This window comes from Myotis yumanensis, unplaced genomic scaffold (assembly GCF_028538775.1).
Source record: "Myotis yumanensis isolate MYYU_CA2020_CCGP unplaced genomic scaffold, mMyoYum1.0.hap1 SCAF_7, whole genome shotgun sequence".
Classification (NCBI taxonomy): Eukaryota; Metazoa; Chordata; class Mammalia; order Chiroptera; family Vespertilionidae; genus Myotis; species Myotis yumanensis.
The window spans coordinates 29,092,085-29,208,577 of record NW_027223758.1 but is presented as its reverse complement, the minus strand read 5'-3'; the positions used below and the strand labels follow the sequence as shown (position 1 = coordinate 29,208,577).

Sequence of the window (116,493 nt, the reverse complement as noted above, 5' to 3'; positions counted from 1 at the left end):
ATGGGGAGAACAGAGAGGGAAGAACAAGGTCCAGGGAGAGCTAATCTGCTGGAGCTCCAGCTGCATTACCTTGTCTTCACAGCCTTCCCTGCAGGGCCTCCCGGGCAGGGGCCTCTGTGGCCGTGTTGGCTACAGTGGGGTGCTTTGGTCCTCCCCGATTCCCTCTTATTCCAGAGGAGGACTGGAGCACACAGCCTCCTAGGCCCAGTGGCACACTGGAGGAGGGGGGCCTTGGCTGGGGCTGCCTGCCATGCTGGCTCGGGTCCTTAGCTCTGGGGTATTTCGTCATGGAGCAGAAGGTTCTTCAGGTTGGCCTCGGGAAAAACTGATGGGCTCTCCCCTCCTCCTCAGGTTCAACCCAGGCACTACTGCTTGAAGCCAAAGCCTGATCTTCACTTTCTCAAAGAGCAGCTTCCATTTCCTGGGTGGTTACGATGTGCCAGGCTGTGTAAAGCACTCTCCCACATTGTTTCTTGTTATAAACCTTTATTTATTGATTTTAGTGAGGGAGAGAGAAATAATGACTTGTTGTTCCACATATTTATGCATTCACTGGTTGATTCTTGTATGTCCCAGACTGGAGATTGAACCTGAAATCTTAGCTTATTGGGACAACACTCTAACCAACTGAGCTACCTGGCCAAGGCCCACATTGTTTTATTTAATCCTCACAATTACTCTATGAGGTAGGAACTGGTTTATGCCACTTTACAAGAGGAAACTGAGCCCCAAGAGGTAATTTTCCCAATACCTTGTAGCTAATACATAGTCTATGCCTTCCCACACTGGCACTAAACCATGACTGAATCACACACCTGTGAGACCAGAGGTCAAGGAAAGAAGCCTCAGGAAAGAAATATATATATAATAGAGGTCCAATGCACAAAATTCGTGCAAGAGTTGGCCTTCCTTCCCCTGGCTGCAGGCACCGGGACCCAGGGTTCCCTTGTAGTCCTGGCTTCGTCTGGAAGGTCTTCTGGTCTAATTAGCATATTATGCTTTTATTATTATTATTTTTTATGCTTTTATTATTATAGATTTTTATCTCAGAGAGGAAGAGAGGGAGCGATAGAAACATCAACAATTAAAGTCATTGATCCACTGCTTCCTACACACCCCCCTACTGTGGATGGAGCCCACAACCCGGGCATGTCTTGACCAGAAATCAAGCCGTGTCCTCCTGGTTCATAGGTCAACTCTCAACCTCTGAGCCACACCAGCCAGGCTAAGGAAAGAAATTTAAATGACAGAGCAAGATAACTAAAGTGACTTGATTTGGTTTATCACCCTTTGAAGGTCAGCAAAAAGTCAAGGCTGTGATTGTCCCTCTACTTAACAGAGGTCCTCAAACTTTTTAAACAGGGGGCCAGTTCACTGTCCCTCAGACATTCCACACATGCGCACTGCGGGCCCAGGACGAGTCAGCTGCTGGGCCCAGGACGAGTCAGCTGCTAAGCAGGACAGGCAGCAGTGGCAAAACCACCCGGTGGGCCGGATAAATGTTTTTGGCGGGCCGCATGTGGCCCGTGGGCCGTAGTTTGAGGACCCCTGCCTAGCTTCTCTCACTACACCAGTAACAGGAGGTTCTTCTGTGCCAGCTAGCAGGAACACTGCATGACCACAGAGGAGGGGACTCACAAGTAGTTGTGAACTGAGCTCACTGTACTTGACTCACTGAGTAGCACCAACTCTAAAGAGTAGATGGCCTGCCAGGCAGGTGATGGAGGATCATTTAGGAAAGTCTGAATCAAATGGTACCAGCCCATCTGTCCATACCTCACGGGAAGTGTCCTGGGATGGAAATGCACTCTTGGCTTTGGTTCTTCATTCAATAAACCTAAATGACCACAAGCACTAGCTCATCAGACACTTTGCCCTTAAATGAAGAAAATTAACATAAGGTTGGGAATGAAATTAACTAAGCAGTGGTGAGAAGTGCAATGAACTGGAGAATTCTGCTCAGCCAAAGCTGCTTGGCTACCTTGCTCCAGTTGGTTGTAGTCTCTCAATAACAAAGAAAAGCCAAAAATCAAGATAATGTGAACCTTGCCATTTTTAAAAACAAAATGAAAGCCAACATCTGTGGTCACTAGTGTGCAAACTCTGCTCTTCACTAACCAAACTCTATCTTTTCCTGTTGTACCTTCAGCACTTGACAATTCTTGGCAGAAAGGAAGCAGTCAAAATGCTTCTGGCACACTGACCAGGTGAAGCTCATCCAGAGGCAACGGGTCTGGAATAGCCATCATACGTAGAACAGCTGATGCAATGGGGGAGGACTTTTAGACTTGAGAGACATAATTGTTGCAAATAAGAAAATCCTTATAAGACGAAGGCATATGGTTTGGCCAACACTATAAAGGCCAGGGTAGCCCTGATCAGTTTGGCTCAGTGGACAGAACATCGGCCTGCAGACTGAAGGGTCCCAGGTCCGATTCTGGTCAAGACAGTGTACCTTGGTTGTGGGCACATCCCCAGTAGGGGGTGTGCAGGAGGCGGCTGATCGATGTTTCTCTCTCATCGATGTTTCTAACTCTCTCTCTCCCTTCCTCTCTGTAAAAAAATCAATAAAATATATATTTTTAAAAAGTGCCAGGGTAGAGGGGAGGGAGAGACAGCCACTTATTAGGTAAAATATACATTTGGTGATTGACACCCATCCCTACTACCACAGTGCATACTCCTCTCCCACTTCTTTACTTGTCCAGCCCCTAAAGTCATTTGGCTTTCATACCTGGTAAGAGTAAATTCAGGCTTCTCCTAAATTTGCCTTGCAAATATCCAACCTATTACCTAAGAATCTTATCCAACTCAAGATTTTCCCCAAGGACTAAAATGAAATAGAATACATAATGTAAGTGCTTGACACAACATTGGGCAAAGGGTTCAAGGAACATTCACTATTATTATGGAGATCTAGATGTTTTCTTTCTTGAAAAATACACTTTTATTGATATCAGAGAGAATCATTGATTGGCTGCCTCCTGCACAACCCAACCCATGCCATGTGCCCTGACAGGGAAATCGAACTGTGACCTTCTAGTTCATAGTTGGCGCTCAACCACTGAGCCATGCCAGCCGGGCTAGATGTTTTCTATAAAGCACCAGAATATACAACTGCTGTCAATGCATAATTACAGAGATTCGGATTTTGGCTTAATAAACAGTACACCTGTAACAATCCCAAATGGAATGAAATTATGAGCCTGAATGTTCAAATAGAACGAGGACCATCCCTCAGGGGACATCCAAGAAAGAATTCATGCTTTAGGAATCTAACTTTTATGGTCTCTACTCTTAGGATCCTATAACAACATGCACAGCATGATAAACTGTACTTATAATTTACATTTAAAAAATGCGGCTGAAGCCCTAGTTGGTTTGGTTCAGTGGAGAGAGCGTTGGCCAGTGGATTAAAGGGTCCCAGGTTCGGTTCTGGTCAAGAGCACGAACCTCAGTTGCAGGCTCGATCCCCAGCCCTGGTGATACCCAGCCCTGGTCAGGATACCTGAGGGAGGCAACCAATCCATGTGTCTCTCTCGCATTGATGTCTCTCTTTCCCCGCTGCCCCCGCTTCCACTCTCTCTAAAAATCTATGGGAAAATATCCTCAGGTAAAATAAGTAAAATATGTGGCTGATCTCTGCGGATATGGAAAGATATACAAAATAGAATAGGTAGAGCCTGGTTGGCATGGCTCAGTGGTTGGGTGTCAACCTATGAACCAGAAGGTCACAGTTCAATTCCAGGTCAGGGAACATGCCCTGGTTGTGGGTCGATCCCTGGGTGTGGGATGTGCAGGAGGTAGCCGATTAAGGATTCTCTCTCATCATTGATGTTTCTATCTTTCTCCATCTTCCTTCCTCTCTGAAATCAATAAAAATCTATTTTAAAAAATAGGTAGAAAAAAAGAAATTATAAAACTATACAATAGGAGACCATGTGTTGTTGTTGTTGTTGTTGTTTTAAAGGATATACACATACATACATACTTAGAATGTTTCTGAAAGGGTATATAAGAAACTTATTAGATAACCTTGGGAAATGGGGTGGGGGAGCAAATGTTCACTCACCCCAACCAAATGCTTACTTTCCACTTTATATCCTCCTGTTCCATTCCTCCCTATCCTTAAGAACAGCATCATTACCCTTACAAAAAAGACCTTCTGGTCCAAGCTTTGCTTTGCAAATACTGCCCAGGACAGAGCTTTGAATATTTCCTCACATCTTCACTGCCAAGGCCAAAGAACTTTAATCAGACTACTGGACTCTCCAACCTACCCTCCCATTAACAAAGTATCTAACCTTGGAGGCTGCTTCAGGTCACTTCTTTGACCCTCATTTCCTGAGTTCTAGTGTTTTTTTCCCATGTGCATTCTGTGGGTGATCTCATGCAGCCCATAGTTCCTGTATATATTGTCCCAACACTGCTGGGAGCCGGTCCATCCTTGCTGCTTGACACAGTCACTGCAGAGAAGAAACATCTGCACAGCATATGTTTCAAGGGGCCTGGCGTATATGGCATACTGCTCTTAATATGTTTGCTCCCCTTCTTGGCGCTATGTGTTTTAACCAAGGTCACCTCTCCAAGATAGGTTGTTTCCCCAGGTAGGAATTTTTCCCTGAAGTTAGGGAGGGAATAAAACCCCTTAACTAACTGCCAGGCGGGTAGTTAATCACTTTAACTAAGAACAATCACTCTTAAGCTACATAATCTTTACTCCCTGGAAAAAGAAACACCCTAACCTTTGGAATAGAAATTGACAGGATTAAAATCAACTGGTATAAATACAGATGTAACAAGACAACAAGGGTCAGAACCTAGAAACAGAAGAACCTAGAGACAGAACCTAGAGGGAGAACCTAGGGAGAGAACATGGCAAAAAATCCTGGACAGAACCTAGAAACAGAACTTAGCGAGAGAACCTGGCTGAAGAACCTAGAGACAGAACCTAGAGACAGGACTTGGCTGGAGATCCTATACAGAACCTAGAGACAGAACCTAGACACAGAACCTAGAGACAGGACTTGGCTGGAGATCCTGGAGGGAGAACCTCGCTATGCTGATGAACTGAACCCTGTCTCTGTGTTATTCCTTCATCGCCGACTCCGTCCACACCTTTGGGGACCCCTGGACCTGCTGGGGTTGGACCCCAGCACAACACTGACTCCCAAATTTCTACCTCCAGCCTAGACTCCCTTCCTGTACTGCAAACCTGTGCATTGCAACTGCCTTGACAACAGCTCCTTTTGAATGTCAAGCAGACATCTAAAACTTAACACACCCAAAGTTGAACTCATCTTCCCCAGTTAAACCTGCTCTACCCAGAGCCCTACAAATCCCAGCTAATAGCACTTCCAGGCCTCTAGCTGCCAATCCGCAACCTCAGAGTAAAAGAATGACTGGAAAGCAGGCTGACCTACAATGCCAGTTACCTAAAAATAAAAGTAGTCCTGGGTATTTGGATCTAAGATATCATTTAATCATTAAAATGTTTTCTGAAATATGTTTAAAGTTAACTCATTTAAGTGTAGGGTTTAGATTTTGACATTTTGTTTTGAACATAAGTCACTTTTTGCAAGCTAGGAAACAGAATCAAACTAAGGCAGTCTAGTCCCCCTAGGGATCCAGGCCAAATCTTGCAATCTTCAGAACAAGGATATCATAAAACAAGCTAACAACAGGGTTATAAACTCTAAAATAACAACCACTTATCTACATTTTTCCTTAGAAAACAGCCAAAAGTCTAGTCCTTAAAGGCATGACATACAGAACATCTTAATCTATAAAGGATAAACCCAAATTATATGGTGCCCAACCTAATTGTGAGCCAGATCAGTGCTGGCCAAGGAATGGTGAGCAGAAAAAGTGTTTACATTTTGAAAACTTGCTCTGAGTTTTGAAATTCCTGCTTGCTCTGAATAAGAAAGCAAGTAAAAAGTATTTCAGATGCACCCACACTAATATTTGATTTTGCCAAGGTCTTCCACTAGAACAGGGGGTAAGATACTTATGTATTTTCAAAATAAATTACTTAGTAATAAGAAATTTGACATACCGCATTCTTCCATTTAACACAAGAACAAACTGATAATAAAGACTATTTAAAAGAAATGCTCAACTCTAAAAACAGTGGTGGCAGCAACACTTCCCACTACAGAATAACCTCCCACTTTCTCCAATTAACATTGCTATTCTTCCATGATACACGTTCATGTGGAAAAACTTGTCAGCTTTTGGTCAGGGCCAGGAGATGAAATATAGAGCATGCCCTAGTTAGCTAATTGTAAGCTCTTAGGATGGACTCATAAAAAATGGCCATTGTTTTGTTAAGCATCTGCAACCTGCAGAATTCCTTAGCCCCAAGTTATAGTTTCTGCTCAGTATCTTAAAGCTGAGCTCAGTCCCATTTGACTCTGCTCCTCAGGGCTGAGGTAGGTGCTAGTCATCAAAGTCTGGAATGTCATCGTAGGAGTAACCCCGGTAGCCTTTGGATGCATAGTAAGCGATGCGCAGGTGGTAAAACCCTGGCAGGAACACCAGGATGCCAATGATCAGAACAGGAACGGCCCGATCTGCCCCCTGGTGGCAAAAGGAGGCAAACGCATTAGTACCACACAAGTTATAAAATTTAAAATAAAATAACACATGATGAGTCCAATCCATAGATCAGCATCTTATACTTTTCAGAGCATTTTCTTTGGATAGTACACTACTTAGCAAAGGTTTTACATCTCTTTTTCTCCTGATTACCAATTGTAGAAAAACTGTAAAATACAAAAAATTACAAAGAAAATAAATTATCCATGTTCATAAGATATTTTGGCATATTTTCTTCTGCTCCTTCTTTAAAGTTTTTAGGCACCCTGTGCCTTGTTTTTGTCTCTTATAACAAGATATTGCCAAAATATTACTAAAAGCTCTTCATTGTGTGGTAGGGAGGTGACATAGTCAAAGGTACAAAATTCCAGTTATAAAATAAGCCCTGAGCATGATGATTCCAGTTAAGAATGCTGTACTCTATATCTGAAAGTTGATGAGAGAGTAGATGTTAAAAGTTCTCATCACACACAAAAAGCGTATAACTGTGTGGTGATGGATGTGAACTAGACTTATTGTGGTGATCTTTCACAATATATACAAATACTGAATCATTATATTATACACCTGGAACTAATATAATGGTTTTAAAAAATATATTGGATTTAATCGAAAATATCACACTGTAAACAAGTCCACTGATTTATTAGATTAAACAGAATGACAGCATGATCATGTGTAAAAGCTAAAAACAAAATGCTGATACCCAACACAGCACTTAGAGGCCTGAGCCCAGCTCTGAAAGATCTTCATCAGAAATAGGGGCAGCAGCAGCTTGAAACAGGCACAAAGATAGGAGTAGGAGGCTTAAGAGAATACAAGGAAGGCAGAGCAATAGTCGTATCTTGTGAACAGGGGTGAAGGACAAAGAGACAAAAGAGTTCTATTTCCTGATGTTATGGAAACATCAGAGCAGGCCACATGAACCTGAGAGGGATAGAAGGGCAGGGTATTTTAGGTGGGAAAAGGCAACTTTAGAAGCATTTGTATGCTGTGTTGGCACTCAGCTCCGAGGGAAGCAGAACACGTCCCTCGTGCTGTGACTTAAATAACTGAGCTGCTTGGCCCAGGCCCGATCAACTTGGATGAATAGCTCATTGAAATCATGCCAGTGTCTGTTGCCCCCGTGGGCCTTCCTCTTATTAATGAGTATGTAAAATGTGGAAGCCACAGTGAGGCCTTGGAACAAAACCACAGGGCTCTGGTGGGAGAAGGATTTCCGCCTTCCTCCCTGTGCTGGAGAGCCCTAAGGGAGAGGAGTTTGATGTTGCTGGGTCCCTTGAGGCTCTGAGCTTATCAGCAAAGCCTTCTCTTTAGCCCTACCCTCCCCAATCCTCCCCAATAAGTCCTCAGAGTTCATGGAAAGGCCATCTGAGAGAAAAAGAAAAAACCCCAAAAAATGGAGGAAAGAAAGGGGCAATTTTTTTCCCATGGCACTTACCAGGGAGACTGCCTCCTTATGCTGATTTTAGATAGAGGGTTTGTTCCTTAATCTGGAACAGCGTTTCTCAAATAAGGGGCAGGCCTGCTCAAGAGGGGCTCTTGAGCCTCTCCTGGGGTTTTGTCCAATATAAGCAGCCCCTGTTCCCCCAAAATGAGAATCTACATATAATGGTAGAAATTCATGACAGGAGTGTTTTGTACATGTGAACTATGTCAAAGGCAGAACAAAAAGCTAAAAATCCCTAGTCTGTTTGGAGCAAAAATCAAAACTATGGAACGATGTTTTTTCAGATTAAGAGTAATGTTTCTCCCTCTCTCTCTTTTGTTGTTAATCCTCTCCAGAGGATATTTTATTCCATTGATTTTCAGACATAATGGAATGGAAGGAGGGGGGGACGAAGGGAGAGGGAGAGAGAAAGAAACATTAGTTGTTCCACTTATTTGTGCATTCATTGGTTGATTTATTTTTTAAAATCTTTATTGTTAAAAGTATTATACAGATCCTTTTTCCCCCCATAAACCTCTTCCAGCCTACTCCTGTCCCCTCAACCACCCCACTGTCTGTGTCCACATGTTAAACATATATGCATACATGTTCATTGGTTGATTTCTTCCCACCCACCCTCCCCTGCCTTCCCTCTGAGGTTCAACAGTCATTGATTGATTATTGTATGTACCCTGACTAGGGATGAAACCCACAACCTTGGTGTATTGGGACAATGCTCTAACCAACCGAGATACCCAGCCAGGGCTCTGAGTAAGAATAAGTTACAAACAAGTCATTTCTCCTGTAGCTAAATTCCATATCTAGGCTCCATGCTGCAGAGCCAAAAACAGTAAGTTCACCCAATTATTTGGAGTAACCATACAATTCTGTCCTCCTAAAGACAATTTCCAGAAATACAATTCTGTCCTCCTAAAGACAATTTCCAGAAAGACCTGCCTGTCCCAGTGAGGTACTTGACACTAGGATTAACACAGGCTAATCACTGCATGGTTTCTTTAAAAACTGGCTTTTTTGTTTCTTTCTCTTTGATACTGTACAAGGGGTCCAACATGTGGGCCGGGAATCAAACCGGAACCTCCTGGTTCATAGGTCAACGCTCAACCACTGAGTACACCGGCTGGGCCAGGGATCGATCTTAATATCAACTGAAAATGAGGATAATCATTATGTGCTTCCTAAAGTTCTCTATGCTATATCAATATTCTCAAAATGTAGTCCTTGGACCACCAGCATTTCCTGGAAACCTTTTGGAAATGCAAATTCTCACACCCCATTCTAGACTTAACTAGAATTGGAATCTCTGGGAGTGGGAGCAAGAAATCTGTGTTAACAAATCCGCAAGGTAATTATTCAGATTGACACTGAAGTTTGAGAATCACATTCTTTCTAAACTAAACTAAATCCAAATTGAAATAAGTCCCTAGCCCTGGCAGAATAGCTCAGTTAGTTGGAGAGTCCAAGGCTGTGGGTTCAATTCCCAGTCAGAGCACATACAAGAAGCAACCAATGAGCCCTAGCTGGTTTGGTTCAGTGGATAGTGTAGGCCTGTGGACTGAAGGGTCCCGGGTTCGATTCCGATCAAGGGTATATGTCCGGGTTGTGGACTCGATCCCCAGTAAGGGACGTGCAGGAGGCAGCCAATCAATGATTCTCTCTCGTCATTGATGTTTCTATCTCTCTAGCCCTCTCCTTTCCTCTCTGAAATTAAAAACAAAAAGCAACCAATGAATGCATAAATAAATGGAACAACTGATGTTTCTCTCTCCCTCTTTCCCTCTAAAGCTAATAAATAAAAATTTAAAAATAATAAACAAACCCCTAACTCTAACCATTTGCCAGAAATATGAGGAATAAAACAAGGTAAATGATAGTAAGACAACACCCCTAGATTTATGTAAAAACTGTTAGAGATACATACTGAAGATGAACACTTAAGAATTTACCAGGAAAATGTAAATCTGGTATTTGGTTTAATAGACAGGAAAAAAAGTTGAGGGGGATAGATGATAGATGAAACAAAATGTTTATAACTCTTGATGCTGAGTGGTGGACACATGGGGGTTCGTTATATTATTCCATCTATTTCTGTTTTGTTTGAAATGTCTGTAATAAAAAGTGAAAAAAACCCAAACAAAAGAAAACAAAAGCTATTACTGATTTTCTTACTTAATATCTTTATCCTTTTTTATAATGTAGTCTTTATAAACTATACAAGGTAAAATGGTATTTGCTGCATGTGGATCCCACTTCCACTTTCAATTTTTATAACATGATTAACAGACACTTTACTGTACTCCTGGGATTTATACTGCATGTTGCAATAGAAGTGAACTGAAGGTGCAGTCCTGAAGTCAGGTGTTCAAACTTAGACTGCATACCAAGTGAACATCTGGTGGCCATATAATAGTTTTAAGCAGCTAAGGACCTAATTAGATATACTTCTTAAAACCCATATGCAGCCATTTTATTGTGACAGTGCTACTACTGCCAAGTCCAACGATAATGCCCAGTTTCAGTTCTTAGCTGTGTTCCTTCTGCAGAGCAATGTGACCATAATCCCTTTGCCTGGTGTGTGTTGAAGAACCAACATAAACTATGGTCAATGCAACTTCAGAACAATGTAGATGCTGTGTTTAAGTGTCTGTATACAGCCCAAGAACCACCAAACATCACTTCAGGTTTCTAAGGTATCGTACTGAAGCTCAACAGGGACTGCAACCAAATCCCTATATAAGAAGGCTCTGATTCATGAGCCAAGAGTCCTCACTTGGTTAGTGGCCCCAAGCCACTACCACACAAGCCTTACTCTTTCTCCCCAAACAGACTAGAATGTCTGTAGCACTGCAAAGCTGCAACAACAGCGTTCTACTCCAGTTACAGCCTTTGTCATTCAGGAGTCCTTGATGCCAGGCTTAGTTTTGCTGTCCCAAACTATAAGAGTGGGAAAAGTGCCCAACATCTAAGAAGAAAAATTTGCTGACCTGCCACCACCCACCTCAGAGGAACTGTGGGAGAAATTTGCTGTGCTCAAAGGAAGAAACACATGTTTTGTTATCAGAGAACAAAATCTTTATAAAACAAAACAAAACAAAACAAAATCCTTTTCTTGCCAGAACCGGTTTGGCTCAGTGGATAGAGCGTCGGCCTGCGGACTCAAGGGTCTCAGGTTCAATTCCGGTCAAGGGCATGTACCTTGGTTGCGGGCACATCCCCAGTGGGGGGCGTGCAGGAGGCAGCTGATCGATGTTTCTAACTCTCTATCGCTCTCCCTTCCTCTCTGTAGAAAATCAATAAAACATATTTAAAAAAAAAAATCCTTTTCTTCTTTCTGCTGTGCTACTAGATTCGAATATAAAACAATAGAGCCCTAGCTCACATTTTAAAGACCTCATGGCAGATTCTCACAAACCCTTCAGCTTACCCCTTTGCTGATATAGCCTGCCAGCAGGAGGGAGCCTATGATGATGAGAAAGGTGCCAATCAAAAACAGTACTGTAGCAAGTGCAATGGCCTTATATGGAATCTTAGGAGGACTTTTCTTAAACTGAAAGAGAAACAAAAAAAGACAAGAGCATTATGAAAATACCAGGGCTGATACTTTAAAGCAAGGAGGATAATAAGAACCAATATGAATGCTTCATGTGTCTTGAAGTAAGTCCTACCACCCAGTGCAGCTCTGGGAGAGAAAGGAAAGGGATAGGTAGGAGATGAAGCTCTAGTGACTGCTCTACCAGCAGTCCCAGCAGAATGTTATTCTTCCTAGTTCTAGTCTCATTCCACAGACCATAAAAAAACTACTTTCTTACAAAACAAAAGATACTTTATGGTTATTCATTGATTAGATATGTATTAATTAAGTGCTTGGAACATGGAAGGCTGTACTGATCTACAGGGATTCAAGAGTGAATATCTGGAGAAGCTGTGTCAAACAGTAAGTAAAACAGAGTATTTATTAAGCTTGTACCCAGGAGAAGTAAAGAAAATAAGTGACTTCTGGCTTTTAGAGTTAAGTCAGCATAGAGTCCAAGCTTTTTAGAAACAGCTTTTTCTAAAGCATTATTGCCTGCCACCACCCACCTCAGAGGAACTGTGGGAGAAGTTGCCTGCCCCACGGAACAAGTAACCTACCTTCACAAGTTCAATTCAAGGTTAAGATTCACAAACAAACTTTCTAAAGTTTGGTTCATGGCTCTCTCTGACCTAACTGGCTGGAAACTTCCCAGATATACTAAAAAAAGAAAAGAAAAGAAAACAAAACACCTCTCTCCTTCAAGTGCAGGTCCAAAAAGAGTACAAAGAATAATTGATTTGTTTATTTTTAAAAGGATGGCTGCCTGCTTCTTCTTCCTTGGCCCTCATTCCACCTAAAATATTCTCCTCTAAGGAGAAATGGGCAAAAGGAGATGCTACGCCATTAGGTATTTTGTAAAAAATCATCAGGGTAGCCCTAACCAGTTTGGCTCAGTGGATAGAGCATCGGCCTGCGGACTGAAGGGTCTTGGGTTCGATTCCAGTCAAGGGCATGTACCTTGGTTGCGGGCACATCCCCACTAGGGGGTGTGCATGAGGCAGCTGATCAATGTTTCTCTCTCATCGATGTTTATAACTCTCTATCCCTCTCCCTTCCTCTCTGTAAAAAATCAATAAAATATACATTTTTTAAAAATCATCAGGGTAGGGTACAAGCTTAATAAATACTCTGTTGCCGAAACCGGTTTGGCTCAGTGGATGGAGCGTCGGCCTGCGGACTGGGGGGTCCCGGGTTCGATTCCGGTCGGGGGCATGTACCTGGGTTGTGGGCACATCCCCAGTGGGAGATGTGCAGGAGGCGGCTGATCGATGTTTCTCTCTCATCGATGTTTCTGACTCTCTATCTCTCTCCCTTCCTCTCTGTACAAAATCAATAAAATATATAAAAATAAAATAAAATAAAATAAATACTCTGTTTTACTTACTGTTTGCCACCAAAAATACCTTTAATAAACTGGATCTCATGGCGTCAGGAAAGAGGAAGGAATTCCACAATCTGCTGGCTTTAGCAGTTAGTTTCTCCCTTAAAAGGTGAACTGGCTTTGACTAAAGTATAAACAAACTGATGACATAGCCCTTAACATTTTTTTCTACTTAACAAAACACAGTTTGATTATTTTTCAGATAAACTAAATAAAATTTGCAATTGCTGGGCTTTGGCATTACAACTAAAAATGCTTAAAAAGGAACTGTATTCATATTGGTTTGAAACAGCTCCACTAAGATCCCTCCTTCTGCAGGCTATGGCTGAAAGGTGCTGGGTTTCTTTCTTGCTGCTCCCTCTAATCCCCAGGGACAGTTAGCAAAAATCTCTACCGTCAGGTCTTCCTGCTAGCTCATCAGAAACAGAGCCAGCCAGTCTCATCAGCTCTCTTGTGCACTTACCTGAAGGTCAATGTAGCCATCATCTGTGCTAGAGAGTCTGGAGTATTTCACTTTACTACTGGGGATTCCAGCAGCCAGGTTAGTACGAGATGGCATCATAACACACTGACACAGCTACAGTCTGAAAACAAGGAACACCGTTAATGTCTGCAAGCAACAATGGTGTTTTATAGCTCATAAATTCAGGCATCTCAGATGCAGTGATTTGGAATTTTGGGCTGTGATGACATACTAGCAACTGGCGAGTTAGGCTCCACTGCTCTTAGAACCTGATCTTCTTTTAAAAAAATGAAAATAGCCTCATTATATATCCACTCTGATTTGTCCTGGTAGAATGAAAGTCAAGACAATGACCAAGAACCAGAACTCATATGTACCTTGCCACCGACATTCCCTTGCCTCCTAATTTTTCCAAAGTCATACAGGGTGGAAGAGTAATGACTTAAGTCCAAGTCTACCTGAAGGTCAATGTAGCCATTATCTATGCTGGATAATCATTTTTTTTCTATGCTGGTGAATCTTAAGTATTTCACTTTACTATTGGGGATTCCAGTAGCCAGGATGGTACAAGGTAGCATCATTTGGACTTACGCAAAGTCCAAATTTTCAACCATTCTGCTATAGCAGTGGTTCTCAACCTTCTGGCCCTTTAAATACAGTTCCTCATGTTGTGACCCAACCATAAAATTATTTTCGTTGCTACTTCATAACTGTAATGTTGCTACTGTTATGAATCGTAATATAAATATCTGATATGCAGGATGGTCTTAGGCAACCCCTGTGAAAGGGTCGTTCGACCGCCAAAGGGGTCGCGGCCCACAGGTTGAGAACCGCTGTGCTATAGTATTGTTTGCCTCTTGTCCCTGCTTCAGAAAAAAGCAAGGGGAGCATATACTCCAGTGATTCTCGTATTTGCCAGGGAGGAAGGAGAGAGAGGGTGGGGAATAGATTACACTCATATCTACATTTTGCCTATTTCCCCCTGATGAATATCATGCTGTTAATGAAAATGATTTGTAAAGCTTCTTGTTGTAAATTTGGATAAGCTCCTGGCTATCAGTACTGTACCAGTGGCTTCTGATTTTCCTGCCTCTCTGCCCCACTCAAGCAGTGAAAGTAGTGATTTCATTTTCCAGATTACTTCTATAATTTTAAAAAATCATGGCCATTTAGTCACTTGTTTAAGAGATAGTAGATAAGATTTAAAAACAATGACATTTAGGAACATTTGAGATCTTGCTCCCCAGCCTATGTAGTCAGTTTTAGTTCAAATAAACTCTTACAAAATTAAAAAAACACACACACACATTTGAGCCCTGGCCAGCATGGCTCAGTGGTTGGAGTGTCAGCCCAAGAACGGAAGGATCTCAGGTTCAATTCCCAGTCAAGGCAAGGGCATGTGCCTAGGTTGAAGGTTCTATCCCGCCCTGGCCCTGGCCCCGGCGTGGGAGGCAATCAATCCATGTGTCTCTGTCCCATCTGTTTCTCCCCCCCCCCCCCATCCCCCACCCCACGCCCCTCCCTTCCACAATCTGTAGAGAATTAATGGAAAAAATATCCTCAGGTGAGGATTAGGAGAAAAAGACATTGGAATCAAAAAACATTTGTACACTTTTCCTCCATAAAGCCACTGTTATATATATATAAAAAAGAAGTAAATCTATTTTGATCGTGAAGCTATTTGATTTCTTCTAAAAGAGAAAATTAGGTATTTCAATAAGGGCAACATAAAAAAATGTGGAGAGCGGCTACAGTGTTTGGACAAGTTCAAGCCTTGGACTGATGAGACGGCACAGTCCTCTCATTGCCACGTGCAAGTCCCAGCTTGGAGGGCAGAGCCCTCCCAGCACAATTACAGCCAACAGCTATAGGTGTGAGCTTGAACCTATGGTCTGAACACGTGGCCCCAGGTGCCTGAATGATGTGGGCTTGATAGAGTTCAGGTGCATGTAATTGAGTAGGATCAAAACCCCCCAGAATGTTGTAAACATCTTGATCACACCCTTACTTTGCCTCGTGGAATCCGGCTATAAAATAAAGACACGGGTTGTAGTCTCTGGCGCTGCTGTCTCTCTCCATCAGAGAGGGCAGCGTTCCACCGAGACCCAGCTCAATCCTTCACTGCCCCTACTCAGGCTCACTGAACCTGGCTGAGCTGGCACGACACATAAGGAGCCCTGGGGCTGAGTATGCCATGGCCGTGCCAGCCCGCCACAAAAAAACAAACAAGCAAAGCCTGACCTTCCTGCTATGACACTTTATAAATAATCATTATAATAACGGCAGTAAATAATTACTGGTCAGGTGGCAGGTGCTTTATATGTACTTAATCCCAGATATTAGTGAGTTATGTTAAATGGCCTCCATTTAACCTAAACTAAGCAGCTTTCTAAAGGAAATCGTGCTAAATGCTCATATCCCTTTTTAGTAATTACATGCTGGTGCAGATATCAAGTATTGAAAAAAAAAAAGAGTATGCTAACTTATATGCCGCCCTAAAAGGTATTAAATAACAAAATTCAACTAGTTCGAAGATCTAATTGGCTCTATTACTGAAGTGATGAAACAGGCGCATCCCTCCAGCAGCTGAGAGGGAGTGCGGTGAGTTGTACACAATGGAAGGTTTTTATGCGCAGAAAGAGGGGACTCAAACTGCAATGAGGTTTAGTTTTGGTTTGATCACATGGCTGCGCAAAAGTTACTCCATTTGGCCTATTGCTGTTGGTTTTTTAAACAAATGGTTAAACTGAATCAAATACTAGGTTTTTAAATGTTGCGATCCGATTACATGGTAATCTAAACTTAACTCTATCAAACTTAAAGTCCAAACTACCTATATGTGGGGGTTTAGGAGGGCATTTAATCACCTCTGATCTGCATTAGTCAAAGTTTATGTGCTCTGCCATTAACTACTCATACACCCGCCACAAGACAAAAAAGCGCAGGCAGTGAGGGAGAGGGGAGAGGAATAAGAATTCTAAGAGGGAAAAGGAAGTACGGGAATCGATGTTTTCAAAGTTCCCAACAGGGTTTTTAACCAACTCGAACGCAACCCCCCAATTCCCTCAGCCCCTCATTTTAAAAGCAACAGCAGTGCCGCACGACGCGCCTGCACATACACTACTTTCCTGCCTGTCTCCGGACCTCGCCAGGAAGAGAAGAACCCACACGAATTCTGACCGAAAACAAACTAAACCGGTTTCTGGACAGAGGCCAGCGGTGCGGACTCGGGGTTGGGCTCAGCGGGGAGCCGCCTCCGCCCCGCCGGGAGCCGGAAGTGCCACCCCTGCGCCAGCCCCGCCGTGCGCACCCCTTACCCGAGCGCCGTGCCCAGTCGTCCGCGCGTCGACTGCCCGCTCACCGTTGGGAACGGAGATGCTCATGACACGCCTCACCTAACTGCCACCTGCCCCGCCCGCCCAGACCGGATCAACGCCGGAAACGGCGTACAGGAAGGCGGCGCATCGGAAGTGGCATCACCGGGAGCGACGCCCTCTCAACCCGCTTTCCGGAAACATTTCTGCCCCGCGCTAGGCCAGTGGTCTGCAGATCGGGGCTCTCTCGGGCTTGCAGCCCGCCTGGCTCAGCCAGGCCCTGGACAAGCCAACTGTCTCTCCAGGCCCCTCCGGTATTGGCGCCCCCCCACGAGGCGGAGGCCGATCCTGTCGGACCTGAGCTGCCCGGCCAAGTGCCCAGGGCAGCCACCCTTCCCAGGGGGCGAGCTGTAGTCTTGCCAGTCATTACCTCACAACTTCGCTCTGGAGCGGCCCCACTTTTTCATTGCTTAAAATATTACGAGTAGGGCATTTCTTTTTTCCCCCTTGACCTTCCCCCCAGTGTCTTGTGTCCATTGGTTATGCTTATATGAATGCATACAAGTCCTTTGGTTGATCTCTTACCCCCTCAACCCTCCCCAGCCTTCCTGCTGTAGTTTGACAGTCTGTTTAATGCTGCTCTGCCTCTGTATCTATTTTTAAAAAATATATTTTATTGATCTTTTTACATAGAGGAAGGGAGAGGGATAGAGAGTTAGGAACATCAATGAAAAACATCGACCAGCTGCCTCCTGCACACTCCCTACTGGGCATGTGCCCGAAAACAAGGTACATGCCCTTCACCGGAATTGAACCTGGGACCTTTCAGTCCGCAGGCCAACGCTCTATCCACTGAGCCAAACCGGTTAGGGCTCTGTATCTATTTTTGATCATCAGTTTATAATGGTCTTTATTATCAGCGGCCCCACTCTTGTACTTCTCTCCCTCTCCTAGGCCATCAGGCCTTGCCCAGGTAAGAGAGAGGTCTGCCCACAAGAAACACTTTGCCGCACGTGAAGCTTTTAAATGTCAGCTTTATTAAGGTATAATTTACATAAAAGTACAACTGGATGAGGTTTAACAAATGCAGTCTTGGACCATCACCTGTCTAGATAAACTGTTTTCATCACTCCAAAAACTCCATCAGCCCCTCTGCTGCCAATCTCCTTCCGCCCAGGCAACATAAGGTAATGGTTACCCACTGAATACAGTGAGTTCTGAAGTCCAATCACTAGAACTCAAGTCCAGGTACAACAAAGAAACCAGTTATTTAATCCAAACATAAAATATAAAGGAAAAAGGATTGTAATAAAACAGCTTTCAGTGTGTAGTATGCCAATTTGTGACCTTGTAAGCACAATTACTGGGAACGTTTAAATAGCCTATTTCACAACTGCTGGGCCTTTTCACTTTCTCGGTTGAACCCAACACCATAAGAGATAAGCCAGATAAGTCTCAGATAAAGCTATTTATACTGGAGAAAAAATTTTTTGCAAACATACTCCTTGGGCCCTATCACAGACCTAGTCTCTTCTAAGTCTTGTAAAAGGTTCCCTAGGCTAAAGAAACACTGCCTTGTAACAATACTAGCCTTATAAACCAACATAACTGAGTGCATTAAGTTTCTGAAAAAGTGTTAGTTTTTGCTTACAAAAAAGACAAAATAACGAAACATACAGAATTTGTTCTATTCTCCCATTCATTTCTTGAGCTCAAGTGAGAATACAAAAATAAATGTGACAACTGAATCTTCACAAATATCTTGTCACCTACTGCATTTGGAGTACTTTTTATGGCTATACTAATGTATTTATATCTGGCTGCTCTAGATTGAAAAAAATATATAACATTTACACAAAAATGGTAGCACTAATTATGAATTCCCTAGGATACTTGCAACAGTCAAGGTTCAAATGAAGGCACTGTCCTGTGATATCTGAAATTCAAACAACTTTTATTTAAATTGAAAAAAACCCCACAATTATTAAAACTGCATTAATAGTCAAAACCCTTTGTTATAAAAATCCTAACAACTATTTCTATATAAGGCAGAAGTAGTTCTAGGTTAATAAGACCAGATTTGACTTGAGACTATGCTTTCAATTGTAAAGAATGGAAAACAGGTTATTTACAGAAAACATTATCTACATATGTACTCAGGTACAAATTTGGTGACAAAAGAGACTTTTAAAAGCATGTTGAAATCTCAGAAGCAGTTCTCAAAGAGCTTAGTTTTGTTTTCTTGGATTTTAAAACCGCCTAAGATCCTTCTTCATCCTCGATCTTGGGAGCCAGATAGTACTTTAAATGTCCCATATCAGCAATTTTATACTCTACAACTGAAAGAAGACAGGAACATGGGTTAATTCCCGAGACGTATCATATACATACCCACAAAACAAGATTTAGCCCTCGCCGGTTTGCCCCGGTGGATAGTGTCGGCCTGCAGACCAAAGGGTCCCCGGTTCCATTCCCGGTCAGGGCACATGCCCCGGTTGCAGGCTCGATCCCCAGAGGGGGGGGCATGCAGGAGGCAGCCGATCAATGATTCTCTCTCATCATTGATGTTTCTATCTCTCTCCCTCTCAGTTCCTCTCTGAAGTCAATAAAAATATATTTAAAAAACTAAACAAAACAAGATTTAACAAATTATCTTACCAAGGGGTACATCTGCAGACATACTGAGCGTTACTGTAGGAGACAGTGGAGTAGCTTTTGTAAAGAAGTTCAGATATCTCAGTGCAAAAGTTAGCTGGACTGGCTCATTCATCTCTATGGCAACCTAAGGGGAAAAAGCAAATGATTCATCATACTGAAAAAAATGTCAAGAAAGTTACAACCTAGTCATTTATAATATACATAAAAAAAAAAAACTTTTATTGATTACATCGGAGGGTGCTATGAAACTAATTTAGAAAACAGGTTAATAAAGCAAAACAACCAAGTATTAGCTTGTCTTTCTGTATATGAACCAAATCTCAGGTAACCAAATTAGGTGATAAGAGCATTATGGAAGTATCTCTACAAAATAAACCAGCTAATAAAGGAATGAAATGTATTAATATATTACAACTCTGCAAAACATGACTTAATGAATCTAGACAATGACTATTTATAGGTGCTAAAAATCACAAAGGTATTCAGATACCTCATGACTCCTACCAAAAGTACATATCACCATCTATTAAGTATTCTTTGCTCTCCCACCCCTAAAACAAAGAAACCGTGAATATCAAGCCTCAAGAGCTGTAGCTACTAATTTATAGGAAACACAAGGTAGAGGAATATATTAATTGACATAAAGAATGAAACTGGCCGAACCGGTTTGGCTCGGTGGATAGACCGTCGGCCTTCGGACTCAAGGGTCCCAGGTTCGATTCCGGTCAAGGGCATGTACCTTGGTTGCGGGGACATCCCCACTGGGGGGCGTGCAGGAGGCAGCTGATCGATCTCTCTCATCGATGTTTCTGGCTCTCTATCCCTCTCCCTTCTTCTCTGTGAAAAATTCAATTATATATATATATATATATATATATATATAAAAAGAATGAAACTGGCAAAATCCAGACTCTGCGAAGCTCAATGACAAATGACCTAGTTTCTTCAACAAGTGAAATTGTAATGGAGAGGCAAAAACAAATCGGAAAACCAATGGATTGAAAACAACTGCAATGCAATGTATGTACCTTCTTAACACTTGGAGTGGGGGAAACGAGTTAAGTCGGCTCGCGTGAATTGCGCGTACTCCGCGGGAGCCGTCTTAACTCGGTTCATATAGATTTGCGGTGGAGTGCGGGAAACGTGTAAACTCGGGCCGATTGTAACTGCGTATTACCAAATATTTGTTTGTTTGCCGTTCACAAAGATACCTACCTGCGTATGCGAACAGTTTCATACCCATTGGGGTAATAGGTATCATAAAAATCCCTGATTTTGCTCGGGAAACCTAAATAATTGCCCGCGCCATCTTATATTTTGGCGGGAAATTCACCCCACACCGGAGTGTTAAAATTTTGATTCAAGCAGTTCTAACATGACCAAGGAAATAGAAACACAAAATTTCCTTAATATTGAATAATTTTCTTATAGTATGTGGTAAAGTTTAATGTTTATACTCCAAGTAATATTAAAATGTTTACGGATGAACTAATGTTAGAAAATTTTAAAAATCAAAGTTGGAAGGGGAGTGAAATGTAATTTAGGAAACAGAGCAAAGTTGCAATTAGTCCCTACAGTTTTGCTATTTAATAGACTTAATATGTGAAGGTGTATTACCATGATGTGCATTGAAATTATGGTTATAAGCTTATCTAGGCTGTATACATAATATGTTCATTTAGTGTGGGAGTGTTTTTATACAGATTTAAGGATAAATGTGAGCCCTGGCTAGGCAGCTCAGTTGGTTAGAGAACTGTCCTAAGGTTGCAGGTTTAATCCCCGGTCAGAGCACATATAAGAGTCAACCAAGGAACGCACACATAAATGGAACAACAAATCAATGCGCCCCCTCCCTTTAAAAATCAATTAAAAAGAAAAATAAAAGAATAAATCTGAAATAAATTAGTAAAAAACAACCCTTTTATTTTCTTATGGATTGTCAGCTTTACTGTTGGGCATTCAATATTAAAAATAAAGAATGGAGTTTACCTTTAAATGGAGTTTACCTTCATTTAATCTGTGGGCTGACTACTCAAGCAAGGGATAAGAAAATACCTAATCTTTACTATAAACTTACAATATGCCAGACACTGTGTTAAGCACTTTGAATGTTACATTTAATCCTAATAATCTTGAGATTAGGCCCTTTAATTGTTCTTGATTTACAGAATTAACTGATGTTCACAGGCTAGCAAGTTTTATTTTAGTACAATTAGCAAATTTTAGTTTATAACACTCTAAGAATCGGGGAAAAAAAAACCCCAAACACTTGATTACAAGAAAGCCTTATTTTAAGGACATTTCTTGGTTAAGTGTGGATTATACAGGAGCACCCAACAGCTAGATTTTTACCCCTAATTAGATCCTGCTGTTGAGGTGTCCTGTGCTGAATTACTTGATAAAAGCAGAGTAAATACCTCCAGAAACCTACAGATTAGACACCTAGGTTCTCAATCCTATTCTTAAGAGTATGTGTGGGTTTGATACACCAACACATTGTTCAGTGATTTATAAAGCAAACACTGAATTTGCATTTCCTGCTTACAAATTATAAATTAGATGGCACTTATAAATCCCTTGCAGATTTCAACAGTATCTTCCACTTTTTATAAATTGTAAAAATGCAATTTTGTCTATTTTTCTTTAGAGTTTTCTCTAATTTTTAGTATTTACCTTGCTATAGAGAGAATGTTTGTCATGTCCCTCCTCCCCCTTTAATGTTAAAACTGAATCCCCAATGTTATGCTATTCGAGGTGGGGCCTTCATGAATAGGATTATGTCCTTATAAGAGACACCAGCCCAGCTGGTGTGGTTCAGTGGTTGAGTATCTATGAAACAGGAGGTCATGGTTTGATTCCCAGTCAGGGCACACTTTCCCGGGGTTACAGGCTAGATCCCCAGCAGAAGGTGTGCAGGAGACAGCCAATCAAATGAGTCTCATCATTGATGTTTCTACCTCTCTGAAACAGTAAAAAGAAAAGACCCTAGAAAGCTCCCTTGCCCCTTCCACCAGGTGAGAAGGCTGCGGTCTATGAATTAAGAAGCAGGTCCTCACCAGACACCAAAAGGGCCAGCCTCTAAAACTGTGGGAAATAAAATTCCATTGCTTATAAGCAATCCGGTTTATGATATTTGGTTATAGCAGCCCAAACAGACTAACCCAATATTAAGCAGTGTTCTAATTCTCTTCAAAGTATTTTTTTTCTGTTTACTTTAAAACTACTTACAGCTTCCTCTTCTTTATCGACATTACTTGTTTGTGACAACTTAATATTTCCATTTCCAAGTTCCCCACTGGCAGAGAATTTCACTCCATCTTTTGCACAGGAAATTACAACAGCATCTCCAATATGACTGAGATCTCGGCATATACGCGCAAATTCACCAGAAGGCATCTTTACTACACAGCTATACTCCTGTTCCTATAAAACAAAACAACAAAAAACCCTTAAAGATCAATTACTGGGAATTAAAGATTTGGTAGGTACCATCTAATCAGGATCCAAACAAGAACTCAGAATTACTTTGAAACTTATTGTGACTTAAAGCACTCCAACTACTCAAAAAAGAAATGCAGACCGGAAACAAGTACGTTACAATAATAATTATACTAAGAAAACAAAGTAGAGTTTAAACGTTTTAACTAACAGTAAAGTCCAGGGAAGTAGCGCTTCCCCAAATCACCCTTCAGGGCTAAATCAAGAGGACATTTGAGCCCGACCTGCATGGCTCAGTGGCTGAACGTGGACCTATGAACCAGGAGGTCATGGTTCCATTCCAGGTCAGGGCACATGCCTGGGTTGTGGGCTCAACCCCCAGTGTGGGGCATGCAGGAGGCAGCCGATCAATGATTCTCATAGCTGATATTTTTCTATTTCTCTTTCCTCCCCCCTCCTCTCTGAAATCAATAAAAATACATTTTTTTAAAAAAAGAGGCATTAGACTATGGCATAAGAACAAAGATGGTGCAAGCATGACTACTGCTTTCCAGACAAAAGAACTTTAGATATTCCAACACTACTTCTCTCCTTTAATGTTGATAAACTTAATCTAATAAATTTTTGCCCCCTGGTTCTAAAATCTAATCTTAATATGCATTCAGCAACAATGAAGTCAACCAATGATCCATTTTTTAAGAGTACTGTAACTCCACTTTGGAACATGCACCAGCAGATATATAGCTGTTAGGAAGTAGGCTTTAAATTACATTAACATATCTTAGGGAGCTATCATGTACAGTACACTCAATCAGAAACTGATACTCACTGGAATTCCAAGTTGTTCAACATCCAAATCCATTAACTTCATTTCATAGTCTGAAACCTTTTCTTGGTCTACCAAAAGAAAGCAAACATTGTTGAAGAAAAGCATGTAAGCTTCTAACTATGATAAAGTAAATCTTATAAGCCTCAAAAAACATTATTTTAGATTTCTCACAGCTTTGAAAATACTGATGCTGCATTTTAATTTTCTCCAGGATAACTCAGTAGAAGAGTATAACCTACTTGGAGCTTCAAATACTAGTGCCAAGGTGTCTGCATTATCTTCAGCCCTTAGGGTAATGATGTCTTCGTTGCCAGCACATTTTAGTATCTTGGACATGCTAGAACAGAGAAGACACAGGATTTAAAATTGATGTATAAGAACAAGAAAAGGCCTTTTTCCTTTTTTTTGGTAATAAAAGACCAGAAATAAGCTATTGTCCCCAAGTAAGGAGACAAGTAATTTAGGAGAAATTCAAATCCAAGATTAAATTAAAATTCAAGATTGTTAGCTCCTCTGATTCAAACAATCCCTCTGTTCAAACTACAAGACAAGTTACTTTCAAGGCTACATTTTTGTATAACCCTCCTCCTTGTTGTTTTTACAACTCAGGGATAGTTAATAGAAAGTCCTCCCCCACTCTTCAAACAAGCCACTTTTGAACTCTTCATAACTCTTGCTCTAAGAATGGTTTGCAGGCTTTGAAGAAATACTGGTAAGATGCCCTAACCGGTTTGGCTCAGTGGATAGAGCATTAGCCTGCAGACTGGAAGGTCCCAAGTTCTATTCCGGTCAAGGGCATGTACCTTGGTTGCGGGCACATCCCCAGTAGGGGGTGTGCAGGAGGCAGCTGATCCATAGTTTCTCTCTCATCGATGTTTCTAACTCTCTATCCCTCTCCCTTCCTCTGTAAAAAATCAATAAAATATATTTTAAAAAAATACTGGTAAGACACCTCCCTAAGACATCTGTCTGGATTATCTCCTAAATAACTAACAAACTACAAGCCCCTTAAGTATGCTCAATGTCAACCTCCAAACCCCCTCCCTTTCTTGTCACCTAACAACAGCAGCCATTACCCTTTAAAAGAGCAGCTGCTGTTTATTTCTTGCCCTTGTATTGATTAGCAATACGCCCGCCCTTTCCCTTCTGGAAAAGTAAAATAAACTCTCTATACATATCTATCTCTTCTTTTAGCTGTGAACTCTTTCACAGCCCACATCACCCGCCAAGAGCCTAACAAGCCACACCATGTTGATTGTAAGAGGTTAAGCCAGGGGTGGGCAAACTTTTTGACTCGAGGGCCACAATGGGTTCTTAAACTGGACCGGAGGGCCGGAACAAAAGCATGGATGGAGTGTTTGTGTGAACTAATATAAATTCAAAGTAAACATCTACACTAATAAAAGAGAAACATGCAAATTAACCATCACACGGCCACTCCTCTATACCCACAAGCCACGCCCACCAACCGATCAGGAGTGAGTATGCAAATTTACCCAACTAAGATGGCGGCAGCCACAGAGCTGGAGCAAGGAGGCTTGGGTTGCCTCCAGCGATGGAGGAAGCCAAGCTTCCCGCCTTCCCTGGCCCGCCCTGGCCTCCGCTCAAGGCTACAAAGTTTCAATTATAGAAGATAAATAAATCCCAGATACCTGCTTCCAGCCTGCCCTGGCCTCCGCTCAAGGAGGCGCTGAAAAAAAAAAAAAGAATAAAAGGAGAGGCTGGGAGCTTGGGTCACAGGGGTGTGTGTCCAGCCTGAAAACGGCCATCAGCCCCTCACCTAGGCTGGCCAGTCACCCCAGTGAGACCCCCCCACCCTGAAGGGGGTGTGGCCAGCCTGAAAACGGCCTTCAGCCCTTCACCCGTCTGGCCACACCCCCATGGGGTGAGAATCCCCGCTGGGGGGCTTGGCCAGCCTGCAAACAGCCATCAGCCCCTCACTCAGGCTGACCAGGCACCCAAGCGGGACCCCCATCCTGATCTGGGACACCCTTCAGGGCAAACCAGCTGGCCCCCACCCATGCACCAGGCCTCTATCTTATATAATAAAAGGGTAATATGCAAATTGACCCTAACAGCAGAACCACTGGGAATGACTGGTCACTGTGACACACACTGACCACCAGGGGGGCAGACGCTCAATGCAGGAGCTGCCCCTTGGTGGTCAGTGTGCTCCCACAGGGGGAGCTCTGCTCAGCCACAAGCCAGGCTGCCAGCTGCCAGCACAGTGGTGGTGGTGGGAGCCTCTCCCGCCTCCTCAGCAGCGCTAAGGATGTCCAACTGCAGCTTTGGCCTGCTCCCTGCTGGCAAGTGGACATCCCTCGAGGGCTCCCAGGCTGCCAGAAGGAAGTTTGACTGCCAGCTTAGGACCGCTCCCCTGGGTAGTGGGCCTAAGCCAGCAGGTGGACATCCTTTGAGGGGTCCCAGACTGTGAGAGGGCATAGGCCGGGCTGAGGGACCCCCCTGAGTGCACAAATGTTTGTGCACTGGGCCTCTAGTCATTACATAAAAGGATATGGCCTTTTTTTTTTTTTTTTAGTTTTATTAATTTCAAACGGGCAGGATCCGGCCCGCGGGCCGTAGTTTGCCCACGGCTGGGTTAAGCTATTTAACAAGGCGTTACCATTTTTAGCCACGGGGCTGAGGAACTGGCAAGTTAGGTAAATGTACTACAGGGTGACCTGTAAACCGGTCCAGCCACTTTGGAATGCAATCTGGCAGTTAAATGAGAAAAAGCTCACAGCCTGCCACCAGGAATCTCCACTTCTGAACATAAACGAAAAAGCAGTATATTCTGAGTTGCAGATCCTTTTAGTGGCTGAGTAAATTATTGGACCACGATGACCATTAAAAACAATATGCTGCTATTAGAAGACATGGCAGCCCCTCAGTCAGTGGGAGGGGGCTGTTCCCAACCTCGCTTCTTGACTTTTCATGTAAATGAATTTATATGAGAGACCTTGACTGTGCTGTGAAAAGCCAATTTATTAACGCGTGCACCTTTACAGGCCAATACCTCTGGCTGATGAAGCGCAGACCAGACGGGCTCTCAGCTCATCTGAGGAGCCAGCCAGGCAGGGTCTTTACCCTCCTGTCTATAGGTTTCAAAACTCCTCTGCTGACTATTTGGGCAGAGATGAATTCTCAGGATCCCCTTCACTTTGTTGTGGCCTCCTCAGAATTCACGAGAAGCACCTGGCAGCAGGCTTCTCCGCTTGGGGAATAAAACTGCCCCCCCCCCCCCCTTCTCTCATTAGGGAGCTTTTTAACCATTTGCTCTAAGTACCCTTGGCGGGCGAAGAGAATGGCTTATTTACAAGCTGGCTGTAAATTGCCCACACTGTTTGGCCTTGTTTTAACTTTCCCCATTTTCCCTGCCCTAGAATCCCACAACAGCACGTAGAGTGGGTCAATATTTCTCATAAGGTTTTAAAACTTTAAACACGTATATATAGTAACTAGATAGTAATGAAAAAGTTGAAAGCCACTGCCCTGGAGAAATCTCTCAAGTTCAAGAGGGTGATCCCTACAACTTTGTAATAAAAAACCAGAAATAAGCCATGGTCCCTAAGTAAGGAGACAAGTAGGGAACACGATAAAGCGGTCAAAGTCATCCACGACTGGGGGCGGGCTAGAAAGGGGGGTCAATGAGGGGGAAAAAAGGAAACATATGTAATACTTTCAACAATAAAGCTCTTAAAAAAAAAGTATAAGTCACCCGTGACCATGGTTTCTCAGTCAAGGCCACCGGCACCTAATGCCCAAAAGGGCTCTGGAAGAGTGTCTTCCTGGCAGCCCGGGGAAGCCCGTCACTTTCCCGCCACCGCCCGCTTTGTGACTCGGGCGCGGAAAGAGCGAGTTCCCGCCTCAGCCAGCGCGGGCTTTCGGAAGCGCGCGCTCCACGGAGTCCCGCCCCCAGGCCCAGCAGGCCAATGCAAGGGCGGGATGGCCCACGCCAGCCAATGAAGGGCCAGCTCAGAGGAGCTCCCGCCAAGAGGGGGAGGGAATGGGAGCGAGGGGCCCGGGGCCCGGCTCCCCCACCGCTCCCGGGCTCACCTTGTGAGGTTCACACCCATGGCCAGGTTACGGTCGCAGCGGTACGTGTCGAAGCCCTCAGACCGCAGGGTGAGCTGCACCAAAGAGACGTGGGACGAGTCCATGCTCTGCAGGTTCACGCCGCTCGAGCTGATGTCCCAGCAGGCCTCATTGATGAGGTCCTTAAGCGCCTCCAGCACCTTTTTCAGGATGGAGCCCTGGACCAGGCGCGCTTCGAACATGGTGGCGGAGTCGCAACGACGCGGCTAGAGGCGAAGTGAAGGAGGAGGAGCAGCCGGCCTAGGCTTGACAGAGCGAGCGGGCTGCCGCAGCGGTGAGAGCCTGAGACCTAGGACGATCACCAGAACGCTCCGCTCGCAACCGTTTAATACCGCCGGGTCTGCGAGCGTGCACTCTCCGCCTCTGCGTCCCGTGATCGTACGTCACCACGCTGACCCGCCCACACGTGGGCGGGAGGTTCCAGGGCTAATCGTGTGCCTAGTTCACGCTAATCCCGCCCCCCTTGGACGTCCATTGGAGGATGAGGGAGGGAGGGATAGGAACGCTGCGCCTTCGGGGGCGGGCGGAACGTCGTCTGGTGGGTGGGATTGACAGCCTTTTAGTCACTGCGCTGGACAAGTCCGGGCATCACTGAGGCTCAGGACCGGCATCCCCGCGCTCCGGTTTTGTGTCGCCTTCTCAGCCCCCTGCTTCGGGGATAGAGAGTTGCCAGCCCCGAGAGTGAAAGTGAAACAAATCAAGCCCATCGGGAGGGAAAGACGCCCTGGAGCCTGAGGAAAACATTTGCTTTAAGTGTGCACTTTATTTTTGCTGTCTTAGAAGCGATGTGGTCCTAAAAGTCAAACGATGTGAAGGTGTGCAGTTATGATAACAAAACGACCTCAACTCCCACCACCTTCTCTTTAACACCCCTCCACGCACACACCAAGCTCGTGTCACAATCGTTTCTGTATACAGCTTTCTAAGCTGCTTTTTCTATAAATACACGTTTTAGAAAAACAAAACTGGGTTCATACCGTTAACATTTCTGCAATGTACTTAATAAAGTATATTTAATTTTATGCCACGTACATGTTTTTGTTGTTGTTGTTTTTTATGAATACCTTTTAAAAAGATGGAGTAACACAGGCATACCTCGGAGATAATTGCGGTTCCTTCCATACCACGGCAATGAAGCCGGAAAGGCAGTAAAGAGTGATGTTTTTGCAGGTAGAGGGTTTGCCACACCTGTGGGAGGCAATAAAGCGAATCGCAATAAAACGAAGCTTATCTGTATCTTAGGTTTGCAAACTAATTTACCAATTTCTTGTAATCACAAACACCTTTGGGCACGTAGGTGGTTTTTCAAGATCAACTCCTTGAATTAGCATTGCTGGGTGGAAGAGTATACACAAGTCCAGGCATCCCTGAGGCTCAGGCCCGGGATCCCCGAGCTCCGGTTTTGTGTCACCTCCTCAACCCCTGCTTCGGGGATAGAGAGTTGCCAGCCTATTTAGGTCCTTTGCCCATTTTGTAATTGGATTGTTTGTCTTCCTTTTGTTAAGCTGCATGAGTTTCTTATATTTTTTGGATATTAAACCTTTATCAGATGTATCACTGTCAAATATGTTCTCCCATACAGTGGGCTCCCTTTTTGTTTTGTTGATGGTTTCTTTTGCTGAGATCACTTATCAAACTAAGGACTAGAAAGGAAATATAAAGGGCAGGATAAAGAGCAAATAAAGCATGTTTTTGTTTATTGATGATTCTTTAAACAATAAATTGCTTATTGACAATTATTCCCCTCTAAGAGAGGACAAATACTATTCAGGGAACTGAATAATTTTCTTGCCACTTGTACCAATGCAGTTTTTAAATATCAAGAAAGGGGGAAGTATTTGTTATTATAAAATAATAATTATAGCAACAGCTGCCCACTGATGCTGAGCTCACAGTCAGCTTGCACATTCTGGGAGATGAAGAATCTCATGCTAGTTAGTTCTACTAATCAAAATAACATCTCAAAATAATGGAACTAACCAAGAAGTGCAATGAAATCGCTGTATACAGTGGGGCCTTGACTTAAGAGTTTAATTCTTTGGAAGACCGAGCTCGTTAAGGAGCTCATTAAGGAGCTCGTTAACTCAAATTACTCTGTCAACTCAATGCAAAAAATCGGTGGAGAGACAGCTGGTATCTCAAAAAACTCGTTCGTCGGGACACTCGTAAGTCAAGGCCCCACTGTATAAGATATGCCACAAACCTGGAAGAAATGACCCTAAATGAAAGTGCAAATATGAGGAAAAAAAGAAAAATCAGGGATAGAGGAGGAGATGGAAGGTAATGTCAAGGAACAAAATTCTTCTTTGGGCTGCAGGTGGGGGAGATTTTTATTATTTCTTTCTTTCTACAATTAATGGATAAGCCCTAAAGCTGCCCTAAAGGTCTACTGGCATGACTTCCAAAGGTCTGAGTACCGGACCCCTCTTTTCCACAGCACTGACTTCAAGAATGTACGTGGTGGGAGTTCAGTTAGTCTGATGGGCCGAGTGTTATGGATGAGAAATTTCTTCAGGCCAAATTGTAGGGGGTTATTTACTTTAGTAATCATACTGAACCTCTAATCTAAGTGAACTGGTTCTCCAACCTCCTTTGTATTAGGTTGGGTTTGAAAAGGAACAGCTGAGCTTCTGGAAGGACTGATGTGATGTTTATTCACTCAGATGTGACCTCTTACAATTATGTACCCTAAAGGTGAGGATCTGGACACCAGCACCTTCACCTGTCTCAAGAAGAAGACCTTTGTAGCACTCTCTGTGTTCATGTCCTTCTAGGTTTTTTAGATAATAAACCTTGCTTAATTTACTCAAGAAGTGACCACTGAAGAGTCAAAACGGTGATCACACAGTTCTCAACACATTAGGAGTTTTAAAATTAGCATCAGCGTATTATTTATTTTTACAAATAACATGAAAACAAAAGACAAAATAAAACACAAAAAGCAAAGCTTTATGTAAATAATTTACAGAGATAAATAATAAACTGAAGGGAGTGGTCTGTTTCTCCAAATAAACTCAAACAAGTATTTGTGCAATGTTGTTAATATGAAAGAAAACATAATCTGTGTTCAGTGTTCTTCCACATCCATTTTACTGTCACTGTGAAGGACTGTTAACAGGAACTTGGAAATATACTCTTACAGAAATCAAGAATTCTATTTTCTTTTGTTAAAAAATATATTTTATTGATTTTTTACAGAGGGGAAGGGAGAGGGATAGAGAGTTAGAAACATCGATGAGAGAAAAACATTGATCAGCTGCCCCATGCACACCCCCTACTGGGAGTGTGCCCGCAACCAAGGTACATGCCCTTGACTGGAATCAAACCTGGAACCCTTCAGTTCACAGGCTGACGCTCTATCCACTGAGCCAAACCAGTTAGGGCTAGAATTCTATTTTCTCCAAAATTCACAGTTCAGATCAAAATTTCTTGTACGAAACTGTAATTCTTTTGTGTGCAAGCTTCTTTTCTTGTTAAATTACAATATGCTTAAGGACGTAGACCTCATTTTATGCTTGTTTTACATCACAAGGCAGCGAATGAGGACCAGGGGAGGCGATGCTTAAGCAACATAGGTTAGTATGGGCTTTGGTAAGAATCAGATCTGGCCCTAGCAGGTTTTGCTCAGTGGATAGAGCATTGGCCTGTGGACTGAAGGGTCCCAGATTCAATTCTGGTCAAGAGCACATGCCTGGGTTGCTGGCTCAATCCCCAGTGGGGGGCGTGTAGGAGGCAGCCAATCAGCGATTCTGTCTCATCATTGATGTTTCCCACTCTCCCTTCCTCTCTGAAATCAATAACTAAGTATGTAAAAGAATCAGATCTGTGTTCCAATTCTTAGTGGACACTTTCTAGTTGTGAAACCTTGGTTAAATAATTTTCCTTTAGGAGAAAATTTAAATCCTTTCAAGAAATACTTAAGCTGTGTCAAGTACATAAGAGAGCCCTAACCGGTTTGGCTCAGTGGATAGAGCGTCAGCCTGCGGACTGAAAGGTCCCAGGTTCGATTCTGGCCAAGGGCATGTACGTGGTTGCAGGCACACCCCCAGTAGGAGATGTGCAGGAGGCAGCTGGTCGATGTTCCTTTCTCATCGATGTTTCTAACTCTCTATCTCTCTCTCTTACTCTCTGTGAAAAATCAATAAAATATATATTTTTTAAAAAAGTACATAAGGGATTTGGCTGTGAACAAAGTTGGCAGTATTACAGGCCCAAAAGACAGAAATTTGAAAAAACGCGGAAGATCTCCGCCAAGCTTTGTGCATATTAAATGAGATAGACTTAAGCCATTACTTGGTTCAGTGCCTAGCACATAATTAACGCTCAGTAAGTACTAGAGACAACTTTGCAAAACGATGCAGACTGAAGTTTGGGTTTCACCTCCTTATCACGTGACGACCGCCTCTTACACAGTGGGCTCCCCAAGCCTTTTCACTCAGGACTCAACGAGCGTCTACAAGCGGGACCCAAAGCCCAGAGCGGCAGGCAAAGCGCTGGCCCACATGTAGCCCCTGCGCTGCCGCCTCTCACCTCCAGCAACCCGTTATCTCTAGGTCCGGACCTAGGGTGCCAGCGCCCGCCCTCCGCGGCCTGGCGGGAGCTCTCATTGGCTAGTATTCCTCGGAAACGCACGCCTTTCCTCGCCCCCTCACGTTGCTGTCCAATGCACGCCTATCTACTCCGCCCCGCCCTCACTGCCCAGCCTCCCTGGCGAGTTCCCGCCATTGGTGGATGTCCCGGTGCGCGTGCGCGCTCGCTCCCGGACCCTGGCGAGCGAGTGGGGCGAGCGGGGCGGGAGGAGGCCCACTGTGCTCCGCCCCGGTGAAAGGGTGGTGGCGCCGCTGGGCGGGGCCGAGGTCAAGGGCTGGCCGCCGGGCTGCTCTGGGGCCTGTGAGCTGTTGCGGAGCTGTGTGCTGCTGAGGCAGAGCGGGCTCCGCCGCGCGCACTCCGCGCCCGCCCGCGCCCGCGCTGAGCTTCCGGCTCGGGCGGCTGCGCTGCTTGCCCTCGGCGACGTTGCCCCGGAGTCTCCAGCATGAACGAGCTGAGGCTTAGGGCGGTCCGTGATCCGGACGCACCGCCGGTGGAGAAGGTAAAGGCGGCATCCGGCTGGGCGCGGTTAGGGCAGCGGCGCCTGCCGGAGGTCGGCGTGTGGTATGCGCAAGAGGGGTCGTCCAGCTCTTTGACTCTTTGTGGCGGCGGCCGGCGGCCCCGGGCCTGGGCAGCGCGAGGGTCCTTAGCTGCGGGATCCCTGAGGAGCGCGTCAGGGGTCAGCAAGTCGGGGTTCCCGGAACGCGGCTCTGGGGTCCGATTGGGGGTGGTATCTCCGCGGCGCAAGAAGGAGCGCGCGGGAGGTTGCGCACCGCCGCCTGCCTCCCAGGGCTGGTTGGGGGTGCCCCTCCAGTCCCCCACATCCTGAGGTCTTTCTGGGGGTGAAGCCTTCGAGACCCCCCCTTAAAGCCTTCTCGGGCAGGCGACTCTGCTCCTCTGTGCCCGACTGAGGCTCTTCCGCACCCCTCTAAATTTTGGGGGGTGGTATCAAGACAAGGCCCTGGGATTTGCCTCTAAGGACATTTAAATCCCTTGAAAGTGAAATCCATGGGCTTTAAGGTCTCTTGGCTCACGCCGTCAGCAGGTGTTGGGAAGTGTACTCCCAATAGAGGGGCTTGCTCCCTGCTTTAAGTGTGGGCGTTGATGGGGTACAGGAGGGTGAAGAAGAGGCCATCTTGGCGGGGATGCAGCTGGTTGCGGGGTCAGGGATGAGGGGAGTAGACTGTTTTCGCTGAAGTGAAAGGTTTGTGAAGGGGAGTTGAGGAAGGTAAAGGGGGGTGGTGGTTGTGATGCTGTGGATGCTGAATGACAGCCTATGGGTTGGGACTTCGCGGTAGTGTCTCGAGCAGTGCTTGGTTTTGAGCACTGGAGTTGGAGCGGCGTGTGGAATGGACCGAGGGAACCTGCACCAGGATGGAAGAGCATGGTTAACTTGGGGGTTGCTAGTGGGTGGGGACCTGCAGTTGTTTTCTTTGGTCCAGGTGTTCCTTTAAATTAAAACAAGAAGACTTGACCCGGCGGAGTAGCTCCGTTGGTTAGAGCGCGGTCCCCCCGAGTTCTATCCCCCCGCCAGGGCACACACAGGAATCAACCAATGAATGCATAAATAAGTGGAACAACAAATTCTCTCTCTCTCTCTCTCTCTCTCTGTCTCTCTCTCTCTCTCTCATCAATAACGATCTGAATTTCTTGCTTATGTTGGGTAATTGGAAGATCCTCCATCTTGTTCCCACCTGTTTACCGCTTGGCTGGAGCTGAGGAGCAGCGGTTTCCAGCAAGCCCTGTGGCAGTACACCAGGCCAACAGCACCCACACACGTAGCTTGCAGGTTTTTATAACTGGAGGGAAGGGGATAGTAGGGAGACATTAGGAAGGCAGATTTGGTGATAGGGTGCAAACAGAGCAGTTTTAGGAGGAGGGATGTCTTAGGTGAATGGATGCTTAGGGGTTTAAACAACTCTTGTTGCTTTTGACAGAGGAGCATCCAAGGAGAACTCTCCGTATTGATTTTTAGAATAAAATTTGGAGAAAATTTAGGGCTTCTGTGCAAGTTTAGGAGTTACTTGCAGAGACAACGTACTTTGAACTCTCTAATTTTCCTATTAAATACCCTGGTGGGGCCTGGAAGAACTCTATTCCCACCCTGTATACTAGTTGGAGGCTGTGTAGCCCTGTTTAAGGGTGACAGGGTCAGACTTATTAATGGCACTTTGTGGGCCTTGAAGGTGTGAGAAGAGGGAGAAAAAAGAAGACATGAGAGCTAGTGTGCTATATTTTTTAAAAGCTATTTGTAATAATTAGACATACTTGCTGATAAAAGTGAAACACTCCCCCACCCCGCCCCCCTTACAAGGTGAAACAAAGTTCCTATCCTCCCTACCCAAAACTCCTTGGATCCATCTTCCAGAGGAAAAGTGCTGCCCAATGGTACCCCAATAAATTCAATAAAGTAAAAAACAAAAACCCACAAAACCCCAAAAGCCCCACAAAGATCTCTTAACAAGAAAAGACTTTCTCATCCATGTTTTAGGTAGGGAGGACACGAGGAGCTGTCCAGCTAAATGTGCCTTAATTTTTACAACTGCACTTCAGCCACTTACACAATGACAGAATGGCTGGGGTTGTGAGGTCCACTAAACGCATGTTGCTTCCTAAAGTACAACAGCTACTGTATTCTGTTAAAAGCCGGATGTAGTCCATTAGCTCAGAACAAGGCAAACAGTCCCTCATCCCATCACTGCCTGAATTTCTTGCTTATATTAGATAATTGGAAGATCTCATAACAGTCTGAATTTCTTGCTTATATTAGATAATTGGAAGATCTCATAGCAATCTGAATTTCTTGTTTATATTTGCCTTTGTTGAATGTATATTGTAGAGTTTTGAAAAATACTGATTTGTTTCATTTCATAGGTTGTAAAACCTTCCATGATTTTGGTTTTATCGGTAATCTTTTTTAAAAATTAAAAGAGAGAGAGGGAGAGAGATAGAGCGCTGCTCCACTCACACATGATTCTTTGGCTGCTTCCTGAATGTGCCCCAACCAGCGATTGAACCTGCAACCTTAGAGTATCAGGAAGATGCTCTTAATAACCAACTGAGCTACACGGCCAGGGCTTGCCCATATTCTTGTTAGCACTTAAGAAAATTAGAAATAACTAAAAAAAGGATATTTCTTTAGGGAAATGAATTGTGAAATGGGAACTTGCTTATTTTATAGAAGAATTCAGAAAACATTATCAAATCAATTTATTAAAAGAACTGGAACAAATTTGAAAGATTCTTTAAAATGTTACAGTTGCTTAACTGCTTTTGCAAAATTGTCTTAAAAATAAGCACACAATCCTTAGTTTCAAAATAATCTGGAGAATGTGTTTATTATAATAGTTAGAGATATTTTGTTATATTTAGCATCAGAATGGAATTTTCAGAGCCTGTTGCTAATAAAGGAAATGTTTTTCTCTGGGAACCATGCTTGTAATTTTAAAGTTCCAAAGCACAGTATTGTTGCCAAACTAAGAAACTTGGAATTTAAACTTCGGGAATGATTCTCTTCCTTTCCAACCATGTTTTTACATTGTAGTTTAGGAAAGAAGAGGGTGAAGCATGGGCCAAAAGATTGGCATCTTAAAATTTATGATTGGGCTGGCATTTCAGGAGTCTTTGTTTTAGAGGTTAGAGTGAAGATTTGCGGTTTTCTGCTGTACTTAGATGCTGGAGTGTTATTTAAATTAGAGCTCTACTCCTTTCCAGGCTTCCTGTCTAGATTGATGGAACCAGTATCAGGAGGAAATAGTGACATCATTTACAAGGGGGAGTTTAAATTTTAACTGAAGACAGTGGTTTAAAGCTGGGCTTAAGAGTCAGATCCATCTTGAGCCTGGGTTCTGCACCCTAAGAGATGTATCACTGAGTCAATCACTTGTATAAAAGCCTCAGTTTGTCCATCTCTAAAATGGGGCGATAAAACAGCATGTGCATCAGAGGCCATTCATGTGGGTTAAATGAGTATGCATGTTATATAGGTAGGGCAGGAAGAGTCACATTGTAATAATATTTTAGTTATTGTTTCTGGTTGAAACATAGTGTTTTTTTAAAAAATATTTTTTTGATTTTTTACAGAGAGGAAGGGAGAGGGATAGAGAGTTAGAAACATTGATGAGAGAGAAACATCGATCAGCTGCCTCCTGCACACTCCCTTCTGGGGATGTGCCTGCAACCAAGGTACATGCCCTTGACTGGAATCGAACCTGGGACCCTTGAGTCCGCAGGCTGACGCTCTATCCACTGAGCCAAACCGGTTAGGGCTGAAACATAGTTTTACAGAAAAAAACGTTAATATTCACCTTCCACTCTTGGAAGATGATTAAATCTTCAAGTTATACATGTTTGGAATAGTCTTTTCCTATTCATCACCTTTTAAGGAAAGTGTTATGGACAGAGCTTGGCCTTCTGTGACATATCTTTTCAGTTCATTTTCTTGCTGAGGCTTTTAGTGCTCAGAATCACAGTCAAGCTTTAGCAGTAGAAGGAACATCGTTGTATACAATTATCTTTCCTTCATAGCACCAGCTAATATATTGTAGGATAGTGTTGAATAATTAGAAGTGGTTTTCTGATAGACTTTTATTTTATTTTTTTAAAATGATATTTTATTGATTTTTTACAGAGAGGAAGGGAGAGAGATAGAGAGCTAGAAACATCGATCAGCTGCCTCCCGCACATCTCCTACTGGGGATGTGCCTGCAACCCAGGCACATGCCCTTGACCGGAATTGAACCTGGGACCCTTCAGTCTGCAGGCCGACGCTCTATCCACTGAGCCAAACCGGTTTCGGCGGTTTTCTGATAGACTTTTAAGAGTGAACTACTAAAATAATAAGATCTTATTTTAAGAACTATAACTACTTCAGATATAGGAGAAATGCTTTGTTTCAAAAATTTTTCTTCATTGAGAAATACTTTGGTATTGAAAAATCAGTGAATCTTAACTTTGGTTCTCAGACTTAAAAATAGGGAAAAATGGTGAAAGATTGATTTGTCATATACCCACCATTTTAAGTTTCTTAATTTATGTTGATCAACAGTATAATTTTATTTTAAAATTCAATTACTTCCCAATTCATGAGTATTTAAAATTGTTTTTTTAAAATTTTTTTTATTGATTTTAGAGAAGAAGGGAGAGGGAGAGAGAGGGATAGAAACATCAGTGATGAGAGAGAATCATTGATCGGCTGCCTCCTGCACATCCCCCACCGGGGATAGAGCCTGCAACCCAGACATGTGCCTTTGACCGGAATCGAACCTGGGACCCTTCAGTCTGCAGGCCGACGCTCTATCTACTGAGCCAAACCAGCTAGGGCTAAAATTGTTTTTTTAAAAGCTAATTTTGTTTAAAATGTGTGTGTGTGTGTGTGTGTGCGCGCGCGCGCACAAGTATGTGATTTTTTTTTCTTAGAATAATTCATGTCTTTTAAAAATGTTAAATTGCTCTTATCAGATGTTAGGACTTGAAGAGATCCTAGAGGTTATTTTATAGAAGTGGATATCATAGCCCAGAGAGTTTACTTAGTTAAGGTCACACATTGGTTAGTTGCAGAATGGTTAATTGTATGAACCTTTTAAAATTCTCTCTTTTTTTCCTCATAATGAGAAAAAAAATAATTTAAAAAGCTTCATACAATTAACCATTTCAAGGGCACATAATTAGTTTACAGATTTTAAAAGCTTCTGCATTGATTGACTTTGATAGAAAAAATGCCTAAAAAGACAAGAAAAAAAGCCCAAATGTCATTTGTTTTTCTTATGTGGCTACAAAAATAAAAAAAAAATAGCAAAATAAGTCTTTCAAAATGTCAAATATATGTATACTCTCAGATAGTCAATGTGGAGATTGTGAGAAACAATTTGTTCTTTTGGTAGAACAGTTGGTTAGGTCCAGTTTTCCCAGTTATTGGGTGACGGGTGATTATCTACTTTGAAGCCCGTTTCTGAGAGCAGCCACCGAGGTAGCCTTGAAAGGAACTCCCAGGGCAGTACAGACTCCTCACTCTGAGCTGTGTGAGGTTGCTCAGAATAAATGCTCTCTGGTTGATGACTCTTAGTGTCAGAACTGTTTGTTCTAGCAATAGTCATTCAGTGTTCAACACACCTTTTCCTTAGGACATTCACAGAATCCAGTGGGCTGTATGCAATCTCTGTTAGCTCGGGGGGTTTGGGGCTGGCTGGTGTTTGTGTTCATGAGGAAAATGTCCAGGATTTTATACCAATTTTGGCTCCAAATAATCCTCTTTTCTCCACTGATTTGAAGAAATCTATAACTTGAATTCATCTGGGAATTCTCTGAAATGAATCTTGTAACTAATTTTGCAGTGCAAACAATCATCCTTTAAACCATTTGGGAAAATCTAAGTGTCAATATTTCTGATTTTCGTGCTCTTCCAACCTGTACCATGTGCTGTAACACCCTGGCTTTTCTGCTTGGCACTGGAGGCTGCTGGGAGTGAGAAAGCACAGCCTTTCCTGTATCATACTGTCTCTGGTTTGGAAAGGAGACAGAGAGACCCTGACACTTGATTATTAATTTTGCTAGGGTCTTGTTGGAAAAATACTTATTACTGGCATTGGGCAGAGTTTTTGCCTTCCAAATCTTGCCACGTGATGATTGCCTGGTTGGGATTGTGGTACGGTGCCAGCGAGGGCAGACCTGATCCTCATTAGGCAGCTCATCCTGCCAGTCCCTGATCTTTGTTCTCATGCTGTTTGCCCCAACAGTGGGGATGGCATAGGGCCCACTAAGTTGAATGACCTTTTAAGGAAAGTTAAACTTTATTATGTTATTTTGACTGAGTAATACATGGTTCAGAATTTGATAGGTTGTAAAGAGTGCACTGTGAACACCTCCTTCCTTCCTACCCTAATTCTCCCCAGATGCAGCCCCTCATTCCAGGTTGTGGTGCTTATGAGCAGTTGTTGTCCGGATGGGAGGATCTGACCTATCCTTCCAAAATCAGATGTCCTTTTTCTAAAAATAAAAAAACCTCACAACTTTTAATTGATTTGAGAGAGAGAGAGAGAGAGAGAGAGAGAGGAGAGAGAAAGACTGAAACATTGACGTTCCCCTACTGGGGATTGAATCTGCTACCTAGATATGTGCCCTGACTGGAATCTAACCCACAACCTTTTGGTGAATAGGATGACGCTCCAACCAGCTGAGCCTCCCAGCCAGGGGCAGATGTCCTTTTGATTTGTTTACCTTTGTATTGAATCATCACAGGGCCAGCTGGGGCTTCTCTGTGAAGACTTTGCTTTTTTTAAAAAAAATCCTCACCCGAGGATATGTTTATTGATTTCTTTTTTAAGAGGGAGGGAGGGAGTGAGGGAGGGAGGGAGAAAGAGAGAGAGAGAGAGAGAGAAACATTGATGTGAGAAACATCGATTGGCTACCTCCCATAGACTGGGTATGGAACCTGCAACCTAGGTATGTGCCTTAATCCCGAATTGAATTTGCAATCTTTTGGTGTTGAGGATGATGTTCCAGCCAACTGAGCCACCTCTAGCTAGACTTTGTCATTTTTATTTATTTATTTTTTTATATTTTTTTAAATTGACTTTTTACAGAGAGGAAGGGAGAGGGATAGAGAGTTAGAAACATTGATGAGAGAGAAACATCGACCAGCTGCCTCCTGCACTCCTCCCACTGGGGATGTTCCCGCAACCAAGGTACATGCCCTTGACCGGAATCGAACCTGGGACCTTTCAGTCTGCAGGCTGACGCTCTATCCACTGAGCCAAACCGGTTTGGCGACTTTGTTATTTTTGAAAGAGCCATTGAGACCTGGGATTTACTGGTAACATTGTCTGTTCCTGGGTTTCTTATGTGAGGACCCTGGATCTCCCTCAGTGGGCGACTCTCAGAGCCTCTTCTCCACATCTATGCCTTCCTAGTTCTGTGGTTTCAGTGGTCTACAGAACACTCTTAGGTGCATGCCCTCAGTCAGCGTAAACTTACTTTGTCTCAACTTTGACTTCTCTCATTCTAGACATTGACCCTCCTCTTTCTATCTCCTCTATAAGTAGAATCAGATCTCGGAGTTGCTGCAGCTTGAAATCTGTTAGTCTCAGTGTTTCTGCTCCCTCACCCAATGCACGCCATAGGTTATCTGGATTCCTTATCTGTTGCTCTTGCAAGTTCAGGAATTGATGCCTGCAAACCCTTCTAATTGAACTTCCTCCCTTCAGAATTTGTTCTCAGCCTCTTCTAGTCCATCTGTCCTTTGTATTTTCTAGCAGCTCTGAAATCACCCTATGAATTAAAAGGAAAAAATAATTTCAGCCCCTTTTTCAGGTCTCTTAAATTTGGTCCTTTATAGTCTCTCTTTTTTTAAAAAAATAAGTTTTTATTGATTTCAGAGAGAGAAAGGGAGAGGGAGAGAGAGAGAGAAACATCAATGATGATAGAGAATCATTGATTGGCTGCTTCCTGCATGCCCCACACTGGGGATTGAGCTCGCAACCCGGGCATGTGCCCTGAGCAGGAATTGAATCTCGACCTCCTGGTTCATAAGTTGATGCTCAACCATGGAGCCACGCTGGCCGGACATGTCATTGATGTTTCTATCTCTCTCTCCCTCTCCTTTCCTCTCTGAAATCAATAAAAAATATATTTAAAATAAAAGAGTATAAAGAAGTCCTGAGATTAAAAAAAAAATCAAGAACTGTTGCTTTAAAGAATTGTATTTCTCACCAAGGAAGAGAAGGGTTGAAGTAGTCAATAGTGATGGGTGTGGACTAGGTGGGTGTTGAGTAGGGTGACACTCTTTTGCCCTGAATTGTCCCAGTTTGGAGGATACATTATGTGGTCACCCTAATGATGGGGTCCATATTAGGAATACTCGTATAGTTTCATCAAAATCTAACATCCTGTGGTGGATTGTCAGACTTGCTGAGTCACATTTATTTTGATGGTGGTATAGAGCTTCCTGAACTGGCAAGCTTTCACGGTTTGATATCCAGCAATCTCCTCATTGGGCCTGGTGACCATGCACTAAAAAGGTTACTTGTCACCCCTCTTCCCTTCAAGTACAATTGTGGGAGAGGGACAGTAGGAGCGGGGGCAAGATAACCCAATAAACTTTCCCATTCAGACAAGGAAGAATGAGAGAGACACACACAGCAGTGTCTTGGCTCATCTCTCTCCTGACTGCTCTCTACCCTAAACAAAAAGTCTACTAGGTATTTCATTATCAAAAAGGATTTTTTCAGGCAAATTAAAGGATTGCAATCCAGTACTTTCAGCCATGGCAAGTCATGTGCAAGTGCCCAGACCAAGGAGGAGGTTCTTTAAAGAGGGGGAAAGAAAGTTAAAGGGAGGGGCTATTATAACCATAGACGTTTTCCTATCATGCTTTCTTGACTGACATATAGTGTGGGAGCTCCTACAGGTCCTCCTGATTCCTGTCTTGGTTAGGGTCTCTGTCATAAATTTTGACACTGGCAATTTGACAGACCTCTGTGTGCTTAGATGTGTTATTGTCTGATCGACTTCAGTTTAGGTTGAGTAGGTGGGGAGCAGAACTCCCTCAACCTCATCCACCATTTAGGTTATGAGATCTCAATGCAGAGCTTCTCCAGGGTATCAGAAGAGGGCTCCTACTTCCCTGGAGCCTTCCTGAAGTATATACTCTTGGCTGCATTTTCTCTGTTCTTTTTCATCCATCTTAGCTCTTCAGTCTACTTTGTTGAAATCTCATATCCACAAATGATCCCTGTTCCCTACTATTTCTGTCTAAGGCCATGGTTTTAAGTCTTACTATACTCATTTCAATAGGATATTAAGGTCAAAAGGCATGGTCTTTGTCTGCCTTTTCAACAGGAAGTTTTGAGAGACTGAGCTGATCTTACAACATTAGAAGTAGGAGGTTGCTGCACTTTTTTTTTTGTTGTTTGTTTTTTGGTGTGTGTATGTGTGGGTGACAGATAAAAGTGGTTCCTCTTGATGACATGTGAATTCTGTGCTTCTGTTCTTGACATTAAGAAGGGCAATGTGACTATATATTATTTGAGTTGGCTGATTGAGGAGACAGGGTAGGAGACCAATGAGAGTCAAGAGAGTATGGTGTGTTATCAAAGCCAGAGAAAAGTTTTTGAGAAGAAAGAAAATGTCAATGTCAAGTACCTCAGAGATGTCAAGAAGAATGAGGAGTAGATATGGGGTAGTTTTTTTAAAAAAAAATCTTTTTTATTTCAGAGAGGAAGGGAGAGGGAGAGAGAAACATCAATGATGAGAGAGAATCATTGATCAGCTGCCTCCTGCACAACCCTTACTGGGGATTGAGCCTGCAACCCAGGCTTGTGTCCTGACCGGGAATTGAACCATGATCTCCTGGTTCATAGATTGACACTCAGCCACTGATGCACGCTGGCAGGGCTTGGCTTTGCTACTTTTAATAGAATCTCCCACTAAAATCCAGTTTGTGTTGTGTTTTAAATTATCTCCTGTAATTTAATTTTGGGAGAGCAAGGTCCACATGAGCTTTGTTTTCTCAGGGATGTCAGCCAAACACTCAGTTTTCTCTTGAGTAGTTGGCATTTCTATCTTCTCTCTATTCCACAAAATTCTCTGTACAGAGACTTTTCAATTTGCACATAGTCATCTGTTGAAAAGGTGTCACTGGGGAGTAGCTATTTCGAGAACTTTTGACAAAGAACTATTTTTTCCAGAGATACCCATTCTCCTTGGGACTTTTCACCAGACAAGTGAAACATCTCATTGTTCCAGAGGGTTCCATTTGAGTCCTGGTAGCTGTGATGGATATCTTATCTCCTAGATCTCAGGAAGAATTATCTCAATTATTGGGTTTGGTATTTTAACACATGACTCTTACATTTCTCATTGGTCATAAAATATCCAAAACACTAAAATGAGCCCCCATTTTCCTGGCTGGGTAGCTCAGTTGGTTAGAGCATCATCCTGATATGCTAAGGTTGCAGGATTGATCTCTGCTCAGGGCACATCTAAGAATCAACCAATGAATGCATAAATCAAACAAATTCTCTCTCTGTCTCTCTTTCTCCCTCCCTCCTTTCTTCCCTTCCTCTCTCCCTCTCTCCCTGTCTCCCTCCCTCCCTCTTCTCCATCCTTTCCTCTGTCCCTCTCCTTTCCTCTCTCTCAAATCAATCATTGAATAAAAAAATAAGTTGAGGAAACAAAGACTTTTAATATCCAGGGGGGTCAAAAAGGGGATGGAAAACTAGGATGGTTTGAGATTGTATCAGGAATCTTTCTTTTCAGGAAATTTGGTGCAGAATTTCTAGTCTTCATCGGCCACTAATCTCTCTTAGCTTTGATGAGTTCAGTACAGGCATACCTCAGTGGGTTGGTTCCAGACCACTGCAATAAAGCGAGCATTGCAATAAAGCGAGCTGTGTTTCTTGTTTGTTTTTGTTTTTTTTGCTCGTGAATGGTTTTGCCTTCAATTTGTTAAAAAAACAAACAAACAAAACAAACAACACACACACACACACACACACACACACACAAACACACCACGTCTGTGACGTGCAATCAAGTGCAGTGCAATGACACAAGATATGCCAGTATTAAGTAAGGTGGTCGTGGGAGCTGACCTGGGGGACTCGCGTTCTTCTGGTTGCTTTGAAGACTCAAATTGCCGTATATATTCATCTGTGTGACTCCAGGGCTCACTCGTTATTCTGAGGTATTTAAGCCCTGCCTGGGCAGGGTTGGAGGAAGAGACTTGCTGGGGGTGGACATTTGAACTGGAGGAACAGAAATGTGCCTGGAAGCATGGACAGAGAATGAGTCAGGGGTCCCCAAGTGTGATGGGAAGGCCTCGAGGGCAGTAAAGGTGTCTGTTTTTTTGTTTGGGAGGCAGCAAAAGTTATGCTCAGAGACTGAGTTGTCTTTGCCAGCCATTTATTTAGCACAGGTTTGCTGTCGGAATTATAATTTTACAAGCCAATAGCGTATAGAATAAGTAAAATAAAGAAATAACACACTCCAAACATATGAAAGACTAACACACCGTTGTTCCAGGTAAGGGGAAGTGAGAGGAATCAAGTCCAAATTTAATATGAGGTGTACCTTTTTATATGAGTTAAAGTATGTAGGAGAGTCAGGGGTGAGGGGGTCAAGCCTAGAGCTGATTTGGAGCACGTTGCTAGGGAACGAAGATGCCAATGTTGGTAGGCAGGCTGATCTCTTTAACAGGGCCAGCCATGAGGTTTATCACCACTGTCTTCTTGGAGTGCCTTGCCTAGAAAGGGGCGAATACCCCAAGGCTCGTTAGAGAGTTACGTTAGGAAGAGTCACCTTGCCCAAACCAAAACTCTCTAATGGTGCTCACAAACTCTTAGTATTTATTTTCTAGATAACCCCCTGGCGTAGTTGCTTCTCCATAGTTTTTACAGATAAGCCCCCCAGAGGAGTTGCTAATTGCTTATCAGTGACAACAGATGTAGAATGATGACATCCTTGCATTCTTATATCAAAACAACTTTACTTCTAAAAACAACTTTTCTTTGTCTTTGTCATAAACAAGTGGATTTGAAATCATATAACACCTATATACAGCAGTGTCGGTGCAGAGGAGTGAGGGGCTTAGATATAGTCATTTTGTACTTTTTAAAATTATGGAAGCAATACTTGCTTTGTGAAAAATGTGGAGATGACATGAAAGTATCCTAATTTTACTACCAGAATGTAATTGCTATTAACATGTTTATCATTTCCCACTAATCTTTTTTTTTTTTTTTAAATATATTTTATTGATTTTTTACAGAGAGGAAGGGAGAGAGATAGAGAGTTAGAAACATCGATCAGCTGCAACCCAAGTACATGCCCTTGACCGGAATCGAACCCGGGACCCTTCAGTCCACAGGCCGACGCTCCATCCACTGAGCCAAACCGGTTTCAGCCATTTCCCACTAATCTTATTCCTAAGGTTTTAAAACGGCTGCTTGGTATTCCTCCCTATTTTTGTTAAATGGATCATGGCAAGCTCTTCTGTTGTTGGACATATAGGCTGTTTCTTTTTATAAACAATACTGTAATGAACATCCTCATCTAAATTATATGTTTCTTTAGATATTTAGTTAGGGTATTTTCTAGGCCTGGGATGACTAGATCAAGGGAGATGTGAACCATGTAAAGGCTCTTAATACATATCTCCAAATGTCCTTTCAGAAAGGTGGTACTAATGTATATTTCCATGAGTGCTATATGAGTGTACTAGTGTTCTCTCACCCTGGCCCACAGTGAATATTCTTTTTATCTACTCATTCAATCTGATGTAAGAAAAATGATTTCTCATGGCCTTTTTATTTTTTGTCATTGATTATTGTGAAATTAAATAAGTATACAGGTTATTTGGCAAATTGTCTTTCTCTTTGGCTAATATTTCTATTGGCATGTTCAAATCTTTCTTATTGATTTTATGGGTTTTTTAATAGTTAAAGAAGTTGAGAGATCTAAACTGTGGTATTGTTCTTAAAGGATTTTAAAAAATTATCCATTTTTCACAGACATGCCTCTGCGATAGCCTAGAGCAGCGGTTCTCAACCTGTGGGTCGAGACTCCTTTGGGGGTCGAACGACCCTTTCACAGGGGTCGCCTAAGACCATCGGAAAACACATATATAATTACATATTGTTTTTGTGATTAATCACTATGCTTTAATTATGTTCAGTTTGTAACAATGAAAATACATCCTGCATATCAGATATTTACATTACGATTCATAACAGTAGCAAAATTACAGTTATGAAGTAGCAATGAAAATAATTTTATGGTTGGGGGTCACCACAACATGAGGAACTGTATTAAAGGGTTGCGGCATTAGGAAGGTTGAGAACCACTGATGTTATTACAAGGCCTGGCCTGCATAGTGCGCAGCTGGCCACTTGTATACATTTCTAGAAAGGGCTTGCTGGATTATCAGGAGTATTGGCTCCTATTTACAGGAATGAGCAAAAAGGCCTGAAATTCAAGTTAGAATTGGGACCCAGGAGAGTTGAATCTCAGTTCGATGCTTTTTGCCATAGTCATTCCACTTTCCTCACCTCCTGGTTTCCCAATGATATTGCTTCCACAGTTTGGCCAAAGAGCCCCTAACATGGGAGGACCTGTGGTCATCTCCAGGTTAGCTAGCAGGGCCATGAGCCATGGGGATGGGGGACCCCTTGCCTCATTCTGCATCCGTTTTTGGAGATAGGAGGTGGTGACAGTGGCCGCTGAGTTCCTTGGGGCCTGTAAAGCTGGAGGCAAGGGCATCTCGGCACAGGCCCTGCAGGCTGCAGCAGTGTGAGGCCTGCATTGCTCAGAGCCCTTATACCCTGAGGTCCAGCTTAGCCCCAGCTCCTCTGTGGAATCCCCTTCTGCCCCGCATTTTGTCATCCAGGCTTCTGTGGAAATTGGCCGTCCAAATCCTGGTTAAGTGCCGTATCTTGCTCTGTCTTCAGCAGGTGCATTCTCTGGAGTGGGGCTCCTTGTCCCGGATTTCAGAAGCTTCTACACAATTCAGTAAAGGCATGCGGATCTGTCATGGGGTTTCCTGGCAGGGTGGTGAACCTGACTGTCCCACAGGGAACAAAGGAGGCAGAGCTCGAAGACACAGCTCTCCTGTTGATGTGGTCATAAACTCCTGGTCATTGCCAGTCTTGGCTGTAACCTGCACATGAGATTGTCAAGAGGTTGAGTGGTGCTAAGCAGCTGCGAAGATTAGCAACTGGCTGGGCGTTGAGAACCAGGACTCTGGTTTCAGGAGGAATTTGTGAGCTTAGTTGAGGAGCAAAAACAAAATATTGGCATGTCAGTATCAGTATTTACTTTTAGTATTAAAGTACCATGCTCCATTAACAAGATGTGCTTAGTATCATCCTCAGTATTTTGTTTAAAGGTGTTTATGTTACAGCCCTGGCTGGGTGGCTCAGTTGGTTGGAGTGTTGTCCCATGCACCAGAAGGTTGCGGGTTCGACTCCCAGTCATGGCACATACTAGTACCTAAGTTGCTAGTTCAATCCTATGGGAGGCAGCCGATCAATGTCTGTCTGTCTGTCTCTCTCTCTCTCTAAAAAAAAAAAAATCAATAAAAAAACGTATTTTCAGGTGAGGGTTAAAAAATGTTTATGCTAAAAAGACTTTATGAAATTAAAAAGACAATAAAACTAAGTGGTTCAGATGCACAAAGTTTGGACACACTATAGAATGTCAAGTTAAAACTGAAATTCATTAAAATTTTAATGCTAAACATAAAAATGACCATTCCTAGGTTAGTAAAAAAAATAAGCAAAATTAAAATTCAAAATTAAACTTACTAAAATTTAAAATGCAATAAAGGATTTAAAAATATACATCAATGTTGGCCCTGAATCAAGGCCAGCAGTTTGCCGAAGCTGCTGGTTTCAAGCAGGAGCTTAAAGAAATGTCTTTCTGCGGTCTGTTGGCCATTTCAGAACTTAGGAAATGTAATGGTCAGTTCATTAGAAAGAAACATCTGAGAGAAAAGAGAGAAAAGGGGGAAATAAAGAGAAGAAAAAAGAAAGAAAAAAATATATATCACTGGTGACATTGATTTCAGCACATTTTTGGTGAACTTTCTTGGTGCTGAAATGTAACTGGGAATAGGGAAGTGATGAGATCATTGAACTGCAATTTTTTCCTCTTAATCTTTCATCTCCAAATCCCACTTGTTTGATAACTTTGAACATTTATTTATTTACTTATTTGTTTTTGCTGCACAGACTGTAGCCTTTTAATTGCTAATTGCTGTTGTTTTGGTTAAAAGACAGCATTTCCTGTTTGTCTTTAGTTTCATCACTAGTTTGGAAGTTAGTTTCATTATTAGTTTCTTTGAACTGGATTACATAAGAGTTAGTCTTCAGGCAGAAGTTTACTTTATTGGTTGATTTTCTCCCTCTTCCTGAGAATTATGGAGAGAAAGAAAAAGGCTTCTAACTGAGGAAACCTAGGTGTGGGTAGGGCTCAGATATAAATAGGGTAATGGAGAAGCATGTCATTAGAATGCCTTTGTACCACACAGGTGCTGTGTTGTTGTTTTTTTAAAATATATTTTTATTGATTTCAGAGAGGAAGGGAGGAGGAGAGAGAGATAGAAACATCAATGATGAGAGAGAATCATTGATTGGCTGCCTCCTGCAAGCCCCCTACTGGGGATTGAGCCCACAACCTGGGCATGTGCCCTTGGCCGAAATCGAACCTGGGCCCTTTCAGTTCGCAGGCCAACGCTCTATCCACTGAATCAAACCGTCTAGGGCGGTGTGGTGTTTCTGTTTTAATTTTTCATCTGTAAAAGGTCAGCAGAGTCATGTCTTCTCCTTATTTCTGCCTCCATCCCTATAACTGTTTCATGAAGCAGTACTTTTATATCTGTGATACATTCAACAGTTTTTCTGTTCTTTGCTTCTTTTTTGTTAATTTTTAAAAAAAAAATTGATTTGGAGAGAGAGGAAGGGAGAGGGAGAGAGAAACATCGATTGGTTGCCTACTGTTTGTGCTCCAGGGATCAAACCTGAAACCTGGGTGTGTGCTCTGACCAGGAATAGAACCTGTGACCCTTCAGTGCACAGGACGATGCTCCAACCAACTGAACCACACTGGCTAGGGCTGGTCTGTTTGATTCTTTTCTTTTTATTTTTTTATTGATTTCAGAGGGGAAGGGAGAGGGAGAGAGAGATAGAAACATCAAGGATGAGAGAGAATCATTGATCGGCTACCTCCTGCACGTCCCCTACTGGGAATGGAGCCCACAACCCAGGCATATGCCCTTGACTGGACTTGAACCAGGGACCCTTCAGTCTGCAGGCTAATGCTCTGTCCACTGAGCAAACTGGCTAGGACTCATTCTATTTTTTAAGCAAAGTTGTATTGAAGTGTAATATACATACAGAAATGTGTCTGTATTATAACTATACAGTGGGATGAGTTTTCATAAAATAAGCACGTCTCTGTAGCCTGCCCCCAGATCAGATAAAACATTACCAGTATCTGGAAGACTCCCTAGTGATTTCTTCTAATCAGTTGCTCTCTCAGTGGTATCTGCTACTAGCCTGACTTTTGGCATCATATTTTATTCTAATTTTTGCCAGTTGTGATCTACTGAATTTATTTCAAAAACCAATAGGTCTCGACCCACAGTTCCAAAAATACAGCCTTATCTTGTTTTATCTCTCCAATGCTCTTGAGATGGGATTTGTTTCTGTTTTATAAATGAAATAACCCGAGGCCTAGAGGTGACATGATTTCTTCCAAGATCACCCAGTACTGGTCCCCCTTTCCTCGTGCCTGAGATACTGGTCCCCCTTTCCTCGTGCCTGAGATACTGGTCCCCCTTTCCTCGTGCCTAAGATACTGGTCCCCCTTTCCTCGTGCCTGAGATACTGGTCCCCCTTTCCTCGTGCCTGAGATACTGGTCCCCCTTTCCTCGTGCCTGAGATACTGGTCCCCCTTTCCTCGTGCCTGAGATACTGGTCCCCCTTTCCTCGTGCCTGAGATACTTTTCTCCCTGAGACAGAGTGTCTTGCTTCTTCGGAAAGTTAGATACAGCCTTTTTTGTTTTTTGTCTAGTTTTTCACTCCATCTTGTGTTTACAGGATTGATATTAATTTTTTTTTTTTGCATTATCTTTTTTTTTTAAAATCTTTATTGTTCAGATTATTACATTTGTTCCTCTTTTTTCCCCCCATAACTCCCCTTCCAGCTCCCACCCCACCCTCCACCCTCACTCCCCACCCACTGAGTTCATCCATAGGTGCATGATTTTTGTCCAGTCACTTCCCGCATCTCCCACACCCCTTTTCCCCCCAAGAATAGTCAGTCCATTCCCTTTCTATGTCCCTGATTCTATTATAATCACCAGTTCATTCTGTACATCAGGTTATTTATTCACTTGATTCTTAGATTCATTTGTTGATAGATGCATATTTGTTGTTCATAATTTGTATCTTTACCTTTTTCTTCTTCTTCCTCTTCTTAAAGGATACCTTTCAGCATTTCATATAATACTGGTTTGGCGGTGGTGAACTCCTTTAGCTTTTCCTTATCTGTGAAGCTCTTTATCTGACCTTCAATTCTGAATGATAGCTTTGCTGGATAAAGTACTCTTGGTTGTAGGTTCTTGGTATTCAGCACTTTGAATATTTCTTGCCATTCCCTTCTGGCCTGCAAAGTTTCTGTTGAGAAATCAGCTGACAGTCGTATGGGTATTCCCTTGTAGGTAATTGAGCCTCTTTCTCTTGCTACTTTTAAGATTTTCTCTTTGTCTTTTGCTCTTGGCATTTTAATGATGATATGTCTTGGTATGGTCCTCTTTGGATTCCTTTTGTTTGGGGTTCTCTGCGCTTCTTGAACCTGTAAGTCCATTTCTTTCTCCAGGTGGGGGAAGTTTTCTACCATTATTTCTTGAAATAGGTTTTCAATATCTTGCTGTCTCTCATCTTCTGGCACTCCAATAATTCTGATATTAGTCCGCTTAAAGCTGTCCCAGAGGCTCCTTACACTATCTTCACACTTTCGGATTCTTTTTTCATTTTGCTTTTCCAATTGGGTGTTTTTTGTCGAATCTTTGGTTTGATTCTTGAGCTCCTCTGGTCTGCTATTGGGTATAATATTCTTTATTTCAGTCCGTGTATGCTTACTTTCTAATTTCTTTATCGTAGCATCGAGGGTCTCATTAGTTTTCGTGAGGCTCTGCACAAATTTATGGCAAGCCCTCAAAATTGCGATTCTTAGCTCCATATCCTCCATTTCTGTCATGTTTTTTTTTGTCTCCGCATCTTTTATGCTTTCTTGGTGCACCCCCTTGTGGTCTCTGTGCGCAGTCTTGTTCTAGCCAAGCCTTAATTGTTGTAGTTAACACTAGGGGGATTTGACCACCAGGCCGACTCGCTGTAGGAATCAGCTGTGCGGAAAACGTCTGTCTTCTGGGGAGGCACTAATCCAGCCTTTGCCTGAGGCGATCGGCAAATGGCTGTGCGCAGGGCTTGGGCGGGCGGGCTCAACAGGGCGGGGGGAGGGAGCCGCTATGGCCGCTCTCAGTCCGTCCCCAGGGGCTCTGCCTCTATGTGCCAGCAACCGCTGCAAACCTCGGAGGGGCCGTAGCCAGACAGCCCCGCTTCTCCCGTTTGAGTCTGGGTCCCTAGAGACTCGCCCGGATCTGTAGCCCAGAGTCTGAGACTCACTCCTGATTGAAAACGACAACTGCGCCCTCAGCCGCCAGCCCGCTTTGCGCGCGCACCACCTCACCACCGCACCACCGTACCTTTAAATTTTCCACACTACGCCTCCTCTGAGCGTCAGAATGCTGTTGTTTTTGCTTCTAGTCGAAGAGTCTCTCCTCAGCCAGCCTTCCTGTGGTTCTGGTTGATGTCCGTTCCGACTTTTAGTTGTATTTTTGAAGTGGTTGTTTACTGCGGCAATCTCCGGTGTTTACCTATGCCGCCATCTTCGATTCTCTCTGATATTAATTTTTAATGTAGCTTTAGTGAATTCAATATTATCATTCTTAAGTACTGAGAATGTTTATGGCATTCATCCTCTGTCCCTCTCCTCCCCCCTCCCCCCCAATAAAACTCTGCAGGGGCATAGATGACATGCGGGTGTGAGTAATGGCTTAGACTGGGTGTGTCCAGCTCCCACTCTCACTGTGCAGTAAAGCACTTTGCTGACTTGCATTTCCTTCCCTGCCTGTAGAAACCTGTGGGTAGATTTCTTCCCACCCCTTGTCTCCCTGAGGCTCCAGAATACCTACCTGCAGGGCTTGTACCCTGAGCTGTCCTGTCATCTTCAAGCCTTGTTGTGAGGCTCTTGCTTCTAGCCAGGACCTCTAGGAGCAAATGCTCTCAGAATGGTTAAGGGTGATGGCCCAGTCTACCCCAAGAAGCCCTTGATTGGACACTGGGCCTGAGGACCCTCTCAGCTGAGATACTGGTCCCCCCTTTCCTAGTAATAAAAGCCATAAAAGCCTCCAAACCACATAACCTCCAGAGCAATGAACTTGTGAACTGTCTGGCTCTGTCCATTTTTAGCTTAGACCTAATTCTAATAGCCTTGGCCTCCTGAGTTCTCCTCCCTTGATAGAGTTCTCTGAATGAGATACAGTTTGGAAAGGCAGGTATGGCTATGGCCAGTGGCCTGATAGTAAGGGAGGATAAACTCTAGGATTCAAACTGGAGTATGTACTAAAGCACAGGGTCTATATTATTGAGGCAGACAGCCTCTTCATTCATTAGCTCCTAAGGCCTTTGCAAGTAGAAGAGCAAAGGCCTTTTTTTGCCTAGCATAACTTTCTTGTTCCCATCCCTTCTACCTCTAGAAGTCTTTAATTTTGTACAGCTCCTCAGAGCTTCTTTCTATTTGCTAGATTAGATATTGCCTAATTCATAAATTATTGAATAAAGCCAATTAGATCTTTAAAATTTACTCACCTGAACTTTGTTTTTTGACAAAGAAAATGTAGGACAACGTTTTGTTGAAGCGTCCTTGTTGCAGAGGTGCACAGTAATCTTTGGGTAGAAGATTTGCTACCCCAAACACTTAAAAGGAAGCTATTTTTATTTTGTTATTGATGAAACAGCCGACATTTAAAAAAATAATTATTTTTTATTGATGTCAGAGAGGAAGGGAAAGAGAAATAGAAACATCTACACTAATAAAAGACAAATATGCTAATTGACCGTACCTTCACCATGACCACCAGCCAATCAGAAGAGCATGCAAATTAACCCAACAAAGATGGCTGTTAAATTTGCATACTGCAGGTGGGGCGAGCAGTGCCAGAAGCCACCTGTGGGATCCAGGCTGCAGATCAGGGACCGGGGAGGCAGGGTGGGCAGCGCCAGATGCCACCTGGAGAGGCGGAGCCGGCGATCGCCCCGGCCAGAACCCTGAGGCCTGGGCAGGGGCGGAGCTGGTGATCGGAGCGGGCTGCAGGTCCCCTGCCCAGGCCTAAGGCCCTGGCCAGATGTCTTAGGCCTGGGCAGGCTATCGGAGCAGACTGGGGGTCCCCTACCCAGGCCTAAAGCTCCTCTGGCCTGGGCAGGGGCAGAGCCTGCTATCGGAGTGGGTTGGGGGTCCCCTGCCCAGGCCTAACACCGGCCTAAGGCCTTTGGCCTGGGCAGGGGCCGATCCAGGGATCGGTGTGAACTACAGAGGAAACACCTTTTCTGACCGCTCATTGGCTAAGCTCCCTGTATGCCACTGGTAATATTCTTAGTAACTTGGGTAATAAGAATCCAAGAAGGTGATGTAGGGTTTTTCCACCTAACTCCTGGAATAAAAAATGAAGGTCTGCTGCTGGAGGGGCTAAGAAATATCATATCCTGCCCTAGCCAGTTTGGCTCAGTAGATAATGCCTCGGCCTGCCTACCACAGGGTCTGGGTTTAATTCTGACCAAGGGCATGTACCTAGGTTGCAGGCTCTTCCCTGGCTGGGGCCCAGGTCAGCGCTCATACAGGAGGCAACCAATCAAAGTGTTCCTCTCACTTTGATGTTTCTCTCTGTCTTTCCCTTTCTCTTCCACATTCTCTAAAAATCAATGGAAACATATCCTCAGGTGAGGATAAAAAATAATAATAAAAAATGTCATATTCTATGAAAGACACATCTTGAAAATGCCTAAATAAAGTTGTCATTTTTTCATGGTGAAGGAACTGGAGTCTGTGTTGATGAAAACACCTTGGTGGCTGCAGTGACTGGCAGTGGCTGCAGCAGCGGGGTGATGGGGCTGGTGCCTTCCCCTAATCAGCCCGGTCGCCTCCCACAAAGGGAGGCCAGACACTGCGGCTTAGGCCCACTCCCCAAGGGAAGCAGGGAGCAGGCCTAAGCCGTCAATAGGACATCCCCTTAGGGCTCCCAGTATGTGAGAGAGGGCAGGCTGGGCTGAGGCGACTCCCCCGCCCCCCCCCCCCCCCCCCCAGTGCACGAATTTCGTGCACCGGGTCCCTAGTCAATGATAAGAGAGAGAATCACGGATTGGCTGCCTCCTGCACAACCCCACTGGGGATTGAGCTAGCAACCTGGGCATGTGCCCTTGACTGGAATCAAACCTGGGGCCCTTCAGTCTGCAGGCCAGGTTCTATCCACTGAGCCAAACCTGCTAGGGCTGACATTTGTTTTTTTAGAAATTTCACTATGGATTAGTAGATTAAAAAAAAAAAAAAAAATATATATATATATATATATATATATATATACATATATATATATATTGATAGGAAGGGAGAGGTAGAGACAGAGAAACAGAGAAACATGGATGGGAGAGAAACATTGATCAGCTGTCTTTTGTACACCCCCTGGGTATCAAGCCCACAACCTGGACATGAGCTCTGATCGGGAATAGAACCAGTGACTTCAGTGCATGGGACAATGCTCAACCACCTGAGCAACATTGGTCAGGGCCAGATATTTAAAAAAAAATTTTTTTTTATTGATTTTTTACAGAGAGGAAGGAAGAGGGATAGAGAGTTAGAAACATCTATGAGAGCGAAACATGGATCAGCTGCCTCCTGCACATCCCCTACTGGGATGTGCCCGCAACCAAGGTACATGTCCTTGACCGGAATCGAACCTGGGACTCTTCAGTCCACAGGCCGACACTCTAGCCACTGAGCCAAACTGGTCAGGGCAGGGCCAGATATTTTTATTTTTATATCAGATAACTGAGGTGTTAAAGTTTATTCTGTTCATTGACCTCAGCCCTCAGCTGAAATGGAGTTGGGTAGAGACAACAGCCAAATTGTACATAGTGTGAAGATCGAGTGGCCCTTACTGTTGCATTTGTTATTAAGGTGGTGAGTAATTTCTTTTTTGGTTAATGCACCTGGCTGTCTTTGCTTGGAGCAGAAACCACCTTGGCAGGGAGCTCAGCTTCTGGAAGCCCAGGGTGCAGGAGGCATGTACAGGTGCACCTTGCTTCACTGAGATATTCACTTACTGTGGTGGTCTGGAATGGAACCCATACTCTCTCTGAAGTATGCCTGTATTTCCTTTTTGCAAGAATGCTGGAGGGGAAAGCAATCAGCAGCTCTTGTGATTTAAAAAAGTTTCTTCTCATTCTACTACTCACCTTTACTCAGCATGTTTGATGGTTCTTCCTTATGACTTTCTTAAGACTTTCACATTCCTTCCACTTATGGAACCTGCAAATCTATGTAAACATGGTAAGATGGAGATATCAAAGTGACTGGCTATTGTAGTGTGATACTTAGGCCTATCATTTTAGCCTACAGACTCAGAAGTGGAGAGTTCCTTAGTCCTTAACCTCCCTTCTCTCTCTACCTCCCTCTGTGAAGAAACATTTATTGAGGACCTTCTATATTCCAGGAAGCACTGCAGGCCATGGGGATATAGCAGTGAAAAACAGAAGTCCCTTCCACATGGAGTTTATGTTTCAGAAAAATGTGTAATAATTTCAGGCGATAGTGATGTTAGGAGGAAGAATATCAAAGGTGTTTCTTAGTAGGAGAGTAACATCTTAATATGTTAGCTTTGGAAGGGGCCCTCCAATTGGCTCAAAGGGCAGTTGTGTGACTCTGCCGGGAGCATTTTCCGTTATTCAGGGGAAAGGAGTGAAAATGTGCACAGACATTATACATTTTGTAGGGCAGGGTTGAACCATTTCAGATTCTAAAAGCTTTTACTGTGCCTCTTTACTCATTATTCCTGGCAACACATTAGTTGCTGTCTGGAAACACAGCTCATTACCACCCTGGGTTTTATGGGTGCCCCCTGGGGGCTCCCCTCCACTCAGTCAGTTCAACCTTTGGGAAGGGCTGAAATCATAGCCTTTTTACTTTGTAGTTGTATCTGTATAACTGTAGCTCCAGGGTTGTCTTCCCCACACTAATAATGATGGTGCCCATTATTCCAGGCCTTGTAGATAAAGGTTGATGAATTTAATTAAAATTCAATGAGTTTGCCCTGGCCGGTGTGGCTCAGTTGGTTGGAGTATAGACCAGTACACCAAAGGTGGTGGGTTTGATTCCGAGACAGGGCACATATCCAGGTTTTGGGTTTGATCTCTGGTCAGGGTAGGTACAGGAGGCACCGGTTGATGTTTCTCTCTCACATCGATGTTTCTTTCCATCTGTCTGTCTGTCTGTCTGTCTGTCTCTCTTCCCCTCTCCCTCCTCCCCCTATTCTCCACCACCAATGAAAAAGAAATACACAGAGTTAAAAAAAAAAAAAAAGCCATTCTGAGCTTCTACCAGATTCAAGGTAATATGAATAAGGTAGTCCTTACATTTGATGTACTTGAAACCTAGAATTGATTATGGGAAGTACCTTCTTACTGTCTGGAGGTGAAATGGTTCATAGCCAGAGTTAGGTTTTCAAAAGCTGGATCTCCTACATGCTCTTTTTGTCTTTTCATGTCCTTTCTCTGGAGCTTTTCGGTGTGGAGTGCAGTTATCTGTGGAGGCACTGTAGGTGCAGCATTTCGTCTGGAGTAGCTGAACGCATTTTCTGTGAATCACATTAGGAGGCTTTTGGAGGACAAGGTACAGTCATATTGGGGATGATTCTAAACTTTCAGAATAGGGATCCTTCTATTTTATCCTTTGTCCAGACAGTTGAACTAGTCAAATGGAGTTAGCCCTAGAAATATTTTCTTTGCTATTCCTAGCACTGCGCGCGCACATACACAACACACATTCACACATGCACACACACGTCTCTAACACTCTTATTAAGGATAAACCCGTTACATCTACACGATGGAATACTATGCTGCTGTAAAAAAGAAGGAACTCTTACCATTTGCAACAGCATGGATGGAACTGGAGAGCATTATGCTAAGTGAAACAAGCCAGTCAATGAAGGAAAAATACCACATGATCTCACTCATTCATGGATAATAAAGACCATTACAAACTTTTGAACAATAATAGATACAGAGGCAGAGTTGCCTCAAACTGATTGTCAAACTGCAGTGGGAAGGCCAGGGAGGGTTGGGGGACAGGAGGGAAGGGAGTAAGAGATCAACCGAAGGACTTGTATGCATGCATATAAGCATAACTAATGGACATAAGACACTGGGGGGTAAGGGAGGGCAGGGGATTGTCAAGGGCGGGGGCAAAAAAAGGACACTTATGTAATACCCTTTGTAATACTTTTAGCAAAAACAAAACAAAACAAAAAAAAAACTTTCACACAAACCATGAACCAAGGGAAAAAAAAAAAGGATAAACCTGTAATTTCTATCCTGGGAATGTGTCTGTAAGTGGAGTAGTCAGTTGCCCAGGCAGCTGCCACAGGGTTTGACTACGGAGATGTAAGCAGATATTTAGCAGGAAGGTTAGGCTCAGCCTGATGACTTTCCTGCAGGACAGGGGTTGTAATTTGCATGGAAAACAGTGCAAAACATAGTTTGTGTAAGTATGGAATCACTCAGGAAAAAAGACACACATGAATTTGAATGCAGTGCCATTAGAAAAGACAGGGTTGTTGGGAGCATTGGGTACAGCAGGTTCTCAAATAACATCATTTTGTTCAACGTGGTTTTGTTATGACATTGATGAGATGCTGTAGGAACTTAAACTCTGGTTTATATTAATTAGCCTGTGGTAAAATTGGTTTCTTTATGTGTCCTTTTACCGCAGTTCCAAGAACCTATTGACAAGTCCTGATAAGTGAGGACTTACTGTACTACCTTTAATGAAATTGCTTTGAAAATGAAAAAGAGAAGAAAAACCCTAATGTATGGTACCACTTATTTTGTTTCCCTAGTTGTTAGCTCCTTTTAGGCAAACATGAACAGAATGTTAATATATTTTCTCTAGCAAGGTACAAGACTAAGTTGGCATCTGGTAAAGAAATGGGGTGTGGGGTGGGGTGAGTCCCATCTGCTTGGAGCCCAGTTGACACAATGCCCAGGGCTCCTGTCCAGCTTGGCCACAGCCACACTTTTTTTTGGTCAAGGTCGATGTTGCCACTTGTGGGTGTCACTGTGGAGTCTTGAGAAATAGAGGTTGGAGGGTGGGCCCCTGATATCAGCGAGTGACAAAAAGGGAGCCTTCAAGGGATGCTGCCCAGTTAGCTTGTGTGAGTCCAAGGCAGGCCTTCAGGAAAGCCTGAGAATTGAGAGGGAATGAGAAGAGGGAGGATTTCTTATCCTGAGAATACAGTGTAAATGAGTTCTACAAATGCTGTTCTGGACCTAGCCCGGCCCCTCCCCAGGCCAGGGAAGTCAGCTGCTCCCTCGGGTCCTCCTTTGGTGCCTTCCCTTGCTTCTGCTGAAGGAAGGCTTCGGTGCTATTCTGAGCCCCAGGGGCTGCTGGTGTTGGCTTCTGGGCAGCTGTGACTGGGAGAAGGGCCCTGGAAGGCTGGTATGAAAAGCCTTTGGAGCACGAGTTTCTCCAAAAATGATGACAGGTCTTATCTGAGCCCTTGGTACTCCATGTGTCCATCACCCTCGATGCTTCTGTCTTTCCCTGTAGGATCTAAGTGACCCCGAAAGAAGGAGGCCTCAGAGGGAGCTTTTTTTCTCTTCCTTTTAAAGTTCCACTTTTGTTTCCTGTTTACGCCAGCACCACAACCCCATTGGGAAATGGCTCAGGAAGTGGCAGAGGATGGGTGGTGATTGAGACAGAATCTGAGAGACAGGGTGTACTTCACTTAGCCTCTGGTCTGGATCGTTGGGTTGAAAAAGAGGGAGGGAGGGAATGAGGGAGGGAGGGAGGGAGGGAAGGAAGGAAGGAAGGAAGGAAGGAAGGAAGCAAGGAAAGAAAGGAAGGAAGGAAGGGGGGGTTTGGGGGTTTGGGACTGGGCTGACATAACTTGAAGCAGCAAGGCAGCCTCTCCTAGATGCCCTGTGCTGGTCCGAGAACTTGAGCGGGGCCCTCAGACCCACCCCCCAGCAGGGGAGGTGGTGGGAGTGTGCACTGGTCTGGTTCTGCTGAGAGGGCCACTGTGGAGGCCAGGGTGTGGGTCTTGGCCTATGAGTTAGAAATCAGATGGGTTTTGTCTTACTCTCAGTGCATTCTGAACACTGGTCCATGACAGGTCAAGTAGGATTAATTATCTTATTAGTTCAACAAATAATCTTTGGGTGCCTGCTATGTTCTAGATACTTCTCAGTGCAGTGGGAAACAAGACACCCACGTGTGTCCCAGCTTGCACAAACTTACTGAGGTGTATACATGTACTGATAGGTTCTTTATAAAGCACCACAGGAAAGAAAACACGAACAAGACAAATAGAAATAAGTTCTCCTATTTCTTCCCACACTTCAGAGAGCACTAGTATTTGTGTTTCAGACGCCCACCTCCACTGTAATTTTGGGAAGAGGATCAGTTTTGAGTTGAGGCTGCCTATTGGAGGTGTGAAACAGGAAGCAAGTCAGGCAGATGCTGAGCTCACGTAATTGGTTAGCACATGAGTCTCATCAAGGCCTGATGGCCACCATTCTTTCCCCACTCCACTCTCCTTGGGAAAGGTACCCAGGTTGTCTGGCGTGGGTGTTTAAGGTTCTTGCGCTCCTGTCCCTGTACACTGTGGTAAGGGTATTGAGGGGTGTGTATGGGGTGTTGCTATTCAGACCCTTTTTAATTTTTATAGACATTCATTGATGTTGTATTTGATCATCCCAACAAACGTCCGAGATGAGGGATCCTTTCTTCACTGGGAAGACCAGAGAATGGAGGCCTGTGCCTAGTGTAATGAGCATGAGAGCCGGGCCCTGGACCCTGCTCTCCCTGCCTGGCTGCTGCTTCCTCCTGCAGAAAGTCTTCCTTTCCATCTGCCTATCTTGCCATCCTCTGGAGGAACAAACCAGTGAACATGCTGGGCACCCCTGACTCTTGGCTCAGCAAGTTCCACCTTTCTTCTGGGAGCAAACTTGGGCTTCAGATCCTTGCTTCCTTCTGGGTCCACGATGGAAGCTGCACTTGGCCTCCTTTACTCAGGCATTAGCAGCCCTAGTGCAAGGGCTTTACCCATGGGGTAGGGAGGAGCTAGAACACTGCAAACCTCTCCAGGTTCTCTTAAGTTTCTGTCCCCTTGGCCTGCTCTCCTGTGACACTTGGGTGGGGCAGGGTGGTTGGCTCAGGGTCAGAAGCCTAGAGAGCTGGCTGACTTGCCCCCTCCCCATTCGTGTCTTCTGAGGCTGCTCCCTTTCCTTCCCTTGCACAAGAATTGGCCTTTCTGCTGGTGGGAGAATTGTTGTTTGTGTAGGTGTTGGTCTCCTGCTTAGACGGAGCCTCCAGAAAAGGGCTTTTTTTCAGTGGCCAGGGGTGAGGCCTGAGACCTTGCAAGTAAAACCTAGGAAGTTAATCTCCTTCAGGCTTGTTCCTTCAGGGCATTTAATTTCCTAGTTGTTCATCCCAGGCCCCGACCTCTTAACAATAGTAAGTGTCTTTATAGCAGTTCTCGATCTCCTACTACTTTTAGCCTCACCCCATCCTAGCAAGGAGGGAGAGGAATCACATATGATGATACAGCAGGAAACAATGCTGGGCTAACATTTATCGAAGGGCCTGGAAGGTCGAGGGAGTCAGTGCTGAGCCGGAGCTCCCTGCCCCTCCCCTGCAGGGACTCGTCCTGGCTCTTTCCTGCCTTTCCTCCCCAAGGAACCAGCAGCCTTTGCGAGTCTCCTTGACAACAGAATGGATAAGTTAAAAATAACCTTGTGCTGGGGCTTCTGTGTGTGTGTGTGTGTGTGTGTGTGTGTGTGAGCGATGCACACAGACACATGCCTTCTTGCCTGCTGTGCTCAAGCTCAGCCCCTGTGGCTTCTAGATGCTCCCAGAGAGCCTCTGTTGGGAGCCCTCCATGGCCACGCTCAGGTGCTCATGTTGAAGCCCCTGGGTTTAGTTGTCAGGTCTAGATAATCACTCAGCATCCCTACCTCATATTACTGATTGTTACAGATGGGGTATGGGTGATAATGTTAAGATAAAGAATGGAAAGCCCTGGTCGACGTGGCTCGATTGGGCATCCTCCCATGCACCGAAAGGTTGCTGGTTTGATTTTCCAGTTCAGGGCACATGCCAGGTTGTAGGCTCTATCTGCATGTGCAGGAGGGGGGTGCAGGAGGTAGCCGATCACATGACATCGAGGTTTCTCTCTCCCTCTCCTTTTCCCTTTCTTTCTCTCTTTAAAAAAAAAAAAAGATAAAGAATGGAAAGCTGTTTTGAATGCCTTGGTCTTCATTCAGTCCCACTGGAAACAGATAATTTGGGAGGTGCTTCTCAGGGTGGTAGAATGGGACACAGTCCTGGGTGGGAGTTTGGTTGTATCTCTTCAATGAACCCCCACAAGTAAGGAGGGCCCTTTTTGGACCTCTTATTTTTAAAAAATATATTTTTATTGATTTCATAGAGGAAGGGAGAGGGAGAGATAGAAACATCAATGATGAGAGAGAATCATTCATTGGCTGTCTCCTGCACGCCCCACACTGGGGATCCAGCCCACAACCCAGGCCAGGAATTGAACTGTGACCTCCTGGTTCATAGGTTGATGCTCAACCACTGTGCCACCAGCCAGGCTGGGCCTGTTTTATAAGGAGAGGACACTGAAGTCCAGAGGCATTTATGTGACTTTCTGTGCATGGGAGGATGCCCAACCAACTGAGCAACATTGGTCAGGGCTTTCCATTCTTTTTTTTTTTTTTTTTTTTTATTTTTATTTATTTTTATTTTTTTAAATATATTTTATTGATTTTTTACAGAGAGGAAGGGAGAGAGATAGAGAGTCAGAAACATCGATGAGAGAGAAACATCGATCAGCTGCCCCCTGCACATCCCCTACTGGGGATGTGCCCGCAACCCAGGCACATGCCCCTGACCGGAATCGAACCCGGGACCCTTGAGTCCGCAGGCCGACGCTCTATCCACTGAGCCAAACCGGTTTCGGCTCATTCTTTATCTTAACACCAGAGGCCTGGTGCACGAATTCGTGCATGGGTGGGGTTTGGCCAGCCCGCCCTGATGGGGGCCAATCGGGCTGGGGCCAGCCGTGGGGAGGGGTCACGGGTGGTTGGCCGGTCGGCCCTGCCCCGGATAGGGGTTGGGGGGCTGATGGGGGCGGAACTGGGGGTGTGTGGGAGGTTGGGGGGGGGCAATTGGGGCCTCAATTGGGCCAGTTGGCTGCCACAGTGCACGTCATAGCAACAGGTCTTTCTGGTCATTCTGGTCGCTTGGCTTTTATATACAGTGGGGCCTTGACTTATGAGTGTTCCGACTAACGAGTTTTTTGAGATACCAGCTGTCTCTCTGCCGATTTTTTGCATTGAGTTGATAGAGTAATTTGAGTTAACGAGCTCCTTAATGAGCTCGGTCTCGGAACGAATTAAACTCGTAAGTCAAGGCCCCACTGTATATAGATTATCAGCTGCACTCCATCCGTAACAATCAGTAATATGAGGTAAGAATGCTGGCTCAGCTGTGGCAGAGTAAGGAGTCATCAGAAGCTAATAGATAGCTCTTTCCCTCAAATCTGAGTAATGAGACCATCTCTATAGGTCCTTTACCAAAGCCAGTGTCTCTTGTATGAGCAATCTCAGACTAAAGGCCTTCTGTTTTGTGGTGTTATCACAGTTGCAATTTAATTTAGAAATAGCTGTTTCCCTGAGTGTAGGCACTGGGTATCTCTTTACCATACCTGGAATTAATTCCCTGCTTCCTCCTTCCGTCCTCCCATCCATTACTAAGTATTTCCCTGTGTGCCAGGCATGAGGCTGTCATGAGAACAAAGTGTCTTGGTTCCCATCTTTAGAGAGCAATAGACAGTTGCGAAGATCGCCTTGTAAGCCCTCATTGTGGCCAGTGCCGAGAGGGAGAAGGTCTGAGTGTTAGAGGGAATGACTGGGGTGGGGCTGGGTTTAGAGAAGGCTGGGAGAACGTATTAGTGACGCAATACTTAAATCTGGGATGTATAAAATATTCCTACAAATCAGTGAACGGAAGGCAGAAAACTCAGTAGGAAACTAGCCAGTGACTTGACAGACACTTCACAAAAGAAGACATCCAGATGGCCAGTAAACATAAAAACGGTTCTCAATTTCATATATTTACTAGTTTGGGAAATTCAAATTTCCCTAATTCAAACTTAAATATGTTTGCACACATACATAATGGAATCTTTAAAGATGTGGTAAAACATCCTTTTGCCATTTCTAGTTTATTTCATTTTGAATTTCTTACTGAAAAAATAAAATGGATTCCAAGATGCTTGAATAAAGGAAATCTAGTGGGATGAACAAACTTAATTCATTTTTTTTAAAAAATATATTTTATTGATTTTTTACAGAGAGGAAGGGAGAGAGACAGAGAGTCAGAAACATCGATGAGAGAGAAACATCGATCAGCTGCCTCCTGCACATCTCCCACTGGGGATGTGCCCACAACCAAGGTACATGCCCTTGACCGGAATCGAACCTGGAACCTTTCAGTTCGCAGGCCGACGCTCTATCCACTGAGCCAAACCGGTTTCGGCAACAAACTTAATTCAGAAGACCTGGGCTAACAGGAGATTTGGGGCCAGCCAAGGAGCCCCTCAGAGTCCGGGTCTTCATATGTAAATAGGGATCTTTTTGTTTCTTCCCTTCCTCCCAGAACTGCTCTGAGGTTCACAGGTATGGGAAATGCTCTAAAAACTGTGAAGGGCTATGCAGATACTAAGTAATATTGTTGTTACTTTCTAATTCTATGTGATTTGATTTCTCATCCACCTCTTCTCACAGCAACTATGCTAAATTACCTTAAGAAATGAAAGCTCTGAGTAGTAGGATCAGGAATGAGGTCCAGATGAAATCTAGTCACAGCCACCTTTTGCATTCTTTGGGTATGAAGGAGCCCCTCTCTCCCTCTTCTGGACTATTCTCTGCCAGGCAATGGGCATTGTGTAGACTGTGGCTATTGCCATCATCCTGAGGTGCAGGTGCATGTCGCTCTTGCAGTAGAGAGCGGGCCACCTTGGCACATGTCAGAACTGTGTCAGGATCGCTGTGAGTCCCATCTGTTATGTCACCTGACAATGCCAGGTCCTCAGGCCCAATTTGGGTCTTTGCCCACAGATCTCCTATGACAGGTATGTACTTCTTAGTATCCTACATTTTTCACCTTTTCCTCCTCTGTTTTTCTGCTGTGTAGGAGTCAGAACCAGAAGTAAAGGCAGATGGAGAGACTGCATCTGACAGTGAGAACCGTGCGGAAGCTGCTCCCTTAGTAACCTCCGCAGACGATACCCCAGAGGTCCTCAATAGGGCCCTTTCCAACTTGTCTTCAAGGTAACCTGGCTTGATGTGGGTGCTTGTTGGAAGCCTTGTTGCCTGTCCAAGTGCCATGGAAGACCCAGGCCCCTCAGAGAGCCCACAATCTTGTGGGAGTCCACTTCTGTCCACTGGCGTTGCCATAGTCTCCCCTGTCTCTGCCCAAGGCTTCATTGAGCGTTAGTCATCTTAACAGCAACTGCGAGCACAGCCTGGAGGGGTCTGGCATTTGAAAGGTGCTCTAGGCTGGGCTGGGAGGGGCAGTCCGAGGAGGACAAAAGGGTGAACAGTGGGGTGGTGGTGGGCAATGTTGCTGACACAGCACATGTGGAGAAATGGTCCCTGGGGTTTGACTGATGGGTGGACTGCTTTTCACAGAGGAGTTCAAGTTTGTAGTTCAAAGTTTAGTTTTCCCTTTCCCCCTGCACGTCCTTGTGGACATTTAAAAATTCTCCTGGAAGAGTGGAGAAATGTCTTAACTTGGGTGAATCCAGGGTTGAAATTCTGGTCCCTGAGACTCTGATCCCTCCAACATCAGCTATGTGGGTAGGTTGAAAACACAAACTATAAGACCCCAAAACATAGTCTAAAAGTGTTTCTGTGGTGCCTCCCACACACGTGTCCTTTGAAAGGTGGTATTGTGCAGTGGTTCAGGGCATGGGTTCTGGAGCCAGCTCCCAGGGTTCAGTCCCAGCTTAACCACTTCACAGTCGTATGGCCTGTGCACCCAGTTCCTCGTCTGTAAGAACTAGAAGTGTTGAGGGCTGAGTGAATTAATATATGTAAAGTCCTTATAAAGGTGCCAGGTGCGTATTTGTGATACCTGTTACTATCACTGTTTAATGTTGTTATCACCACAACGATGCAGGCGCAGAGGGATGTAAGATTCTGCTGCAGGAAAATGTTTATAGTTGTGTGTTTTTGTGGATAGAGACAGCCATAGAAGCTGTCCAAGTAGATTCAGAAGTAGAGGGCACCACGTTTCCTTTGGAATTTTTGCCTGATTCCTTCGTTAAGACATAACTTAGGTGTGGCCCTTGGAGCACTAGCTGAGTGTGGTGTGGGTGAGGCATTGTCTCTAGCGGCCCTGCTCCCACCAGCATGTGGCTAGTTTGTCGTCTGGGTGAAGGAGGTGCTCCTGGAAGGCTAACCTCAGGCCCTCTCCTCCCAGGAAGAGCCATCCCCTTGAGTTTGTGTTTCAGTTATTTCTGGGCTTCTAACGTGCTTTCTCCTTCCCTCCTCTCTAACTTAGATGGAAGAACTGGTGGGTGAGAGGCATCCTGACTTTGGCCATGATTGCATTTTTCTTCATCATCATTTACCTGGGACCAATGGTTTTAATGATGATTGTAAGTGCCATTTGCATACTGTTTTAGTTCTACCTTCAGTTTGTCGTGCAGAATCGGCCATCTGAAGAGCCAGGTGCTGGGTCAGTTCTGGGACTCATTTGGGGTCCAGGCTTCTCAGAATATTTCTTTCTTAAAATATCTGTGGCTTCTTACTTTTTAGCAGCCAAGTGCAGGGACATGGGCCTAGGCCAGTTGTATGTGGTTAAAGATGCCTCTTCATTTCATTTTATTTATTTTAAAAAAAATATATTTTTATTGATTTCAAAGGAAGGGGGGGAGAGAGAGAGAGAGAGAGAGAGAGAGAGAGAGAGAGAGAGAGAGAGAAAGAAAGAAAGAAGTGAGAATCATTGATCGGCTGCCTCCTACATGCCCCACACTGGGAATTGTACCTGCAACCTCGGCATGTGCCCTGACCGGGAATTGAACCGTGATCTCCTGGTTCATAGGTTGACGCTCAACCACTGAACTACGGCCAGAAGATGCCTTTTCATTTTAAAATTTGATTTTATTATTTCAACTGTTTGGTTATATTGTAACCCCTGGCCTGACTGTGATTCTTGGTTTTGTTTATTTTCCTGGGGCCTCACTCATTGGCTTAGGCCTTTCATAAGAAATCCCAGCCCACCGTGCTTCTCTCTTCGTCCCATTGTCATGGACAGGGTCAGATGACTAACAACTGACTGAGGAGCATAGATGCTGGGGCTTTTTGAGTATTTGTATGCAAAGTCAAAAAGGGAAGAAACTATTGAGTCTTGGGAGGTTATGGAGTAAAAAGTTAATTGAAACTTCAGGAGCATGTATTTATTGTGAGAAATTGGATCTGTTCTGTGACATAAAAGGCTACCTTGCCATGTGGGATGGTGTGAGAGAGAAAAGAGCTGAATCACTGAGGGACTGACATTTTTCTTAAATACAGTGGTTTTTCTTGAAGGCCCATGACCTGTTGGTTTCTTTTTCCAAAGATCATATCAGGTGGTCTAATTCTTGTGTGTCCTGCAGGTGATGTGTGTTCAGATAAAGTGTTTCCAGGAGATTATCACTATTGGCTACAATGTCTACCACTCCTATGAACTACCTTGGTTCAGGACCCTCAGCTGGTAAGCTCTCCAGCCCCTTAGGGACCCATAACAGATTTGGATGATAAGTGTTCTGTGGTAGATATTTACAGTGGTGGTGGGTGGGAGAGGAGTGATGGCCACAGACTTGCATAGCACCTTTGAGACCCGAGTATTTCATAGGCCAGACGATATGGCTGGTCTTGAAGGAGTCTTTAGTAGCTATTAGCAACCTGGAATCTTCCTCAGAGGAAAGCAGAGTGGCTGTCATGCTATAGAAGTAAGTGCCGCGGGGGCAGATATCATGTTAGGTCGGGCAGGGTTTTATGAAGAAAATGGTGTTTGAACAGTGAGTGAAGAGAGATAAGTGAAGAGGATGGCCAGGCAGGGAAGAGACAGGAGCAAAGCAGATAGGTGGCAACCTGATAGGCACTCAGGGTTCCTGTTGGAAAGAGTGGCAATAAGACCGGGAGGCAGGATGAGGCGTGTTTTGGAACGTTATCTTAGGGGTTGAGTGTTCTCAGGTTAGGTATAGAGACTCTACAAAAGGGGCAAAAACTGAGTCCCAGGTTAGTGATAAATGGAGGATGAATGAAAGCTGCCATAAGTTTCTAGACAAGCTTCTCACCTACAGTGTCACTGAGAACAGGGGGTCCTGAGGTTTGGGGGACTGCTCTTCTGGTCCTCTCCTCTGGTTCCTTGACAGCCTCCCTGTAAGGACAGGCCGCAAGTGCTCCCCACCGCAGTGACCTGTCTTCATTTACAGGTACTTCTTACTGTGTGTAAATTATTTCTTCTACGGTGAAACAGTGACGGATTATTTCTTCACTCTGGTCCAGAGAGAGGAGCCTTTGAGGATTCTCAGCAAATACCACCGGTTCATTTCCTTTACTCTCTACCTGATAGGTATGCATTGAATGGCTCACGAGTTCTTGTTTTGTGTGTCCGCTGAGTAGGAAATGGGGAGTTTCTTGGTTAATGTAAAGCTTTGAGGATGTTAACTCTGATCGTGCAGGGGAGCAGAGCTGAGGGCTCTGCCTTAGTGAGCTGTAACAGCTCTTCAGTAAGAGAAGAGGGACTGAGCGGCTTTGTGGGTGTGGGGACTGCAGTCTGTGCCACCTGCCCCTGTGTTGCAGCCTCTGTTGGAAGACAGCACAGCATGGTCCTGTCCTGGCAGAGATTCTGCGGTATAACCAAAACAAAAACCACCTTTTCTTTTTCTCCCCCAACATGAACCGCTTGGATTTATTGAAATATGGAAATATAAAAGTATTCCATTATTTGAGAGGGAATCTAGAAGGCAGGTTACAAAAGAATACACTATTTTTATACATTCATGCTTATGTTTTTGCATAAACAAAATTCTAATAGGACATAAAGTTAAAATTGTACACAGAAAAGCCACCTGTTTTAATAACTTAGAAGCCAGCCACCCCCTCACACCCCTCCCCCCAAAAAAGATAGAAACAGCCAGCCATCGTTAGGAGCGTCTTCTTAGGAGAACACCTTGAAGGACAGACATGCAGAGTGGTAGAAATTTTACTGATTTGGATTTTCAAAGACTGACCTCAGAGAGCCTGGAAGCTTAGTCATTCTGAGTTTCAGTGAGCTCTTTTTTAATCTAGAGCTGAAACTGTGGACTTCCTGAGGATTAAATCGGATACATTAAAACTTGGCAGACAGTGAAGTGCTGGTCAATCTAAACTCAGTTCAGTCTGAACTCTCATTCTGTTAGTGCTAGTGATTTTCATAGTTGCCTTTAACGCTGGTTTGAGGCACCTGAGAAAGTTGTTCTGGCCTAAATTTGTCTGACCTATTTTTAATCAGCTCTGAATGACACCTGGGTATTAAGATACAAAATTCACTGCTAAGGAGTCTGCAGACATTGAGGATATGTCTCAGAACCTGAAAGCAGCCCCCAAGTGGGAGGTCAGCGGTGTCTGGAGCAGCGATGTGCTCTCTTCTGGGCAGAACTGCTTTTGAGGGGCCTAGCACACTTATGGGAAGTCCTTTTCCTTCCTGGAAAAGTGGGTGGAGGCTGCAGATATTTTTTGCCACCATATGCATCAAAGACAAGGGTGGCTTCTACTCCATACCTGATGGATCCTCTGTTCACCAGACCTCTTCACTGGGACACGGGTAAAAAACTTTTTCTTAAAAGTCCAGATAATCAATATTTCAGATTTTGGGGGCCCAGCGTCTCTGTTGCAACTCTCCAATCTGCCCTTGTAACACAAAAGTAACCATAGACAATATGTAAACAAATGGGTATAGCTTTGTTTCAATAAAATTTTAGTTATAAAATCAGGCATCTGGCCTGACTTCTTTGCTGGTGCCTGCTCGAGGATCAAACTATTCTTATCTGGTGAACAACAACCTGAATTTAGTAGTCTACAAGATTTAAAGATAGTGCCTTCCTTTGATTGTCTTGAAGGAGTCATTTTTTCCCTTTCTGATTGCTATCTGAAGAATCAGTTTGCATCTTCTTCCCCCCTCCTCTTCCCGGGGTTTGGGATTGTGCACTGATTAGGTGCTGCCAGGAAATTAGCCAAAGGATCACAATCACAATCATGTACACAGCTAAAGGAAATGACTAGGACAAAGGTAAATGCAGAATGTGATTAATTTTGCTCTTTCTCCTCCCTCCTCAAACCAGGATTCTGCATGTTTGTATTGAGTTTGGTCAAGAAGCATTACCGTCTGCAGTTCTACATGGTAAGGGAAATATGTGTGTGTGTATGTCAGAAGGCTTGGCTTAAATGAAATTCTATAAAAACTCAACAGGCATTTTATCTTTTCCTTAAGAAATCAAAGCTCAAGTGCAGTCTGTTCTGTATGTATCTGGAACCCAGAGCACGAAAGAAGAGGGCCTGATTAAGTTTGTCAACTGTACATCCACTTACTAGTAGACCCGATCACTGTTACTTAATTTACACCAGTTAATTTAACCAATTTCTCCACTAGGTCCTGAAGAAGGTGGGCCCCAGGTAAGGTTCAAGGTGACACTGTTACTAGAAAGAGACCGGGACCAAGCCAGGTCTGCCCTGGCACAATCTGGAATGTTTGGGTTCTTGACTTCATGTAAGAAAGATTTCACGATTTTAGTCAAGGTGATTTTGAGAGTATGTTTATTAAAGCTGGGGAGAGTGAAACAAAGGAAGGGCTTAAGATAGAAAAGGCAGCAACAGGAGTTGCCTAGACACAATAAAGGAAATTACCGTAACAGAAGTGGCAGAAGTGAGCCATGCTGGGCTGCGTGGACTCAGGAAACAAGTTACAGAGGCAAAAGGAGGGCCCTTGGAAATAGGTTCAGGGGGTTAGCCCTGGATAAGCTGCCACTGCCCGCCATTCCCCTGGTTGCAAGTCTCCTGGGGGACCTTTAGAGCTTAGAAGAAAGAAAGCAAAAGTATACACCTCAGGAAAGAAGAGGCACAAGCATGCTCAAGGGAGAGTGCACACCGAGTCCTTTGTCTTAAGTGTTTATGTCTGTTTTCTGAGGCAGGAATTTTAGGGAGGTCTCATGGAGGGTCTCAACAGAATAGTCAGCCGTTCTCCAGGTGTGTACTCTAATAGACTGATGCATCAAAATGAGCCTATAGGGAGTTTGGGTTCATTCTCTGGTCAGCTTCACTGCTTTATTTTTTATCTTGGATTTGTCTGGCTCTCATTTTTGTTTGTTTGTTTTGCTATTTATTCTCCTGACTTCATCTGTTTTTTGGGTTTGGCTACCCCTAACGGCACTATCTGGATCTCTGTTATCTCTCTCCTTGACTAGTGTGATTTAAGCTACTCGCTCTTTCGTTGGGGAGGAGAAGTGTAAACCATTTGCTCCTAAGTGTCCTCGGTTAGGGAAGATAAGATCTTGGGATTTATTAGCAGGCCTTGTTTAACATTGCTCAGCCTTGTTGAACTGTTCGTCTCAATTTCCCTCATTCCACTTGCCAAGGAATTTCCTGCTTTCTTACCATCCTGCCTCAATACCTCAGGCATTGTTCACAGATATCTTACATCACTTTTTCAATTTGAACATATTCCTTCTCTGAGTGCCCCAAGCACTCAATAAATACTTAGAAGTACCCAGGCTTTCAGAGCACAGAGGACTTACTCTCTAGTGAGCCATGTGGTCCTGATGTGATGGGGACAGTAGCTGGGGGGACACAATTTCTCCCAGAGGCCTGTTTTGTGCCTTTTCCCTTCTAATAAGAGGTGCAGAAGCAAATATCTTTCCTACCTGTTTCTCAGCAATTTTCTATTTGGCACTGCCTGTTATTTGAAGTTCCTTTCAAGGCAAACCGATAGGTAAAGTTGACTCTTTTTCTTCGTTTGCAGTTTGGCTGGACCCATGTAACGCTACTGATTGTTGTCACCCAGTCACATCTCGTTATCCACAACCTGTTTGAGGGAATGATCTGGTGAGTGATGAGAGTGAAAGAATTTTCCCTTTTATTTATAGGTGTTTCTCATGTACAGGTGCCTTACCTTCTAAGCCAATGGTTCTCCCCTTGCGCTGGTTACAGCACAGGTTGCTGAGCCCCACCTCTTGAATTTCTGCTTTAGTACATCTGGGGTGGGGCTTGAGAATTTGAATTTCTAGGCATTCCCAGGTGATGCTAGTTTTTCTGGTTAGGACCTACACTTAGAACCACGGTTCTAGATGAAGAAGTACTGGGATATTTAAAGAATCAAAGATAATGCAACTGTATGGCACCAATTTGAAATCTTAGAAGAAATTTTTATGACTTTCTGACAAAATGTCAACTACTAAATGTCATGAAGAAGAAAATTTGAATAGATCAATAACTATAGAAAATAACTACATAAAACTTAGTTTTATCTAGCCCTTAATACTAAAGCTGATAAGCATGTGGAGGGAGAAACAAGAATGATAAACTGATTTCTTTTATTATTATAGATAAACTATTCAAAATAAACTGTTAGCAAATGGAATCTGGCAACATGTCAAAAGAATTTGTACAGTCATGTGCTGCTTAAGAACGTTTTGATCAATGATGAATGCATACACTGATGGCTCCAATGGAGCTGAAAAATTCCTATTGCCTAGTGAAGTCATAGTGAGATGCATTACAGATACTTACCATTGTGTTATAATTGCCTACAGTATTCAGCACAGTAGCATACTGTACAGATTTGTAGCCTAGGGGAACAGAGTGTGTCAACCCCAAATATCTCTAGTTGGCATAGGATTATTTTAGGCTGGTTAATTTTAAGAAATATCAGACTTGGGATAAGCTCTGAAAACCAAGTAGAAGTTACCTTTTGTAAAATACATTTACATTTGTAGGGGAAAATCTCCATTTGTAAGGGTCCCTGCTGTACCAGGAGGAGGGGGATAACATTGTTTCTACAAACTGTTATTGAGGCAGAAGAGAACAAATGGACTTAAATCTGCATAACACCTTACTCTTGTTTATTTTGCTCTCCCTGATAGCCTATAACCGACTCCCCCATCCCTAGTATCTTCTTTTGTCTTCAGCTGAAGATGCTATTTCATGTAGTTATTTCAGCCATTTTGGCCAGTTACTCAGTTTTCCTGGTATACATGTTTTTAAATTTTTGTTTTTCTCCTATTATTACAGGGATGTGTCAGCCAAAAGCCCAGAAGGGTAGCGAGAAAATTATTTTTCCTCCCCTATAGAGTAATAGGCTGTAGCCTAGGTGTATGGCAGGCTACACCACCTAGGTTTGTCTAAGTGCACTCTATGACGTTGGTATAAGGATGCAATCATCTAACACTGTATTTCTCAGAATGGTATCTCCATAGTTAAACTCACATGACTGTACTGTTACTCAGTAGATTTTATTCCAGAAATGCAGTGGTTTTTTGGTGGTGGTGAGAACGGCACCAGGTGTTAGACTGGTGGAGTCAGACTCAGTGACCTTGATCTTTGAGTTCTGGCTAAGAAAGAATTCAGAGCCAAGACCTCAACTACGAGAGAAAGTTTATTTAGAAAGTCACTGAAGTAGAAGTGAGTGGTAGAAGAAATGGGCTCCGGAAGCAAGTTACAGAGGCAAGAGAAGGGCCCTTGGAGCTTAGGAGAGAGAAGGGAAAAGGTAACAAGCCTGGGGAGAAAGAGGAGGAAGAGCATGCTGGTCCTCTGTCCTAAAGGCTTTTGAGGTGGGGATTTGAGGGGAGATCTCAGTGGAATATTCATTCATCAGCTTTCCAGGTGTGTCCTTCAGGGTCAGGGTCTCTACCGATTGATCAGTGCCAGGCCAGGGGGGTCATTAGTCAGTGCAGCTGGTCCTGAGGTCATCGTGGCATCATTTGTTTGGTTTTGTTGCTTTTCTGTGCCTGGAGTTGAAACACAACTGAAACCTAGATGTATTTGGTTTGGGTCAAAACTTCATTGTTCTGGAGTCTTAATGCTTAAGGGCTACCACAGGACTAGCAACAGGCCAGGGGAGGAAAGGTCCGAACCGCATTACCTACCAGCTATAAGAAAGGTTAGGAGGTCTGAAGTGACCACGTGACCAGTGATATGCTAGGGGAGGAAAGGTTACCCTGGGGGCGAGGATCTTGTTTTCCCAGTTTTGTCTGTTGCTGGGCACCCAGGGCTTTCTGCCCTGATGGCCATCTGTACCTGGCCCATTGTCCTTGCTCTGCTCATGCCTGTCCAACAGCCTTCCACAGTTTCAACAGGAAATCTGTCAGCATTGATAGAAATTAGCAGGCTGGTGGAAGAAGCTGGATGGTCTTAGTGAAGAGGTGTGGGTGGCCTAGCCTAGGGTATATAAGAGAGGTACTAAAGTATTGTGGGTAAGACCCCAGCTTGCGCTTTTGTTTCTAGATCTCAGAATGAGGATATAGTATCCCCTACCTCCTGAGGAATAAATTACTAAATACACGTAAAGTGCTTAGAACAGAGACTAGCTTATATAAATGTTATAGGTATTATGGTTAGGGCATACCCCTCCTTCCCTTTCTTTCAGTTTCTGTTAGGTGTTTCTTAACAGTGGCACATGCTAAGTCCTGTCTTTAGGGCCAGATATACCATTTGTTTCTACAGTGAGTAATACAGTTATTAAAATCTCTAGTTATTGGTTTTCAGACTCAACCTATAAGACTTAATTATAGCTGCAGAGCAGAGAGTATGTGCTAGAAGCCTCCATGAAGTCAATGTTGTGGGGGTTGGGGGAATACAGATGCTCTAATTCCCTCCTTAACAAACAGGAAGTCCAAAACTGTTGCTTATAGTTGATGGGCCAGGAAATTGAGATTTATGCATAAGTCTGTAATAGAGAAAATTAAAAAAAAGTGACTGTTACAGAGTGGAGAGTGCGGAGAGGAGGGTGATGGCACAAGTGTGGAAATTGTGCCCTACTCTCCCCCACAACTGGTTTCATGATGGGGATGAGCAGACCAGCAGGGGGAGGCAGAGAAGAAACCTAGGTGTGTGTGGATGTGGTTTTACCCTCAGGGTAGTCCTAGGGCAGTGATGGCAAACCCAGAGGTGACACACAAACTCATTTTTTTGGTTGATTTTTCTTTGTTAAATGGCATTTAAATATATAAAATAAATATCAAAAATATAAATCTTTGTTTTACTATGGTTGCAAATATCAAAAAATTTCTATATGTGACACGGCACCAGAGTTAAGTTAGGGTTTTTCAAAATGCTGACACACTGAGCTCAAAAGATTCATCATTACTGTCCTAGGGAAAGGTCGGGCTTACTAGATAGAGCTCCTAGTAATACACAGTAAAAAAAAAAGTAAATTATGACATAAAATATATTACTTATTAGAATTATGGAGGCAACTACTAGAAGAAGAAAAACCAGAAATGTTTACAAGTGGCTATTTTGGGGAATGGAGATAGGATGGGAGAAACAAGGAAAACTTTTATTTTTTTTCTTTCCTTTACAGTTTAAATTTGTTTTATTGTGTAGATAATTACTTTATAATGACAAAAGAATAAATGACATTTTATAGAATGCCACTTTTATTTATTCAGTAGTCATTCTGTAAACATTTGAATGTCTGCTATGTGCCAGGTAGTAGGAAGGGCTTGTTTGGTATTTTTTTTTTTTTAAGTTATTTCTGTCCTGGCCGGGTGGCTCAGTTGGTTGGGGCATCTCCTGTACATCAAAAGGTGGTGGGTTTGATTCCCAGTCAGGGCACATACCCAGATGGTGGGTTCCATCCTGTGGGTATGTGCAGGAGGCAGCCAATCGATGTTTCTCTCTCACATCTCTCTCTCTCCCTCTCTCCCCAATAATAATTTAAAAATCTCTTTAAAAAAGTTATGTCTTAATGGGTAACAAATACTCTGAGTTATTTTGTTTGGTACTGGAGTTTATGAATGGTATTATTTTGTGGACTTTTGAGGTATTATTATCTTGGTAGTGCTGATCCTTTGGTTTATTTCCTAGGTTCATTGTCCCCATTTCTTGCGTGATCTGTAATGACATCATGGCCTATATGTTTGGATTCTTCTTTGGTCGGACCCCACTCATCAAGGTAAATGGATCACCCTAACATGAAATATCACCATAAGGGAAGGGTGATGCTCTCAGCTTGGGAGACAGAGATCTAGCTGGTGTGTATGTCTTCATGTCATCCTGGAGAAAAGTGGTACTACATTTTTTTTTTAAAGAAAAAAACAAAGGGAAACACTGACAGTTACCCACAAGAAAAAAAAAAGCTAAAAAGAAAATTCAGATATCAAAAATTCAGAAACTAAGAGAAATGGACAGAAAAGAGAAAATGAGAATTGCTCAAACTCAGGAAAAGATTATAGAAAGAAAAAAATGAATAAAGACTAAAATACTTGGTGCCTAAGGAGGAATAGAGTCAAATGTAAATTTAAAAAGTTATACTGTTTTATGAATAATGATCTATTTTGAGTTAATATTTTTCTTAATTACTTTTATTTTTTTATTATTTTAAAATTCTTTATTGTTGGAAGTATTACATGTCTCCTTTTTCCCCCATTGACTTCTCCCAGCTTGCTCCTGCCCCCCCCAGCACAGGCCCTCACCCCTATTGTCTGTGTCCATTGGTTATCCTTATATGCATGCCATATAAGTCCTTTGGTTGACCTCTTATCTCCCTCTCCCCCCCTCCCCTGCCTTCCCTCTGATTGAGTTAATTTTTAAAAATATTTCTTTATTGATTTCAGAGAGGAAGGGAGAAGGAGAGAGAGATAGAAACATCAATGATGAGAGAGAATCATTGATTGGCTGCCTCCTGCACACCCCACAGAGATCGAGCCCGCAACCCAGGCATGTGCCCTTGGCCTGAACCGAACCCGGGACCCTTCAGTCCGCAGGCTGACGCCCTATCCACTGGGCCAAGCTGGCCAGGGCTGATTGAGTTAATTTTTATATGTGATGTGAAATTAGGGTCCAAGTTCATGTTTTTGCACATAAATATTTGTTTATTCCAGCAAAAAATAAAATATTTTTATAAACTATATAAGCATATTTTGGGGACTTGATATGAATTTGAGTATTGCTATTTAATTAGTATACTGTTCTATAATATAATTAAATGATTTGAATGACCAATTGAAGAAAGAAAACTGAGGGGAATCAGGCAGGGAACAAGGAAACCAAGCATGGAGGTATTTTAGCAGGTGAGGTGGTTAACAGAGAGTTTTAACAAGTATTCATTGTCCCAAAGCCAAATATATCAAAATGCCCTTTGCTAAGAACTTGTTCTCTGTCCACAGCTGTCACCGAAGAAGACCTGGGAAGGCTTCATTGGGGGCTTCTTTGCTACTGTGCTGTTTGGCCTTCTGGTAGGTGGTGGCTCCCTGTTAGGTGGGGCAATGACAGAAGCCTCATAACCCGTCTTTGAAGCTTATCCAGGGCTAGAGAGCATGTCTCCCAAGGCCAACGACTCTGTCCTACTCGATGGGGACCTTGCTCTGAAGAGGGGCACCAGATGGCACACTCTGTAACTGGCACAGGCAGCACCAGCTAGTCTTCATCTGCCAGTTTTCAAGCAGGGTCTTGGTAGTGTAGGAGCAGGGGCCATGTGCACCTGTACTTCTCTCTTGCCCATGCATGCAACACTCAGCAGGTGGCGCTCTTGTCCAGGCATTTGATATGTCAAGGTCTGGGTGATTGGCACCGGAGAGTAAGGGGTGGGGTGAAATATGCCACTCAAGCTCAGATTTTCTCCTTTGTGTGCCCTGCTCATAGTGGGTGATCTCCCAGCCCTTTTAAGAGCACCATTCCCTGCTCTGACCCAGACCATTCTCCCCTTTGTGTGTTGTCCATCTGTCCTTCAGTGTCAGCTTCCTTACCTTATTGCTCTTCAGTTTTCTTCCTCCTGGCTGCCTGCCTCTCCCTATACAGTTACCCCAGTGAGCACCAAGTTAAGAGATTCTGAGAAAATGGACTGTAGCTTCCCTACGTGGGTAGAAATTTCTTATAGTTCCTTCGTCACGTTCCACATTCCTCAGGTCTTTCCTGGATTCAGTCAGCATAGGAATGTTTGAGCAAGTGTGCATGTGTGCAGCCTCAACAGGGTGTGACCTTCCTCCCCCAGTTCAGGTAAAATACACATGTGGTGAAACCTAAACCTCTTATTCAGCACGTGGCTTGCAGTTAGAGGGTACTAGGCACTGTAAGGGACATGGCCAAACCAGGTGTCTGCTGCCCAGGCAGGGTGGCCGAACTTGTCTCCTTTGCCTGTCTCTCTGTTCTTCATCCTCAGCTGTCCTATGTGATGTCTGGGTACAGATGCTTTGTCTGCCCTGTGGAGTACAACAATGACACCAACAGCTTCACTGTGGACTGTGAGCCCTCGGACCTGTTTCGCTTACATGAGTACAACATTCCTGAGGTGATCCAGTCGGTCATTGGCTGGGTATGTGCCACTTCCATGGAGGGAACTAACCTCAGTGGGATAGTGACTGCAGGAGAGAGCCCCCTCTCCGCCACTCAGAAAAGCCACCTTCCCTTCCCCAAAGCTGTGGCCCCAGGATGAAGGAGAATTGTTAAGTCTGTTTACGGTGAGGACAGGAGGAGACTTTTCTTCCTACTTCAAATCATTAGGACCAGTGATTCTCAAAGTGTGCTTTGGGGATTTCTAGAGGACCCTAAGATCCCTTCAGGGGGTCTCTGAGGTCACAACTATCCTATATAATAAAAGCCCAGCAACCGAATGGCGGAACGAACAGAATGACCAGTCGGCCAGTCGCTATGACGTGCACTGGCCACTAGGGGCCAGACACTCAATGCAGGAGCTACCACAGTGGGAGTGCCGCTTGGCTGACCAGGATGAGCAGCTGCTCCTGCTGCGAACCCTGGGCCGACAGGCAAGAACCCAGGCTGCTATTGTTGCCTTCTCGCCCCAGGTTCCTTCTCCTCGCTCCCTGCCACCTCCTCCAGACGCCCGCAGGCTGCAGCCTGGGAGGCGGGTTCGTGGCCACTGTGGGACTGAGGACTACTCTGCCGCCTCTCAGTGCTATTATCCCTGGGCCCGGCCCAACTGGGTCCCCTGGAGAGACAATATATTTTTATTGATTTCAGAGAGGAAGGGAAAGGGAAAGGGAAAGAGAGATAGAAGCATAAATGATGAGAGAGAATCATTGACTGGCTGCTTCCTGCACGCCCCTACTGGGGATCAAGCCCACAACCCAGGCATGTGCCCTTGACCGGAATCGAACCCAGGACCCTTCAGTCCCCAGGCCGACACTCTACCCACTGAGCCAAACCAGCTAGGAACCTAGCTGCTTTTTCATAGAAACAATTTTTACTTGAAAAGAACTGACAAACTATAGTGTTTTAGACTGGATAGTTGACAGACATTTTTCTTGAAAATGAATGAAATGAGCCTGTCACTTCGAGGAAAACAGCTGACAGTGATTGTTAACGCTGATAAAAATGTGCCTTTCATGTGAGTATAGAATTTTAGAAAGTGTGTGCCTTCTATGAGTTTGACAGCATCCTAATACTTAAAGGGTTTTCTGATAAGATCTGTGGTAGCTTTAATATGTAATGTTTTGACATTGTGTAGCTAAATGTGCCTGCATTTGGAAGGTTGACATAACCCAGTAAAGGGTATTTTCTAAACAGCCAGTGCATGGAATCACACAGTTAGGCATGGGTAAAAGACCCATTCAGAGTGCCAGATTGACCAGTGGATTTTAATTTCAGAGTATAAAAGGTCATTGATAGAATTTTAGATTTCACATTGCACCAAATTTGTAAGGAACTACCACTTAACAAATTCTGGTGTAGTGTCAAAGAATACCTATAATTATCTGAAAAGATAGTGCCAAAATACTCTTCCTCTTTTCAACTACATATCTGTGTAAGGCTGGATTTTCTTCATATACTTCAACCAAAACAATATATCAAAAAATTAAATGCAGAATATCTTAATGTCTTCTATTAAGCAGACATGAGAGATTTTTAAAAAATCAGTCTTCTTACTAATTATGTTTTTTGGAAGGGTGGGGGAGAATATAGTTAATTGCATAAAGAGTTACTTATGTTAACATGTAATAAGGCTGCCTGTAGGCATCTTGACTTTTACTTCATTTTTTCTTCTCAGAAAATCGTCCGGATGTACCCTTTCCAGATTCACAGCATTGCCCTCTCCACCTTTGCCTCGCTCATCGGCCCCTTTGGAGGGTTCTTTGCAAGTGGATTCAAACGAGCCTTCAAAATCAAAGTAGGAAAACCCTCTGTTCCTCTCATTGTCTACCAGCCAGGCCCTTCTTCACCTGTCCTCCCCCTGCCCCACCCCGTCAACTACAACCTCTTCAAACTACTAGGCTATTAATGTGTGCTTTCACCCATGCACAGAATTTAGGTAGCTTACATAAAAAGACATTGTTTCCGGGAAAATTCAATAGTTGGATTTTCCATTTATTTGTTAATATCTTACCTCTTTCTTAAAAACAACATTTTGTAACTTAAGATTGTGTCCTATTATAGCCTCAGCATTTGAGTCAATGCTTACTTCTCACTTTGTTTCTCTCAGCTACTCAGGGCAGTAGCTGGACATTGAGGTGGGACCATAGGCCAGGGTTTGATCTTGGCTGAGCGAGACTCACCAGTTCTTCTCCTGCCTCTAACAGGACTTTGCCAATACTATTCCTGGCCACGGAGGCATCATGGATCGCTTTGACTGCCAGTATCTGATGGCCACCTTTGTCAATGTGTACATCGCCAGTTTTATCAGGTACATGCCTTTCCCTCTGCACCAAGTTGGTGGATTTTTAAATAGGGCGAAAGTCTAGAATTTTAGCTATATCTCAGTTTTAGTGAAAAGCATTCCAAATATAAATGCAGTTTTCCATTGCTACTATTTACTTATGGATTCTCGAGCCCCTCTACCCCTTTAGTAGAGAATCCAGAGGTTGAAGCAGCCACTTGGATAATCAGCCCTAGAAGTTGCTGGGCCCCCATCAGTGCATTTCATCACATTCTCTTCCAGGGGCCCGAACCCAAGCAAGCTGATTCAGCAGTTCATGAACTTGCGGCCAGAACAGCAGCTCCACATCTTCAGCACACTCAGGTCTCACCTGATCGACAAGGGGATGCTGACAGATGCCACGGAGGACTAGTGGGGGCCACGCAGGGCTGAGAGAGCAGGACTGAGCGAGGGAGCGGGCACCAAGGTCAGCCCAGCTGGTGTGACTGAAATGATGACAAGGCTTCAACTCACTGTCTTTTTTTTTTTTTAAATTTTTTGAAAGAGTTTTTTTTTATCTGTGGGTTTTTAAAAAAATTCTGTATATACAGTCTATGTGCTTATGATTTGGGTTGTGAGTAAACTATAGCTTTGAGTTGGAAAGAAGTCATGGGGGTGAAACTATTTGGGTTTTTTAAACAGAAGTTTTAAAAACGTGGAAGACAGTTTTGCCCAGGTACTTCTGGTCTCATCAGTTGAATTGGGCTCCATCAGGGAGTGGCTGTTCATGTGTTCCGACCCCGTCAGCGTCCCCCATACCTGTACTACCCCTTCTCCCCAGCAGAGAGGAGGTGCACGGCTTGGATGTCTTTGCCAGGAGAGCTTTACCCGAGCTACTCTGTAACCCTGCCCGGAGTTCCAGGGGTCTGCCTGCCGTGGGCTGTAGGGACAGAGGCTTATTCTTAGATCAGCATTCTGTCCACATGAAATCCTGTGGAACCTGAGCTCTGCTTTATGATATGGGTTCACCTTACTTCATCACAGACTGAAGTTTTCTCGAGAGAGAGCACGAAACATTATTTATAATAGTCTGGTAGAAAACACCACACTGTAATATTTCAAGTGTATACAGTAGCATGTACTGTAACTGAGCCCCTCCCCCCATGTTTAGGCTCACATGGCTCCTAGGGGCAGTCCACTCACTGTCTTTTCAGGGACGATGGTGTTCATGTTTGTGCTGTGGACTGGCTGCTGCTGAATCCTCTCTGGGGCTTGCCCGTTAGGCAGGGAGCAGAAGGCTTCTCGTTTGTGCCCCTTTGCCTGACTGACCACCCACGTAGCTGCTGTATTGTATATATATTGCTCCTGAGGCACATGTGTATTGTGTGTGTGTTTTAAAAATCACTTATTTCTTATAGTGATTTCCATTGCCAAGACTTCTTCACTGAAATCACAAAGTCCTGCTTAAAACTCTGGAAAACCCAACCCAATTAGAGGTTTGACTATTCTGAAGATTAAATGCACACTTTTTTTATAATGTGACCAGTTAAATGTAGTTTGTATTTTACTGGGGGACCTTATTTTTAAAAAAATGACTGTGATTTACTTTGCTTCCCTTCTTAATTACAGGGACGAGGTTGACTTTGGGAAGGGGCTACAGGAGAGAGAACTCGGTGCCCCCATGTGTTCAGTTGTTCTGTGCCACGGTTGTTCTCGTTGCCAAATGAGCATGACGGCTCGCTATAGCACCTGGCGTGGTGCTAGTCTGTTTTGTTTTGTTTAAATGGGCCTTCCGGCCTCCCCGAGCTTACACACGGCCCAGATCCTGGGCAGACCGCTCGACGTTTCAGCTCATAGTCACTGCACGGCTGTCCACACGCATGCAGCATTGACGTGGCCTCTCTCTGAACCTTCACTTCCATTTCAGCACATGGCTCCTCTTCTTCAGGTCCGAGTCCCCCTTAAAAACAACATATATTTTTGTCTTGCCTGGGCTTTCGTCCTGCTGTGGACCGTGGGTGGTTCATGACGAATCCCTCTCTGGGTTCTTGTTTTCTGAGCTCTTCTAACTCCAGTCTTCCATGATCCTGGCTGAGCAAGGTCATGTCAGCAGAGGCAGCTGTGGGTAATGAGTCATGTCTGGGCCCCCAGAAGCAATTGTTTGCCAGTCTTTTCTAAATATTTATCCTTCAGATGAGGCAGTGTCTCAGCAATGAATTAAGGCGGTGATTAGGAATGAACCTGGTTTTCTCATTGAAGAACGAACTTGGTCTCCTGAACTGGGACAGAAAGGCACCTCACTGTCTCGTGCTGCCCCCTGTGGGCACGGTGGGGTCCTTGGGAGCAGGCATCTCAGTGGGAGCCCAGCAGCAGGCCAGTCACTTGTGAGCAGGGCTGCCTGGGGATCAGGGTGCCTGGCACGTTTCTTTGTGGAAGTGGTTGCTGTTAGGGCGTCGGAGGTCCTGCGGGTCCTGGGAAGCTGAAGGTGGTGTCTCACCAGAGCTGCCAGCAAGAATGCCACGGGGGTCAGCTGGGTTTTTTGTTTTTGGAGTTCTCCACATTCTCTCTGGTGAGATAGGAGGAGTTTCCTGGGGGCGAGGGGCAGTCTGGAAAGCAGTGTCTATGTAGCACATTTTTCTTTCTCCCATTTATTGGTGATATTTCATCATTAAGATTCAAGAGACTATTTTAACACATATCTGTGCAGATCTTAATGGAACAACTTACTTCAGATCCATTTTGTGTGTGTGTGTGAGAAATAAAATATGACTGAAACTGTGCCCTCCCTTGTTGCGAATTCAGTTTCTTACTCCCATGCATGGCTTTATATTCCCCACTTGCTTTGTATTCATAAATGCTGTGCCAAATGCTGTGCCTGGTTTAGAGATTTTTGTTTTGTTTTCCAGTTTGAATCCTATACATTCTCATAACGACCTTCCGAGGTACCTCGATGAGAGCCATGAACACCTTGCTGGTGAGGAAGTTGAGGGCCAGAAGGGAGAGAGGGTCACCTGGCGGACTCCAGTCTCCATTGTAGCGTCTGCCCACCAGGACAAGGACTAGGTTGTCCCAGCCCCACTTGCCTTTGTGAAAGTGGCATTAGTGCATCTGAAATTTTGCACCATTTTTCCCACAAGCTTAGGAGGCCTGACCTGTGACAGGTGGGAGCTTAAGTTGCTGTTAGTTCATAAAAAATGATATAAAGGAGCTGATGAACAAGGGCGTTACAGCAACCAGAGCTCTTCTGCAGAGGGCTGAGCCTGGGCACCCTCCCTGCTGAGTTTTTAATTGTTGAGAGTATTACAGATGTGTCCTCCTCCCTCCCATTTCTCCCCTCCCCCCTGCCCCTGCCCTTCCCCACACTATTGTCTGTTTCCATGGGTTATGCATATATGCATGTACTAGTAAGTTCTTTGGTTAATCTCTTGCCGTCCCCCCACTTCCCCTTCCCTCTGAGATCTGTCAGTCTGTTCCATGCTTCCATGTCTCTGGTCCTATTTTGTTGGTCAGTTTATTTTGTTCATTAGATTCCACATATGAGTGAGATCTTGTGATACTTGATGTGATACTTGTCTTTCTCTTTCTGGCTTATTTAACTTAGCATAATGCGCTTTAGTTCTATCCATGGTGTTGCAAAGGGTAGAGTTACTTCTTTTTTACTGCTACGAAGTATTCCACGGTGTAAATGTACCACAGTTTTGTATCCACTCATCTACTCATGGGCACTTGGGCTGTTTCCAGATCTTAGCTATTTTAAGTAATGCTGCTAGGAACATAGGGGTGCATATATTCTTTCTCATTGGTGTTTCAGGATTCTTAGGATATATTCTCAGAAGTGGGATCGCTGGGTCAAATGGCAGTTCCATTTTTACTTTTTTTGAGGAACCTGGTGAGTTCTCCTTGTCACTACTCACAGGACACCCAAGTCTTTCCCTTTGTGTGCGCGTGCCACCTCAGCATCACAGACATACACACCTTTTACTCCTGCAAGTAAAACCTTTTAAGGCAGCCTGGGCCTTATTTATGTTTTTGATTTTTTTTTGGGGGGGGGGGGCCAGTTTTATATCCTGAACATTTTAGTAACTATATTTAAAACATTTAGAGTTGTACAGTTCTGTAATATATGTTTGAAACTGGTGTCTCTTTCAGAAGGGGTGAAATGCAACTTTTAACTTTACACAAGTGGACTTTGAAACCACTTCAATGGTATTTATCTTTTCCCACCGGGCCTCTTATCCTGTAAATCGACTTACATTATGCAAGAAGATTCCAAAGGTATGTTTTAAGGGAGATTAAGCAAACCTGTGATTTGAGTCTCAGCTCGTCGCTGAGTTGGCTGGAGGCCAGTTCGAGTGGATCCTTGAGTTCAGATCTTCAGACTGTCAGTGAGTCCTGGCAGGCCCAGGAACACCCTGGTGTGGACGGGTGGGTGGGGGAGGATGTGAACGACTCAGGGCAAAGAGCACCACTGCTCAGAAAACTGCACGGTGGCCTTGCTCCCTAAGAAGCCTGCCCAAGGTCAGTTTTGTAAGGGAGTGATTTTTGCTGCCAATGTGATAGTCATTGCTGGAACTTCTTCCTGTGTCACCACTGCCTTTTGTGTTTTTGGGGTAACTCACATCTGTGTCCACCTTGTGATTTTATGTGCAGAGAAAAGGGTGGAGTGGGGAGGGGCGATGTCACTTGTACCCAGGGTTCCTGTTCTTCCGAAGTCGGGGTGTCCAGGTGGCTGTCATGGACACCTCACAAGACAGTAAGACCTGGCAGACTCTCACTGTGCTGTCTGCAGCAGGGGCTCTGAGGGAGCAGCTGGAACAAACCATCACTGAGGCCGCGGGGCAGGCTGAGCACAGCGGTTAGGAAGACAGGTGTTGGGTTCAAACCGACCTGGGTCTGGGAGGTTGCTAAGTGCAACTCTGGCCCAGTTGGGTCTGATAACAGCGCCTCCCTTGTGGGATTAGTGTGAGGATTTTATGAGCTAATGCACGTAAGCTTTTTTTTTTTTTAAATATATTTTATTGATTTTTTTTTATAGAGAGGCAGTGAGAGGAATAGAGAGTTAGAAACATCAATGAGTGAGAAACATCGATCAGCTGCCTCCTGCACACCCCCTACTGGGGATGTGCCCTCAACCAAGGTACATGCCCTTAACCGGAATCGAACCTGGGACCCTTCAATCTGCAGGCCGATGCTCTATCCACTGAGACAAACCGGTTAGGGCTGCACATAAGCTTTTAGCACCGTGCCTGGCACATAGGAAGTACTCAGTCAATGGTAGTTATTTTTGTCACACTCAGCTGGTAATTTGAACCCAAGTTGCTGTAATAGCAGAGACTGAGTTCTCGGCCACTACGCTGCCATCTGCCCTGCATGCAGGAAAGCGGGCGCACTGTCCTGGGAGAAGCAGCCCGACTTTAACACCCACCCACGGTGGCTGGGTGCTGTGCTTCCTTTAGAAGGCCAGCCTGACGAAAGGAATGAGGAGTGAGGGTGCTTTGAAATTCGTACTTAGTGGGAATGGTGAGCCTGAGGTCTTGCCCACTTCCTGCTGCCCCTGGTCTGGACTTTCCTCTTGCTGGTGGTGCCTCAACTCTGGGGGCGGTGAGGGCCTCTCTGTGACTCGCTCAGGACCCCATCTCCCCCTCTGGCCAAGGGCCTTGCTCTGCATACACAGCCAGGAGCCTGCAGCAGTGCCCTGTACGAGTGGACATCTCCAACCAAAGAGAGTGGAGAAAGAAGCCACCTCTGTAGCGGATTAGAGTACAGACAGGAAGCCTAGAAGCTCTGCCCACACCCTGACAACCTAACAAGTCGGGGCCTTGTGTTTCATGCTTTCTTAAAAGTATTAACAGGAGAGAAGCAGGTGACCACTGAGGACAGATGATGTGGGGTACTCCTGTTGGATTGTAGGTTAGCAAAGGACCACGTGGGTGATTCATGAATGAAGGGAGAACAGGCAGTCGACTGAGTGGGAAATATTTAATTTCATTTTCTGGAAGGAGATGGGGAGTTGGGGAGTGTGTGTGTGTGTGTGTGAGGTGGAGGATTCTTCACTTTGAAGGAATGGTGTTGACAAAGAGGACCTCTGAAATTCTCAAGCCACTGGAATAGTAATAGCTCGGAACTACCGGCTGGACTGTGAACTGTTTCCTGGGTGTTAGTGGGGAATGAAGACCAGATCCAAAGGCCACTGTGTTCATGGCCTCTCCCCTTCAGTTAATTCATGAAGCCATGGTCATGCAGGAATCAGGAGAACATGTTGTGGTGGTTAGTAAGCAGCTGCTGGGAGGGACTGACAGTGGGCTTGCCCTCTAGTCCTTCTGGGCTGGTGCTTGCTCCCTCATCGTTACAGCTAATAGACCAGGCGGTTTTTTATCTGTAGAGAAAAAGGCTCCCAAATGGGACAAAGGCCCCTTGACAGGGCCCCTGCAGGGGCCTCCCCGCATTGGGCAGGGCCGAGCCTTTGCAGCCTTCCCTGGACGTAGCGCTCAGAGGGCCCGCTGGGTTGAGCCTTCTGCTGATTCTGTCCCAAGTGAAATGGTGTTTGCTGATACCATCCGCATTGCTATCTCCGACCTTGACTACTGGAACGCTTACGTCTCACCTCCCTTAGGTTCCTGTCCTGGGCCTGCCGGCTCTGTGCCAAGGAACACCAGACCAGAAAGGGAGCTCAGAGCATTTCTAGTTGCTCTGCCCTTTACCTGACATGGCGTTTCCCTAGATCCGTGTGCTTGTGACACAGCCGTCGTCTCTGCACCCTCTGATCAGTGTTGGACCATACATGTAGACTCTTCCCCACCGCAGCGTCAGACATGATGGACTGTACATTGGAAAGTACCTTATTTATACACCTGAATGTTCCAGTTACACAAATAAACATCTATTAAATTCTAGGTTCCGTGTCCTTCCTAAGGGGGAGTGCTGACTTGGCGGGAGATGGGGGTTGGTTGTGTGGAACCAGCGTCCCTTCCCAGGGTGCTGCCAGCCATTGGCGATGCGCTCTGCCCTGGGCCTTGGCCTCCTGCTCTCCCGGTTTTCCTCCTGCTCCGTGGCTGCTCCTCCGCAGCCACCGTTCTGAGCGTCTCTTCTCCAGCCTGGCCCTGGAACTCTGCTGGCTGTTCTCACCCACTCTCAGGGCTCCGATTTCCACACCCACGATTTCAGGTCCAAGTTCCCAGTTCACACGTACCTACAAGGCCTCTTCCTGGGCTTTGCATAAGCAAATCCAAACCTGGCCCTTTACCTACACCTGCCCCACTCAGTGTACTTTACCCCACCCCAAGTCTGTTTGTAAGCCCATCACTAGGAGTGAGCTCACCTGTAGCCAGGCCTGCCTTCCCACCTTTATTCTTTTTTTTCTTTTTTTAAAATATATTTTATTGATTTTTTTACAGAGAGGAAGGGAGAGGGATAGAGAGTTAGAAACATCGATGAGAGAGAAACATCGATCAGCTGCCTCTTGCATACCCCCAACTGGGGATGTGCCCACAACCAAGGTACATGCCCTTGGCTGGAATTGAACCCAGGACCCTTGAGTCTGCAGGCCTACACTCTATCCACTGAGCCAAACCGGTCAGGGCCCCACCTTTATTCTGACCGCCAGCCTGGCCACCTCTGCTACTCCACTCCGTACTCTACCGCTGGGCAAGCTTTCTGCCCTAGAGCCTTCCCACGGCCTTGTCAAAGTTCAGCCTTGTGCACGAGGTTCCCCGGGTCGGCCCATCCGATCCCCGGGCTCGGGGTGCCCTCATAGACACATTGGTGTGCTTCCCTTCTTTGTTCCAGGTGCTCTGGTCTGGCCATCACACGTGCTGCTTCCTCTTCCTGGTTTCCTTCTCCCCCGCCTTCCCTGGCTCCCCTTGGCTGCCTAACTCCTGCTCACCTTCAGTCACACCACAGCAGCATCTGCTCTGGGAGGCCCATGGCTTTCCTGGCGAGACTGTGGGTCCTGGTGTGGCTGGAGGAGCCCTGAGTCTGAAGTCCTGCGAGCCATCGGCCAGCCCCGCCCAGGCTAATGCTTGGACCTCCAGATTGTTTGCCTTTGGGACAAGGGTTTTAGCCTTTCTGCTCCACAGAATCTCCAGGTGTTTACTTTTCTAAATCCAACAAAATTGGACTCAAAGCCATGAGTTTCCAAGGTTGATGAGGAACCCAACATTAGTCATTTCCCAGGCTGCTGTGTTCTCTTGCACCAGGAGCCCAGGGCCTGTGCAGTGCTGGGGACTTGGTGGGGCCCCGGTCTCCAGTTCACCTGCTGAAGGTTCTCCTCCTGAGTGTTCCAGTTACACAAATAAACATCTATTAAATTCTAGACCCCATGTGCTTCGTAAGGGGGAGTGCTGACTTGGCAGGAGATGAGGTCCATACGCTCTCTCTGAGGAGGCCCCTGTCGGTGGCGTCAGGACCCACATTCCCTAGGCACCCGTGCACCATCTGCATCTGCGACCTTCCACCTCAGATCCTTGGCTGTCTTCACGCGTTTAACAAACACTGTGGAGTTCTTGCTTTGGGCTTGTCCCCATCTGGACACTGGAAATGCAGCCCCTACCCTCATGGAGCTCATTTTAGGAGAGGGGGGCAAACATGTGAAAAGCATGTTAGATGAACATGTAGCCAGGAGAGGGGAACGGAGTGCTGCTGGGAGAGGTTGCATTTTTATAAATGGTGATCAGGGATGGGCTTGCTGCGAGGTGATGTTTGGGCAAATGGACACACCTGTGGGAATGATGTTCCACACCAGGAGCCCCGATGTAGAATGGCGTGTGCCTCCCGCACCTCCATGCAGTGCTCACCTGCCTTCTTCCATCTCACAGACGGACAAAGGAGATGTTTCTCATGTGACCCCAACTAGCTCCTCCCCTGGCCACCCAGCCTTCTCCCAAGCTCCCCATCTTACTCTCTTTTCCTCACAGGAAATGCCTTCCAGCCCCTTCACTATGCTGATCAGTGTCTGGACACACCAGGCTTATCCTTTTGGGGTGCCCTGTCATTGCTTGTAGTTATGAATATGTGTGTGACTTGGAGGGGACATCCATAGGCCCTTCAGGGAACTGAAGACCCCTCATAGCTACTGCCCAAGAGGTAGCTCCTTCCTCCCGTGTCTCAAGGGTCCCTATGCTCCTTACCTACCCTTTCTGTCGTGATTTTCATCATGAAGAGGAGCCAAGGAGAGGAGCTGGGGAGAATCAATTTGCAATCTCCTATGGACTCCATTGGTTACCAGAGAAAATCCCAGGAGCACCGTGGTGGGTGGCTTTCTGAAGGTACAATTACTTACCTTTTATTTGAAATAGTTTCAGACTTACAAAAAAGTTGTAAGAAGTAAGAAAGTGAAAAGAATTCCCTACATACTTCACTGAAATCCTCAAATGTTAACATTTTACTACATTTAAAAAAATATTTTATTGATTTTTTACAGAGAGGAAGGGAGAGGGATAGAGAGAAACATTGATCAGCTGCCTCCTGCACACCTCCCACTGGGGATGTGCCCGCAACCCAGGTACATGCCCTTGACCAGAACCGAACCTGGGACCTTTCAGTCTGCAGGCTGACGCTCTATCCACTGAGCCAAACCGGTTTCGGCGACATTTTACTACATTTGTTTAATTATTATCTGCTTCTGCACACACTCATTTTTTTCTGAATGGTTTGAAAGTTGTAGATTTGATGCCCCTTTACTGTTAAGTAACTTTACTCAAGTTTCACCAATTATACTAATAGTGGGTTTTTTTTCATAGAAAAATAATAATATTGAAACAGGAATTTTAGGGGTGAAATAGGACAGGTTTAGGAAATATTAGAAATTTTGGGAATTAGGGGACCATGGAGGAAGCACAGGACTGCAGAGCAGCAGAAGGTATATTTCCATAGAATGGGGGAGCTGGGAACAGCAAAAGGTCTATATTTACAGAATAAAGAGAAGGAAGCCCTTCATCCAGAAGGAGAGGAAGAAATCCAGAAGGGGCCGTAACCGGTTTGGCTCAGTGGATAGAGCGTCGGCCTGCGGACTGAAAGGTCCCAGGTTCGATTCCGGTCAAGGGCATGTACCTGGGTTGTGGGCACATCCCCAGTGGGGGGTGTGCAGGAGGCGGCTGATCGATGTTTCTCTCATCGATGTTTCTAACTCTCTATCTCTCTCCCTTCCTCTCTGTAAAAAATCAATAAAATATATATTTAAAAAAAAAAAAAAAGAAATCCAGAAGGGAATAGAAAAACAATAAGGAAGGAGGGGGGAGAACCTCACCTGTCCCATGTGAGGTTCAACCTTTGAGCCCAGGAGTTACTATAGTAACCAGTCTAAGGAAATAGTGACCAATCAGAGGGGATATCAAGGCATCAGGATCTGCAGCCTTTATAAGCCAAAGGGAAAAGGAACTCAGTGGGACCCTTTCCCCCTCCCCATGTGGGAGTCTGTACTTATTCTTCAATAAATCTCCACCTTTGCTGTACCACTTTCTGTCTGTGGATTCATTCTTCGATTCCGGCGGACAAAGAATCTGGGTTTCAGTCCAAAAATTCCATATCAATATGATTTTGACTAGTGCAATCTGAGAGGCTCTGCAGTGGCTTTTAGACCAGAACTCCCTCCACCTGCTCCCCACCCCCCCGCCCCCCTCCCCCCAATGGATTTGCTCATCCAGCAAGAGTTTGGAGGCCTAGGTAACAAACATGGTGCTTAGCGCAATCTGGCAGTGCTGCCACATGCCCAGCAGAGGGCAGCAATGGGTCACAAGTGCAGGGCTTTGGTGATGCTTCTGGGCGGAAGCCTGACCTAACACTCATTGGTTTTGTGACTTTGAAAACAGCCGCTCAGCCTCCTTTTCTACAAAATGGAGATAATTGAAAACATATGCAAAGTACTTGTCCAGCACCTAGCACCTACTAATCACTAACTGGAGCAGCGGTTCACAACCTGTGGGTCGCGACCCCGTTGGGGGTCGAACGACCCTTTCACAGGGGTCGCCTAAGACCATCGGAAAACACATATATAATTACCTATTGTTTTTGTGATTCATCACTATGCTTTAATTATGTTCAATTTGTAACAATGAAAATACATCCTGCATATCAGATATTTACATTACGATTCATAACAGTAGCAAAATTACAGTTATGAAGTAGCAACGAAAATAATTTTATGGTTGGGGGTCACCACAACATGAGGAACTGTATTAAAGCGTCGTGGCATTAGGAAGGTTGAGAACCACTGCACTAGAGACTTTTATTTGTCATATCACCTTGGTCAGAGAGGTGAATTTCTGGGGATGCAGGAAAAGGTGCTGGCACCAAGGCAGCGCTGGACACTGAAGGAAGAGAGGGAAAGGGAAGTTAGAACTGCGACTGCGTTTATCTCCCTTGTGCACTGAAGTTGGAACTAAAAGTCATACGGAGATGCTGCTGAGCATTTATTTCATGGCATTGTCCAGATCCCCACCTGATGCTGGAATCGTCCTCCACAGTTGTCCTGAACACATTCAGGAAGGAGGAATGGTTTGTCTTCCTTCCATTTTGATTGGGAGAGCAGCTGAGTTCAACTACTCTCATTACTGGCTGTGTGGCCTTGTGGCTTTGGCAAGTGGTTTAGCCTCTCTGAGTTTGTTTCCTTATCTGTAAAGTGAGGATGACAGCAGTGCCCACCCTGTGATATTGTTGGGAGGACTGAATGAGTTGGTACTTGTAAAGAGCTTAGATGAGCTTCTGGAACAAAGTAAAATTTTATAAGTACTAGCTACTATTACTTCCGGTGTCTCCTGCCCCCTTTTCTTCCCGGTCTGTGTGCTTGGCCATCACACGTGCTGGTCCCATTGCGGGTGTGGAGTTCCTCTTGACTTTGGCCTTACCTGCCCTTGACATATCTGTTGCCCATAAGCGGCTGCCCACACTGAATTCTCGTAGTCAACAGTCAACCTGTGGGATTTTCATCTGACCAAGGGCTTTCTGCCTGTTTGTTATCTATTGTTGCAAACACCTGAGAGAGCAAGAGAGTTACAAAATACAGTAGGGTCATATTGAAATGCCTCAGAGCCAAAAAGAAGCTCTCCAAGATGGGATATTTTGAACATCAATAAAGATAATAACTGTGGTTGATTGCAATGTATCATTTACATTTAAATACAGGAATTCATAATGATACTTAAAAACTCAACTGATCACCATTGGAGGAAGCTAGTAAGCCATGTCTTTCTAAAACTAGTAAACAAAGAGGAAGAATCAAGCATTTATCCTGCTTTTTCTAAGTAAACTGTACCATTGGTATTAAACACCAGCTGCAGAAAGATGAACCAACTAGCAACGCAGGAAGTAATCTTGAAAATGGTAAATAAAGTGAAAGAATTAAGAGTGGGGAAACAGACCTGCCGTGTCTGGTCACTTGATTTATGATAAAGGTGATATTACAGTGGGGGAAAGGTTGGTCTTTCAATAAATGTGCCGCATAAATTGAATATCAGTGTGAAAAACCTGCCTCACATCGTAACAAGAAAATCAATTCCAGGTGGATGAATGAAATGAATGAATTTCTAGAAAGACACGAATTACCAAAACTGACCCCAGGTAAGAGGCTACTGCAGCATCCATGTGTGGGTGCTGATGGCAGCTTGGACGAGCTGGGTGGGCTGCGAGGGAGAGGCATGGGATATATTTTAGAAGTAGGAGCAGTGGAGTTTGCTGATGAACTGGATATGGGGTGATGAGGAAAAGAGGAATCAAGAATGAGTCTTAGATGTGAGCCTTGCCCAACAGGTAGATAGGATGCCATTGCTTCCTTGTAGGAATCTCATTACTTAGATTAGGACAGAGGTTGTTAGAAGATGTGGAGAGATTCCAGGGAGTGGGAACATAACTGGGTACTTCAGAGGGGAAACATCTACCCATTTCCCTCTCTCCATTTTGGAAATCAGAACTTCTCAGCAAAGTCTTATTCACCTGGGAGCTGACAGCACTGGCCAGGGCTGTGCTGCTTGCCTTGCTGCGTTTGTTTCTGTTATCTCTGTTTTGACAGTCTCTCTTATTCTGGCATTCAGTGGGCGTCAGCATAATTAGGTTTGCAGAAATAACAATAGTTCTTAGTCTGCCCACTGAGTGGGATTGATTTGAATGTCATTTGCATATGTAAAATTCCTCTGTGAAAACTACTTCCTGTCTACACTGGAGTCTGAAGAACTAGACTTGAAGGAAAAATCAACTTAACTAAGTCCTTTAAACCGCTGCTTCGGTTTGGTTGGGCTTCTCTAGAAGCAGACCCTGAGGAAAAGAAGTTTATTTGGAAGCGAGTTCAGGACAAACCTGCAATGCTGTGAAGAGGTGGGACAGAGAAGTGTGTATTAACGACCAGGTTGTTTCTGGGGGCAACTGGGTCTTAATCCCCTGCAGAAACTTGGGAGACTATGAAGAGCACATTTCTCAGCGTTGTCATCACCAAGAGGTGACGAAGTTCCTCCCACCTGCGTTGCCAGCGGTTGAGGAGAGCTGCTGGAGGCATCAAATCCTCCAGCGCACCCTACCCATTGGGCCAGAGAACAGTTCTGTAGCCAGAGGTAGCTCTTAAGCAATGAGTGGCAAGCTATAGAAAGACATAGCCTGCACGGGAATGGTAAGGGCCGAGGGGATATGGATGGGGCACTGACATAATAGGCTACAATAGCTTTTGGGGAAGACAAGGACCCCTGGATCTGAGGTAGTGACTGGTTAGGCACGCAGGCTGTCTCTGAGCATGACTCAGAGGATGCCGTTGTTGCCTAATTCTCACAACTTACGAACAATAGCAAAAGAATTTTCATGATAGTCCCATCTCCAAAATATTTCACTAATATTTCATTCAAGTATATATTTTTGTTGATTTCGGAGAGGAAGGGGGAGAGAGAGAAACATCAATGATGAGAGAGAATCATTGATTTGTTGCCTCCTACATGCCCCACACTGGGGATTGAGCCCACAACCTCGGCATGTGACCTGACCAGGAATCGAGTCGTGACCTCCTGGTTTATAGGTTGACGCTCAACCACTAAGCCATGCTGGCCAGGCTAGTAAACAGCCAGCTTGGAGGTGAGGTAGATTTGAAAATAAATAATGCAGCCCTGGCTGGTGTGACTCAGTGGTTAGAGTGTTGGCTTCTCTTAAACAGCCAGCTGGTACTAGCCTATGTGGCTCCTGCAGAAAATCTGTGCTGGGGGTGGCAGATCTCTTCCAGGAATTCATTCATGCAGATGGCATGGAGATAATTGGCCGGCTTTCATTTATTAACACCTGGCTCATGTGGCTCAGCCTGCCAGATACTCTGGCACAGATTGTCCGTTACACAAGGAAGCTGTGTGATGGGGCCGACATGCAGAACAGCTCTGCTCACCTGGTCCTTCATCCAGCAAGGAGTGTTACCCAGTGTGGATACATCTAGACTGGGTATAGGGAATGCGTCTTTTCCTCATTTGCACAAAGTTGCCATATGAGTAAATGGACGCACTAAGTAGGAAAGTGAGTTTAGAAAGAACTGACTTATATCTGCAGTGTGTTGTTAGGTCCCATCTATGAACCCTTTCTTCCACCATTTTGCTAGGACCCCTTTTGTCTCACTTCCTCTTCCACAATCTCCACTGCTTTTTTTCCAGGCGCCAGCAGGCAACTGTCAAATTATTCTGCAGAGTGATTTAACTGGTCTTTATCCTCAGCTCTCTCACCTAAGCTATGCCCACTGTAGTCTTTACCTTCTCTACCAACCCCACCTACCAAGACGCTTGGCTAAACAAAACGACCGGTCTCACCCTGCACCTTGTGCTTTCTTCTCTGAGTTTGAGCTGCTGCTCAAAGCGCAAGCAGTTAAAATGTGTTTTCCTCGTTCCATCTGATACGATGGGATAAAGTGAGTTCACGGTATATTAAGAAGGCTCACAGCCACAGCTGGAAAGCGTGGTTCATTCACAGAGCGTTCGGGGTGAGACACACTCTGTTGGCCACATGAATGACAAGCAGAGATACAGACAGATTGTACAAGAAAATGGTGTCCCTTCCCTAAAAGAGAAAGGATGAGAACTCTAGATCTTATTATTTTAAAAATGGGCATATAGCCTCAGATTGCCAGTCAGCCTCAAGTCTACACTTGAAGCTATACTTTTTCTTGACTAGCATACAAATATGAGTCTCCCTGTCCTTAACTAGATCAGCAGCATGGGCAGACCGTGAAACGCTGAACTGCCTGCTTGGAGGTGAGGTAGATTGGAAAATAAATTATGCAGCCCTGGCTGGTGTGACTCAGTGGTTAGAGTGTTGGTTTCCCTCTCCTCTCCCCCCCCCCCCCCCCGCCACTGAAGGGTTGAGGGTTCAATTCCAGGTCAAGGGCATGTACCTGGGTTACAGTTTACATAAGCCCTGGTTGGGGTGCACGCAAGAGGCAACCAATAGATATGTCTCTCTCACATTGATGATTCTCTTCTCTCTTTCTCTCCCTCCCTCTCTCCCTCTACCTCCCTCCCTCCTTCCTTCCCCTCTACTCTCTATCTGAAAATCAATGGAAAAAATATCCACAATCCCACACAACATCACACTCCAGGGGGCCCTGGGAGCTGTAATGTGCGGCCATTACTCTCTGTTTCCCCAAGCATCTCTAGTTTAACTCAAGGACAGTGGGACTCTGTGCCCATGGGAGGACAAGGCATGGGGAGGGGGCAGAAACCAGGGAGGCTTTGCCTTCCTCCTTAGTCCTCATCTCCATTTGGCCACCCCAGAACAACTTTTGCCTCAATGATAAGGGGAACGTACCCTCCACCCCCACCCCCCTCACCCTGCAAGTCTGTCCACTTAAACACCCAATCAACCCTGGGATCCAGCTAGATGACCAAGGTACGACAGCATGATGGATTATGTCACAGCTCTTACAGTCAGTCATACTCTAGAGCGGTGGTTCTCAACCTGTGGGTCGCGACCCCTTTGGCGGTCAAACGACCCTTTCACAGGGGTCACCTAAGACCATCCTGCATATCAGATATTTTCATTACGATTCATAACAGTAGCAACATTGCAGTTATGAAGTAGCAACGAAAATAATTTTATGGTTGGGTGACAACATGAGGAACTGTATTTAAAGGGCCAGAAGGTTGAGAACCACTGCTCTAGAGAATATTGACTGACGGGAGGGGTAAACACTGACAATAGATTGCAGACTGCAAAGAGAAAGGAAGTCCTTATTTTGATAAATTATATAGGCAGATATACATTCCTTTGTAAATTACTCCCATACACATGCTTGTATTATACATACATATAAATTACATACACACATAAATCATGTACAAAAACACAGGGAGTGCAGACATAAGCATATTCATAACAGGTACGTTGGAAGTAGGGGTGACTGGAATTTTTGGAAAGATACTATTTTTACAGTGTTTTACATTGATCATATTCTTTTTAAAAAATATATTTTATTGATTTTTTACAGAGAGGAAGGGAGAGGGATAAAGAGTCAGAAACATCGATGAGAGAGAAACATCGATCAGCTGTCTCCTGCACAGACCCCACTGGGGATGTGCCCGAAACCAAGGTACATGCCCTTGACTGGAATCGAACCTGGGACCCTTCAATCCCAGGCTGATGCTCTATCCACTGAGTCAAACCAGCCAGGGTGATCATAATCTTTTTGTAAATAGAAAACTATATTGAGAAAAAAGAATATTCTCTTTCCTACTGTTTCTATGAGTGTTGACATGGATAGCAAAAACAACTCCTTCTCCCAGCTGCTTCTCCTTTAACCCCAGATGCAGCTGATCATTCATACTGCATATTTCACCTAAGATCTGTACCGGTCAAAGGCTGAGCTGTTCTTAAAAGGTCAGCAGAGTCTGACCAGTATGGCTCAGTATTTGAGCATTGACCTATGAACTGGGAGGTCATGGTTTGACTCCACATGCCCGGATTGCGGGCTCGATCCCCAGGATGGGGTGTGCAGGAGGCAGCTGATCAATGATTCTCTCTCGTCATTGATGTTTCTATCTCTCTCTTCTCCCCTCCTCTCTGAAATCAATAAAAATATATTTAAAACGATAAAAAGGTCAGCAGACCTGAGACCCGGGCTCCTCGCCCTGAGCCTCCATCCCCATGAAGAAACGGCAATGTTGCTCGGGAAGTCCTGTCAGACCACACCACTGGCCATGGTGTGGTGGACATTGCTCTTCGTTATCCTGTGTATCAGCTTAGATGGTGGAGAAAATTGCTTTCAGTTCAGAGAGGGCCTCCGCTAACTACAGCATTGTCCTACCTAATCCCAAAGGTGGGGCCACCTACTGCTCCAGCAAGAGCTCAGCCTGCTTTTACAACAACCCTGTTACATTGAGAGGCTTCTTGAAATCGGGAAAATCTGGATTTGAGTCCTAGGTTAGAGTCTCAGCCCTATGTGCTGTGTGACTTTGAGAAAGTTAGTTAACCTCTCTGAGATTCACCTTACCCATCTGTAAAATAGTTTCCATGAGAGGGTTGTTTTGAGAATTAAGAAAGTTCATAGCCCAGTACCTGACAACTCACACATGATGGTCATCACTCACACATGATGATCATTATTAAGGACTACTTCTGTCACTTACTAGCTTTTGGCCTTGAGCTATACCTATCTTACTGAGCCTCAACTTTTATATTTATAAAGTAAAACAACAACAATAACAAAAACCCAAACTTACTTGGTTGACCCACATGGGATTGGGGTGAGGTATAAGTAAGGTGAAAGTGAGAAATGGTTTTTAACCAAACCAATGGGGATAATCCAGTATTTGGTCTTGAAGAGGAACCAGAAAGAAGATTAATGAGTGACTTTCTGTGGACTGATTGCAAAAATAGCTCTAGCCTGGCCAGTGTGGCTCAGTGGTTGAGCATCAACCTGTGAACCAGGAAGTCACAGTTTGATTCCCTGTCAGGGCACATGCCCAGATTGCTGGCTTGATCCCCAGTGTGGGGACTGCATCAGGCAGCCAATCAGTGATTCTCTCTCATCATTGATGTTTCTATTTCTGTCTCTCTCCTCTCTGAAATCAATAAAAAAATTAAAAAAAAAAATAGCTCCAATTTTTCTTCTCCCTGGAGCCTGCCCCTTAGCAATGTGACTCTGTAGCTCCTCCCATTAAGAGGTGGAGTTTATTTCTCAACTCCTGAAATTGGGCTTGGCCATATGACTTGCCTTGCATTGCAAACAGCCTTGGAAAGTGCTTGCACAACGAAGCTCTCCCTTTCACGGTGCTCTTGGGAACCCTACAACCACCACTAAGTGAATGAGCTCCCTGAAGGATGAGCAACACACACTCCGAAACAGGGGCCTTTATTGTCCCAGGCAACAGCCAGCCATCTGGCAGACATGCGCTCCCTGCAGTGCACAAGGGAGCCCAGCCAACACCATTGAGCAGCCATCCATCACACACAGCATTGCCTCCATATCTACAAGTGAAATCTACTCTCCGAATAGGTGCTTTCATTAGTGACCAATCTACAGTTTAAAACCTTATCACTTTATCTGAGGTGTGTTTAACAGCAAATGGTATAGTTTCAGGCACAGATAAGGTGCTTGGCGAGTATTTATAGACCGGATGGGTAGATGCACAGGCGAATGTAGGTCGAGGCGGGATAAAATGCTGGTGCAGGGAGTTTCTCAAGAAGAACAGTTGGAACAGGGTTTTTCATCTTCAGCTCTATTGACATTTTGGTCCAGATAACTCTTTGTTTTGTGTGTAGGGGGCCTGTCCTGTGCCTTGTACTTAGCAGCACCCCTGCCCTCTGTACACTGGTTACTAGTAGTAAATCACACCACACCACAGTAGTGACGGCCGACAATGGCTCCATACACTGTCAGATGTCCCCTGGGGAGCAAAATGGTCTCCCAAATCCCCACTGAGTGAAGGGAGACGGTTCTGGGAAGTTGTAGGGGTTACATCTGGGCAATGGTGAGCAGCTGCTCAGATGGAGAGCTTCAGAAAGAGCCCATGAATGGGACTGGAAGAGTAGGGAGACTCTTTTGCTGAGGCTTCTGAGGGCTGAATGCCAGTCATTGAGCCACTTGCCCTGATCAAGCTGGAAGCTCAGACTGAGGCTGGGATGAGCATCGAATTATCTAGTTTGTGATACGCATTTCCCCTTTCTCTCCTGTCTCCTCTGGAGCCTGCCACCTCACCTCTTCATAGGTATTTCCACTAGTCAATCACAGAGGGCACAAACAAGGAAGAAACTCTGGGAGCCAACATTGCTATTTGATTTAACGGTCTGGGGAAGGGAGAGGAAGGAAATTGAAATGATACCTATGGGAATTTCATTCTTCTCACTCCTTTGTTTCCATTATGAAAAGGGTAATTAAGAATTAACTTTGCCGTAACTGGTTTGGATCACTGGATAGAGCATCGGCCTGCGGACTGCAAGGTCCTGGGTTTGATTCCGGTCAAGGGCATGTACCTTAGTTGCAGGCACATCCCCAGTAGGGGGCGTGCAGGAGGCAGCTGATCGATGTTTCTCATCGATGTTTCTGACTCTCTATCCCTCTCCTTTCCTCTCTGTAAAAAATCAATAAAATATATTAAAAAAAAAAGAATTAGCTTTATTTCCATGAACAGTGACCTGTACCCAAACCTGCAGCAGTTCCTTGCCAAACAGCAACTCATTGCCAATTGTTTAGAAGAAGATGGTAAAATTAGAGCAACATATGTTTCTCCGCACACAACATAGCAGAAATCAACAACTATTTGAGTACTTCATCGTCATCCAACCACCTATGAAACTCTGAGTAACACTGTGTTGTTATAAAGTCTTTTTTTCATCAGACACTTTAATATCCCCGGACATTATTACAGAGTGAAGATGTTCTATAAACAAAAGATAATAAGCCCGCCTCGTCTAATAGCTTTTCTCTCCCACTGTCATTCTAACCCCCTAATGCAGGAACTCTCACATTTATAATTCTTAGCAAAACAAAGTCTGCTTCCCGACTGTATAAACCACCCCTTATGGGCGTGTGAAATACACTAATGAGATGCCCGAATGTAAGCATGTTTCCACAGATGTAGAGCATTAGTTGGATTTGTTTTTATTAGTGGTCTCTGGACAGTGGGGATAATAAAACACTATAGTCAAAGTTTTCCAGCAGGATTACAAGATGAAGTTTCCAGGCTAACCAAACATCCTGGCCTTGGGAGAGCTAACGGATATAGGTGACTATTAAGTGTGTCATATTAGACTATCAGTTCGCCATAAAGTACAACAGACTGGGTGGCTTGAACAACAGAAATGTATTTTCTCTCTGTTCTGGAGGCTAGAAGTTCAAGATCAAAGTGTCAGCAGGGTTGATTTATTCCAAGGCCTCTCTCCTTGGCTTGTACGTGGCCATCTTCTCCCCATGTCTTCACATGGCCTTCCCTCTGTATCTGTGTCCTAATCTCCGCTTATAAGGACACCAGTTGTATTGGATTAAACCTCACCCAGTGATCTCATTTAACCTTAATTACTTCTTTAACGACTCTGCCCAATAGTCATACAGTGGGGCCTTGACTTACAAGTTTAATTCTCCTGAGGATATGTTTTTATTGATTTGAGAGAGAGAGGAAGAGAGAAACATCGATCCGTTGCCTCCTATATGCACTCCAACCAGGGATCAAACCTGCAACTTAGTATGTGTTCTGTCCAGGAATTGAACCTGTAACTCTTTGTTTTTGTTGTTGTTTGTTTTTTGTTTTTAATTTTTTATTGATTAAGTTATTATGTATGTGTCCTTATCCCCACATTACCCCCCATCTCCCCCACTCATGCCCTCATCCCCCTGTTGTCTGTGTCCATTGGTTAGGCCTATATGAACCTGTAACCCTTTGGTGTATGAGATGACGCTCAACCAACTGAACCACACTGGTCAGGGCTGCCTAAGGACATTTTTAAAAGGATGAGCAGGAAAATAATTAGACTACACAAGAGTTTATTGGTTGTTTGGTGGCAAAGTTTGTAAAAGAGCTTCTAACTTAAAGATAAATTACACAGTTGTTGTTTTTTTAAAACATGACAAATGTTTCAAATCTGTGACGATGAATAGAATTGAAATATGACATGAGAGAGCTCAGATTGGCAGAAAGCCAAGAAACAAGCATGGATGGGTAATTCAACAAAGTTCACTTATCTCGTGGATGGGGAGGGAAGTTGGCATGGTCAGAACTCACTGCACAGAGATTAGGAGCATTAACCAAGCCACAAAGAGGTGAAACTTGTGCATCAAGTCTTCTTCCAGAGCTACAACATCAGATGGTATCTGATCGAGGATTCCTAAATCTTCTCCTACTAGAGCTACAGCGTCAGATGACAACACCTGACAGAGCGAGGGTTCCTAGACCTTCTGGAAGCCTGTGTCTCTGGCTCCAGACATACAGACATAGTTCTGCACTAGAGCCAGGAACACCTCATCAGTCTGGGAGTTTATGACATGCAGGACTATTACAGGTCCCTGCACTCTCAGCCATGAACACAGGCTTCTATGTCCCTCTGCTCTGCCTCCCCAGACAAGCACGGCTTTGTCCAGACACATTCCTGAACTCAGAGCTATCCAGCTGCCTTCGGATTAAGAGAGACCGAATAACAAATGCAGTCAATGTGTGGGCCTGTGTGATCTTAGCTCAGATGGACCAACTGCAAAAGACATTTTGGTGACAGCGGGGGAAATCTGAATATGGAGTTTGTCCTAGGTGATATAAAGGAATCACTATTTTGTTAGGTATCATAATTGTATAATGGTTATGGAGGAAAAGTCCTCATTATTAGAGATGAATAAGAAAGTATATGAGGTAAAATGTCATTTTCTGTAACGTGTTATAAATACTTTGGCAAAAAGTTATATGAAGCAAATCTGACAAAATGTTAAGAATGAGAACTGAACTAGCCTATATAATAATAGCCTAATATGCAAATTGTCCCCTCGACTGAGAGTTCAACCACTCGCTATGACGTTTGCTGACCACCAGAGGGTGGTGCGGAACATGGTGGGCGTTGGTGACGTGATGCTGGCAGTGGGTGGCAGTGGAGGTGCTGTCGGCCCCGATGGGCCCCGATGAGAGTGGGACCATGGCGGGATGGTGGAGCAGGTGAGTGGGCAGTGCCAGGCCAATGTTGGTGTGAGCGAGCCCAATCGCCCCGCAGATTGCCTCACAGGCAGTGACCAGAGGCGGTGGTGGGGGGTGGGGCTGCTGCCCGGCTCCCGGGTGCTGAGGGTGCTGGGTGGGCCCCCCCTGACCCTGACCTATCACCCCGCAGACAGCGACCAGCAGCTGGCAGGTTCTGATCGCCCGATTGGGGCAGGGCCCCAGGCTAGGACGGGGAACTAGGGGTGGGTGGCAGCGACCAACCTCCAGTGGTACCCGGGCCGGGGGTTGCGACCTCTTGCCAGCTACCTGGGGGTGGGGGTGATGGGGATGGAGGTGCGGTGAGAATGTGGGGGTATCTGCCGAGCTCGCTCTCATTCCCCCTGCGACCCTCCCCTGGGACTCCAGGGCTCACGCGCCAGGGAAGCCCCCACGCTCAGGAGCCAGGCACCCACAAGGAGCCTGCCCCACACCCACGCTGCCTCTGGGTGAGCTGGGCCACAGCCACCAGGACCCCAGGGGCCCGTCGGGCTCTCCGTGGGTTCACACAGGAGCTGGTCTGTGAGGCTGGCTGGTAGAGGCTGCCCACCCGGCTTCCGTGTGGCACCGCTGGGTGGCCCAGAAGCCCACACTGTGCCCCGGCCTGCGGCATCCGGCCGTGCTCACTGCATCTCTGCATGGGGACTTGGGCTCCGTGACTCAGGCAGAGGGGGCGCGTGGGGGCCCAGGGATCCAGGTGCTGCCCAGGGCCCAGAAGTGAGCTGGGACCTGCCCTTCCACGCCAGACACTCACACTTTGATTGCTGGCCAAGCCTAGGAACTGCACCCATGCACAAATTTCGTGCACTGGGCCTCTAGTGTATATATACAAAAGCCTAAGTGGCCGTTATGACCAGTCAACTTGTTGCTATGACGCGCACTGAACATCAGGGGGCAGATGCTCAATGCCGGAGCTGCTCCCTGGTGGTCAGTGAGCACAGTGCTCAGCTAGAAGCGAGGCTCATGGCTGAAGAGCGCGGCTGTGGCAGTGGGAGCCTCTCTCGCCTCCATGGCAGCGCTACCAACAGCAGTGCCGCAAGTGCAGTGGGACTAGGATGCACAAGAGTGGTGCCCAGCCCTGGCTCAGGCTTCTCCCCGGCCGCCTGCCACTTGGTGCACTGCTGCATCCCTTGGAGGATGTTGTACTGCCAGTTTCACCTGGTCTGCGAGGATCAGGCCAAAACCAGCAGTCTAACATCCCCTGAGGGGTCCCGGATTGAGAGAGGGCAGAGGTCAGGCTGAGGGACCCCACCCGGGCATGAATTCGTGCATCAGGCCCCTAGTTCATTATAATAAATGATTGTCCTATTAATGAATACATTTATAAAATATGTATTAAATATTACTTATTTAATTCATTTTCTTGAAATTTCTTTTGGTTGCAGTGCAAATCTTTTCACTGGTGAGGTACTTGTGCATCAAGTTTGTGGCCATTGCTGTCATGGTCAGGAGTTTCTTCACACTCATAGTCCCTGGAGAATCCCGCCCAGTCTCTCCCAGGAATTCTGAACCAGATGCAAGAAAAGGCTGTGATAAAAAGGGAAGGAGGGAGGAGGAAGAAAGGAGGGAAAAGTCAGGGAGGGAAAAAAAAGAGATTTTTTCTAATTAGATTTTCAAAAATTTTCAGTTATGAAGAACATTGCACAGCAGAGCTTTCTGTGTGAAGGAAATGTTCTATATCTGTGCTGGAGTATAGTTTCTACAGCAGCCGCTAGTCACATGTAGCTACTGAGCACTTGAAGTCTGGCTAAATTTTAAATTTTGTTTAATTTAAATTAATTAATGTGCTAATGGTTACTATATTGGACAGCTACTATAAAGAAACCACACTGTCGTAACCGGTTTGGCTCAGTGGATAGAGCGTCGGCGTGCGGACTGAAGGGTCCCAGGTTCGATTCTGGTCAAGGGCATGTACCTTGGTTGCGGGCACATCCCCAGTGGGGGGTGTGCAGGAGGCGGCTGATCGATGTTTCTCTCTCATCGATGTTTCTAACTCTTTATCCCTCTCCCTTCCTCTCTGTAAAAAACAAAAAAAAATTAAAAAAAAAAAAAAAAGAAACCACAGCCAGCCTGGCCAGTGTGGTTCAGTGGTTGAGCATTGACTTATGAACCAGGAGGTCACAGCTCGATTCTCTGTCATGGCACATGCCTGGGTTGCAGCTTGGTCTCCAGTAGGGGGCATGCAGGAGGCAGCAGAGCAATGATTCTCTCTCATCATTGATGTTTCAATCTCTCTTTCCCTCTCTCTTCCTCTCTGAAAAAAAAGAAAGAAAAAGAAGAGAAACCACAGCCAAACATGGCTAAAATGTCTAGTGACTGAAGGGAAATATGAGGTGTGTGAACTCATCACAGAGAAAGAACTGCACACGTGTCAACATGAAGAAGTTGGTGAGGGATGTAGAGATGGCATAATCTGAATGATGCAGGTAGCTGCCTTATACCAAAATGCTCATACATGTTCTTTCTTACCTTGATGGAAGATTTACAATTTCTCTTTTGTTGCAGAACGGAAATTTAACTTATTTCACAATTTACCTGCCTACAAAAGGCACATGCAACACAGTTTTTGTCAGTTTAATCATATATTTTAGTTTCAAATTATTTTTTCTCTGGGAAGTTGCAGGCAGAGTATATGCACCCCTCTTTCTTTATCCCATGCTCTTGGCTTATTATTTTACTAGAGGCCCGATGCACAAAATTCATGTAAGGGGCTCCAGCCCTCGCAGGCCCGGCTTTGTCCGGACAGTCATTACGCTGTTTGGCAGTCCAGTCTAATTAGCATATTATGCTTTTATTATTATAGACTAGAGGCCTGGTGCACAAAATTCATGCAGAGTGGGGACCCCTCAGCCCAGCCTGCACCCTCTCTAATCCAGGACTCCTCAGGGGATGTCCGATTGCCAGTTTCTGCCCAATCCTTGGGCCTAAACCGGCACTCGGACATCCCTCTGACAATCCGGGACCACTGGCTCCTAACTGCTCACCTGCCTGCCTGCCTGATCACCCCTAACTGCCCCCCCTAATAGCCTGGTCACCCCTAACTGCCCGCCCCCCTGCAGTCCTGGTTGCCCCACGTCATTTGGTCGTCCCTCACTAACTCCCTTGCTGTACTGGTCGCCCCACACAGCCTGGTGCTCAGTTTGGTCGGTCCTCACTTAATCCCCCCTGCCGGCCTGGTCGCCCCACACAGCCTGTTCCTGTTCGGTCGTCCATTTGGTTGTTTCGCTTGCGACGGTCGCTTAGAGAGAGAGAGAGAGATCAGAGTAAAAATGGGGCAACTTATCTCCTCAGGGCTGTATATGGTAGATTTTAAGTTCTCTCTTCCCCTTTGTTAAGCCCCCTCCTCCAAAAACTATTTCCTCAAATACTGACACAAAATTCCTTTAGCAGCAAGCAAAATCTTTTGTTCTCCAATTAGAGGTAAAGGCTTATGCTAGGAATACTTTATAATATAAGAAACTCACCCGAGTGAATTGAATTGAAGAAGCCCTCAGATCCTTTCCCATGGAGGCGAGGATGATTGAAGAAGGGAAACCATTGGTTCCATAACGAGGGTTGCAGGTGGCAACATTTTTTGAAAGTACATTGTGGGGATAAAGAGGACCCATATTTTGAGGCACTGGCATCTCTTTGCCTTGGGCCAAATGGGAAGAACAAATTGAAATCAGTGGTGGGTATGCTTGAAGCCCTGGGCTGTGGACTTCAGAACGACTCAGTAATGACTTGTCTCTATGGAGACATTGAAAATTCTAGAACACGGACCAACTACAATATATTTCCCACCTGCTCCCTGGAAGCCTCCAGCATAGTGCCATGCACATGGAGTTGAAGTGTCTGTTGGAAAAGTGAAAGAACATCACTTTTGAAAACCAATTTAAATCCGGAGCACTGCCTAAGCAGTTAGCATTTCTTTTCCCTTTAAACAAGTGAACGAGAAAATTAACTCATTAAAAACCTCCTGGGCATGAGGGAACTGGGGGTGGGTGGCAATGACCAACCTCCAGCGGTGCCCAGGACGGGGGTGGGGGGAGAGGGGTGTCTGTGACCTCTCCCCGGCTATCTGGGGGCAGGGGTGATGGGGGGGATGAGTGACGGAGCCCAAGTCCCCATGCGGAGATGCAGTGAGCAAGGCTGATCCATGGGGGCCGGGGCAGAGTGTGGGCCTCTGGGCCGCCTAGTGGTGCTGCACGGAAGACGGGCGGCCCCGCTTCTCTCTCCCAGCCCAGACGGGCTCCTGCGTGAACCCATGGGGAGCCCGACCCGCTCCTGGGGTTCTGGTGGCTGCGGCCTGGCTCATCCAGAAGAGGCCCTGCAGGTGCAGGGCAGCCTTTGCTCTTCGCTGATGAGAACTTCACTGAACTTCTTGAAGTCCTATAGCAAAAGCCAATTACTAATGAAAACCAATGTGAACTATATGAGCACATTAGAAATTAACCTAAGGAGGCTTTTCACTTGTCAAAGCCAGACATTTTGAAAAAAAATAATATTTTATTGAAAGATCTGAATGAATATCTAGATAAATGCAGAGAAATGCCATATTTATGGCTAGGGAGATACAATGTCATCAAGATGTCAATTTGCCCAGCATTGAGCTCTCAAAACAATGTAATTCTGGAAAAAGTTCTAATAAAGTTATTCTGGAACCCAACAAACTGTTTTGAAAATTTATATGGAAGAGTAAAGAGCCAAGAAGAGCCACAACACTCTTGACAGAAGAACAAGGTGGTGGTGAGGTCCTGCTCGGCTAGACATCGAGACCTATGAGAAGGTTGGAGTCCCGCAGGCAGTGCGATGCGGCCACAGGAGAGAAAATCAGACTGACGGAACATAATAGAAGGGCCAGAAACAGAAGCACCGGTCCACGGAAACTTAAGATGTGTTTGGGGGTCATTGCATAAGGAAGGGATAGGATGGTTGGTAAATAGCTCCTTGGCCTCATCATAGACATTGTGCTCGATGCTGTCACTTCCACTTACCCTCACTTAGGATGATCACGGATTTGCTCTTTTTGTTTCTTCCACAAACGTGTCACACTGAGGATGCCTTATTCCCACTCTTTGCATCACCCAATACAATATCCAGCACACAGCAGAACCTCTACAGGATCCAGTTCAGTTTTTAACAAAAATTTGGCATCTACTCCATGGGGCCACTGTGAGAATGAAAAGACTTAATTTAAGTAAATCTGCTAGAACTGTGTGTTGCATAGATTGAGCACCCCGAAGTGGTCATCGTAACAGTTTATTGAGTCCTACTCTGTGCCAGGCACTGCACTAAGCTCTTTATAAGAATTATCCCAGTTTAGTCCTTGTAGCAATACCATGAGCCATGGGGAAACTGAGGCACTGAGAGGCTAGGTACTTTGTCCAAGACCATATGCTAGAAGGTGAGCACTGAGGCTTTCACCTAAGCAATATGGCCTCCATTGGCATTCCAATGTTATCTTAACCATCATATACACCACGCTTAATACCAGTGCCTGTTTTGTATAAAAGGCCCCAACAAATATCTGTGACATGAATAAGCTCAACAGTGATCCCGAGTCCTCAATAACATGTTGAAGAGCAGGAAACGAGTAACACGTCTTTGAGATTTCCACTTCATTTACTCTTGAAGGAGCTCTGGTGCTGGAAATGTAACCAGGGTGATCCACCTCATCTCCAATGTGCAGCAGAAAGAAGGTGTTAAGGAAGGACAGCAGCCCCCAGGTCCCAGGAGAGACAAGACGGGCACCTGCAATCCTGGCCCCTGTGCTGTATGGAGCAGAGTGTGTCCCTGGCCTGGCTGGGGCCTGTGTGAGTGCTGGGCTGAGTGGGCAGGCTGGCTGGGGGCTGAGCTGCATGAGCCCAGGTCAGCTGGGATTCCCACTCCTAAATGATGCCTAAGCCACAATGTGATATCACTATACACCTATCAGAATGCTTCAATAAACTGTGATAACACCCAATACTGGCAAGCATTCAGAAAAATTAGACCATGCAGACATTGTTACTGGGAACGCAAAATGTCACAACCACTCCGAAAAAGTTTGGTAGTTTTTTGAAATGCAAATAGGCAACTACGATATGACCCAGCAATTGCACTCCTGGGCATTTGTCTCAGAGAAATGAAAACAGGTTCACACAAGGACCTGGACACAAATGTTCATAGCAGCTCTATTTGTAATAGACCCACACTGGAGACAGCCTGGGAAGCCTTCAGGGGGTGAAAGGTTAAACAAGCCACGGTGTGTCCATACCATGGAGCACTAACTCCTCAGCACAGAAACGGATGACCACTCATGCAACAACCAGGACAAATTCCCAGAAATGTATGCCAAGTGCAAATACCCAAACTTGAAAATTTATATACTATGCAATTTCATTTATAAACATTAAAGTGAGTATCACTTTATACCCAACCAATTGGGAAGAAAACTCCCTGGCAGAGATGTGAGGGCATCTCTCACACTCATTGTGGTGGAACTGTAAATTATAAACAGCAATCTGGCAATAGCTGTCACAATTGAAAAACATACGAATGTATTCTTTAAAAATTCATTGAGCCATGCACTTAAGAATTGTGTACTTTACTGTTATGCTTGAATAAAATGATACAAAAATTTTTTTTAAATGCATCTACCTTTGCGCCAGTACCCCCCTTCTGGAAGTCTATCCCGTGAACTAAAACGACCAGTTCGTACAAAAGGATTAGTACAGAGATGCTTATTATAAGCTTGTTTGTTGTGCCAAAAGAGAACCGGAAATAAAAATGCCACAAATGGAGGCATGCTTGCACGTGGCATAGTCACATTATGGAGCACTATGCATTTAATAAAGGGAGCATGTCAGAGTTGTACAGACAACTTGGAGATATTTTCCCAAGCAGTGAGTGAGAACAGCTAGATGTAGAAATGCATGTATAGTGTGATCCTATTTCCATAAAATAATTGCTGAGGAACCCTGTACTGTATATGTGTCTGTATGATCACATCCATGTATATATCCTTGAATCTCTTTTTTTTTTTTTGTTAATCCTCACCCGAGGATATTTTCCCATTGATTTTTAGAGAGAGTGGAAGGAAGGGGGAGAGACAGAGAGGGAGAGAAACATCGATTTGAGAGAGACTCACTGATTGGTTGCCTCCTGCAGGCACCCAATCAGGCCCAGGGATCAAGCCTGCAATCAAGGTAGGTGACCTTAACTGGAATTGAACCCTGGACCCTTCAGCCCATGGGCTGATGCTCTATCCACTGAGCAAAACTGGCTAGGGCTATCCTTGAGTCTCTTTACACTCGTTATTTATTTATTTACTAGAGGCCCGGTGTGGGGAGGTCCCTCAGCCTGGCCTTGCCCTCTCACAGTCTGGAATCCCTTGGGGGATGACCATCTGCTGGCTTAGGCCTGCTCCCCAGGAGACTGGGCCTAAGCTGCAGTCAGACATCCTTAGCGCTGCTGAGGAGGTGGGAGAGGCTCCCACCACCACCACCGCTGTACTGGCAGCTGTCAGCCTGGCTTGTGGCTGAGCAGAGCTCCCCCTGTGGGAGTGCACTGAACACCAGGGGGCAGCTCCTGCATTGAGCATCTGCCCCCTGGTGGTCAGTGTGTGTCATAGTGACCAGTCATTCCCAGTCGTTCTGCTGTTAGGGTCAATTTGCATATTACCCTTTTATTATATAGGTGTGCCTGGCCAGCCTGGGTGAGGGGCTAATGGCTGTTTGCAGGCTGGCCACAGCCCCTTCAGGGTGGGGGTCCCTGCTGGGGTGCCTGGCCAGCCTGGGTGAGGGGCTGATGGCTGTTTGCAGGCTGGCCAAGCCCCCCAGCGGGGACCCTCACCCCATGAGGGTGTGGCCAGCCTGGGTGAGTCACTGATGGCTGTTTGCAGGCTGGCCACAGCCCTTTCAGGGTGGGGGTCCCCACTGGGATGCCTGACCAGCCTGGGCGAGGGGCTGATGGCTGTTTGCAGGCTGGCCACGGCCCCCAGCCATCCAAGCTCCCAGTGGAGGCAGGCTGGAAGCAGGTATCTGGGATTTATTTAACTTCTATAATTGAAACTTTGTTGCCATGAGCGGAGGCCGCAGCCGGCTCAGCACAGGTGGGAAGCTTGGCTTCCTCCATCGCCTGGGCAACCAAGCCTCCTGCTTGCTCCAGCTCTGTGACTGCCGGCCGCCATCTTGGTTGGGTTAATTTGCTTATAGTCGCTCTGATTGGCTGGTGGGTGTGGCTTGGGGTGCAGCGAAGGTATGGTCAATTAGCATCTTTGTCTTTTATTAGTGTAGATTTAGTTTTAAAATATATTTTTATTGATTTCAGAGAGGAAGGGAGAAGGAGAGAGAAACATCAATGATGAGAGAGAATCTTGAAAGGTTGCTTTCTGCATGCCCCCCTACTGAGGATTGAACCCGCAATCCCAGCATGTACCCTGACCAGAATCCAACCCAAGACACTCTAGCCCACAGGCTGACATTCTATCCATTGAGCAAAACTGGATAAGGCTACACTCATTTTTAAAGTTGAGAGGGTTAACAAGTTGAAGATTGATCTGAGCTTGCTCCCATCCCCCATACTGTGTACACTCACACCCAATCCCTTTGGGGAGCTGGTGAATTAACCCCACTGACCCCACACGGAATTCTCCGGGCTTTTGGGGTTCATGAGCCAGGAAAACTCCCTTGGCAGCACACGATTGTGTGAACACTGCTCACTTCCTAGTGATCGGGTTCAGCACTTTCGGTGACTTAATGTTGCCCACGAGCAGCAGAGGCTTCTGGAATGGAATGGAGTTGCTACATTGTCTACCCAACCCTCGATCCCCATGGCATCTGTCTCCACAGGCTCCTTATAGAGCCACCCCCTTACCCAGTTCCACTTAAAATGCATTCAGTTTCTATTTAAAGGTGTTTTCAAACTTTTCGGGGTGTTCTGGGGTAAAATGTAATCATGATAGCAAAAGTCTGTTGAATGTGGCACAGGGTATGCATTCTACAACCACTAGCCTCTGAGTGGCAGTGGGAGGAGGGAAGGACAGAGGAGAGGACGAAGAGGGAGTGAGGCCAAAGATGGAGCCAGCTGCTGTGGAAGGAGGGGTTGCTTCCTGCTCCTTTCCATTGACCCCTCAGGCTGAAGGTGTCTTTAAAAATATTCTTTCTATCTATCTATCTATCTATCTATCTAAAATTAATATATATATTATTGATTTCAAAGAGGAAGGGAGAGGAAGAAAGAGCTAGACACATCAATGATGAGAAAGAATCATCATGTCCTGCAGGCTCCCTACCAGGAATCGAGCCTACAACCTGGGCATGTGCCCTGACTTGGAGTTGAACTGTGACCTTCTGGTTCATAGGTTGACATTCAACCGCTGAGTCACGCTGGCTGGGATTAAGGTGACTTTCTTACATTTAATTCCTATGTGAAGGCCAACTTTCTCTTTTTCTTAGGGAGGACATTTAATGTCAAAAAAACATTTCTTTTAGAATTGTAACTGCGTTAAAATGTAATTTTAAAAATTATTATAAAATTAATTAAAATGCAACTACACATCTATTAGAATGGTCAAAAATCCAGAACACTAACACCAGATGCTGGAAAGGATGTGGAGCAACAGGAACTTTCATTCATTGCTGATGGGAATGCGAAATGGTACAGCCATTTTGGAAGACGGCGTGGCAGTTTCTTATAAAACTAAACACAGTCTTAGCATACAAACCAGCAGTTGTGCTCCTTGGTATTTACCCAAAGGAGATGAAAAGTTATGTCTCGAAAAAAATCTGCACATGGATATTTAAAAGCTTTGTTCATAATTGCCAAAATTTGGAAGCAACCAAGATATCCCTGAGTAGGTGAGCGGATAAACAAACTGTGGTACATCCAGACAATGGTCTATTATTCAGCCCTAAAAGATGATGAGCTATCAAGTCACAAAAAGACATGGAGGAAACTTAGACATAAAAAAAACTAAGTGAAAGAAGTCAATCTGAAAGCTACATACTGTTTAATTCCAATTATATGACAATCTGGAAAAGGCAAAACTATGGAGACAGTAAAAAGATCAGTGGTTGCCAGAGGTTGGAGGGAGGAAGAGGTGAATAGTCGGAGCACAGAGAGGTTTTAGGGGAGTGAACCTGTTCTGTGTGATACTACAATGATGGATACGTGTCATTAAACATTTGCTCAAACCCATAGCATACACAACACCAAGAGTGACCCTAATGTGACCTTTGGACTTTGGGTAATAATGATGTGTCAATATTGGTTCGTCAATTGTAACAAATGCACTGCTCTGGTGAAGGTGTTGATAATGGCAGAGGCAGGGGGTATGTGGAAATTGTATTTTCTGCTCAACTTTGTGTGACCCCGAAACCATATTTCAAGGCCACAGAACTCAGGAGTGCAAAACTGAAATTTCCTTTGTTTTCTAAAAATGAACTGAGTCATCTTGAGTCTCCGTAGCAGACACTTGATGGCTCCACGCATCCCCTACGCATCCTTGTATCAGTGCAGGCTAATCCTGTGGCTTCCGAATGCACCTCTCTCCCTGGGGCTTTCTCCGTCCACTCCTGATTGATAGGGCAGGCTGGAGGTGCGTCATGATGGTAAGAAGCTAGGAAAATTCCTGGGCAAGCGGACTAGGGAAACTGAGACAAGAAAATGAAATAAGGCCAAACAATTTGAACAACGTGCAGTCAGTTAGGGAATTGCAAGACCTTTTCTGACCAAGGACACTTGAGAGCAAACGGTTTATACTTCTCCTCCCTAACCAGAGAATACATAGCTTAAATCACCCTGCCATTTGTGCCAGCCAAACCCAATGATAGATGAAGTCAGGGTAACAAATAACAAAAACCCCATTAAAGCCAAACACACCCAAGATAAAAGTAAAACAGTGAAGCACACTAAAGAATAATCCTACACCGCCCCCCCCACCCCGCTCCGCATTACCCTCATTTCGAGGTATCAACATATTAAAAACATACCTGGAAAACTAATGAATATTTTGCTGAAACCCTCCCCTAAGATTCTTACTTGAAGAAGAGAGATAAAAACCATCAAGAGAAAGACCTGGTGTGTCTAGTTTTGACGTAGGCCCTGGGGGTCCTAAATGAGTGAACCAGATCCCTGACATCCAAGAACTTGCTTCGCTCTTGGAGGAGGAGGGGATTCCACTGAGCCCTGAGAGATGGCCCTGGCCTCGGAGAGAAGAGGGAGTATCAGTTCAAGATGGGAACACTGTCTCTTAGAGACCGGTTTTCCTGACAGTCCACTCTGGCCCTGGCTTGCTCATTCATTCACTCAGGAAACATGTGCTGAGCGTCTACTAGTACTTATTATTAGAGTAATTTTCTTGGCATCATTCTTAAAGGGGTATCCCTGATGGGTAGATATTTCAGTATGACAAGTGTATTTCTCACTCTCTGAGGAATTCATACAGCAAAGAGGTGGAGCAGGTTCAATGCTTTGGAATCTGTCTTTTCTAACTGATAACTTTCTGACTTTCCCAGTTGCTCTCTAGCGCTCTGTTGACTTCAGACCAGAACTGAATCCACATCTAATTTGCTGGAGTCAGAGCACTGAGGGCCTGAAAGCCCCCAGGGAAGTGAGGAAGGGTCCTTGGCAGTATGGGTTCCCACTCCCCATGCAAACCTCAGGAATAGGGTTGCCGGAGAGAGTTGCAATGTTATTCCAAAACATTGTTCATTGTTTATCTGAAATTTAAATTTCACCGAACATCCTCTATTTTAATTTGTAAGTCTGGCAGCCCCACCTGGGCACAGCTCTGGCCTGAGAAAGACCAGGAGAGTCAATCTCTCAGGTTTTCAAGAGCTTCTTCTCCTACAAATCTTCTCCTCACCCTGCTGGGCCCTGCTGTTGACTCTCCACAACTAGCCCTCATGGTGGGTTGGGGTGTTGGTGGCCCAATGTGAGGGTCTTAGCCTGGGGACCAGCAGAGCTGAGTTCTAGACCAGGTTCTGCCACCAACAGGTTCAGTGACCTTGCACAGGACAGTGTGCTTCTCTAGGCCTGATTTCCTTATTTAGGAAATGAGAAAGCTGGGGATTGATTCTATAGGTCATTCAAATTTCACACATGGATTTAGCTTCAGAGTGTGACTGGGATAGGAGCATTTGGTCCCTTGCTCACTCTGGACCTAGTCAGGGCTGTGTGTGTGTGTGTGTGTGTGTGCACTGAGGGATGGATGAGAGACCCAGAACTACCCTAGATATTGCAGGAAATAGCTTGGTAAGTGCTAACTGCCATGGGTTTTGATTTTGTAGAAATGACTCCTGTACTGACAATGACAAGGGTGGATGAGGAGCAGTTAGAGGCCCTGCCCCATTTCTCTCTCAGTTGGCCTCTCTTGGAATGACCCTGTCCCTATGCCTCCTCACTCCCTGGAAAAAACAAAAGTTTTTTGTTTTGTTCCTGGAATACAACAGGCTGACCAAAAGGAACAAAAGACACAATGGCAGACTATTGAGTTGACGGGGGCCCAGGTCCAGCCCCGAGCAGCTGGGGTCTCAGGTCGCCTCATCGAGGAGGCCGTTCCTGACAGTCCTGGCTGTTCATTTGTTCAGTCTTGTTCTGAATCATTGGGAAAAGAGGAGGGGCAGGTCTACACAGAAAAAGGACTGCAATAGGAGGAGAGAATAGTGCATCCCTTAAAGGCTGCTTTTGTCCCTCACTCAAGGATCATGGACATTGGCAGGACAAAGAGGCAACTAACTGAGAGGGGTGGACAAAGCTTGTGCCAGGGCAGGAAAACAAAAATGTGCATCCTCAGAGTTGCCTGGAAGACAGCGACAGCATCAGGAGGGTCAAGATATCTGTCACCTGAGGGTTGAGATACCTGTCACTACTGGCTTTAGAGAGGAGCTGGTGTGTGTTGTGGACACAGTTGTGCTGCCCAGATCCCTGGGGATCCCTCTGCCCAGCTCTCCATATGCATGCCCAGCTGCTGTGCCCTTCGCTGGGAACGCTGGCACCTGTACTTTCTGGAAAATTGTCCTGGGCAGTGGAGCCACCTTGCCCCCAAAAGAGCTAGAGGGCTCGGGGAATTCTATGCCCTTTCCCCAAGCTGCTCCTTCCCAAGGACAGGCGTGGGAGTACAGAGGCTCTACTTCCCAAGGTGGACAAAATCTGAGGTGTGATATATACCTCTGAGCTCTCCAGGGGATCAGGCTAAGCCTGGGGCCCTACCTGAAATGCCCCTACTTGGCTTCTTCCCTTTCCACATCCTGCTTCTCCCACTCTCTTATTGGTTTCTCCCTAATGAGTTAATTATCTAATTCATTAAGGAACTTACTTCTTTTTTTTATATATATACTTTATTGATTTTTTACAGAGAGGAAGGGAGAGAGATAGAGAGTTAGAAACATCGATGAGAGAGAAACATCGATCAGCTGCCTCCTGTACATCTCCTACTAGGGATGTGCCCGCAACCCGGTACATGCCCTTGACCGGAATCGAACCTGGGACCCTTCAGTCCGCAAGCCGACGCTCTATCCACTGAGCCAAACCGGTTTCGGCAAGGAGCTTACTTCTTAATCAATCACTTACACTTGAACTTCGGTCTCAGGGTCAGATTCTGTTCTGATTGAGAAGGTGGACAAACCAGTGTTTGAACCAGTGTTTAACTAGGACATTCTCGTTAACACTCCAGGTTCTCAGGAAGGAAGATAATCAGGGGAGCATCAGCTTCACCAGCCATTGCCCAGAAGCAGGACTATCATTCAGAGAAGACTTCTCATGAAGAAAGAAGGGTGGATGCCAGTAGCCTCCTGGAGGTCTGCACGACAGCCTCCCTGGTTGTGTCTTCACCTGGGGACCTTTGAAGTGATTTACATGGGGACTCTTGATTTATTAGTTAAGAGCATGTGTTTTAGACTCAGACAGGTCTGGGTTCCTGTCCCACCTCTTACCCCCAACAGCAGCATGAACTGGAGCAAATTATTCAGGCTCTCTGAGCCTTAGTTTCTTCGCCTATGAAATGGGACTAGTCATGCTTCATACCTCAGAGGGTAGCTGAAGGGTTAAATGAGTTAATGTGTGTGCCTGCCTGCTCGTGGTGACTGTTGATTCTGGTCCCCTAAATCTCAGTGTTACCACAAAATAGAAGCCCACACCCTCTGTTTTACTAGAATGTTGTTCTAAGGTGGGACATGCCAACTGCTAAATAATGCAGCCAGCCTGTGATTTTTACAAGAGTTGTTATGGCAACCATATTTTAAAATGTCACTAACACTTGGCAAAGAAAATGAAATTAAGACTAAGTGACAACAAAAAGTGATGGGATGG

The 116,493-nt window shown here is 44.9% G+C and overlaps 3 protein-coding genes and 1 non-coding gene across 7 annotated transcripts; 2 read left to right on the top strand and 2 right to left on the bottom strand.

The window, feature by feature from the left end:
• Window positions 1–466: 466 nt before the first annotated feature.
• On the bottom strand, window positions 467–16,896 carry TMEM230 (transmembrane protein 230). Of its 4 annotated transcripts, none has more exons than XM_070419952.1 (4): window positions 16,783–16,896; window positions 13,466–13,579; window positions 11,472–11,594; window positions 467–6,582 (listed from the first exon to the last, which is right to left on the bottom strand). In XM_070419952.1, exons 1-4 carry the CDS (start codon window positions 16,846–16,848, stop codon window positions 6,442–6,444), a joined length of 444 nt encoding a protein of 147 aa, XP_070276053.1. In that variant the 5' UTR covers window positions 16,849–16,896; the 3' UTR covers window positions 467–6,441. The 4 variants fall into 4 exon arrangements, with proteins under 4 accessions (XP_070276053.1, XP_070276054.1, XP_070276056.1 ...); XM_070419953.1 differs by having other exon boundaries at window positions 13,466–13,586; window positions 16,783–16,872; XM_070419955.1 differs by having other exon boundaries at window positions 13,466–13,586; window positions 16,827–16,848.
• Window positions 16,897–17,793: 897 nt separating this feature from the next.
• On the bottom strand, window positions 17,794–28,145 carry PCNA (proliferating cell nuclear antigen). The gene is made up of 6 exons (XM_070419951.1): window positions 27,761–28,145; window positions 23,944–24,041; window positions 23,705–23,772; window positions 22,666–22,860; window positions 19,438–19,561; window positions 17,794–19,118 (listed from the first exon to the last, which is right to left on the bottom strand). The coding sequence occupies exons 1-6, from the start codon at window positions 27,979–27,981 to the stop codon at window positions 19,039–19,041; spliced, it is 786 nt and encodes a 261-aa protein (XP_070276052.1). The 5' UTR covers window positions 27,982–28,145; the 3' UTR covers window positions 17,794–19,038.
• Window positions 28,146–32,629: 4,484 nt separating this feature from the next.
• On the top strand, window positions 32,630–87,003 carry CDS2 (CDP-diacylglycerol synthase 2). The gene is made up of 13 exons (XM_070419950.1): window positions 32,630–32,888; window positions 64,472–64,608; window positions 65,843–65,939; window positions 66,939–67,036; window positions 67,761–67,900; window positions 69,651–69,709; window positions 71,324–71,406; window positions 75,388–75,475; window positions 76,689–76,757; window positions 77,681–77,833; window positions 79,526–79,645; window positions 80,055–80,158; window positions 80,414–87,003. The coding sequence occupies exons 1-13, from the start codon at window positions 32,832–32,834 to the stop codon at window positions 80,541–80,543; spliced, it is 1,335 nt and encodes a 444-aa protein (XP_070276051.1). The 5' UTR covers window positions 32,630–32,831; the 3' UTR covers window positions 80,544–87,003.
• Window positions 47,727–47,863, top strand: LOC139014765 (small nucleolar RNA SNORA2/SNORA34 family). Its single transcript, XR_011472319.1, has one exon. It is a non-coding gene; the product is annotated as a small nucleolar RNA SNORA2/SNORA34 family (small nucleolar RNA).
• Window positions 87,004–116,493: the final 29,490 nt, after the last annotated feature.

Excerpts from the sequence above, each read along its gene's own strand:
- TMEM230 (XM_070419952.1), bottom strand. The coding sequence starts at position 16,848 with ATGAGCATCTCCGTTCCCAACGGTGAGCGGGCAGTCGACGCGCGGACG. Across the intron at positions 13,580-16,782 it reads CGACTGGGCACGGCGCTCGG|CTGTGTCAGTGTGTTATGAT; the intron begins GTAAGGGGTGCG and ends TTCAGACTGTAG. Across the intron at positions 6,583-11,471 it reads CAGGCTATATCAGCAAAGGG|GGGGCAGATCGGGCCGTTCC; the intron begins GTAAGCTGAAGG and ends TTTTGCCACCAG.
- CDS2 (XM_070419950.1), top strand. The coding sequence starts at position 32,832 with ATGAACGAGCTGAGGCTTAGGGCGGTCCGTGATCCGGACGCACCGCCG. Across the intron at positions 64,609-65,842 it reads CTTTCCAACTTGTCTTCAAG|ATGGAAGAACTGGTGGGTGA; the intron begins GTAACCTGGCTT and ends TCTCTAACTTAG. Across the intron at positions 69,710-71,323 it reads ACCGTCTGCAGTTCTACATG|TTTGGCTGGACCCATGTAAC; the intron begins GTAAGGGAAATA and ends CTTCGTTTGCAG.
- PCNA (XM_070419951.1), bottom strand. The coding sequence starts at position 27,981 with ATGTTCGAAGCGCGCCTGGTCCAGGGCTCCATCCTGAAAAAGGTGCTG. Across the intron at positions 23,773-23,943 it reads ACTAGTATTTGAAGCTCCAA|ACCAAGAAAAGGTTTCAGAC; the intron begins GTAGGTTATACT and ends TTCTTTTGGTAG. Across the intron at positions 19,119-19,437 it reads GTCTGCAGATGTACCCCTTG|TTGTAGAGTATAAAATTGCT; the intron begins GTAAGATAATTT and ends GTCTTCTTTCAG.